We start from the raw sequence: 144179 nt of genomic DNA, 5'->3' as shown, positions 1-144179 counted from the left end.
AGCTGGTGGTGTTCACATTAAATTAGAATCCAGGCTCTCTGCTCATTGTGTTGCCTTACCCAAGACTTTGTAAACACTAGCTTCCTAGGTTGTGAAAGGAGGGGTTAAATGAGCATTTTTACCTCTTGTGAGCTTCTTCTAGCAGCCAAATCACCAACTTTGGATTCCAGATTACAGACCCAATCTGTTCCATATGAAGGATACTTTGGCTGTACTGCAGGGTCTCAAGCCAATCTTTCAATCACTTTATTGTCTAATCCAGTTTGTACGACTATACCTGGCTAATTCACCTTCTAATTTCCATATCAACAGCCAATTATGTGGATTGCTCCATTACAGCCAAAATATTTAAGTCAATTTATAACATTAAAGGTAACTGAAGCCAAATCAAATCACAATTGAGGATTACTGGTTAAAATTCAACATTCGAAGAGTTGTTAAAAAAATAAAATAAAAGCACAGAGCCCCTTTGACAGATGGAAACAAGGCAATGACTGAAAACAGACCAGAGAGTGTGTTGATGATTTTTTTAAAAGCCAAATTGTCTAAGAAATGTTTCTAAATTGAGTGCTTTAAATAGAAAACAATCCATCAAACCAATCAGGGATTGCAAATGTTGCCAAATCCTTGTCATTTTCACCAACTAAGAACCAGCAGATTAAATTAAGAAGATCATATAAATATTGTGGCTTCATGCATATTAAAAATAGATTTGAGAGAAATTACCATAAAACGTGATTTTGAACTCAGATTGGATGGGACACTGGGCGGATAACAGAGATGCTGTGTTACAGAGCATGAATTTTGGTACGTGTTTGTGGGGATGGAATAGTGATGCCAGAGTGTAGAGACAATGAGATGAAAGTACAATATGGAAAGTGAAGTATAAGAGTTTAGAGTATTATCAATAAAAGGCTGGTGAAGTGATTAAAATGACAGAGACATTATGCCTTTACATGTAATGGGAATCTGGTTGGCTATAGCATGCATTTAAATACATTTATTAGAGTTTTTTTCTAATTTCTAATACAAATTTCTAATTGTTCCATGTTACATCATAGTCTCCAAAACAGTTAAAATGAAGCTTCTGCTCAAAATCCACCCCCTATGCCCAAGAAAGCCACTACATATGACAAGGTTGTTACAGAAAAGCCAGTTATACTGATCCCGTATAGGACAAGCAATGTGTCTGTCTATATTCTGGTTACTATCTTATGTGACATCTCTTCCAGAGTCTCTATTGTAGGCAGGATGTTCTTCTATCACTGACAAATCACTAATAGGCTTTTTCTTCTGAAAAGGATTCTGTGCATGTTCAAAAATTTCTGTACTTTTTCTGTTTTTGGAGTTTATCCTCTAGACTACCCCAAAGATTAGTACAGTTGTGAGGTTTAAAGCCTAGGACACTACAGAGGCAATCTACAAAGGGGGAAAAGGATGACCAAGCTTGACTCTTGGGTCTCTACCTTCTGTTTCAACCAGATAGCACGGCTTGTTCATTACGTCTTAATGATCAATGTAAGAGTTTGTTTGAAAAGGGCTTCTGCTCTCAAGAAAAAAAAATTTTTTTTTAATGATGCCCTTTTCTTTCTCAGTTTCAGAAGTGGGGAATAAAGTTCTAATAAAAATTTAGTAAATGTTGGGTTATATTTGTGCAATTCTTGTGAATTAGTGACATTGAATTTGAACACTTAACAAATAAGGGTATTCTCAATCTAATCTGTGCCTTTAGAGCTACATGAAGGTACATTTTTCATCCACCAGGTGTTTAGGTACTTGCAGATTTATTTAGAAGCTGATTCAGGGAGTGTCTGACTTGTGTGAGTTTGGAGGATCAACATTCCTGTTCAAGTCCTTTCTCTACATCAGTGGTTCTCAACCTTCCTAATGCCGCGACCCTTTAATACAGATCCTCATGTTGTGGTGACCCCCAATTTCATTGTTACAAGTTGAAGATAATTAAAGCATAGTGATTAATCACAAAAGCAATATGTAATTATATATGTGTTTTCCGATGGTCTTAGGTGACCCCTGTGAAAGGGTTGTTCGACCCCCAAAGGGGTCGCGACACACAGGTTGAGAACCACTGCTCTACATGCTCTCCAGTGTCCTTTTCACATAGCAAATAGTGTCATGTGACAATGCACTATGTGAGTGAATGAAAAAGCTCCCATTGTATTTGGTGTGGAATAGGACCCTTATATTCTTCTGTCACACTCTTGAAGGTGATTTTTTTAAGTTTACGTCTATAGTAGGCAGAATAATGGCCGCCAAAGCTGTCCACATCTTAATCCCTGGAACCTGTGAATATGTTACCTTGCTTGGCAAAGAAACTCTGTGAAGGTGACTAAGTTAAACATCCTGAATTTGGGAGACTCTTCTGAATTATCTGGAGAGGCTCCATGTAATTATGAGGATCTTTTAAAGAGGAAAGCAGAAAGTCATAATGAGAGGGAGATTTGTAGATATACATTGATGATTTTAAAAATGGAAGAAGGGGCGATGACCTAAGGCATACAGCCAGCCTCCAAAAACTGGAAAAGGCAAGGAAACAGGTTCTTTCCTCGAACCTCCAGAAATATGAAGGAGCCAACTGGCATCTTCATGTTAGCCCAGGGAGATTTATTTTGGATTTCTGGTCTCCAGAACTGTAAGCTAATAAACTAGAGTTTTAAAAACCATTATATTTCTGCTAATTTGTTACAGCATTAACAGAAACTAATATAGTGCCTTCGGACTTGCAAAGATTGGCAGGTGGATAGCATCAACTATTGGCAAAAATGTGAAGAGATGGGAAGCACGTATGCTGCTTGTAAAAGTAAAGTCTGGTATGCTCATTCTGGAAAGCAATTTGGAAATGCTTAGTAAGATTGAGTATGTGTTTGTTCTATGATCCCTCTGCTTGATGCATACCCCAGAGAAATAGTTTCATATAGTTCCATAAAGATAATTGTGTTCAAGGATATTTGTACATCACAGTAGTTGCTAGTGAGAAGATGAAGGAAATCTAAATATCATATAAGAAATATATTAGTATAAACTGGTGTAATACTGTGCATCACAAATAGCAAGGCAAATACATATAATGAGATGGTTAGCTCTTCCAAATAAAATGTTTACTGAAAAAGCAAGATACAGAAGATTTATTTCTCAGTACTATTTATGGAACACAAAAAAAGCAGTATTGATTTATGTATTCAATTTTTAATTTATATTAATATGGATATTTATTGTACTCTGGATTATAAGCCAATACTATTGTCATTTATTTTCTTACTCAAATTGTTTCATTTTGGCTATTGCGAGCTCTTTCAGGTTGGCTCCTATACCATATTTATTTTTAACTGAATTACATTGTTTATATCCTTACCTAATCTTTTCAGAATATTTACTTGAAATTTGGTCATTTTACAAAATAAGAAGGAGAAGAAGGTGGTGCTGGAGGAGGAGAAAGTAGCAAACACACAAACAAAACATTTTGGTGTGGGGTGCTTTTGGAGAAGTAACAATATCATGAATTATTAATTGAAATCAAATCTTAATCATAATAATATTGCATCACCTTTTTTAAAATTAAGTTCTACCTACAGTATCTTGAGAACTCTTAAGACATTAAAGGCTTATCTGTGAGGCTGGATGCAGTGGCAAACATCCCCACGGAAGACAGAAGAGGGGTACCTTGCAGTAACTCTCAGGACTTGCTCATAAGAACAAGTGAGCCAATTCCTGGAATTCCCAGAAGTAACTCAGTGTGTGTGTGTGTGTGTGTGTGTGTGTGTGTGTGGTTGTGTACACTTGCTGGACATGTACTTGCAATCACATCAGTATGGCTAAGGAGAGGGGTAAAAGTGGCAGAAGTTATACTGCCAGGAAGGAAGCAACATTACACAACATAAAGATACTTTTATTTTCCAATGTTAGCAATGTCTCATGTAGCTACTATACATAGATTCCAACCATAATGATCCCTGAGCACTGCTTTCCCTTGGTTTCCAGGACACCACATACTCCAGATCAGGGGTCCTCAAACTTTTTAAACAGGGGGCCAGGCCAGTTCACTGTCCCTCAGACCGTTGGAGGGCCGCACTATAGTTTAAAAAAAAAAAAAAACTATGAACAAATTCCTATGCACACTGCACATATCTTATTTTGAAGTAAAAACAAACAAACAAAAAAAAAAAAACACGGGAACAAATACAATATTTGTCTTTGCATGTGGCCCGCGGGCCGTAGTTTGAGGACCCCTGCTCCAGATCATGCTCCTGCTTCTCTGGCTGTTCATTCTGTTTCTTTTACGGGTTCCTTCCCATAGCCCCAACCTCTAAAAGGTGAAGTGTCCCAAGACTCAGTCCTTGTATGTCACCTCTTCTTTGCACTTCTTTCATTGTGATTTTGTCCATCTCAGGGCCTGAAAGTCCACCTGTACGCTGACTGTCCCCAAATTTACATCCCCAACCCGACATTTTCCTGAGCGCTACACTTATATAGTAAATTGCCTATGCAGTATCTTCTTTTGGATATCAAAGAGGCATATGAAAATTAACAGATCTAAACCTAAACTGCTTCTGTCCCCCTGCCACACTGCCCTCCCCCTGCCAGGTCACCATAAGGAAATGAAAATGCCAGTTGCTCAAGTCAACATCTTTTGCATTATCTTGACTCCTCTCTTTTCTCACACTACAGAAACAAGCCACCACATCCTCTTAAGTTGCTCATTCAAAATATATCCTGAATCGTTTCTTTTTCTTATCATCTCAACCTCACGACTTCATCTGAATTATTGTACCAGCCTCCTAACTTGTCTCTCCTCATACCTTTGCACCTGACCCTTGCAGTCATCAACAGAGCCATACTTTAAACTTACGTCAGGTCATATCACTCCTCTGTTCAAAACGCTCCAGTGGTTCCCAGAATAAACACCCATCCTTACAACAACCTAAAGGCCCTCGGCGTTGTGTGCCCGCCACTCTCCTTTACTCTTCTGGTCTCATCTCCTGCTACTCTCCAGCCACACTGACCTTGATTCTTTCTTGAACCCACAATCATCTCTCAAGGCATTTGCATTTGCCAGTTCCTTGCCTGGATGCCGGTTGCTGAGATGGGTATCACCCTCTTTTTCAGGATTTTGTTCATGCGTCACATACTCAGTGATGTCTTCCACCACAATAAATTTTCAGCCGTGTTCCACACCAGGAACTCACTCTCTTCTTTCTCTTTTTTATTTTTTCTGTAGCATTTATAAACATCTAGCATACATATAGTTTACCCTTTGTTTATTTTGTCTTCTCTAACTAGAAAGCAACATCCATGAAGTCAGGGATGTTTACTGTTATTTCTCTTGAATCCAGAACTGTGTATCTGGCATATTTTAAGTCAGGGTTGGGAAACCTTCTTCTGCCAAGAGCCATATGGATATTTATACCATCTTTCGCAGGCCGTACAAAATTATCAACTTAAAAATTAGCCTGCTCTATTTGGTCAAACATTTAATTAACTCACCCCTAATGCCTTAGCAGGGCCAGACCAAATGATTTTATGGGCCTTATACGGCCCGTGAGCCAGACATTCCCCATCCCTGTTTTAAGTGTTCAGTACACAGCTGATGATTGAATGAACTAATGGAAAGAATAAATAAAAAACTTTTGCTGCCTTTACCATTGCCAAGTGAGGCAGATAGTGATACCTCTCTGTTCAAAGCAGCTCAATGTTTGTCAAGGCTGATTCATGTAACAATGACATTCTTGGGTTTTCCTGTCTCTGCATTGGAACTAGCCTATGACTGAGGAAAGAAGCCTGAGCTTAATGGCCATTGCAGTGACATGATGGTGTCCACAAAAAAGGGATGGTGTCCACGCGGCAGGAAGAGAAAGTGGGCAAGCACCAAAGAAACCCCTGACCTGTTCTTCCCACTCTCTATGCAGACAATGCACTCCAGAGGCTACTGTGACAGTCTGCAAGCGATTTCCAGCAGAGCTTTAGTTTAGTAGCCAAGGGTAATCTGAATAAAAGGAATAAAGCGGTTATTCAGTTTCTAATTGCCATTTGCACAAGTTTTTCCTAATTGCATTTTCCATAGACAATTTGTGCCAAAATGAACATTCCACTAATGATGCTGGCAAGACAGTTTGTCAAACACTGACACCTAGTGAATGTTACTGTACAGACCTTGTTTTGGGCTCTGTTTCAGGTCCAAGAAATTCCACAGACATTCAATTTAGGAGGCAGTCAAATCTCATTCACCTACTTTTAGTATTAGACTTGGCAAAGTTTAACTCCAAAGTGGCACTCCTGCTCATTACTGAGCCCCTGAGCATGAGTGAGTGTATGCCCTTGGAATGCTGGTGAAAATTTTAATCTAAGAACAACAACCAGGACAGAAGAACTCTGGCAAAATTACCCAGAAAACCTCTCAAGTCAAATATAAATATTTCATTTTTGTCACCTGCTATGGTGTGATCAGCGCTCACACTGCTCCTTCTGCAGTGGGGAGAGAGGAGCTCGGTCTTCTGCTCTCGTGGCCTGGGCGGAGTTTGCTGGGCCCGCTCTGAGATAAGAGTGTCTCAAACTCTGAGAACTGGCTTTCAGAGGTGCTTCTTGCCAACTGGAATAATACAGGGGAGGGATTTCAGGCCCATGGAGGGACTGGGACTTTTGGGAGGGGTAATGGAATCTGAATGGAAGATGGACTCACACATAATAGGAAACAAGTGAGAACTCCACCAGAGCGACACTACACTTGTTTGCTAAACTTTCTCTACAATTTAGTTTGCTATTAAAAAGAGCGATCACCAAGGCCTATAGTTTTGGGGAGTCAATGAGACTCTTACCCGAGTCTCATACATTGAAGTGTCCTTTCAGCACTTCTCTTTCTGCTTCCTGGGAGTCACACAGCAGAGGGCTAGCCCAAGCTTAGATCCAGGTTAGTCTTTGAGTTCAGTGTTATATTCCTCTCTATCACTCCGTATTGGTTGCAAGTGTGCTCTGAGTTGAAGAAAGTGTGGAGAAGAAAGAATGTACAACCATCTCCCTCTCCCCTTCTCAAAGTTTTTGACTCATAAAATTCATGGACCATTGCCCAGAGTGGAGAATGATCTCGGAGTCCCAGCCTATAGCCCTGCTTGCCTGCACAGAACATGCTTTCACCTGCCTCTCTGAAGTCTAGAGGCAGTCATCATTCAGATTGAGATTGGATCTAACCCAGATTACTTAGGTTCAGAACCCTGCTCCACCTCTTATTAGCTCTATGGCCTCACACAAGTTATTTAAGCTCTCTCTACCTTAGTTACCCTGTCTGTGAAATTCAGATAAAACAATATTACATAAGGTTGCTGTGGGAATTAAATTATATAAAGTGAGTAATTATCTATATATATAAAAGTCTAAGCAACCGAACGACAGGTTGACTGGTTGCTATGACACACACTGACCACTAGGGAGCAGACGCTCAATGCAGGAGCTGCCCCCTGGTGGTGAGTGTGCTCCCACAGCCAACCTCCTGTGACTGGCCAACCTCCCGTGGCCCCGGCCAGCCCCCATTGGCTTTGATCGCAGGCCAGGCTGAGGGACCCCACCCATGCATGAATTCATGCACAGGGCCTCTAGTATTACTATAATGTTAGGAAAATCAGTGTGGGGGTAATGAGTGGAATGTTCCTTAGAGAAAGAAGACATGCCTGATGGAATATCAATACTAGACTTGTTTGTTTATGTTGTGTTGTTCTGTTTAGCAGTTTAGATTATGTTATTGTCCAGTTCTTTGTAAAGTCTAGCTGTTTAAAGTCTCATCTTACTCTTGGACATATAGCAGAAACTCTTTAGGGACTTGTGAAAGGGACTGACACTTGACTCATGCTCTTCTTTCCACTCCCCTCCACTCTCCCCCTCTCCACTCCTCTTCCCTAATCTTCTTTCTCCTCTTCTTTCTCTTCTTTCTTTTTCTCCCTCATTCTCTCTCTCTCTCTCTCTCTCTCTCTCTCTCTCTCTCTCTCTCTCTCTCTGAAAAGATTTTTTCTTTCATAGCACTCTGTCTTTATTCCCCCCCTTTGTCCTAGCTGCCCCCATTTTTCTGTGAAAGCTGTTACCATCTACAGGAAATATTGTGCACATGCATATGTGTGTGTGTGTGTGTGTGTGTGTGTGTGTGTGTGTGTGTTGTCATTTTTTTGTGGACATCAAATTAGAAATGCTTGCCAAAACAGGGCCCTGCTTTCTTCACTCAAGATTTATCTCAGGTGACAAGAAAATCCATGGTGGCTACCTGGGTTCCTCACAGTTACCATAACAACTAATCAAGAGATTGGGGGGAAAATTTGTTCAGAAAGCAAATAAAAAGAGAACATTTTTTTTCGTTTTCTTCTGTTGTATTTTTTATTATAGTTTGTATTCAACACTTTTTGTGTTAGTTTCAGGTGTGCAACACAGTGATAGACATTCATATAGGTTACAAAGTGTCCCCTTCGATAGTTCAAGTGCCCCCTGGCACCATAGCTAGTTATTAAAGTATTGTTAACTATATTTCCTGTGCTATACCTTACATCCCCATGACTGCTTTGTAACTACCGATTAGTACTTCTTAATTTACTTACCTTTTATTACCTCAACATCTCTTTGCTCTGGCCTCCATCAGTTATCTTTGTCTAGAGTCTGTTTCAATTTTATTTGGTCATTTATTTTGTTCTTTAGATTCCTAATATAAGTGGTATCATATGGTATTTGTCTCTCTCTGTTTGTCTTATTTCACTTAGCATAATACCCTCTAGGTCCATCCATGCTGTCACAAATGTAAGATTTCATTCTTTTTTATGGCCACATCTTTTTATATATGTACCACATCTTTATCCATTTGTCTATTGATGGACACTTGGAATGCTTCCATGTTGTGGCTATTGCAAATAATGTTGCAGTGAACATGGGGGTGCATGTATTCTTTCAAATTAGAGTTTTGGGTTTCTTCATATGTATACCCAAAAGTGGGATCTCTGGTCATAAGGCATGAGCAATCTCCACACTGTTTTCTATAGTGGTTGCATCATTAAACATTCCCACCAACAGTGCACTAGGGTACCCTTTTCTCCACATCTTTGCCAACACCTGTTGTTCATTGATTTTATTGATAATAGCCATTCTGACAGGTATGAGGTGATATCTCATTGAGCTTTTAATTTGCATTTCTCTGATGATTGGTGATATTGAGCATCTTTTCATCTCTCTATTGGCCATCTATATGTCCTCTTTGGAGAGGTGTCAATTCAGGTCCTTTACCTACTTTTAATTGGGTTGTTTGTTTTCTGGTGTTGAGTTGTATGAGTTCTTTATAATTTTGGATATTAACCTCTTATTGGATGTATCATTAGCAAATATCTTCTCCCATTCAGTAGGTTGTCTTCATTTTGTTGATGATTTCCTTTGCTGTGCAAAACCTTTTTAGTTTGATATAGTTCCATTTGTTTGATGTAGTCCCTAGCCCAAGGAGATATATCAGAAAAAAAAATATTGGTAAGGGAAATGTCTGAGATTTTATTGCCTATGTTTTCTTCTAAGAGTTTTAGGTTTCACGTCTTACATTTGTCTTTAATTCATTTTGAGTTTATTCTTGTATATGGTGTATGAAGTCTGTCTAGTTTCGTGTGTGTGTGTGTGTGTGTGTGTGTGTGCATATACCTGTCCAATATTCCCAACACCATTTATTGAACAAACTGTCTTTACCCCATTGTATGTTTTTGCCTCCTTTGTCAAATATTAATCGCTCATATAGTGTGGGTTTATTTGGGGGCTGTATATTCTGTTCCATTGATCTATATGTCTGTTTTTTTATACCAGTACCATGCTGCTTTGATTACGATGCCTTTGTAGTATCATTTAATAACAGGTAATGTAATACCTCCAACTTTGTCCTTCTTTTTCAAGATAGCTGTCGCTATTCAGGGTCTTTTATATTCCCATACAAATTTTTGGATTATTTGTTCTAGTTCTGTGAAAAGCACCATTGGTATTTTTATAGGAATTTTGTTGAATCTGTAGATTGCTTTAGGTAGTGTGGACATTTTAACAATGTTAATTCTTGTTCATGAGCATGGTATATGCCTCCATTTATTAGTATCTTCTTTGATTTCTCTCTTCAGTGTCTTATAATTTTCTGAGTACAGGTCTTTCACCTCCTTGTTTAAATTTATTCCTGGGTGTGTGTTTGTTTTAATGTAATTGTAAATGAGATTGTTTTCTTAGTTTCCCTTTATGATAGACTAGAGGCCCTGTGCACGAAAATCGTGCATGGAAGTGGGGGCCTCAGCCGGCCCCGATCACCTCTCGGGGCTTTTCCACCTCCTCCTGCTCCCGAGGGATTCTGAAAGGGCGCAGGCCATGCCGAGGGACCCCACCAGTGCACAGTTGGAGCTAGGGAGGGACTCAGTAGGTTAGCCAGCTGGGCCGGCAGCCGCCGCTCACAGCCACTGACCATGCCAAGTGATCAGGGCTGGCCCAGGCACTAGGCAATGGGTGCGAATGGGGCTGGTGCCAGCAGCTGGTGCAAGCGCCAGGTGGGACCGTGTTGCGGGAGCAAAGAATTTTCAGTAACCACCAAAGGCTCACCCTGATGACAGCGACTGGTGCTCCGCCTTGGTCTGGCACCCCTGCTCAATCTGCTCCACCATCCCACCTCAGCCGATGCCCGCCATGTCCCACACACGCCTCCTAGTGGTCAGCACACATTATAGCGACTGGTTGTTCAGTTGTTCGGCCATTTGGTCTATTTGCATATTAGCCTTTTATTGTATAAGACTAGAGGCCCGGTGCACAAAAATTTGTGCACTCGGGGGGGGGTCCCTCAGCCTGGCCTGTGCCCTCTCACAGTCTGGGACCCCTCGGGAGATAACAACCTGCTGGCTTAGGCCCGCTCCCGGGTGGCAGAGGGCAGGCCCAATCCCTAGGTGCAGCCCCTGGTCGGGCTCAGAGCAGAGCCAATTGGGGAGTTGGGGCGCCGGCCCCATCATGCACAGAGCAGGGCGGATCGGGAGGTTGTGATGCCACCCTCAGTCACGCTCAGGGTAGGGCTGATTGGGGGGTTGGGGCGCCGCACCCTGTCACACACAGAGCAGGGCCGATCAGGAGGTTGGGGTGCCGCACCCTGTCACACACAGAGCCACAGGGCAATCAGGGGGTTGGGGAGCTCCCCCATATCAGGCACAGAGCAGGGCTGATCAGGTGGTTGGGGTGCCTTCCCCTGTCACGAAAAGAGCAGGGCGGATAGGGAGGTTGTGGCCCCGCCCCCTGTCACTCACAGAGCCACAGGGCGATCAGGGGGTTTGGGCGCTGCCCCCTGTCACGCTGATCCCAGTGCTGGGAGGCCTCTCGGCTCCGCTGATCCCGGTGCTGGGAGGCATATTACCCTTTTACTATATAGGATGGAGGCCTGGTGCATGGGTGGGGCTGGTTGGTTTGCCCTGAAGGGTGTCCCGGATCAGGGTGGGGGTCCCCACTGGGGTGCCTGGCCAGCCTGGGTGAGGGGATGATGGCTGTTTGCAGCTGGTCACACACCCTTCAGGGTGGAGGTCCCCACTGGGGTGCCTGGCCATCTGGGTGAGGGGATGATGGCTGTTTGCAGCTGGTCACCCACCCTTCATGGTGGGGGTCCCCACTGGGCTGCCTGGCCAGCCTGGGTGAGAGGATGATGGCTGTTTGCAGCTGGTCACACACCCTTCAGGGTGGGGATCCCCACTGGGGTGCCTGGCCAGTCTGGGTGAAGGGCTGAGGGCTGAAGCCCCCAACTGCTCCTCTTTTTCTTTTTTTTCTTTTTTTATTCTGGGCCAGCTCTAGCTCTGATGCTCCAGCTCTAAGGCCTCTGCTGCTGAAATCAGGTTTGTTTGGGTTCTATAATCGAAACAATGTATAACTCCAGCTCTGAGATCCAGGCTCGCTGAAAGCGGGTTTCTGGGGTTTTGTTTAGCTTCTATATTTGTTACAATGTTTCTTAAACTGCAGGCTCAGAGGCTGACAAGGCAGGCGGGGAACGTTGGAGTCCTCAGTCACTGAAGCAAGCAAGCCTCATGTTAGTTTCAAGCTGCCTGGCTGCCAGCCGCCATCTTGGCTAGCAGTTAATTTGCATATCTCCCTGATTAGCCAATGGGTAGGGTAGCGGTCATACGCCAATTACCATGTTTCTCTTTTATTAGATAGGATAGTTCATTATTGGTGTATAAAATGCAACTGATTTCTGAATATTTATTTTGTATTCTGCTACTTTATTGAATTCATTTATCATTTCTAGTGGTGTTTGGTTGGAATCTTTAGGGTTCTCTATATATGGTATCATCATCTGCAAATGGGACACAAGAGATTGGATATTTGATCTGAGTTCAAGTGAAGTGAAATCTGGAGTGCCTAGAGAGACAAAAGCAAGCTCAGTGTTTGGTCTCTTAGGTCTTTGCCAAAATGATACTATTGTGCTTTTAAAAAAAGTATTGATTTATAGGTCTCAATGGATAGTTCTCTTGCATATTACACACATCATTACACAAAACACTAGTAGTATTTTCAGCCCTAAAACCCAAATCCTCATTGTCGTATTGGCTACTGAGAGTTCTTCTAGATGCCCTTGGACTGTTTCCTAACTCTGAACTTGGAGCCATTTCCTTTATCATCTTTTGTTATAATTTGGAAGTATTTTTGCCCTAACAAAAAGTTAAAAGGTAATATCATGTAACCACCACCTGCGAAAAAACTTGAGAAATACAGCTTCCTCTTGCCTTAATATGCATTTTTAAAAACTACACTGATTTTTCTTTACTTGCCATGTATCTGTTTTTTAACATTTAACTTTAAGTTCTTTTATGTTTTAAGTCTAGTTCTTGAATGGATATATATTGAATTCAGGTTAATTACATTTATTGGGTTGGAGTCTTTTGTTTTGTTTTGCTTTTGCCTACTATCACATTTTGTTAGATGTCTCTCTTGCTATTTCTGTACTTAATAGTTTTTCTCTATAAATTTTGTTTGGGTTGATCTAGATTTCCTTATTCTCTTAGTGTCCTTTATTGGCTTTGAAGCTGTATATTCTATTTCTATTTTTTATGCTTATTCTTAAATTTTTACCTACTTATAGATCATTTAAAAATTCAATAATTATCTTTGAACAGTAACTTAGAGTACAAATATATTAACTTGGAAGATTATCTGTATTAAGTTCACTCCTCGATTAATTTATCTATTATTTTTAGAGTTTATATAATTATTGCTTCTGTAAATATAATCACAAATTTACCAATTCCTTCATTCATCATTACTTATTTTGCCTGAGTTTTTCTTTCTTGGAGAATTTAGTTTGTAAAGTAAAAGTCTTTTAGTGAAAATTTTTCTCAATATTGTTCTTTTGAATATATCATAATTTTATTCTTATTCTTCAAAGATAGTGTTTTGGAGCTATAAAAAATCTTAGTTGATGATTATTTTACCTCAGCACTTTGAGGGTATTATTTTTCTTGCTTCTGCTCTCAAGCTTTATGTACACACACACACACACACACACACACACGTATCTGTCTTTTCTTTTCTTTCTTTTTTTTAAAATATATTTTATTGATTTTTTACAGAGAGGAAGGGAGAGAGATAGAGAGTTAGAAACATCGATGAGAGAGAAACATCGATCAGCTGCCTCCTGCACATCTCCCACTGGGGATATGCCCGCAACCCAGGTACATGCCCTTGACCGGAATCGAACCTGGGACCTTTCAGTCTGCAGGCCGACGCTCTATCCACTGAGCCAAACTGGTTTCGGCTGTATCTGTCTTTTCTATCTGGCTTCTATTAGTATTAAGATTGTAATGGCTAAAAAATACTCTGGTTTAATTATATTGTGTTTAGTTGTGAATTTGGTCTTATTTATGTTGCTTGTGATTTAGTGTATTTTATGAATCTGAGGACCTATGTCTTTGTTACTCTATTGTGAAAAATTCTCAACCATTATCTTTCAATATTGCCTTTCATTTATCATCTCTGTTTCTTCTTAAAAGTTAAGGGGTAATTTGACCTCTCTCATTCTTTCCTTCATGTCTTTTAAGTTCTTGTGTGTGTACATGTTTTCCATTTTCTATTTGCTATAACTACATTATAGGCAATCACATTAGAACTATAATTCATTTCATTAATTATGTTTTTAGTTATGTCTGATGTTATTAACTCCATTGTTTGTTTCATTTTGGTGACTATTTTTTTCATTTTATAGAAATTTTCTTTAATTTTTGTGCCTCAAGCTGGTATTTTTAAAAAAATATATTTTATTGATTTTTTTACAGAGAGGAAGGGAGAGAGATAGAGAGTTAGAAACATCAATGAGAGAGAAACATCGATCAGCTGCCTCCTGCACACACACACACACACACACACCCCTTGACCAGAATTGAACCTGGGACCCTTCAGTCCACAGGCCGACGCTCTATCCACTGAGCCAAACCGGTTAGGGCTCAAGCTGGTATTTTTGAAAGTATATATTCCTTTACTTTTATTTTTTTAAATAGTAAAACATTTTAATGTTTTTTTATTTACTGATGATTCCATAGTTTACTTTGGAGTGTAAATATGCTGTCTGTTATGTTTAATGACTTGATTATTATAACTTATATATTCCTATAACTTACAATTTTGGACTATATGCTTTTATTGGGTGGAATTTTGTTTAAGGAAATCTTACAGGGACTGGATTGAGGAAGGGGAGTCTCCAGAGTTAATTTTACACTTTGTTCTTCACTGAACATTACTAGAAGGGATGACCTGAGTATTTTCATGCTGATATACTAGCTTTTGTATTTCTGGACCATACAGGAGTGTACATTTGATTCAAAATCTGCTTGAGGAAGCACCTTTGGTTACAAATTCTCAGACATCTTTCTACTCACATTTTTGTTCTCCCTCAGGCTGTTGACTTGAAATGATTTTTTAAAAATGAAATGGAAATTCTAATTTTTACTAAAAAGTGAAATAACTGAACTGAAAATTTTTACTAGAGAGACTCACAGTAGATTTGAACTGGCAGAATAAAGAATTAGTGAATTTGAATATAAATCATTACACATTCCGCAACCCGAAGATTGGAGAAAAAAGAATGAATAAGAATGAACAGAATGTCAGAGAAATGTGCATAATTAAGTGCACCAATATATGTGAAATACGAGTACCAGAAGAAGAGGACAGAAAAGAGCTCAAAAAATAATGATCAAACTCCTCAAATTTGCTGAAAAACATGAATCTACATATCGAAGATCAGTGAACTCTAATCATGTGGTCTAAGAGTGGGGGGTCACATGAATATAAAACAAGGTCACTGTTCTCCAGCAGCTGTTAGAAGAGAGTATATAAAAATCTAACCATAATCAATATCTTTAGTAAAATTACTAAGTATTCAATTCTTAATTTTTGTGTTACTCTTAATTTTTGTGGTACATGATAAAAATGTATTTAGTCCACATGAGCAAAAATTTTCTATTAATGAGAATCCTGGGGTCCTGCAAGACTCTAAAGTAACTTCATAATCAAAGAAAGATTAAAAATAATCAGTGATTTAATGATTGAGTATATTTTCTTTTGCTTTAATTCAGTCTTACTATAAAAAGTATAAACTTTATTGACTTAAATATTTGATTAATCTAGAATATCAATTCATGTCATTTAATAGAGCTCCTATTATAGAGCACAGTTTTTAAACTAACTCATCTGCCACTCATCTGGGAGAGAGTGTACCTCATGCTTAGACAACTTAGTTTTGATGGATCTTGAAGGCTCCTTCCCAAAATTTGCTTCTCCTAAGACTTATTCTTTTTAATTAAGCCCCCCTCAGAGGCAAATAGAAAAAGGGTACTATTGAAAGCTGGGTTAATCTTTCACATGAATTGGAATGTCATGTACTTTCTTAAGGCAAGGCCGAGAGACCAGAAGGACACAAAGTGACTGAGAGTCACTAAAATTGGGGGAGATTACATCTTTGGCAGTGCCTAGGGGTATGAGATTCCGTTTTGATTACTTTTAGATATTATTTATACATTGCTCTTGTGGGCGATTTTGAAAATCAAATTACTTTTTCTTTTTGGTGAAATAATTCAAATTTGCTAAACTCATTTGTCTCTGCATTAGTCCACAAATCTTTTTGAATGACTGCAATTTGAGATAATGACAGAAAAAAACATAAAAAAAATGGTGTTCTGTAGTGAACCGTATACATATGTCATAATTATAGGATATATACCAGTTCTGAGGCCTTTTGGTTAAGAGGAAAACAATTGTAGAGACGAATCTTTACAAAGAGGACTAAGTACTTAAATTCTAATGAGTTAAATCATCCACATTCTTTAGTAAATTGAGAAGGAAAATATGCCAAATTATGGAGACCTATACTTTTTATCAACAAGTCTATAAATCACGTGACTTTAAGAATAGCGTGGTGTAAGGCAGGCTTCAGGATTCTGCCCACTGCATTGCCTTAATCAAGTGCTGTCTGTGGCATTGGCAGCTTCCCTTCTTTGCGTTACTTAGTGATCCTGGCCTCAGGGTGTAACAGTATAATAAAAAAATAAGTACATGGTATTTTTCAGTAATTCATGAACCCTGTTGGGAACAAAATATTTTTATCATGATAAAACTATACTGTGTTAGTTAAAAAATCAGTTTGATTTTGTTTGTTTTAAATTTTCTTTTGGCTGAAAGACCAAATAGAAGGGACATTTATCAGACTTGGGTGGTGAAAGGGGTAAGGAAAGCTAATTACTTAGCTAATCCTCAAAGGAAAAACAGAAGACAAAAAGAGGTAGGTTAGGGAGAAGAGTCCAACCAAAAGAAACCGAATTCACAAAGTCCAGGGGTAAAAGTGAATATGATATATGCTGGGACCTGACAGTATATCAGCTTTGTTGAAGATAGGGTGTGAGGAAGGGGAGGGAAACATCTATTGAGAGATGTGGCTAGAGAAATCAGAGGTTCTCTCATAATCTAGCAAGACTTGACAGTGGCCTTGGGTAAAATAGAGCCAATGGGAATGATGAAAAGTGGAGGAATTCTAGAAACACTAACATGTGGCAATGACAACAGAACATGGTATCTTTTGCAAATATAGAATAAAAGATTGGACTCAAGCATTTATGTCCTGGTATTTGATTTAAGCAATAGGGAGCTGGTTTCTTGAGGTGGTACAATAAATGGAGGAGTATGTTTGGCAGGTGTGGTCAAGAGTGAATGATGGGTGGAGGTAGAGAACTGACAGTTCTACAAACTTCAGTTTCATCTTTACAAAGTATAAAAGGTGTGAATTCTTTTTCATTTCCTGGTCTTTTATATACAGATTGGAACTCTTATCTCTAAATTTTAATTGAAAATGTTGATAAGAGAACATCAGAAACATTCGCATTTCATCAGAAACACACATCCCAGTTGATCAGGAATTGTGCCCGAGCAACTCAGTCCAAAGCAAGGCTCTTTACATGAACTGTCTAGCTCTTCAAAGATAAAATAGTGGGAGACATGTTTTCTGTTTTCCAGGGGGCAATTTCCTTTTGTTTGATGCATGTAGTCACAGTGAAACTCAAATGATTTTATTGGGGGCAGGGGGTGGGGGGAATGGATGTTTAAAATCAATCTTCTTTAACTTTAAATAAATAGAATTTGTTTTCCATAGTGACTGTAGTTAGAACATGTTTTAGATCTCCAGTCATGTCCAGGAACATCTAAGAACACTGACTAGGATCCAGAAAAATTTTTTTACATATCCTTGATGGTAAGTTAATTTGATTTTCATAAGAACTGCCTTGGCTGTTTCAGAGTGTGAGTTAAAATGTCTGAAGTTTGAGAGGAAACAGATCATCTTGGGAAATCACTTTGGATGACAAGGGAACTATAACTTTAGCATTCAAACCACATCAATCATGGGGGTGGAGGACGACTACTAAACACCATATGAAAATAGTTGGGTAGTTTCCAAAGGCAGGGAGAAAATCTATAGTAAGCACTGTAATGTTTAGTTTTAAGGGTGTGGTTCTTTCTTTTAAAACAGTTGAATAACTTTAAAAAGATACATTTCCTTGTGTGTTTTACTGGCTGACTTTGAAAAAAAAAAATACAAGAACAGCACCACTGAGGAAAAAACCTGGGTTGTCTTTGGTTGCTAGAGGATACCTACCTACACTATTTGAATAAGAGACGTATAATATTCCTGGCTCCCAAAATTATCCTCTAGCAGTCTGTTTTATGTAAATGAAACTCCACTATTAGAGATTTTCTTCTCAGAGGGGATAACAATTTGTGATGTTTACAAATCATTTTATAATATCCTTCACTTGCAAGAGCAGGAGGAAGAAGGTGAAGGGAGCTCAAGACCAGGGAGACAGAGGAGCTCAAGACCAGGGAGACCAGGGTATCTAGAGAATCACAGGATATCCTGATATGTCATGAGAAAAGAATGAGTGGGGTCAATGGTTGAAAAGGAGAGTGGAAGAACACATTAAAAAATAAAAAGTTGGCAGAGTTCACAGTTTTCATGAAGCTGGGTCTGGAGTCAACAGGTAATAAGAGAAGAGAAGGGAATTGAGTGATGAGTACATATATGATTACTGATTTTCCAATACATACATACATGCCCTTCCAATACACACATACATTTCCATCTATATAATAAAACCCTAATATGCTAAGTGTCCGGTCGTCCGGCCGGCCATTCAACCAATCAAAACATAATATGCTAATGATATGCTAAAGCTGCTCAACCACTCGCTATGATGTGCACTGACCACCAGTGGGCAGGCAGTTGACTTGTTGACCAGTCGCTATGACATGCACTGACCACCAGGGGGCTGACGCTCTGACTGGTAGTTTAGCTTGCTGCTGGGGTTTGGCTGATAGGGACTGAGTGAGATGGGCTGGACACGTCCTGGAGTCCTCCTGCAGTCCCTCCCCGACTGGCAAACCTCCCATGGCCTTCCCCGGCCCCCGATCGTGCACAAGTGGGGTCCCTCAGCCTGGCCTGCACCCTCTCGCAATCCGGGCTGAGAGACCCCTCCCCCCAAGTGCACAAATTTCATGCACCAGGCCTCTAGTATACATATATTTATTTATTTACAAAAATATGTTCATTTCTACACATGTCAATCATAAAATAGTGTATGGAGATGAGCAGTACTGATGTAACCATCTTTTTTGTATGCAGTGGCCCATGTATTTGCCTACTAAAGTTATGTAATTATTGTGGATCCTTGAGCACATGATTAAGCAGTCCTGTCTGTTTGTTTTGAGAGCTTGAGATAACTATGTCTGCTGTATGGAGCTGTCTCTGGGGGGCAGGAAGAGGGGTGACATAAGGGAAGGTAATGCAAAAAGGAAGTCATAGTGGCACCATAACATCAGGTTATGGTCTACTTAACACAAAGTTACGTAATACACTCATTCAATATATATTTATTGAATGGGGCATTATATTTGGGTAAAACATATGAGGCAAAAATAGGCATGATGTTTACCCTACAGAGCTTCAAATATTAATAATAATCAAAGAACCTCAGAAGGAAGTGACATTTGATTGCAAGCCAAGTATTTTAAAAAGCTCTTAATAAATAAAATCCAAGAAATTTTTGTATTACCAGAAATGCTCTATTTTTTACTAAACAAATTCTCATATCTTTCTTTGGAGAGTTGTAATTAAAAGCATTTGACTAAACATGGTTATATATGTGTATTATGAATGCTGTTACCTATTTGGCTTCCTTATATTGATATTACTCATGGTTTTATCATTCCGACCTATTTGTGTCAACTTTTGTATTTTTTTTCCTTTATATCCATTATCTAAAGAGATAATGTGTTATTTTATATGGTGAGAAATAGTGGGGTTTAAAAATGAGAAGAAATGATCGTATTTTTGTCAGAAGCATTAGAATTGCAACATGAAAGACTAGTCTTTGCAGCAAAACGAGATGAATAAGATAAAATGTTTCCACTTATGAGAAAAAAAACCTAGAAGGCCATCTTCAAATACTAGTAATGAGGAGTTTGGGTGAGAAATATTGTGGAAAGGATATAAACATTTAACGCATTAAAAATAAAATTGATTACAATTAAAGAGAGATAAGTGAAAAATATTTACAGAAAAATAGCATTAGTCAAACAAACTTTATAGAACACCATCTGGCACCATCTGGCTTACTCCACTGTACCACAGGCTGGAGGAGATGGAAGGGAAGAAAGCAGAGATCAACCAGAAAATATGGTGTTTAAAGACATGATGATTTAAAGGAAGAAACTGGGGATACTGTTATGTACACTGCAAAGCAATTGTGATGTGATCCAGTGAAGCTCTTCAGGAAAAGAAAAGGGTGAGATTAGTTGTGGTTTAGAGAATGTGGAAGGAGACAATATTTGAATTAGACATAGAAAAATGGGAAAGATCACAGGTTGCTTTGGAAAAGAAGAGTTTAAGATGTCAGAAAAGAGCATTAACAACGACTCTCTGACTCTAAGACATTGGAGGTGGGAAAAATCTATTCAGGGAATCGAAAGTAGTAGAAATAGAAAATGAGGAATGTCAGAGTATAAGGAAATTGACATTTTCAGCTTCATGGAAAGAGAAAAACAATCCAATAATGATGACAATCTGATCATGTGAGCAAAGAAAATAAGTGACTAGAAACAATAATTCATGTTAGAAATTAGTAAAGCGACCACATAAGTTATCCTCCAAACTGGGATACTTTTGAGAGCAAGCCATGGGCACTATAATCATTAAAATACTATAGCTTTTAGAAATATTTCCCTAACCAGTTTGGCTCAGTGGATAGAAGATCAGCCTGCAGAACAAAGGGTCCCGGGTTTGATTCCAATCAAGGGCATGTACCTTGGTTGCAGGCTCCTTCCTGGCCCGGGGCCCTGGTCAGGGCTCCTGTAGGAGGCAACCAGTTGATGTGTTTCTCTCACATTGATGTTTCTCTCTGTCTCTCCTTCTCTCTTCCATTCTCTCTAAAAATCAATGGAAAAATATCCTTGGGTGAGGATTAACAAAACAAAAAAAAATAGAAATATTTATAGACCAGGAAATTGATTTTGTTTTGTGATGGACCTATAAAAGTTTTCTATTTAAAATTAATAGAATATACCCATATACATTAAAGGAAAAATATTGATTAGCTGAAAACATAAAATAACAGAAACAAAATAATTGCTTCTCTTTTATATACTACTAGAGGCCCGGTGCATGAAATTTGTGTACTGGGGGTGGGGGGCGGTTCCCTCAGCCCAGCCTGCACCCACTCCAATCAGACACCCCTCTCACAATCTGCGACCGCTGGCTCCTAACCACTCACCTGCCTGCCTGCCTGATTGCCCCTAACCTCTCTGCCTGCCTGCCTGATCGCCCCTAACCTCTCTGCCTGCCTGCCTGATTGCCCCTAACTGCCTCTGCCTGCCTGCCTGATCACCCCTAACTGCCCTCCCTTGCTGGCCTGATCTCTCCTCCAACTGCCCTCCCCTGCCAGCCTGGTTGCCCCCAACTGCCCTCCCCTGCAGGCCTGATCTTGCCCCCAACTGCCCTTCTCTGTCAGCGAATTTGGTTCTGATTAGTCAGTTTCTATGCCAGTCAGCGTCAAAAGCTCCATCTCCTAGGCCAGGGGTGGGCAAACTTTTTGACTCGAGGGCCACAATGGGTTCTTAAACTGGACTGGAGGGCCGGAACAAAAGCATGGATGGAGTGTTTATGTGAACTAATATAAATTCAAAGTAAACATCATTACATAAAAGGGTACGGTCTTTTATTTTTTTAGTTTTATTCATTTCAAACGGGCCGGATCCAGCCCGCGGGCCATAGTTTGCCCACGGCTGTCCTAGGCAGTCATTGGCTCCTCACAGTTGACCCAGATTTGGTTCTGATTGGTCAGTTTCTATGCCAGTCAGCATCTCTGGGCCTATCAAAGGGACCTGATCAGAAGGGTGGGGCTGATCAGCAGCCCCAGTGGAGGCCTGGAGAGAAATGGAGGCACAGCTGTTGGCTAGGCCAGGAGAGAAAGAGAGGCAAGTTCTGATCAATGGCTGCCACAGAGGCTACGGATCAGACCCTGCCTCTCTCTCTGCAGGCCTCTCTCCGGGCCTGATCCACAGCCCGCTAGGCAGTCAGTGCTGGGTCGGGGCACCCACAGCAGCCCCAGTCAGTGCTGGGTCGCCGTGGCAAGTCAGCACTAACTTCCGGTCTGGTTGAGCCTTCGGTGGTAATTGGTCATTAGGACCCTGGCTCTTTATTATATAGCTACATATATATAGAGAGAGAGAGATACATATATTTTAATCAGTTTCATAGCTATTTCTGCTTTTAATACCTTATCATTAATATTTTCTAGAGAATATATTTTCAATGAAATGTTACTTTTAAAAATTTGTTATAAATTTGTCTGTAATCTTGAAAGTTGTCTTTTATGGTACTAAATTTAAAATGGACTTGTCTGTAGACTATGATAGTTTTACTTGATAAAATGCTCTTCCCACAGATACTGATATACTTAATAAGCTCAGGATAAGTTCTGCTAAATAGAAGACTTTCTCAAGTTTTTTGCTTATTATTTCAGGGTTTTTGTGTGTGTGTGTGTGTGGTGTGTTGTTTTTGTTGTGTTGTTTTTTTGGGTTTTTTTTGCCTCCATTCAGTAAGCTATCTTTGACAAATATTTTTCCATGACCAAATTTATTTAAAATTCTTCTCTGTATGGCTATTTTTAGTATTTTGCCATGCTTAAGTGTTACAAACTGAAGACCTTCTCAATTTTATTCCATTTCTGTATGAAATTTAAATATATTAAAAATAGAAACTGTTGGTGGGCTACAAACCGGTGCAGCCCTGGTGGAACAGTAAGGAGATTCCTAAAAATTGATATACCTCATGACCCAGCAATTCCACTTCTGTGTATTTATCCAAAGAAAATGAAAACACAAATTGGAAAAGATATATGTAACCTATGTTTATTGCAGCATTATTTACTACTAGGGGCCCGGTGCACGAAATTCGTGCACTGGGTGTGTGTGGGGAGGGGAGTGTCCCTCAACCCAGCCTGCCCCCTCTCACATACTGGGAGCCCTCAGGCGTTGACCCCCATCACCCTCCAATCGCAGGATCGGCCCTTTGCCCAGGCCTGACGCCTCCGCCAGAGGTGTCAGGCTTGGACAGGGGACCCCCATCTCCCCCTGATCACTGGCTCTGGCCCCTGCCCAGGCCTGAGGCCTCTGGCCCAGGAATCATGCCTGGGCAGGGGACCCCCATCTCCCTCTGATTGCTTGCTCCACCCCCGCCCAAGCCTGATGCCTCTGACCCAGGCTTCAGGCCTGGGCAAGGGGACCATCATATCCCCCCAATCCCCGGCTCAGCCCCCCGCCCAGGCCTGATGCCTCGGCCAGAGGAGTTGACCCTCATCACCCTCTGATCACCAATCACTGGATCGGCCCCTTGACCAGGCCTGAGGCCTCTGGCAGAGGTGTCAGGCCTGGGCAGGGGACCCCCAGCTCCCCACGGTTGCAGGCTCCGCCCCTGCCCAGGCCTAATGCCTCTGGCTGAGGCGTCTGGCCCGGGCAGCGGGGACCCGCAGCTGCAGCGGCCCCGTGATCGTGGGCTTCGCTTTAGGCCCAGGCAAGGGACCCCTAGCTCCCGGGACTGCCAGCTTCGACCGTGCCCAGCTCCCATCGCTGGCTCCACCCCTACTTCCTGCTATCACTGGCCAGGGCGGCAAAGGCGGCCCCAGGGCCGCCTTTGCCCTGCCCCCCAGCTCTTAGTTCCCCCCTGGGTTTCCGATCACTGTCAGTGGCAGGGGGCTTCTTCCTGCTTTCCCTTTCGCCTCCCTGCATTGTGCCTACATATGCAAATTAACCGCCATCTTGTTGGCAGTAAACTGCCAATCTTAGTTGGCAGTTAATTTGCATATAGCCCTGATTAGCCAATGAAAAGGGTATCGTCGTACGCCAATTACCATTTTTCTCTTTTATTAGATAGGATAGCCAAGATATGAAAGCAACCTAGGTGTCCATCTATTGATGAATGAATAAAGAAGATGTGGTACATATATACAATAGACTGTTATCTTACCTAGTAATAGGAAAACATGTAAATTGACCGTCCCTCCACTACACTAACCAGCCAATCGGGAGAGTATGCAAATTAACCCAACAAAGATGGCGGTTAATTTGCATACATCATCACAAAGCAGCGGAACAAAGACTGAAGGCTCCGGCTGGAGCAGCAATGACTGAAGGCTCTGGCTGGAGCAGCAGCCTGGGTAATGGGTGCCGGAGGAAAACCGGTGCCAGCAGCCAGGGGAAGGGAAGGCCTATTGCATGAATGTCTTCATGCAATGGGCCTCTAGTGCAGCAATAATAAAGAATGAAATCTTTCCATTTGTAACAACAGGGATGGGTCTACAGGTTATTGTGCTAAGTTAAATAAGTCAAGCAGAGAAAGATAAATGCTATATGGTACTTAGGTAGAATCCAAAAAAACAGGTCATGGTTCTGTTTCAATTGGTAGAATTTTGAAGCTTGTTTGAACTTAGTTATGAGTTATGTGTTCACCACCACCAATTCCAAGTGGAATTTTTTAAGTCTGTTGTTTTTAATCATAAAACTTTGTTTATTCTAAACTTGTTTCCATATTTTAACCACAAAAATAAATCATTTTATCTTCAGTGTTGAATTTTTAAACAAATTTTACAATAGGATCCACACTGCCAGCTGTTTTGCTTTTAAAAAATGAGGCAAACACTTCTCTTTGATTCCAATAATTGAATGAAAAATATTTGTATGATTATTGATATAAATTTAACTGATTTTCTATTTGAACTACCTGATGACATTGATGAACAAACAGCATTAATGAATTATTTACCAAGTTTCTCTTTTGCTAATAGAAGATGCATTCACAGCTATTGCTTCACTTTCATATGTAGACAAGAAAGCCTAGAATTGAAAATGCACACAATTTAGAAAATCAGTATTTTTTATGTAAATGAAAATCATGCTTCATAGGTTAATATGTAAATACCTACTAAACTGTTTTCTTTAGGCAAAGTCTTATTAAAATAATTTTTGAGGTAGATGCTGATGCTCTTTTAGCAGATTTGTGTTTTCTGGTTTATATGAGTTAGTGATACAGTGTAGATACCATAGTGGATGAGAAATGAACATTTTGTACAAATCACTTTTTATCATCTCCTTTCTTCCTAAATGAAAATTCAGTATTTGATTTTCCTTAAATATTCACTTTTTCTTTTTAGTTCATTGCTTCTGAATATTTATCACAAAATTTTAAAATTTGAAAAAGAATAAATAAATATTATAGATTTACATGAACAATAATGACGATACCATTACATCAAAAGTAAGCTCACCCTAGCTGGTTTGGCTTAGTGGATAGAGCATTGGCCTGTGGACTGAAGGGTCCTAGGTTCAATTCTGGTCAAGGGAACGTACTTAGGGCACATGCAGGAGGGAACCAATCAATGTGTCTCTCTGTGTCTCTTCCTCTCCCTTCCGCTCTCTCTAAAAAAATCAATGGAAAAATCCTTGGGTAAGGATTAACAGAAAAGAGTAAGCTCTATTCACTCTATAATAGGATATCCAGTTCTAGTTCCTACACATTAATCACATACACTGAACCTATAATTTCCCATGTTTCCCCCTGAGGCCCTCGCCCCATCCATCATGAACAGTATTTCATGTAGAACTGGTGGCTTTGTCTATCTAGTCAACCGAGGCAGGACCAAGACACCAGTGGATGGTTTGCTGCATGGCCAGCTATGGCATGTGAAGAATGTTTCTTGACCACTACCAGAGACTAGAAGGACATAGGTACCTGTCTCTTGCAGCTTATGTCCCAGGAAAGGAACTTCATGAGCAAGTACCCTACATGTTGACCTTGAAAGGGGAGTGTTAGTTTTCTTCAGTCTGCGAGTTTCAGGAAAAGAAAAAGGGTTATGTTGGTTGTCTTTCAATTTAAGTTTCAGGTTGAAACTATTTATTCCACATAATTCTCACAGTCTTGTAGATGAGGCCATGACAGAAACCACCAAAGCCATCTTGGCTTATTTTAACACAATTGTTAATAATACTTTGTGAAGAAATTGAAAATCCAGAACAAATGTAAATTATGACAGGATGCCGAGACAACTGACAGAAACTGGGGCTATGCGAGGCTAACCAGCATGCAGAATGTTCTGGTTATTAATTGTTAAGTATGAAACTACCCCCAAAAGTAGTGGCTTATAACAACCCTTTTTTTTTATTACATGTCCTGATTTTGTGAGTCAGGAATTCAGGCAGAGTTGAACCGGGTAATTTTTTTGTTCTATGTGACATCAACTGGGGTCACTTGTGGGTGTTCTGCTGGCAGCTGGTCTGATTTGGAAGGGTCTAAGATAGATTCATTCATTTTTTTCTTCCTCTCCATTGTAATCTCAGGGTTTCCCCACATGTTCTGTCCCTCAGGATAGTCAAACTTCCTACGTGGTGGCCCACGACTCCTAAAAACCAAGGTGAAAGTTGTCAATCCTCCTTGGGCTAGATTTGGAACTAGTGTAGTGTCATATCTGCAGTGCGCCGTTGGCCACAGAAGTCAAAGGCTAGTCTGGATTCAAAGGGAAGGGATATCATATTCAGTTTCAATGGAAGAAGTGTCCAAGAATGCATGGCCATCTTTAACGTGCTACACATAGTCACAGTGGGCTCAGGCTAACATTGGAATATATGTTCACTTGTTGCTGAAGCAAGTATGTCAAACTCAAAGGCTAACACGGGCTAACAAACAAGACATGTGGCCTGTGAGCTGCAAGTTCGACATGCTTGTGCTAAAGCAAATAGTATCATCTGTTTATCCTTGCTCAAAGCTGGCAATATTAATTTATATAGCCAGTTTCATCACAATATAAATCTTTGGCCTATCAATCAATTAGACAGGTAACTATTAAACTATCTATGTGCAAGACACTGGCCTCCGCTAATTGCTATGGAGTAAAAATTCAAACCAAAATGCCAACCCTTTAAGAGCCAAGGATCCATTGAGAAGATATACTCAAATAAGAACCAAAAAGAAAAGGAAGTATTTTCATAGTTAAGACTAGTTAATGTTTTTATTTTAAAACATTTTATTCTTAAAATTAAAGCCTTTTATAACACTAAAGGAAACAAGATGTGATTTGTAAAATGTGGCATTAATATGGGTAAACTTACAGATCGGAAAGAACAAATGTATTGTCTTAGAGTTAGAGCCACTTGTGTGCCAATTAAGTGTTATCTTTAAATCTGTAAAGAATCATGAGGGTTCCCCCCACCCCCGCTTAAGAAATGCAGCAAACAGTATGGAGTTTCCCCAAAAAACTAAAAATGGAACTCCCATTTGACCCAGTGATCCCACTTCTAGGAATATATCCCAAGAAACCAGAAACACCAATCAGAAAGGATATATGCACCCCTATGTCCATAGCAGCACAATTTACAATAGCTAAGATTTGGAAACAGCCTAAGTGCCCATCAGCAGATGAATGGATTAAAAAACTGTGGTACATCTACACAATGGAATACTATGCTGCTGTAAAAAGGAAGGAACTCCTACCATTTGCAACAGCATGGATGGAGCTGGAGAGCATTATGCTAAGTGAAATAACTCAGTCAGAGAAAGATAAATACCACATGCTCTCACTCATTTGTGGATTATAATGAACAATGTAAATGGATGAACAAAAACAGATGTAGAGACAGAGAAGCATCGATCAGATGCTCAAAACTCAGAGAGAAAGCAGGGGAGGGTGGGGGTGAGGGAGAAAGATCAACCAAAGGACTTGTATGCATGCATATAAGCATAAGTGATGGATGTGGACAACAGGGGGTGAGGGTGAGGGCAGGATTGGGGGGATGTGGGGACATTAGGGGGACAAGGACACATTTGTAATATATTATTCAATAAAGGGGGGGAAAAGACTCTAAAAAAAAAGAAAGAAAGAAATGCAGCAAAAATTGCAGTGTAGGATGGGTCTAGAAGAAAAAAAAAGACCCAACTAAATGAGTTATATACTTCAGGAGAGTTAAGGTTAAAAGCCAGAATCGCAAACATTAACAAAAAGAGAATCAGCAATTCATTCTGGAATTCCTAGTAATAATGATACCACCAGAAATCCCCTTCTGATAAATTCTCAAAGGTCATTTGCACTGATTAACCCAAACAATACCAAGTGAATGTGTTGTAATATGGCTGTCATTCCACACTTTTATTATGATTGGCTTTTACTTGACTTGAAGCAGATTACAGCAGAAACATTACACATCACTTGACAATTAGAGATTACAAAAATAGCTCCTTGTTTTTTTTCCTTCCATTTTGAGTGTTGAAAGATTCCCAGCCAGAGCTAGAAGTTTATCTCACTGCTCTACTTGGAAAGCAGAGAAAGAAATAGACTGGAGATAATGAATGTTCTTATCAGTCACTACAAATGGGGTTTATATTACAAATCCATCTGATTTATTTGGTATATTTAGTATTCTTGGCTGGTAGTTATTGTTATCATTATTAAAGATATGATTTTTTTTTACTTTATTAAAAAATTTTTATGCTATAAAAATAATAAATATCCTGTTTTAGAAAAAAATCAGTAGAAAGAGAATAAAAGTTATCTATAATCTAGAGATAATTCTGTATACATGTTGTAGCTTTTGCTCAGTATTTTAAATATCTGCTTATGTATGTACTAGAGGCCCGAAGCACGAAATTCATGCAAGGGCCTTGGCCCCGGCCCCCTCCCGCTGCGTCCGGGGGCCTCTGCCACCTCTGCTGCGGCCCTCGCCCGCCCACTGTGGCTTTGTCCCGCAGGAAGGACATTTGGTCTAATGAGCATATTGTGCTTTCATTATTATAGATAGAATCATGTTGTGTGTTGTGTATAACTACAAGGATAGCAAGGGATTGAAATTCTGCATTAAATACACTTCATAATGGGTTTTAGAAGACTGTAAATCAAAAAGGTTTGACTGGAGATGGGGTGGATACTGAAAAGTGCTTCAGTTTGGGTTCCTTGGAAAAGTGCTCAGAAATGGAATTCTGTGTTCAGGATTTTAATTAGGTGCATCAGAGGGGTGCTTCTCCCCTTTTACCTATAAGGAAGTAGGGAAAGCAGGATTGGGGAGACAGGGATGATGTAAAAGAGGTTTCAGTCAACCCAATGGAGAGTTAAGAGTATGGATGGTCCTTCAGAATTGTCCCACAAGGGTGCCAGGCTTCGAGAAGTAGTAATTTGTCTTTTATTTTGGAAGCCATGTCTGGACACACCCCATATTATCAGACTTCTAAAATCTTACCTGAAATTTTATAGGGTTTACATCCCACCTTACAGTGTATCTAGGGTCTTCCAACATACATACTACTTCTTGAAATTGATTTTTAAAAATTAATATGTAGGACACTAGCTGTCTTTTAACAAGGTTAGTGGAAGAAGTCAGTCAGCACTTCTGGTTCCTTCTCATGGCTAGAGTTTAGATGGCCATTTCTAGAAGTCTTGGAAATGCACTTTTCAGCCTGGACTACCAAGTGTGCAGGTGAAAATCCAGGTTTCTGTTACCAACAAGGTGGATAGATATAGGAGGACCACTAGCTGTCTCGGCCATAAGTTGAATTCACTTACACATGGAACCAAGGCTAAACAAGTGTGGGAGTTACATTGTAGAACCAAATGTAAATGCCACACATCTTGACAATATAAAAATGTTATCTTATAGGGAGGGTGAGATCCACCACAGCAATCCATTGTCAGATAAAAGTGATGAATCTGGGATTAGGTGTGAGCAGGGCCACTGAGCACACAGTATTGATGAGTAGCCCTAGATCAGTGGTTCTCAACCTTCTGGCCCTTTAAATACAGTTCCTCATGTTGTGACCCAAACCATAAAATTATTTTTGTTGCTACTTCATAACTGTAATGTTGCTACTGTTATGAATCGTCATGTAAATATCTGATATGCAGGATGGCCTTAGGCGACCCCTGTGAAAGGGTCGTTTGACCGCCAAAGGGGTCGCGACCCACAGGTTGAGAACCGCTGCCCTAGATGGAAGCAAAGGTCAGTCCTGTGACTCAGCATTTCAGTGGAGTGATCTCTAAAACACTTTCCCTCTCAAGACAAATGAGGTCATAACATACCACTGGTATTGTTTCATATTCTCTAATTTCCCAGGTGACTGGGAGTTACTTTTTATGACACATTAATTCATCTCCTCTAGCATCTCTCCCCTCCCCAGGAATCCTATTCCTCTGAGCACAGTGCTCATAAATACTTAGGCAATTAGTCTATTCAAGTCTCAGTTAAAAAGTACAAAATTCATGGATATGGAGAAGAAAAAAATTACCCTTTTGTATATTATCTAGCATATGCAGAAAGCAATTTATCCAAGATTGAAAGGCAAGATCTGCTTAAGGGGTGATTTGGGGATTACAAATAAGGATATTAATCTTAAAATTATGTATTGTGTATTGAAAAGAAATTTTATGTGTGATGAAGTAATTTTACAATACAATTAGTTGTTTTATTAGTCAAGCTAATATAGTCTCGGTTTTTATAAATTTTTATTTTTATTTTTTATTCAATGATAATTTAAATGTATTTAATCTCAAAGATCAGCTATAAAGCATGCTTTTGTCTCCCAGAAGACACGTTTAGTTGACTAAGAGAACCAGTACATGTAGCATAAATGTAATCATTAATGTAGTAATTTACTAACACTTTCTGTTGTGCCACAAGATGGCAGCACATGCAAGGGTGTCTACATTAATATTTGTATATATGTCTAGTTAATGTATCCTTTGGTTTGAGGAAATGTAAAGGATGGTTTAAAGGCTAGCTTCCACCTTCTAGAATAAAATAATTGCTTAATTTATTGTTGTTAATGTTCTTAAATTCAAGAGCAATGTATATTTTTCATCCCATAATATCAGATGTAAATTTGTTATTTTATAAATGAAGTTATCTGGTGAAAAATCTATTTACATTTAGGCCAGGGAGGAAACATATCCTCACTCAATTCTTATTTGGCCTCTCTTATAATTTACTGACTTATGGGAGGAAATCATCTCAAATTGCTATTTCTTCTAAAAATTTGTTCCCCCAATCCTACATGGCTGCCTCTCACTCCTTGGATCTTTGTTCAGTTCATTTCAGTTCAGTTCAGTTCAGTTCAGTGACACCTTTAATGACTATTCTGTAAAAAATAACAACACAATAACACTTCTGCTGCCCTGGTATTCCTTTCCCCTCTTACCTTGATTTATCATTAAAATCTGCATGTATCATCCACCAATCTACTATATATCTACTTATTTATTCATTTGTGTTCCTTCTCTAATAAGATATAAGCTCCACAACCGAAAGGATTTTGTCTGTATCCCTAGCCTCTAGAACAATGGTTCTCAACCTTCCTAACGCCGCGACCCTTTAATACAGTTCCTCATGTTGTGGTGACCCCCAACCATAAAATTATTTTCGTTGCTACTTCATAACTGTAATTTTGCTACTGTTATGAATCGTAATCTAAATATCTGATATGCAGGATGTATTTTTATTGTTACAAATTGAACATAATTAAAGCATAGTGATGAATCACAAAAACAATATGTAATTATATATGTGTTTTCCGATGGTCTTAGATGATCCCTGTGAAAGGGTCATTCGACCCCCAAAGGGGTCGCGACCCACAGGTTGAGAACCATTGCTCTAGAATGTTCCTGCACATCATGGATGTTTAATAAACATGTGCTGAATATATTGCCATGGAGGCTAAAATAAAAAAGATGGTAGATGTATTTAAATATGACAAGTGCTATAAATGAAAGAGTCCTGGTCTAAGACAAAAGAGAGAGTTCTCATTCCTGTTGTACCCACCAGGTGAGGGACCTTGTGCCGTTATTCAGACTTTGTGTGTCTCAGGTTTCTACTGAGTCAATATGGAGTGAAAATAAAAACATTTTTACGCATATCCCAACACAAACATCAAATCATGTTGATGATTCCCAAATTTATATCTTCAGCCAGGACTTTTTCCTCCACTCCAGACCTTAGTCCCCACTCGATATCTCTATTTGAAGTTCTCACGGGCTTCTCAAACCTAATAGGCCTAAAATTAAACTCCTGGCAATTCTGTTAATTTTGATGACTCGGGTAAAAAACAAAAACAACAACAACAACAAAAAAAACCTTGCATTTGTCCTTGTCGCCTTCTTTCCCTCACATCCTAACCTCAAATTCATCAGCGTACACTGTCAGCTCCATTGTCTTAGTATATTTTAACTCTGGCCACTTTTCTCCCTTTTCACTACTGTCAGCCACGTCCCAGTTACTCTCATTCTTAGACTGTTGTCAAAATCTTGGTTGAGATACTGAAGATGTGCCTTGGCCACATATCCAAGTCATTTCCTGTTGGTATGCATTGCCTGACATATTTTTTTTTTGCCATTATATACTGTATATTTATTTGACTTATGTAACCATGAGACCTAACATCACTTTTGATTTTGCTATATCATTGTATTTGAACTTGTTCTCTCTACACTCATTCATTCAGCAAACAAAAAGGACTCATATACAGCAGTAATTATTACTTAAATACCTAATTATAGATACCTGATTAACTTTGAAATAATAATTAACAAGATGCAGAAGTAGATAATTAGATGCCAAAATAAGCAGATGAGAAAAGAAATGCTAGAAGAATTCAAATCAAAGAATGCTAAAGATATTGAGACATTTTTAAAAGAAATTGGGCTCAAGCTACACAGTTGACAGTTTGAGAATGGCAACATGGCTTGAGAAACACAAGGTAAGGCTTGAAGTTGGAAATAGGGAGTTTGGGGCAAAGAACAGTATTAAGAATTTATGGGAGAGCACAGCCGGTATGCTCAGTGGTTGAGCATCGACCTCTGAGCCAGGAGATCACAGTTCAATTCTGTCAGGGCACATGCCTGGGTTGCCAGCTCAATTCCCAGTAAGGGTCATGCAGGAGGCAGCCAATCAATGATTCTCTCGCATCATTGATGTTTCTATCTCTCCCTTCCTCTCTGAAACCAATAAAAGTATTTTTTAAAAGGAATTTATGGGAGATATGGTTGAATAGTTTGGGTGGGAGGAGTTATAGATTAAAGAACATGATATAGCCAGTAAGGAAAATTTGAGAGCTATTTTACAAAATATGGAGGATGGCTGAGCATTTTTTGAGGAAAAAAGAATGACCTGGATTTGATATTTTTATAATATTAATATGGCTAAAGAATAAGAAATAGATTGAAGCGAAGAGATATTTTATATATAATATATATGAACTATGTATAGATGTGTAGTATATTATCTATATATATAAAAGCCTAAGCGACCGAGCTACTGAACGACCAGTCGACCGGTTGACCAGTTGCTATGATGCGTACTGATCACCAGGGGGGCAGACGCTCAATCCAGGATCTGCCCCCTGGTGGTCAGTGCACTCCCACAGCTTAGTGCCACTCAGCTGCCTGACCCAACCCAGCAACCCACCAGCCCAGTGGCAGCTACTTACTCCTTTAGTAGTCCTGCAGGTCCAATCTCCAGAGAACGGCCAATAATCAACAGACCAGTGCTGCCCACTGCAGCGCTTCTCCTCCCTAGACGCTCCGCAAGGAAGAAACTATATAAAAGCAGCCGCCAGGTGGCTCCCGACAACTGGGATAGATCCGAATCCCGGACCAGCAAAGGCATCCCATCACCCACCCAGAGGGCTGATTGCATCCCGGTCCCCCCCACCCGTCTTGGTACGGCACCAGATGCACGGCTCATGGCTGGCAAGTGCCGCTGCAGCTGCACGAGCCTCTCCTAATCAGGACTGACTGGGTGCGAACCCTCAGCAGACGCAGCGGGGCCGGGATGAGCTGCAGGCGTTGTTAGACTGATGATTTCAGTCCAATCCCTGCAGGCCGTGCCGAGGGACCCCACCCGTGCACGAATTCGTGCACCAGACTTCTAGTATATAAATAATTCCATATAAGAGACTTGCTAAAATGATCAAATGCCCTTTCTGACTCAAGCAACCAAACCTCTACAACCATGATTGTGCATATTTAGGGCTTGCCTCGTGTTTCCTAGACCTACAAGAGATGTCTCCGACACAGGCATGTTTTTTAAGTGTAGAATCTGATCATCCTCTAACTCTTGGGTCTGTACAATAACCAATTCTGTTTACTAGTTACTTTGACTATTAAAAAGGAAAAAATGTTAAAGGACTTATCTTTGTTCCTTAACTTAATTAATTAAGAGTTCATAGTGGGAGAACCAAGATGGCAGCATTGGCTAACGCCGGAGTTTGCTGCCTTGAACAACTACTTCAAAAGTGAAACTAAAAGACGCCGGAGTTTGCTGCCTTGAACAACTACTTCAAAAGTGAAACTAAAAGACGGAACGGACATCACCCAGAACCACAGGAACACTGGCTGAGTGGAAGTCCTACAACTAGGAGGAAAGAGAAATGCATACGGACACTCAGAGGAGGCGCAGTGCTGAAGTCAAATTCTGAGGTGCGGAGTGTGCCGAGCAGGCTGGCGGTGGAGGGCGCGGTTGGCGTTTTCAATCGGGAGGGAGTCGCAGACTCTGAGCTCCAGATACGGGCGAGTCTTTAGGGACCCAGACTCAAACGGGAGAAGCGAGACTGTCTGGCTTCGGTCAGAGCGAATGCAGCTTTCTCTCCGAGGTGTGCAGCGGTTGCTGGGACTCAGAGAGGCAGAGCCCCTGGGGACAGGACTGAGAGCTGCCATAACTGCTCTCTCTGGCCCACCCTGTTGATCCTGTGCGACCCGCCCCACCCAAGCCAGACAGCCTCAGGCAAAGGCGAGATTAGCACCTCCCTAGAGGACAGAAGTTCTCTCACTGCAGACACAGCTGATTCTCACAGCCACTTGGCCTGGAGGTCAAACCCTCCCTGGTATTAGCTTCAACAATCAAGGCTTAACTACAAGACTGCGAACAAAGACCACTAGGGGGTGCACCAAGAAAGCATAACAAAATGCAGAGACAAAGAAACAGGACAAAATTGTCAATGGAAGATATAGAGTTCAGAACCACACTTTTAAGGTCTCTCAAGAACTGTTTAGAAGCCGCCGATAAACTTAATGAGATCTACAAGAAAACTAATGAGACCCTCGATGTTATGTTGGGGAACCAACTAGAAATTAAGCATACACGGACTGAAACAACAAATATTATACAGACTCCCGACAGCAGACCAGAGGAGCGCAAGAATCAAGTCAATGATTTGAAATGCGAGGAAGCAAAAAACACCCAACCGGAGAGGCAGAATGAAAAAAGAATCCAAAAATGCGAGGATAGTATAAGGAGCCTCTGGGACAGCTTCAAGCACAGCAACATCAGAATTATAGGGGTGCCAGAAGATGAGAGAGAGCAAGATATTGAAATCCTCTTTGAAGAAATAATGGCAGAAAACTTCCCCCACCTGGTGAAAGAAATGGACTTACAGGTCCAAGAAGTGCGGAGAACCCCAAACAAAAGGAATCCAAAGAGGACCACACCAAGACACATCATAATTAAAATGCCAAGAGCAAAAGACAAAGAGAGAATCTTAAAAATAGCAAGAGAAAGAAACTCAGTTACCTACAAGGGAATACCCATACAACTGTCAGCTGATTTCTCAACAGAAACTTTGCAGGCCAGAAGGGAGTGGCAAGAAATATTCAAAGTGATGAATACCAAGAACCTACAACCAAGATTACTTTATCCAGCAAAGCTATCATTCAGAATTGAAGGTCAGATAAAGAGCTTCACAGATAAGGAAAAGCTAAAGGAGTTCATCACCACCAAACCAGGATTATATGAAATGCTGAAAAGTATCCTTTAAGAAGAGGAAGAGGAAGAAAAAGGTAAAGATACAAATTATGAACAACAAATATGCATCTATCAACAAGTGAATCTAAGAATCAAGTGAATAAATAATCTGATGAACAGAATGAACTGGTGATTATAATAAAATCAGGGACATAGAAAGGGAATGGACTGACTATTCTTGGGGGGAAAGGGGTGTGGGAGATGCGGGAAGAGACTGGACAAAAATCGTGCACCTATGGATGAGGACAGTGGGTGGGGAGTGAGGGCGGAGGGTGGGGCGGGAACTGGGAGGAGGGGAGTTATGGGGGGGGAAAATGAGGAACAAATGTAGTAATCTGAACAATAAAGATTTAATTAAAAAAAAAGAAAAAAAAAGTTCATAGTGATATATATCCAAAGAAATGAATATACTCAATTTTAATAAGAATATTTTCTACATTCCTTATACTTACTATTGCTTCCTTGGTATAAAATGCATTCAGTGTATTCATTAAACCTGATTATTTGCATAACTTGATATTCATGATTCAATTTAAAGTGATACTTCTTGGTAAGAAATAATAATAAAAGGATGTGAGAGGCACAGCAATGCTGATTAGAAAAACTGCCAGCCAGCCATTAACATCATAGTGAGTTTTCAGATTCTCAGAATTATTCCCACAGGCTTTGAAAAATATCATGATCATTATAACTAGACCTGGTCAGAAATTATACTCTTGTAGATTTCTTTTGTAAAGGAAAGATGAATTCCCAAATAATAGAGTGAAACAGGGATGATATGTGAACTAAACCCTTTTGTTCTTGAATTTTTTTCAAACACTTGATAGTTGGTGTTGTCTTCCCAAGTTCCTAAAAATTCCAGTTAATAAAATTTTAAAATTAGGCAATATCACTTTCAGTGTTGTTTCTCTAACCTAGCAAAGTTTTTTAAAGCTTTCTTTTATTGTCTTTACCAAACCAAAAACTGGAGGAATGAGGCTTTGTTTAACACATGTTAGGACAGGTTTCCAACCTGTCTGCCAATATGTGGTACAAGGGTAATAGAGAATCTCTCTCCAAGGACCGTTGGGATTTAATTAGACATTATTAAAAAAAAAAAGGACATTAATTATGTAAAGCATCCTGAGTTCCACGTATGCCTTTTAAAACCCTTGACTTACCCATTCCTCGGACCAAACAGACTCCAGAACCATGATATTGGGTTGTGTGACAAGTAAGATAACTTGATAAAGACATTATTGTACATGAGGAAAGACTGGCAATCATAGACTATGCTTTCAAAGGTAGATTGATGATTATGAGAATATGGGGAACAGGAAAAGCACTAAAATTATATTAATAATTTATGCTGACAACTCAGATTTACTTCATTTCTTTGGATAATTTAACCTGTTTGAGAAAGCTCTTTTTTCTAAAAATTCACAGAAATGTTTCCCATGGCCAGACTTAACATGGTAGCTGAATATACACCACTTCTTATGTTTCACAACTTCATGGTTAATGGAAATGTCTACAGTTTCTTTTTCAACTACTAGCTGGTCTAAAATTAGAGGGTTTTTTTTTTAACACGAGGCTTTATATTTTGGTAAGAAAGCAAACAATAACTGCTGCCTAGCTCCCCAATAGGGTGCCTCTGCTATACTCCCAATCTCTGTATGTGCACGAGGCTGCAGACAGCATCCTTGGGCATGTCTCTTCATAAATCTCTGAGAGAACTGGGGGAGGGGACTATGGTCCTTGTTTACCCCATCAACCCCAACCGCCTGGCAGTTGCTGTGAATTTCTTCAGTCACGGGGCAGGCAATTTTCCATAGACAATGTGGTGAAAAGTAAGAGCAGAATTTACAACTTTCCTCCAAACTATCCCTTCACTTCAGTCTCCAGACACTCCTGCCCCCATAACACCACTGCCTCACTCACTCCTCATACCAACTCATGACGGGCTTCCATCTTCTCAGGAGGACTCCTCATTTGTCATTTCTCTAGGAGCCATTTAGAGGAAGGAAATCAGAAGCCATATAACAAAAATCAAGTATAATTCTTTGGAAGTGGTATTCCTTTCCTTACCATGACTCACCTTATGAAGAAGCTCATAACATACATACTCATCAAGGCCCATCAAGCTCTTGAAATGGATAAAAACCACTATTATCATTGCTACCTGCCCACTGGAGCCTAAGATCAATAGATAGTAATCATAATTGATGCTTCACATTTATCACACTTTAAGATTTGTTTTAAAATCATCAACTGAATGAAATACTTCTTTAAATTTCATGCCATAGGCATTTTATAGTTTATCACTTTTACAACCAGGTAAGCAATCAGCCAGGCATCTGGCATGGAAACAAGGGAAAGGATAATAGGAAATCTTAAGGTCCTCTTACATGTGATTCTATCACTCATGATTCTCTAGGAGAAACTGATGGAATTGGGGCACTGTCACAGTTTGGGCTACTATAACAAAAATACCATAGACAGAATAGCTTAAAAAATAAACACTTATTTATCACTAGAGGCCCAGTGCATGCACAAAATTTGTGCACTCGGGGAAGGGGGCGTTCCCTCAGCCCGTCCTGTACCCCTTGCAGTCTGGGAGCCATCGGGGGATGTCCGATTGATGGACATCCTTAGTGCTGCCGCGGAGGCAGGAGAGGCTCCCACCATCACTGCTGCATTTGCCAGCTGTGAGCCCAGCTTCTGGCTGAGCAGCGCTCCCCCTGTGGGATCGGGCCAAAACTGACTCTCCGACATTGGATATCCCTCTCACAATCCAAGACTGCTGGCTCCCAACCGCTTGCCTGCCTGCCTGCTTGATGGCCCCTAAACACTCCCTGCCAGCCTGATCGATGCCTAACTGCTCCCCTGCCAGCCCGATTGCCCGTAACTGCCCTCCCCTGCCAGCCTGGTCACCCCTAACTGCCCTCCCCAGCCAGCCTGGTCCCCCCAACTGCCCTCCCCTGATGGCCCAGTCACCCCTAACTTCCCTCCATTGGCAGCGCCGTCGCCCCCAACTGCCCTCCCCTGCTGGCCATCTTGTGTGTTGGAGTGATGGTCAACTTGCATATTACTCTTTTATTAGATAGGATTATGCTTTTATTGGTTGAATGGCCCAACAGTTAACTGTACACTTAGCATATTAGGCTTTTATTATATAGGACTAGAGGCCTGGTGCACGAAATTCACGCACAGGGGTGTATGTGTCCCTCAGCCCAGCCTGCACTCTCTCCAATCTGAGACCCCTCAAGGGATGTACGGTGGGATCGGGCCTGAACCAGAAGTCAGACAACCCTCTCACAATCCAGGACTGCTAGTTCCCAACTGCTCGCCTGCCTGCCTGCCTGATTGCCCCTAACCATTTCTGCCTGCCAGCCAGATCACCCCCTAACCACTCCCCTGCTGATCTGATCGACACCTAACTGCTCCCCTCCTGGCCTGGTCCCAACTGCCCTCCCCTGCAGGCCTGCCCCCCCCATCTGCCCTCCCCTGCTGGCCTGATTGCCCCCACCTGCCCTCCCCTGCTGGCCATCTTACGTCCACATGGGTGCGGCCATCTTGTGTGTTGGAGCGATGGTCAATTTGCATGTTACCTCTTTATTATATAGGATTATTATATAGGATGGTTTTTGAGGCTTAAAGTCCAAGATCAGGATGCCAACAATGTTGGGTTCTTGGTAAATGCCTTTGTTGACATAAAAAGTATTCAAACCTATAGATAATTTTTATGAGTTTGAGCCAAAATGATGACATTGCCAGGAAGCAAGATCTCAAATGCTCCAGAGAATGACAGGTTTTCAACTTATTTTATACATTTGGTATTAAGGAAGGAACATAAGGAAGGTTACATGAAGGTGGGAGAAAGCAAGACACTGGATAGCTAACAAGGTTAGTGCCCTTACGGGTGGTTACACCCTCACCTTCAAGGCCTCTGGAAAGAGAATTACTTCTGGCATTTTTTAAGGTGTGTTCATTATTGTACAAGAAAACCTTTTACGAAAGAAGTTGTAGAACTGGGGCATGACTACCCACCATGACTTGCCCAGTTTGGAATTTGCGATCAGATCACCTTGTGAGGTTACTTTTGGTCAGATTTATCACAGCGTCCTCCTCCTGGTTTACAGCTGGCCATCTACTAGTGGTATTCTCTCGTGGCTGGGAGAGAGAGGAAGCCAGTTCTTTCATGCCTCTTGTTGTAAGAGCACTAATCTCATTAATGAGGGCTCCAACCTCATGACCTCATTACCTCCCAAAGACCCTACTTCCTAACATTATCATATTGAGCATTAAGATTTCAACATATGAATGTTGGAGAGATACAAATATTTAGTCCATAACAGGTGCTCAGGGATATTTGGTAGAACACTATAAGTTGTTAAGATTCGTTTAGTAGAAGCTATATCATGAATATATTGATTATCTACACTAATGAAAGAGAAACATGGTAATTAGTGTCTCTCCACTACCCTTCCCATTGGCTAATCCCCCGTCACTCACAGAGTAGGGCCGAGATATGCAAATTAACTGGCAGCCAAGATGGTGGCCGGCAGCCAGGCAGCTGATGCGAACAGGGAGGCCTGCCTGCTTCAGTGACGGAGAACTCCAACGTTCCCCGGTCCCCCCCTGACTTGCCGGCCTCTCAGCTGCAACTCTCAGCAACTATGTTGCGAATAAAGAAGCTAAAAAACCCCAGAAACCTGCTTTACTCAGCGGAGCTTCAGCCAGCTGGACCGCAACGTTGTATCAAATACAGACGGTAAACAAAGGCCAGAAACCTGTTTTCAGCAGCCGAGGCCTCAGAGCTAAAGCTGGCCCAGAATAAAAAAGAAAAAAAGAAAAAATGGAGCAGTTGGGAGCTTCAGTCCCAGCCTGAAAACAGCCCTCAGACCCTCAGCCAGACTGGCTAGGCACCCCAGTGGGGACCCCCACGCTGATCCAGGACACCCTTCAGGGCAAACCAGCCAGCCCCACCCATGCACCAGGCCTCTATTCTATATAGTAAAAGGGTAATATGCCTCCCAGCACCGGGATCAGCGTGACAGGGGGCAGCACCCAAACCCCCTGATCGCCCTGCAGCTCTGTGTGTGACAGGGTGTGGCGCTCCAACCCCCCCGCCCCCCACGGGCCCTGCTCTGTGTGTGACGGGGTAGAGCCATAACCTCCCCATTGGCCCTGCCCTGAGTGTGACAGTGGCGGTGCCCCAACTCCCTGATCGGCCCTGCTCTGTGGGTGATAGAGGGCGGCACCCCAACCCCCTGATCCACCCTGCCCTGTGTGTGACAGGGGGCGGTGCCCCAACTCCCCTATTGGCCCTACTCTGTGAGTGACGAGGGGAGCTCCCCAACCCCCTGATTGACCCTGCTCTGTGCATGACAGAGTATGGAGCCCCAACCCCCCTGATGGGCCCCGCTCCGTGCTTGGCAGGGGGTGGCGCACAAATTTTTGTGCACCGGGCCTCTAGTTAATATATAAATCTACATACATGTCATCATATGTGTACACATGTGTACATATACTCATGTGTGTGTATACTGTGCATGTATACATGTGTGCATACAATCATATGTGCATATATATATATATATATATATATATATATATATATATATATCTCCATCTATCTAGTTAGAATGTATATTAATTTCCTAGGACTGCTATAACATTACCACAAACTTGATAGCTTAAAACCATAGAAATGTATTCTCTCCTCTTTCTGGTGGCCAGCGTCCAAAATCAAGGACTTGGCCAGACCTCACTCCCTAAGGAGATTCTAGCGGAGAATCTGTCCCATGCCTTTTCCAGCTTCTGGCTAATGGCCACATTATCCCAGTCTCTACCACTGTCTTCACATTGCCTTCTCCTCCCTATGTCTGTCTTCTCTTCTGTGTCTCTTATAAAGACACTTGTCATTTGATTTAGGATCTACTCAGATAATCCAGTATAATCTCCTACTCTCAAGATTCTTAACTTAATTACATTCTACATCCCTTTTTCCAAATAAGGCAAGACTCATAGGTTCCAAGAGGGCCACTGTTTAACCCACTCAGAAAGGAAGATATTTCACCTTTAGTTGTGCTTTGTTTTTGCTTGCCTGGAATTAATCTCTTGTCACTGTATTTTTTTAGCTTTGTATTATTGCTTCAATAATACTATGGTATTATTTCTTTTATCTCAGACAAACAACAATGGGGATACTAAAAAGAAAGCCATATTATACCAAATTTGGCCTGGATATGCATCTCCAAATTGTTCATTCTTTTTTATGTCACTATGAAGAAGGTGAAAGAACTATCAAAGTAAATCAAATGAAAGCACCATTTGGTAAAGCCATGGTTATTTTGGCAAACACTGAAGGAAGTCTAGATCAAACCTGTATATCTCCATAAGCAAAGCTCAGGCAGCCTGTCTAGACAAACACATGCTAACATCAAGTCACACAGCCCCCATGGCATTTGTGTAGATGCATCTATAAACATTTTAATTGGACTAAACTATTCAAGAAATTCCTTCCCAGTCTCAGGCCTTATTCCATTTTCCAGTGCCCGGCCTACTTGGTGATCTCCCTCTCTTTTCTTCTGAAAATGTTATTTATAACACTTTTACATGGGATATAATCAAACAATATTTTTAAGAAATGAAGAGCAGAAAGGAACACTAGTGAAGCCAAGTATTAGATGCACAGCTTGTTTTTAGGAATTCATAACAACTGTAAAATACGTTTCCATTTCAGTCATTAGGTTATAAATGAGACTCACTGTGTTGTGCAGACTTTCTTTACCGGCTTCCAGGGTCTTATAATTAAAGTTACAATGATTCTATTGCAGCAAATGTGAGTCTTTCTTCCTCAGGATGAGGTTTCACTTAGCCTGTGTGTAGCTATGATAAACAGAATACTTTGTTTCTTATTCATTACTTTCCTGTGGAGAACCCTGTCCCTTGGTGATAATGGAGGACAATTTGAGGATTGTCTCAGAACACTCTGACTGTGGGCCTCGGAGCTGCTCTCAGATTTTGAAACGAGGATCTTAGAGGTGAGGTCTAAGGGCCTCGGGATAGGATATGCCCTTCGTCAACACTCCTTAGCCCCTGGTGGATAAATGACCACATTTGCTTGTGCACAGTTAGTAAGGAGTCACGGATAAAGCTGTGTGGGTGTAACAGTGATGTATTCAGTGCATCCATTTTGTAAGAGCTTTTATTTCAAACAGTTGTACAAACAGCGAGTTGACTGGTAAAAATGGGAACATAGCACAATTCTAACTTTATGTTTCACCATTTTAACAAAATGCCAGTTATATAACAATGTGACTGCAGTGTTTCTTCATTTCAAATGTGCGTGGCATGAGTTAGAAGGAGCCCCTCACAGTCTGTGCCTCAGAAAATGGAATTTCTTTCTCTATATTTGTTTTCTAACCTGAGTTTTCTTTTTAACAAATTGCTAAAAATATTCCCATATTTTGCTTGTCCTTCTACCTTTACTTTTTCCCCAGCTTGTGATGATTATTTATTCATCCATAATTAGATTTTGGTTCACAGTGTAAATAAAAGTATTTATGAACTTTTTAAAAAAACTGTCAATTTTTAAATTTTTACATACAAAATATATTGTGGGAAATCTCACTGCATGGGTGATACAAAATAAATTCTTTTTTAATATTTGCTATTACATGTCATTAGAAATTGTTTGAAGTGTGTAGAAATAGGCATTAGTCAGAAAGAGAGGCAATAGACAGCTAGAAGAAATATCCATGTCCAACCTAAATCAAAAAGCACTAAATGTCATTCAAAAGATGAATTTGAAATATCTTTGTTCATGGAAAAGGGTTCATATGTTTTATTTAAAATCTGTAATGCCTGCCCAGCCAGCATGGCTCAGTGGTTAAGCATCAACCTATGAACCAGGAGGTCACAGTTCGATTCCCAGTCAGGGCATATGCCTGGGTTGTGGCCTCAAGCCCCAGTAGGGAGCATGCAGGAGGCAGCCGATTGATGATTCTCTCTCATCACTGATGTTTCTATCTCTCTCTACCTCTCCTTTCCTCTATGAAATCAATAAAAAAATATTAAAAAAAAAAAAAGATAAAATCTGTAATGCCTAGCTAGTTGTAAATATGAATAGGAGGTTTCTCTTAAATCTCGGGTTAAATTTCAATTTGCCTTAAAGCAAAATCTAGCCTACATGATTGAGGACATTGAAAGGTGCTCTTGATATAGGGATAGTGGGGAAGGCTCAAAGATATAATCTACACTAATAAAAGAGAAAAATGGTAATTGGCGTACGAGCTACCCTTTTCATTGGCTAATCAGGGCTATATGCAAATTAACTGCCAACAAGATGGCGGTTAATTTGCATATGTAGGCACAATGCAGGGAGGCGAAAGGGAAAGCAGGAAGAAGCCCCCTGCCACTGACAGTGATCGGAAACCCAGGGGGGAGCTAAGAGCTGGGGGGCAGGGCAAAGGCGGCCCTGGGGCTGCCTTTGCCCTGCCCCCCAGCCATAATCGGAGAATCAGGTGCCTTTGCCACCCTGGCCAGTGATAGCAGGAAGTAGGGGTGGAGCCAGCGATGGGAGCTGGACACGGTCGAAGCTGGCAGTCCCGGGAGCTAGGGGTCCCTTGCCTGGGCCTAAAGCGGAGCCCATGATCGCGGGGCCGCTGCAGCTGCGGGTCCCCGCTGCCCAAGCCGGAGGCCTCAGCCAGAGGTGTTAGGCCTGGGCAGGGGCGGAGCCTGCAACCGCGGGGAGCTGGGGGTCCCCTGCCCAGGCCTGACACCTCTGCCGGAGGCCTCAGGCCTGGTCAAGGGGCCGATCCGGTGATTGGTGATCGGAGGGTGATGAGGGTCAACTCCTCTGGCCGAGGCATCAGGCCTGGGCGGGTGGCTGAGCCGGGGATTGGGGGGATATGATGGTCCCCTTGCCCAAGCCTGAAGCCTGGGTGCAGAGCCAGCAATCGGAGGGGTCTGGGGGTCCCCTGCCCAGGCCTGATGCCTGGTCCAGAGGCATCAGGCCTGGGCTGGGGGCAGAACCAGTGATAGGGGGAAATGAGAGTCCCCTGCCCAGGCCTGACACCTCTGTCAGAGGCATCAGGCCTGGGCAAGGGGCCGATCCTGCGATTGGTGGGTGATGGGGGTCAACGCCTGAGGGCTCCCAGTATGTGAGAGGGGGCAGGCTGGGCTGAGGGACACTCCCCCCCACACACACCCAGTGCATGAATTTCGTGCACCGGGCCCCTAGTTAATAATAAATGTGTCTGATTGTTTTCCTAATTATTGTATTCTACATTATTCAAGTCCCTAGGCTCTTCTTGGTGTTAAGTTTTTGCTGTTGTTCATATTAATTTTGCATATTAATGCATGAGAAGACAACCATAAGACAGGTGTCTTCTGAAACATTACAGATTAACTGAAAGTCCTCAATGACAGTTTTCCCTCAATCAGTGTTGATGGGTTGAAGAGGAATTAAAATTTAGATTTGTTGAAAATGTTCAAGTGGAGGTTAAAAAAATGGAATATATATATATATATATATATATATATATATATATATATATATATATTTACCCTTACAATTTAAGATAATATTTTATCAATATTAAGGTGATGTCCTGTAAAAACAAGGACCAGGACTGCTTGATTTTACTTGAGCAATATTTCAAATATCATGCATATTTTTATTCTTATTAAATTCAAATCACATGTTAACAGCATATTCTGGCCATCATACAGTCTTCTTACTTACTAATACCCTATTTTTATGCAAACTACAATCAAAATTTAACTTGCTTATCATTTATCTCAGCTCGATAGCTCCTCCCGTATGAACTTGCTCATTTCAAGATGCAGAATTCTAGAATCTTATTTTCCGTCTCACCACCTTTAAGAAAAGTGAAAGAAAACCTATGTCATGCTTAAATGCAAATGAATATGCCATTCTTATTAACCACGTCAACAAAGCACTCACCAGAAATTTTTACCGATGATCCATAGATCAGATGTATTTCCATTTTGGTGGCATCTAAAATACGGTGAAGCCATATACAACGCTGAGACTCATGAGGGAACATTTTGTGAGACCCATGTTGTGTGGGGCATATCTATCACATCTGAATCTATAACTTGGTAGTTAGCAATGAAATGAAAATCTGCCCTAGATTATAAATCATTTAAATTACAAATAATTCTGTTAAATGTCTGAAGATTCTGAAAGCATATATCAAATTGAACACAGTTTTATGACTCTGATAACAGAGAAATTTATGACACATTCAAGATCATTTAGCAGAGAATGTTGGAGAGACGGATGAGTCCTTCACATCTTAACACGCACTCTTAGATTTTTTTAAATATTTTTTTAATTTCTCAATTACAGTTGACAGGCAGTATTATACAGTGAGAGGCAAAAGTGGGTTTACATTTGTTCACATGGAAGATAAATAGAAGAATTAATAAATAATAATACAAGAATAAACTGTGTTTCAAGTACTCACAACTCTAAGCCTACTTTTGCCCCCACCCTGTATTAGTTTCAAGTGTACAACATAGTGATTAGTCATTTATATAACTTATGAAGTGATCACCCATCTGACACCATACATTGTTATTGCAATGTTATTGTCTATATTCCCTACTCTGTATTTTATATTCCTATGACTATTTTTATAACTGGCCATTTGCACACCTTAATCCTTTTCCCCTTTTTCACCCATCCCCCAAACCTCTATCCATCGGGCAACCATCAAAATGTTCACTGTATCTGAGTTTTTGCTTCTGTTTTGTTTGTTCATATATTTTGTTTTTTAGATTCCACATATATGTGAAAGCATATGTCTGACTTATTTCACTTAGCATAATGCCCTCAAGGCCCATTCATGTTGTTGCCAATGGCAAGATTTCATTCATGGGTGAATAATATTCCATTGTATATATGTGCCACATTCTTTATCCATTTTTCTGTCAATGGGCACTTAGGTTGACTACTATAAATAATGCTGCAGTGAACATAAGGATGCATATGTCTTTTTGAATTAATGTTTTGCATTTCTTTGGATAAAAACCAGAAGTGGAATTGCTGGGTCTTTCTTTGTCTCTTGTTATAGCTTGTTATTTTCTGTCTGGATGATCTATTCATTGATGTCAGTGAGATGTTCAAGTCCCCTAAAATGACTATACTACTGTCAATCTCTTTCTTTATGTTTGTCAGTATTTGCTTTATGGGTTTATGTTCTCCTATGTTGGGCGCATAGATGTTTACAATTATTAGTGAGTGTGGAGAAATTGGAACTCTCATATACTGATTGTGGGAATGTGAAATTTGAAAAAATACTTTGAGAAATAGTTTGGTATTTCCTCAAAATATTAAAATATACTTACCATATGATCTAGAAATGTTATTCCTAGTTATATACCCAATAGGAATGAAAACATGTGTCCACAGAAAATTGTGTATGTGAATGTATAGCAGTAGCATCTATAATAGCCAAAGGTCTAGCCAGGTGGGGCTTGTGACGCAATCCAAACGTTCATCAACTGATAAAATGCAGTATATCTATATTATGGAATATTATTCAGCAATAAAAGAAATGAAGTACTCATACTTTTTACAACATGAATCTTGAAAACATTATGCCTCATTAAAGAAGCCAGATCTAAAGGACTACATATTATAGATTGCATTTATATAAAGTGTTGTGTTGGTATGTTTTGTTTGGTTTGGTGGTAGTGGGGGTATTGTGGTCAGTGCTAGAATGACCCCTCTCAGGAGAGATTTCCCTAACCACCAATCTAAAGCAATTTCCCATTCCCTTTCCGAACATCACCAAATTTAATATTCTGAATAAAACCAATCAAAATGTGATATTTATTTATTTATAATTTATCATCCTAACATTGAATGTTGTTCACAGAAGCGAAGGCCTGGCTTTGTTATTCACAGCTGCATCTGTAGGGCCAAGAATGGTGGTAGGCACAAATTTGATCACTTAATAAATATCTGTTTTTTATATAAGACATTTAGCATAAGACTATGGGAAAATCAATGATAAAAATGTTAAACTAATATTGGTGACCATGTCTTAGTACTTTGCACCATTTTGTTTAATCTTCATTTAAGCCCTGGTAGGTCAGTAGTATTATTTCTACTTTTAGAGAGGCTAATCGTTCACTTGAGATTTCAGTCCATACCAGAACAGGATTACAACTGCTGTTTTTCTTACCACAAATGATATGCTTTTAATGATTATACAATGCTATAGCCAGAACACAAGCAAGTGCTCTTGAGGTTTAGGGGTGTCAGGGAATGCTTCAAGAAGGAAGGATATTAGTAACTGGGTTTTTAATGAGAGGAAAAATATTCTCCAGGTGGGGATTACATGCCAACTACAAGCATGGGGAGAGGAAAGCGCAGAGCTTATAGAAAGTGATGAGTGATTCACTTTGATGAACTGGGGTTTCTGATAAAAGCAGGGTGAACTTCCTATCTCCACCTCCAGGTTTTTTTACATGAGAATAAAATAAACTATTTATGCAAGCCCCTATTATTCAGGTCTATTTTGGTCTATACAGCTGAAACAGATCCTAATACAACAGGCCCTAAAGAGTTTCACTTAAGGGAGGCAGAGAAGAAAGTTACTCTAGCTAAAGAAATAGCACTCTAGCGGATTGTTTAATAATTTCACTTATATCCTCATCCTGATAATTTCTGTAAAGCCTTTGGTAATATTCCTTGTGGTCCTCTTTCCTTCCAACAATGCTTCAATATCAAGACAGGTAGTTGGTATGGACTCTTCTTGAGTCAAAGTACATGATTAGGATCCCAGATTGACCTCTCATGAGCTGTGTGATTTTGAGCAATTATTTAATGACTTTCAGTTTCTTCATTTGCAAAGTATAAACAGTGATAAAACCTACTTTCATGATTATTAATTAATAAAGCACATAATAGTAAGTATTGGAGCGAAACATGGCTATCACATTCAGAACTGACTTGTTGAGTGTCAGTTGTGTGTTGAGCTCTGTATTCAACCTGGGAACACAGAGTTACTCTCTAGAAGTTTACAGTGTAGTGCTCTGAAAGAGAAAATGTGTCTGCATTCTTGGGAATGATTCTCTTTGTAGTTTCATGTCCTGTGAATCACATCATGCCATGCAAAGCTGTTACAGAACAATGTTTAGTCAGCAGATAAATTATATAATTCAGTGCATCCTCCAGTTCAAAGAGTAGATGCCTTTAGCATGGTACACAGGAATGTCAATGTGATAGTATCATGATATTTTCCCCCATGAAAAAGGAAAACATACTGACCCTCAATATCTTAAAGTTAAGGATAACTCTGTTTTAGACCTGAAAATGAGCAATGACAAAATGTGACATTTAAAATGTCTAATCTTACTGAAATTTCTACAAATGCCAAATTAAACTTTATAAACTCTTTTTTATTTTTTGCACTATGAAAAAAAATGACAAAGCAATTTCTACGTAGCTCCTAGTGCCTGTTCATATGTTTATACTGAGAGATACTTCCTCTATTGTCCACATGACAGCCCCCACTTCTATTTAGAACTATTGGAGGAAGTTACCAAATCATTATAAAGTTGTGTCAGTTCTTTAGAAATTGAACATATTTCCTATATAAATAATGTTACACATGTAGCTTACCTAACCCACAATGTGCTTAAGTATAGCAGAAATAATAATACAGACTCTAGCTTTGTACTCTAAGCTCTCTCTGGGGAAATTCATAACAGATTCTAACTTGGGAAGTTAGGAACCATGTCCCAATGCTGTAATTCTTTCCAACACTTTCTCTTCTGTCACTTGGGATAATTATTGGAACCTGGTAATGTTGTGTCGTAAATCAGCGAGTGAGATACAAGATGCCTTAATGAGCCAATTGATTAGGAGTCATTTATTGCGCGCGGCCCAGAGGGAGGTGTCTCTTCCAAATCTCTGAGCAAAGTCACACAGGAAGTGTCCCGTATTTATAACTTTTGAGCATCTTTGTCTGCAGATTGTATTACAAAGAGCTCTGTGTGAGTTATTGTTACAGACAGTGTGTAATCTTGGATACATAAAGAACAAACATTTGGCATAAGAATATGGGAATTATCAGTATTAGTCCATTACCTTAGATGGCTAGCTTGCAAGGTCAGACAGTTTAGTTTTTATCTTTTTCTATTATTCAAACTAAAACAATTATTTTATAGAATAAGAGACTATCTAAAAATGGCAGTTTACAGGACAAGGGACTATCTAACAATAGCAGAGAATTTCAAACAGCAGTTTTTATAGAAGATGGAGGTTACTATGCTTCAGTAAAGAGGTCCAGCCATGTGGGGCCTGTGTAAAGGACAATAGGGAGAGGGGGAGGAGTCCTTGGAGGTCCTTGATTTTGCATTACATTTCTTATAGGGCCCTAAGAGTGGTCCACAAATTCCCAGTTCTGCTACCCTGGCATGTCCCGTCTTTCCCAGAGCTTGTCTCCTCTTCCAGGCCATTGTCATGAAAGACTAAAGTTATTCTCTAGTCTCCAAGTCCCTGAATCAGTGGTTTTCAAAATTTTTAAAACTATGACCCATAGTAATAAAAGCGGTTTATATCATAATTAAATAAATATATACTTACTTTATATAACTGAAACAAAAGTTTTATGGAACAAAACATTATATTATGTGATATGCACATTGACCATTTTTACTCAATTCTATTCTATTAAAAATATTAATCTCACTAAATTGATTTCACATCTGAGTTTTAGGTTTCATCCCACCATTTGAAGAACCCTTATTAGAAAGTTAAAAATTTTTAATAATAAAAGTAAAACAAACAAAAAAAAACTTGAAACTAAAAAATAAGGGAAAATTCACAAAATTTCAAGTCCTCTCAAAAATATCACAGTACTGGACATTTAATTTACTTTGGCTGTTTAGGTGTTGAAACTCCTCCCTATATTTGGAACATTCTCCACCACACAATCCTTGGGGAGACAAGGGTCATTTCCTACTACAAAATCTCCACCGCCCAAACACCCTCCTTCTCCAGCCCCTAGAAGTGAGGGATGAGTACAACTTTCCAGGCCTTTGGCCTGGAACAAGAATTCACCTGGCAGCATAAGTTACTATTGGCCACAATCACCATGGTGCAACACTGTATTCTGTTTTGTGCCAGGCGGACCAGGGTGCCAGATGCTGCACCCAGTAGCAGCGTCTGCATCCGCATGGTGTTTGGTGGTGTAGTTTAGCCAGCACCCAGCCTCTTCTGATTCTTGCTTTGCCTGTGTCTGATTCTCCAGCCTTTCTGGCAATTCCCTTTTTGTTTCAATCTGCATAGTGTAAGCTAGTTTCTCTTGTTTGCAGTCAATCGCAACCAAATTCCCTCTGGTTTATTAAACATTAGGGATTTGTTCTCTGCTTTATGCAAAAGACGATCTTGGCAGTTTCTTACAAAAAATGTATTAGAATTCCAGTGAAGAGACGGGTGGGGAACTCTGAGAAGTGAAAGTTTGATTGGGAGATGGAGAATGTTGCTTGATCATGAGACAATAAGGAGAGGAAGAACCCATCTTGGAGTTTGTCAGCTAGCTTCCGCATTATTTCCCTCTTACCGTCTAAAACTCTAGGGGTGGGGTAAAGGGACCAAAAGACCAAGATTCTGTGGGGAGAGAAGGAAAGCAGTCGCCAGCAATGAAGTGGAAGGGAGGCCAGTTGCAGCACTGGGTAATAATGCAAGCCATGATGGTCACTCCCTGAGATAGCCTTTGTCAATGAGAGAATGTCCAGCCTAAGAAAAAGTCCTAAGAGTAAATATGAACCAAACTGAAGACAATTGCCAGGAAGCAAAATCTCAATTGATTGAGAAAATGCTCTGGAGAATGACAGTTTTGCAGTTTACTTAATACATTAGAATCAAAGGAGACAGGAAATCCATTGGTGGATTAAGAGGGCAGGAGAAAGCAAAGCTGGGGGAAATCTCTGGGACTGGATACGAAGTAAAATGGAGAGACACATACTTCCTTTACACTGGTGGATCCTGGGTGCTTTATAATTAATATTTACAGCACACAGACATGGCATTCAGGGAACTAGGCAACCATGAGGGGTTCTGTGCTCTGGTGCAGTGGGTGTTCCCCGGAGGGGCTGGGAAAGGAGATTACACTGACTTTTCAAAGGTATGTCGTCTTAGATGCAGAAAGACAATAGACAGGCTTAGCTAAGGTAAAGATTGACCTTTGTCAACGAAGCCACAGGTCTAGGACCTGACTATTCACCATCACTCGCATTTTTTATTGGGAAGTTTTCTTTTCAGACCATCCTTTGTGGTCATTTTTGGTTTCTGAGTTTGCAAAACCTCCCCTGCAGGCCTCTCCAAGCTTGTATAGTTTAATATGTGGCCCCTTTTTAAATCAGACCTTTCACATGCAAGAGGCCAGTCCTGGATATATGTGAGTAGACATAGTTATATACCCATGAGCAGTCACCTGAATATATATATAATTTTCTTTCTGTCAGTACACACTGAGATCCACTTTATTTCTTTCCCTCCCCCCGCACCACCACCTTCCCCTCCCGCGCCCCCCCCCCCACCCGCCCTCCGCCCGTCAAAGGCTAGATGGCCAGTATAAATTCTGCTGGTTGATTCATTCAGATGGCACCTCATTTTCGGTACAGTTTCTAGTCAAAAGGGTTGGAACAAGGCATACCCAAGTAAAAAGAGGCAGCAGCTAATTCATTAAACTCCATTGTTGCTTTCCCCTTTGGAACATTACTAGTATGTTTTGACATTTCAACCATCCTCATTGCACAAGAGACTTCAGACTAGATGTTTTGTGTACAAAATCTAATGCATATTTGTTGAAAACTTTTAAATTCATACCCAAAATGTCACCAGCCTACCAAGTCTGCACTGGATTAACACACATGTGTAAGTGTGATGACTCTCCTGCCTGTTTTTAAGCTATGTGAACACAATGTGTGGAGTGACAGGAAGGAGGGATTTTGAAATGAGGATAATTTGGGAATGATGGGTAAATTATTTATCTTGATTGTGGTGATGATTTCATAGGTATGTACATATATAAAAACATTAAATTGCATACTTTAAATATGTACATTTAAATATTATATTAATCCTCAATAAAGTTGTTTAAAAATAAGATATTTATACAAGAAACTCTTAGCCACATAAAGAACACTTAAATGAGACTAATAATATTTTTATTCGAGTCTAGAGAGTGAAAGAATATACATACATGCATATATTCACATATACATGAGCTAATTCTGAGTTATTTACATTGTTGTTGGGGTGGAACAAACTTTCCTCTACCCTTAAGGACCTTTTAGCAGGTCAAATAATCAAATAGACATGAGACAGAGTAGCAAGAGAAAATAACCAAATTTAATATATACTAGGTGTACCGGTTAATAATGGCAGACTTTGTAATCAAAGAAAACACAATAATTTAAAGAGAAACATCAAAAGTGTTTTATTCAAAGTAATGTCCATCGCTAGCTATACATTTCCCCATCTTTCAGGTAATTTGTGGATGCTGTCCCAATAGAATTTTTCTTGTTTTGAGGTAAAGGTAAACCATTTAGATACCCAATTTTCCACTTCTTCGTATGTATTGAAGTGCTGCTCAGAAAGTACGCGTGCCATCGATCGGAACAAGTAGTAATCTGAAGGAGGAAAGTCTGGTGAATATGGTGGGTGGGTTAATACTTCCCTTTAGCTGGTTTGGAACATGTGTGATGGTGTGTCATCTTGAAGCAAAATTAGTTTGCCGTGTCTTCTTGCACGTTCTGGTTGTTTCACGATCAAAGCATGGTTCAAATTGATTATTTGTTGTTGGTAGCAATCAGTATTAACAGTTTCACCTGGTTTTAGAAGCTCATAATACACCACACCTTCCTGATCCCACCAAACGCAGAGCATTATCTTCTTTCAGAAGTGATTTGGCCTTGCAGTTGATGTTGATGGTTGACCTGGATCAACCCATGATTTTGTGCATTTGGGATTCTCAAAATAAATCCACTTTTCATCGCAAGTCACAATTCAATGCAAAAAAGACTTTCTTTCATGCTGTTGAAGCAACATTTTACTAATGACTTTTCAGTTTTCCATTTGTCTCTCGTTCAGTTGATGTGGCACCCGTTTTCCTTCCTTTAAAATCTCTCCTATTGCTTGTAAACGATCGGAAATTGTTTGCTGAGCAACGTTTAATTTTTCTGCAAGTTTTTTTTAAGTTTGACACGCATCTTCATCCAATAATGCCTGTAACTGTTGGTCTTCAAACTTTTTCAGTTGACCTGGATGTTCTTTGTCTTTCACATCGAAATCATCACTTTTAAAGCATTTTAAACCAGTGTTCACAAGTATCTTGAGATGGAGCATGTTCACCATAAGCTTCCCGAAGTATTCAACAGCACTTTTCTTCAAAATAAAGTAATGAATTAAAACTTCCCGCAAATGCTCTTTTTTTGGCACCAAATTCGACATTTTTAAGTGGAAAAATATCTATAATGTTAACAACTTCAGCAAATTTGACATATGAAGTTTTGAAGCTTGCTGTCAATACAACAAAATTGCATACATATCAAATTGCATATGTATCAACATATGTGTAACTCCACCTATTGGAAAAAAAATCCACATTATTAACCAGTACATCTAGTAAATATGTATGGAACCCCTACATGAGAGAGTCAGAGACCCCACACGCAGGAGAAGTTAGAAAGGAAACATCTATAATAATAAAAGCATAATATGCAAATCGATTGAACAACTGAACAGCAGAACGACCATCCAGATGACCTTCCGGACGACCACACTATGACACCCACTGACACCAGGCCAGCCAAGGCGGGTGTGATGTGATTGGCTGGGGGTCCAGCTATTGCCCCATGATCGCCCTGCAGAAGGAAGCCCAGGCCACCGGCCATTGGGGCAGTTGTTCAATTGGGGGGCTCCATGATCGCCCCAAAGAGGGAGGCCGAGGCCATCGACCTGCTGGCTGCTGCGGGTGGGCAGGGCCCCCCTCTATGGGGCATGATCGATCACATGATCACCCTGCAGAGGGAGGTCCAGGCCACTGGCCCGTGGGGCAATCAATCAATCAGGGGGCTACACAATCGCCCCAAAGAGGGAGGCCCAGGCTACCCTGCGGTGGCGCTGTGGTGGGTAGGTGGGGCTTCCCTGTATGGGGGTAATCCATCGAGGAGCCCTGGCCAGGTGGGCAGGGCCTACCTGTTTAGGGTGATCGATCGTGGAGCTCCTGGACTGTGAGAGGGCATGGGCCAGGCTGAGGAACCACCCCCACACAGTGCACAAATTTCATGCACCTGGCCTCTAGTGGGTATATAAGATATTCTGAGCTAGGGATGAGGTAAGGTGCCTTTGGGGCTTGAAAAGGTCATTGCAGGGTAATAAGAAGAGCAGACCTTTAGTAAATAGAACTTTGTCTTGCCCTATGGATAGGTCAAAAGAGGTTATCTCTGATAATATCTTATGGCAAAGGCTTCTAGTTCAAATTCTTTTAGATATTTCAGGGAGGTGGGATGGGGCAGAAGTTTCTCTTAAGCCTGTGGTTAAAGTTGCCTTGAGCCCAAAACAGTCTGCTACTACAGAGGCACATCTTGGGGTGATGTATTCTGGGACCCCCACATTGTGAAATCTAAACAAACAAAAAGAACCCATATACTACTGTGAATGCCTCTGTAGTAGTGGTTTCTGCATATGCATGTTGTTGAATCTCTATTTCTTGTTCAGTGAACAGCATGCAGTCTAAGTTTTTCAAAACTAATCCTGCATAGAAGCCAAACAGTTCATGAGAGCACATTAGAAAATAACCTAAAAACAGAAGGGGGTCTGCTGAAGCAAGTGATATCGTAAATGGATGAGTTCGCCTTAGCCTAGTGATTTAAATAAATCATAATTCCTGCCCTAGCCGGTTTGACTCGGTTGATATAGCATCAGCCGGTGGATTAAAGGTTCCTGGGTTCAATTCTGGTCAATGGCACATGCCCGGGTTGCAGGCTCAATCCCCAGTAGAGGGTGTGTAAGAGGCAGCCAATCAATGATTCTCTCTCATCATTGATGTTTCTCTCTCTCTCACCCTCTCCCTTCCTCTCTGAAATCAATTTAAAAATATATTAAAAAATAAATCATAATTTCTAGCAATAACATATAAAGAATTAATTTATGTATTGTAACCCTTTTATTCTATTTTCTAAAATCTGTTAAACCCATCTTATAACCCTCAAATGCATTTTCAAATTATTAAGAAGCTTTACGGGGGAAAAATACTCATTAAGACTTGTCAATCCCTTTCTTATTCTAGTTCCATAATGAATCTCCAGTAATCTGTAGGTTTACTCCACCTTTCTCCTAATGCAGCGTGAGGAAGTAGACCAAGCATTGTGCCTGGGAAGAAAAATATTACACTATTTGGAAAGTTCCCATTTTGCTAAATGAGGTAGGTACTGCCTCCTCCTACATCTTCCCTTGCTGTACCATCTACACTTGACCCTGTGCGGGCCTTCAGGTTTTATATTCAGTGGGGGAATGAAAGGACTCTTAGCCCACGTGCATGAGAACTGTCACTGCTGGGACACTGAAACTTTGTAGATTGAAACAAACTCTGTAGCTCAATGTCTCCCTGCTTCTGCAGTTGGGTCTGCCCCTTCCCTGCCCTCTAGTAGCAGCCATGCTGAATTGATTATTTACACATATTCCAGTATTTGTCTGATGGCTTCTGGAAGGTACAAGGGCAAGCCTGAGATGTTGGTACCAATAGAATAAGATGAAAAACACAAACAAAAACCCTAAAATGTTAAACAAATTATCAATAATTCAGCAAATTCTCCTTTAATTAATTACATTTTGGTGAATTTGTCACTCGTAATATTGACCTTTGACACATGGCTAATGTAAGGATTAGTCAAGCATGTGAGTCAGTAGGGGGTGGCCAGCTGCATAAGTTGAAAGCTTGAGATATGTCAACCTGGGACTGTTAGAGCCGGCACCACTTCTAGTGGGGAAACACAGAGTGGGTCCCAGCAGTGATAGTTTCTCCCATGTGGACTGAGGGATCCTTCCAGTATCAGGTAGCATTACTCATTGATCTCCCAGTAGGTGTTTTTTGCTAAAATAGGGCAGGCTAAGTCTCTTGGTGTTTTGTTGATTAAACAGTATCCTTGAAATGGGCCTAGATCTCTCTCATTCCACTTGAATCTACAACCAACCATTGTGGTTATGTGATTACGTGCTTATCATGCCATATAACCTAATCTTTTACTCTTGGTACTCAGGATGGTAAAGAGAGAGTTGCAACCAGGCAGCATCCTATGGGCAAATAATAGGAGGAAATGGTGGAGGCCAGGGTTCAAGTCTTCAAAGACGGGGGAAAAGCATCAGACAGACATTATCCTGGGGTTTTAGCTTGGTCCCTGAGCATTAGCCAAGGAACCTCTCTTTTATTTATTGGAAGATTCAAGTAGAATGATAATGGAAAGGTGAGAGCTGTATAACTTACTCCTCACAGCTCCCTAAGATATATAAACCTGGAGAATGTAGGCCTTATTGCCTATGGTTTTCTATCTGATTTACCAACCTTGACCCTTTTTTTAAAAAATCCTCAGCAACCCCAAACTTGCATGATGTGTCAAGAAATGAGACACACAAGAAATAAGACTCAACCTTAGGCCTCATAAGACATGTACAAGTAGGGGCCCATGGAACAATTCCCTGCCATATTCGGAATATTGTTAATGCCTAATAAAAATTATCAGTTTATTTGATTTATCTCACTGACGATCAGATGACCTGTTTCCATGTAGGTGACTTATAAAATAGAAATGAAGCTACCCTGAGGACTCAGATTCAGTGATAAAACTTTACATAAAGATCTTTTCCAAATAGTACATTTCACCAACACTGAGGATGGGTATGTTAACGTAAAAAAAACCATTGAAACCTGTAAAGAATTTTTGGTGAGTTTATTTGAGCCAAACTGTCGACATATACCGGGATGCAGAACCTCAACGAATTGAGATAGTGCTCCGAAGAATGGCGGGATTACATTTCTATTTATACATTGCAATCAAAGGAGGGATGTAGGTGGGTTACATGAAATTCATTGGTGATAGATTAAGGAGGGGGGATAAAGCAAAGCGGGGGAAACCCCTGGGATAGGATAAAAAGTAAAATGATGGACACACACTTAGGTGGGTGCAGGAACAATTAACATGATGATGAAGGAATTTGTGGTATCTGTCCTGGGACCCAGCACACCTGGTTGTGCCCCAGGGGCTCCAGATATAGGGAAGTCACAAGTTACCCAGACATTTCAAGGGTATGTTATCAGATGCAAAAAGACAGATAGGCTCAGTTAAGGTAAAGGTTGACCTTGTCAGTGGAGATACTGGCCTAGGACATAACTGCCCACCATAACTGCTTTTAGTTAAAGTTTAATTTCAGACCATCCTTTGTGGTTACTTTAGGTCTCTGAGTTGGTACGATTGCCATGCAGGCCTCCCCTGAGCTTGTCAGGTCAGCATGTGGCCCCTTTCGTCCACAGGTAAGTTTCATAAACAGAAGTATCTGGAGATAAGAAAATTGTTTTTAAAACCATGAATAAAATATATGTGTAAAATGTCTTCTTATCAGGAGCCTGATCAGCATAAATTTCTAGACATAGTTTTTTAGTATGTGGCAAAAATGATAGTTAAATATTTAATTTGTTTGAGAATTGTTCCCAAGACTATTATTATAGGATCATTTATTGGTACTATAAAATTTTTATATTTCAAGAAGTGTTTGATGTGTCTAAGACATGTAGTAATGTTAACACCTCCCTACCCTCTAACAGCAGCCCTCATCTTTAATGTTGAGTTTGTTTCATGAGTCCTTGTGAGGAATAATATTCTGGCTAATGATTGCTCATTAATGCAAACAGATTGTAGGAGGAGTAAGCTTCCCATCAAAAACCAAGCTAAGATCAGAGACTAAAATAGTGATTAAAACCTGAACACAACTCTGTTCCTGGACAGAATTGTAAAGTAGATGAGTCTTACATTGAGAATCTGACCCTCATTTTTAGAGCTATTTACTCCCTCACATATCCATTCCACCCTTATCCCCTTCCTTAAATGCCAGCTGTGGTTTAGGTACTCATGGCTACTCTTGGGGTACTCTTGGCCCATTACACACTCTTGTCATAATACATTGGTGCCAACATAGCATCATTTAGGTCCTTTCTGAATATCTTCCTTCTCACTCAAACCTCCCATAATCCAAAATGTGACTGCTGTAGAATTTCAGCAGAATTCTTCTGCATACAAGTAATGTGTTTGCATAAAGTCAGAATTCTCAAGTTACAGTGGTAAAATCCTATGGGCATAAGACAAGTCAGGATCCAGCATATGACACAGTTTGTTCAGTCTTACTTTGATCTACTCACTGAACAGTTAATCTTCAACAGAACTGAGGGTACAGAGGGGATTGGGACTGTGTTCGAGAGAAAACTCAAATCAGAAGTGGGAAAAGGGTAGATAAGAGCATATTTAGATGAAAAATAAAAGAAAATTTTTATTTTTGCGTTGATCTGCATGGTCACAATATTTTCAAGTAACATTGAAAACACAAAATTTCTATATTTTCTAAAAAGGACCCTAAGAACCACTGCATTGTCCCTGATCAAAAGTAATGTTAACAAATGTCTAGACTATTTGCATATTGTTACTTCTCCTTATTTTAGTTAAATGATAAATTTACTCATTTGTTACTAGCTTATGCTCTATCCCCCATTTTGCAATAATTGAAAATAATTAATAATTATATCTATTTACTCAGTTATGTTTGGCACTATTTGAAAGTGAATACAAAATTTCTGGAAAAAATAAGCACAGATACATGGGTTGATGCAGGAATGCACACAATGCACACATCCCAAGATTTTCAGATTCCTTCTTTCATAGTAAGATTTCAGACACAATGTTGTGAAGTATGGTAGCAATCATCTCAGGTAGAAACTATAGTTTAACTTTAACCTTGCTGTTTGGCTTCTGTACTTATTTGCTTTGTTTAACAATAGAAAAATTATTTTGATTTTCTGAATTATATAAATCACCCCATTCGATTAAATACCCTATTGATTGTAATGTGAAATCCCATTGGTTGTGGTCATACTGGTCTTAGAAAGCACATTTTCCTTTACCTGGGTCAGAGGGCTCCAGTTAACGAGTCTCTGTTGACTCCAGTGTTCCCGAGACCCAAAAACTGTAATTGAGATAACATGCTTAAGTCTGCTCCTGTAAACTGTTTTTTGGAAACCAGGTTCCTCATTCCAGACCCGGGGGCTCTAGATAATATGTTTCTGTCAATTCAGTGATCTGAGGACCCAAAACTATAATTTAGATAACATGCTTAAGTAAACTGTTTCTGCTTCTGTAAACTGCTTTTTTGCAAACCAGGTTCCTCATTCCAAACCTTGGGATGTAATCAATACCTTTGTAATCTTTGCCTATCACCTCTGACACGCGAACTCATTTTTTTGGTTGATTTTTCTTTGTTAAATGGCATTTAAATATATAAAATAAACATAAAAAATATATAAATCTTTGTTTTACTATGGTTGCAAATATCAAAAAATTTCTATATGTGACATGGCACCAGAGTTAAGTTAGGGTTTTTCAAAATGCTGACACACCGAGCTCAAAAGGTTCGCCATCACTGGCCTATATAAATCTGGTGTTGGGGCTGGGGGGGGGGGGGGGCACTATGAGATCTGGGAGAGCAAAATGCCCCCTCATAGTCCCGGATTTGCAATAAATGTGACTCTTTACTTCGACTTCTTGAGGCGCCCTTGTGTGATTCACGGGGTACATTACAATAGTTGTTCTTGGTAAATATAAATTTTGGCAACATATGCTTGTAGTGTCCCCAGTAAGTCAGATTGTCTCACATTTATGGTGCCAAATATATATTTCGACTCACATTAGTAATTGATGAAAATTTAGTTCCATGCCCTGGGGTGAGGTTAGCAGGACCATGATAAGAAAAGTAAGTGCAATGCAATGAGGTTTTTTTGTTTTGTTTGTTTGTTTGTTTGTTTGTTTGTTTGTTTGTTTTTTCTCTAGCCAAGTTCTGTCTTCTATTGTCTTGTTACATCTGTATTTATACCAGTTGATTTTAATCCTGTCAATTTCTATTCCAAAGGTTAGGGCATTTTTTATCTCCATTCCAGGGAGTAAAGATTATGTAGTTTAAGAGTGATTGTTCGTAGTCAAAGTGATTAACTACCCGCCTGGCATTTAGTTAAGGGGTTTTATTCCCTCCCTAACTTCAGGGGAAAATCCCTACCTGGGGAAACAACCTTTCTCGGAGAAGTGACCTTGGTTAAAACACATAGCGCCAAGAAGGTGAGCAAACATATTAAGAACAGTATGCCATATATGCCAGGTCCCTTGAAACATATGCTGTGCAGATGTTTCTTCCCTGCAGCGACTGTGTCAAGCAGCAAGGATGGACCGGCTTCTAGCAAATTTCCCCTTTTTTATTTTTTAAATGATAGCGCATGTAAATCAGCGGCCACCACTCGGATTGGGTTGTTTAAGACTCGGAAGAAGACTGACAAGCAATGATAACAAGCATAGCTATAAACATAGTGGATGGAGTGCCCAAGGAGCCTTGTTCCTGTAGAAGATTGCTGGTCTCTTCAGTCAAGGGATTTTAGCTGTCCTCAAGTTGGGGGTTTGGTTGTCCTTGTTGATCTGGCTAGCAGGCAGCGTCATTGGCAATGGGCTTCCCGAAGCATCAGCGAGTTGAAGGGCTGCATCAAAGAGTCCATCAGGGCCGTGCTTGATGGTGGTGTCAGTGTCCAGGGAGGATTCAGCTGTGCCCTCTGGGTCGGCTGATATGGATGATACCGGGGAGGAGGAGGAGGAGGAGGCAGAGATGGAGGGTAGTAGAGAGAAAAAGAGAAAGCAAAAGAACTACAAGGCATGGAAGTGTTTAGAAAAAAGAGGGAAAAGAAAGGGAAAAAGGCAGCATCCTGACACAGCCCTTTCCTTCAGCTGCCCCTTTCCCTGTGGTCCAAGGTAGAAATGGGAAACAAGTCCTGTTGCAGTGAGAGGGCAGCTGCTGTCAGCCAGGCTCTGTCTTTACCTGGGTCCCGATCTGAGCTGGGCGTGGGAAGCGAAGCAGCCATGGGGGCAGGAGACCTCCCTCAGAAGGGGTGAGGGCCTCTGCAAAGTTGGAGGGGTGAGGGTCAGTGCCCCACCTCTGTTGACCCCCAAGTTGTCTCCTGATGGCCCCTCTGCGACTGTGCCTGTCTTAGGTTGTTCCTTCCCTGAGGAATCTTACCCATCTCTGGCTAACCAACCATCCTCCGGGGCCAAGCAGAGTGATGTGAGGTGTGCGAATGAGGGAGGGTCAGCACCCCCCTGCAAGAGGTTCCATTCTGTCTCCTTGGTAGCCTATGCCCCTGTGGCCTCCACACCCAGCACCTGCCTTGGGCTCCCCTAGCCTGCTGGCGGGGCCCCAGCTCTGGTCACATCTCTTGGGGAACCCAGGTTTCTTCTCCAGGGAGGGCCCAGCTCACACCATTGGGCGAGAGACAGATCCATGGCACCGAACACCATGAGGCCTCAACTTCAGCGTGAACAGAAAGCCCAGGCAATAGCTGTGGGCAAATGGACTGTGAGAAGGGGGTCCCTCTTGACACTGTTGTGCCCAGATTTCAAAGTTCCCAAGACCCCCAGGGAGCCCGTCAGTCCGATGCAAAAGCAAAAGTCATTCATTTCAAACCCGGGTTTGGCTCCCCTGCCACACTCACCGATGCAACGGTAAGCTCCAGTGGCCGAGAGAGAGAGAGAACTCTGTGTGGAGAGAGGCTTTATAGGGGGCTGGGGCAAGGGGAGGAGAAAGGACTGTGGGCCCTGCCGATTGGCCAGGCGCCAGTCGGTGTCTCATTACACAGGATGTGGTCATAGTGATGGCGTGCACTTCCCTTAACTATCATTGGCCAGTCCAGAGAAATCCTGGGCGTGGCTAGCAGTGGCTTGGCTTTGGGGAAGAAGCCTTGCTGAGCACATGGCCAAGGTAAGATGGAGGGCATAGCCCTTACCCTGGGGCAAGGTGGAGGGCGTAGTCCTCGCCCTTTCATTCCCCCCTTGTCTTGGAACTTCCGGCTCAATCATGAGACGGACTGCATTTCTATTCCACCGTTGCTAGAGGCCCATACTGGGCACACAGAACAATCAACTGAACTATCCCTATAAGCTTAACAAATGGCCCGGTGGAAGGGAAAGAACAACTTCTATTGAAACAGGATTTTTCTTCTTAAAATTCCTCCATGGCTATCAAAAAGCCAAATCAAGATTCCTGATGTTTGCATAAACATAACAATAATGGTAACTGACTACCTTTGCTGGCATTTCATGATTGAATCTTAATGTGCCCCATAGGGCCAGGAAGCCAAGCCATCCAGCTGCCATCAGGCCTGCCTGCAGTATCTGCTGAGTTAGGTGAATCCCTCACCTGTAGCAACTCCACCTGAGCCCACGCTCCAGGCTTTAAGGCCCATCTCAGTAGCCCTCCTACTCGTTGCGGCCCAGAGTGTGTGGGGGTTCCGCAGGGATGCAGAGGCATCTTTACTGCTCCCCTTCTACTCTTACCAACCGCCAGTGATGGTAGGGCATGGGCCTGACGCTCCAGCGCCAGCCATCTTCAGGGCTCTCAAGCAGGATACCAGGCTTTCTTCGTGGCATTCTTAGTGGCTTCAAGTCTTTAGAGCTCGGACAGGGCTCTTTAAAACATGATACTCCAGTCAAAGTTTTCCATTAATAAAACCACTATTAGGAATCAGTCTTATTGTATCTATGCAAAGCCTGATGTTTGCCATGACTTATTTAGCATTGCCAGATTTCAGAGGAATTACATAAGGAGAAAAACATACTGATCTGTTCTAAGATTTTCTGACTTTCCTTGCTAATTCCTTTTCATGGATTTAAAACAAAACAGTAACTGTTGGCATAAAACCTTCTTCCTATGCATAACCATGCCTCAGATCTTCTATTCTAAACAGGCTTTTTCCAGCTTTACTACCCCTGACATGGCATGGTGACTCAGGCCTGCAAGACAGTATTACAGGCTGCCAACTGTTAGCTGTCTCTCAAAAGAGACCAAAACCTGATGGGCACCCTTCCCTGCCCAGTTGGGCACCTGCCCTCTTGGCAGCTAGGCACCCTTTACTTTTGGGGGTCACCCCACACAGTCCCCTTTCAGGATAACCAACATACATTCAAACCTGCAAAAGAATCAAAGGTTAATATAACATATCAATACAATAAAACATAATATTGGCATCATGGCCGCTTCAGGCAGCCAAATCTTCTGCTACTAAACATGTGATCCTATAAATTGTCCTTGTCTCTTTGGAGCCATGTCCATGAAGTTGCAGGCATTATCTAAGTGTACTACACAGTATTGTGGGGGCTCCTGGTGACAGGAGTGATCGCGAGTCATGTTACCAGCATCAGGCAGGTCGAGCACGCCGTAGCTTGAGCTTGAGCGGGTTGCGTTGATCTCGATCGATGCTCCATTTGGTGATGAAGTCTTTCCGGGTCATGGATGGATCCGCTGACCGGACGTGAGTGTGATGGACCCAGGTCGCGACGTCGTCTACCTCGAGAGCGGTGGGGGTCGTCAGCACCACAGTGTCTCTCGGCGGTGCCTTCTGACGTAGACCCAATTTCCTGGTCTGTGCTGATGAGGAGTTGGGGTTGGGCTGGTCTTGTAGATGGCGTGGAGGCGCACGGCCAAATGTCCTTGTCCGCCCTCTGGAGCCCTCTCAAGGAAAGAGATTAAGAAAAGCCACCCAGTCCTCGCCAGTCTCAAGTCAGATTCCTCCTCTCTTGGAGAACTTCAAAGTCCTGATGGCTTCTAGGTAACCCTGTTTATCAGTTTCAGCAGCAACAGGTACCAAACCCTTGCAGTACATTTGACCAGATTCATTCCTGCCCACCTTTACAGATTTTAAGGCCCATTGTTTTCCTTTAACCAGCAAGCTAAATGACACTGGCCTGTATTATTTAATTCAGCACAGGCAGGGGGAAGGGCCCATGGAATCTCTGCCCTGAGGAACTGTGAGCCCCACCCTTAAATGTCCCAATCAGACTAGAAAAGCCACAAATACCTTTTAAATCTACCCCAGAATTCCAAAATCCCAACCTAGCACAGAATATACTTCCACACTTACATGAACAGATAATTATACCCAAGTAGACATACAAACATCAAATAAACATCCAACTTACACCCTTTCAGTGAGCAGACAGGAACAGATGTGGAGGCCTCCCTTTCCCACATCCCAGGACAGGACTTTTGACCTATGTCTCATACAGATAGAAACGGTACTCACATTGAAAAAGGAAATCAAGACTAAATAGACACGATAACTAGATACATTCCCCATTAAGAACTTCAAGGTGCATGCCACATTTATACCACAAAATACCAACAAATCAGTTTCAGTTGTGTCGAGATACAGAACAAGTCCCTGAACAGAGGCAGTAGAAAACTGCCTAGGAATGCTTCTTTTCTACCTTTTTAAAAGATAGGCCAGATTCGAACCGTTAGCCAGTCCGAGCTTTGACTTCCCTCCAGAAGTCCCAGAGATGGTGAATACTATCTAGAAGCCATTCCTCCAGATAAAGGACAAGTCCCTTAGAGATTCTTGATAATCTACATCAGTAATCCATTCATACAATCCCCTAAAAGTTAAAGAGGAAGGAAAGAACCATTCAATGTCCTTCAAGAGGATTTCGGCGAAACAACAAAATCGACAGATTTAACACATTGGAAAACCAAGGCCAGAAGTACCCTCAGACGTTTCAGGGGTACCAAGGAAGGAGAAGTTAGGCCATGTCCAGCCCTTTTCACAATCCACCATCAGTGACCAGTCCCAGCTCACTGTTCTACCATCCATTTAACATTTCTTTTTCCTCCCATCATACCAAGGCCATGCTTTCCAGGTAGCTAGAACTTTTAAACCACAGTTTCTACCTGAAATAATTGTACTTTACTTTAGAAATTGGATTACTGCTATCCTGGCATAGCTGCTAAATTTCAAAATGGTCACAATTTTCCTGCTGGGGAATTCAAGAAGCAAACCCATAACTATTAAGGCCAAAACAGTCTCGGGTTTTTATTCTGTACACAGCAAAAGGTCAAGTTCAGCTCAAAACTATGCGCACTCGTTTTTAAACTGGTCTTTTCCTTTACATGTGCACAGAAATCCTAGATGCATTTATGAATTTGTAAAAGCTTTTCAATTCTCTATCTACAAGCCCTTTAAGAAATACAAGCTCTATTGTCGGCCCTTATAAAGCCAACTGCTCAAAACATTGGTCTATCATATCACTAAAATTATATTAAGACTGTGATTGCTAATTTATTAAGCATTAAAGATATCTTCTTAAAAATAGTATTAAATAAATCTGAGAGGCAGGCACACTTTCTGCCCCATCTGCATTTCCTTAGTAAAACTCCGCCTTAAAACTCCACCCCTGAAATCCCATCCTGCCTCAGTGAGTAGACATTCCTTCTGTGATTAATTAAGTCAGAGGGAGGGGCCTTTACTGTTCCAAGATGGCGGCCCCCAGGGGCACGGCATGCCATGCGGCCAACATGGCGGCTGCCAAGTCAGGCAGCTCAACATTGTGGCGGTCTAAACTGTTCTCTGACAGAAAAGATGATTTTCTCATTCTCACAATAAACAAGGGAAGAGCAAACCAAAACCCCTAAAAGATAGATGGCAAACATTATATTGCAGAACTTTTTAAAATCTTAGGTAGCAAATTAAATACGCTAGCCCAAAACCCTATCCGAAAACGGACGGTGCGCCAGGCGCCAGTCGGTGTCTCATTACACAGGATGTGGTCATAGTGATGGCGTGCACATTAGTTTTAAGCCAGCTTTTCTCCTAACACGTGCACAGAAATCCCAGACGCATTTACTTGGGGAGGGGGTGATCTGTTTCCACAGACCCTCACTCAGGCAGCCGCCCGACCGCCACACAAAGGAGGGGGGAGGGCAATCCCCCTCCCTCCATACTCACACACTTTCACCAGACATTCAGAGTTTAAACAATCCATTCAATTCCTAACAACTTCCCAACTCCTGAGGGAGCTCTAAAGCCTCCCCCATTCTCCTTGAAATGATCAATCACAATACCCAAAGGAGCAGTCTGAGTCCATCCCATAACGTCCGTCCAGTACAAACACAGAACACTAAACAGGGCCCGAAAATACAGCCTTCCAACTCCATGGAAGTAACGAGACGATGGCCTTGCGCCAAACCGGCAGGAGCGACCTGCCTCGTCTCAAATCCGCGAGGGGCATATCCATCCCTCGTGAGGGGCATATCCATCCCTCCTGGGGAGCGGAACGTCTTCCAACTCTCCCCTGCCTGTGGTCGTTCACGGCGCGTCCGCCTAGACCCCTCAGGCAATTACAGATTCCAGAAACGAGCTCACACAGAACAGAACACACAAGGACACACACCTACCGCGGTCAGTCAGACTCTACGGATCGGGGGTCCCTCGATGGTCTTGGGAATCCCGGACGAGCCCCCAAATGTTGTGCCCAGATTTCAAAGTTCCCAAGACCCCCAGGGAGCCCGTCAGTCCGATGCAAAAGCAAAGAGTCATTCATTTCAAACCCGGGTTTGGCTCCCCTGCCACACTCACCGATGCAACGGTAAGCTCCAGTGGCCGAGAGAGAGAGAGAACTCTGTGTGGAGAGAGGCTTTATAGGGGGCTGGGGCAAGGGGAGGAGAAAGGACTGTGGGCCCTGCCGATTGGCCAGGCGCCAGTCGGTGTCTCATTACACAGGATGTGGTCATAGTGATGGCGTGCACTTCCCTTAACTATCATTGGCCAGTCCAGAGAAATCCTGGGCGTGGCTAGCAGTGGCTTGGCTTTGGGGAAGAAGCCTTGCTGAGCACATGGCCAAGGTAAGATGGAGGGCATAGCCCTTACCCTGGGGCAAGGTGGAGGGCGTAGTCCTCGCCCTTTCAACACAAGGGCAAGAGGGGCCAATACTGGACAAAGGAGAGTCCCAGGACAGGGCTTTCTCAGCCCAGGATGTCAGGCTCTTGGCACAAGACAACTCCACGTATGGGGCATATACCAGACACCCCCAGTCATGGCAGAAAATGGAGGTGCCCTTCTTGGAACAGTAGGGTAGGGAGATTCTAGAAAAGGCTGTGTTCAGGAGAGAAGGAGAAAAGCCAAAGAACCAGCAAACAAGTAGTCAGATTAAAAAAAGAAGAAGAAGAAAGAAATAATAAGGAAAGGAGATGTGGGGCAAAGCTGGGACATGTGGACATACAAAAAGGAGGCACATGTGATCCTCCCAATGGACAGGTGGTTCCAGCTCAGGGCTGCACATCTGCTGCAGACGGTCACTGGTCAGGTGTGCTGACTTGGCCTCCCGGGGTGACGGTCCCCAGGAGGGAGGCAGAGGCTGCTCCTTCTGGAAAGATACAAAACACAACCTCTTCCCCACATTATCACCAGATCTGGTAAAACTCCTGTCTGGTTTGTGCATCCTCCTACCAGATTGAGTCGGCAGAGGCTATTGTATAGGAGGCCTGATGCCTTTTGGCTGCTGTTCAACCCTCTGCATTGTATTTTTAAAAAATTTAACATATCCAAAACAGGCATTAAAAAGAAAAACCCCAAATGCTCTCTTGTATCCATTTTAAGAGTAGGATTGGCGCTTTCCGCTATTACCTGAATTCTGATATATCACCCCCAGGGAGAGCTTGCCAATCCTGTACTTTCCTGGGGTGGAAAGGCTGCAGTGGGGTTAAGGATGAGGCTCCTTGGGCCTACCTTCTCCCATGCCTTTACATTTACCTTTCCTTCCTCAGAAAAGCATGGACATACTTCTTGTATAAAACGTTCTGTCTGACTGGGAGTAACCTTAACTCCTCTGCTAGCAAGCATATGTGTTAAAAGATCAATACAGAGTCTTTTTTCTTTAGACTCAGTATGGCACATCTTCTTAATCTAAAGATCAATACAGAGTCTTCTTTCTTTGGACTCAGTATGGCACATCTTCTCAATCTAAGTTCTGTACTATCCACGTTCTTACCCTACTTATCCTCTATAGGGGGGTCTGCAGCACCCTGGTGGAGTCCTATCTGTGTCAAGTGTGGGGGTTCTCAATGGGGGGGGCTTACCTAGGGGTATCTGTTCCAGGGGTTCCCAAAGGTGTGGACAGAGTCGGCGAAGACTATCCACCCTCTTCCTACAGTGGAGTCCTATCCATCCTGAGTGCGGGGGGCTTACCTAAGGGGTCCATGTTCGGGTGCCAGATGTTGGGGTCCAACCCCAGCAAGTCCAGGGGTCCCCAAAGTTGTGGACAGAGTCGGCGAAGAAGGAATGACATGGAGACAGCGTTCAGTTGATCAGCAGCCTAGCCAGGATCTCTAGCCAAGTTCTTCAGCCAAGTTCTGTCCGCAATGAGTTTTTCATGAAATTAATTTTATTTTGAAATATGGTCCTTTATTATAATGTTATGTCCTTCCTTCTTTTTAATGTTGAAATAAGACCTCCCTTTATGAAACAGTGGTGACAGTAGATAGTAATTGTTTTAATGTGAGCTTACTGTTTCTAATTTAACGAAATAAATGGAAATCGTGTTTCTTTACTCATTTTCTTCCACTAGAGGAGGTCAGACTTGTATTGTAAAGCCAATGTCTGAGACCTGCTGTTCCGTATTCCATTCGCTGCTTCAAATGTTTTCTAGAAAGTGACTGAAGCAGACTGTCAGCAGCTAGAATGCCACTAGGTGTTAGACTGGACCTTGGTTTAATGACCCAGGTGCTTGAGTTCTGTCTAGGAAAGAATTCAGAGCCAAGACTCAACCTAAAAGAGAAAGTTTATTTAGAAAGCCAGAGGCAGAAGAAGTAAGTGAAGAAGAAATAGATTCAGGAAACAAATTACAGAGGCAAAAGAAGGGTCCTTGTTGCTTAGGAGAGAGGAAGGTAAAGGCCTTAGGAGGGAAGAGGAGAGTCAGGGGAAAGGCATGGGCATGCTCCACAGAGAGCACGAACTGGGTCCTCAGTCCAAAGGGCTTTTAAGGGTGGGGTCTTAGGGGGCATCCCAGGAGATGGTCTCAATGGATCTCAGCTTCCCAGGTGTATCCTTTCAGTATCGTGGTCTTCACTGATTGGGGGTCATTAGTTACCACAGCTGGTCCTGAGGTCAGCTCTGGCATCACTTGTCTGGTTTTGCTGCTTATCTGGGCCTAGAACTGAAACACATCTGAGGCCTAGTTGTATTTGATGCAGGTTAGAACCTCATTGTCTGGGAAGCTTAATGCTTAAGGGCTATTTTCTGGTCCCTTTGTTCCCCCTCTAGGCGGGTCTACTACATGTCTAGGAACATGCCTAGAAAAGAAAGGTCAGGAGAGCGTCAGACCCGCATGACTAGCAATATGCTAGGGGAAGAAAACAAAGCAAAGTCCTTGTTTCCTAGTTTTGCCAATTGCTAAGCACCTGGGGCTTGCTTCCTGGTGACCTTCTACACCTGGCCGATGGTCCTTGCCACAAGACTAGACCTAGGAGTGAAAAGGAGAGAATTTCAAATGTGCTTTTTGAGCTGTAACTGATTTTCCCAATTGTGAACTACTTGATACTATCACTTTTCTTTTAACTGAAAAGATCTTTCTGAATTGCAAATTTAGAAAGTGTTTTCTTCATCTACACAAAAGGGTTTGAAGAGTGTCTTGTGGGCTCTTCGCTGTGACTGCAAGTAATGATCTTTCAGACATCTGTCTTCGGAGTTACCAGCTTTTTCTTTATTAGAAAATCTGAGGTTAGCTGGAACCCAGTTGCAAAACCTAAGACAGAAGCAGCAGAAGCCAATAATGTGAGACAGTGCTCAATCATCTCAATACGCACAATTAACCGTTCGTACACCCTTCTTAAATGCAGAGAGCTGGGATGAGTGTCTGCAAGGAACACAATGTGTAATTAAATGCCCCTGTTTTTTTGTCTTTGGTAAAATTTCATCAGTGTATAACATTTTGCTGTTATTCTTTGCAATTACCTGTTCCCTCTCCACCTCCTTCTCCCCCTTTTAGAATCCTTAAAGTCTGAGAATTTTTTTAATGATCTAACTTTTGTTACTGTAAAAACCATTGAAACCTGTACATAATTTTTTGTGAGTTTATTTGAGCCAAACTGTCAACATATGCCGGGAAGCAGAACCTCAAGGAATTGAGATAATGCTCCGGAGAATGGTGGGGTTACATTTGCACTTATACATTTGCAATCAAAGGGGGGACATAGGTGGGTTACATGAAATTCATTGGTGATAGATTAAGGATGTGGGATAAAGCAAAGCAGGGGAAAGCCCTTGAATTGGATAAAAAGTAAAATGATGGACACACACTTAGGTGGGTGCAGGATCAATTAACTTGATAATGAAGGAATTTGTGGTATCTGTCCTGGTGCCCAGCACATTTGGTTGTGCCCCAGGGGCTCCAGAAAAAGGAAAGTCACAAGTTACCCAGACATTTCAAGGGTATGTTATCATAGATGCAAAAAGACAGATAGGCTCAGTTAAGGTAAAGGTTGACCTTGTCAGTGGAGATACTGGCCTAGGACGTAACTGCCCACCATAACTGCTTTTAGTTAAAGTTTAATTTCAGACCATTCTTTGTGGTTACTTTAGGTCTCTGAGTTTGCAAGACTGCCATGCAGGCCTCCCCTGAGCTTGTCAGGTCAGCATGTGGCCCCTTTCGTCCACACTTTAAAGTGTTTTCTTATTTTTTAAGGACAGAGAATAGTCAGTATTTTATACTTTTTTAAAAATATGGATGTCGATATGGACTGGAGCTCCCACATCCATCAATGTTTTGGGGAAATTTTGTGAAAAGCACTGTCTAGGGCGGCACTCTAAGCATTGAATTCCAAAATAAATGTCAATACCAGCCTAGTGATACGTTTTCAGAAGTACGTTTTATAGAACAAACCAACTTTGTGGTGGTTTATGAACAAAAAATTCAAATATTCCTTGACTGTCCCATTCATCTCCCTCCCTCTTTCCCTCCCGTTTTGTTTTCTGTCATTGCCCCCCAGCAGCCGGTTCTCCTCCCTCCTTTGTCGCGTCCTCAGGCATCCCTGGCCTTCCCTCCACGGGACTGTCCTGTCCCGGGCCGCCCGGCGGCGAGGAGGAGCTGGAATTGGCCCGGAGCCAGGGGGCGGGAGGAGGCGGGAGGAGGCGGACGACACCCCCGCCGCGGTTCAGAGCGGAGATAAACCAGCCCCTGAGGTCACTGGGAGGGGAGCAGCTGCCGGGAACGAAGGCGCCTCCTTCCAGCGGACGCCGCGTTGACTTGGGAGCAGGTCGCCGGGACCCGGAGTGTCCGAGGGGAGTTCGGAGCGCGGCAAAGGCGGCGCTGCAGGACCGGGGTCCCACGGGCTTGGGGTCACACGCGGGACGGTGCCGTGGTCCCGGAACCCTCCTCGGATTCTGACGCGTCTGGACAGAAGCCTCTGATTTCTCAGCGGTCGCCACCCCCCTTTCTCCAAGTTCCAATTCAGCCTCCAGGTCGCAGTCGCTGGAAGAACTGCTCGGAGGAGAGCACTGCACCCGGACTCCCTTCTCTGAGGGGGGCTGGTGTAGGGTCCGCCGCGGAGGAGCGGGCTGGGAAGGGCGGGAGGACCCGCCGTCGGGCCGCCCGGGCGCGGGGCTTGCATCCCTAGGCTCCGGGGCCCCTGGCGGCTGCCTGCGTTCATTTCGCCTGAATCCAGCGCTCTCTACCCAGCCACCAGGTGTCTCAAGCCTTGTTCCCGGTATCCCCGCTGTGCAAGCGTCTCTGCAAACTTCTAACACTGTTTCAGAAGCTCCGCGCCCCCACCCTCACCCCCCAAAGGCTGGTAAGAACTGCGGGGACCAGTCCTGAGCGCCGAGGACTGGCCTGGCAGAGAAGGACACTGTCAGGGCTGGGATCAGAGCGGCCCCCATGCTCCTGCCGTGGATCTCAGGACTAGGGGCGGGAATGGCCCTCCTGCACTTGCTGCAGAAACTCCTGTTCCCTTACTTCTGGAAGGACTTGTGGTTCCTGCTGAAGGTGATACGCTGTGGAATTCGGATAAAGCTGAACCGTCGGAAAGGGGAGCTGGTCACTGTCCTGGATAAATTTCTGAGCCAAGCCCAGAAGCAGCCCCGGAAGCCCTTCATCGTGTATGAGGGGGACATCTATACCTACGAGGATGTGGACAGAAGGAGCAGCAGAGTGGCCCGCGCCTTCCTGAACCATTCCGCGCTGGAGAAGGGGGACACCGTGGCTCTGCTGATGAGCAATGAGCCCGACTTTGTCCACGTGTGGTTTGGCCTGGCCAAGCTGGGCTGCGTGGTGGCTTTCCTCAACTCCAACATCCGCTCCACCTCCCTCCTGCACTGCATCCGCAGCTGTGAGCCTCGGGCCCTGGTGGTGGGCGCAGGTAGAGTATGGGGTGTCCTCTGCTGCAGCATGGCAGCCCTCCCTGTTCTCCGCGCCTTCCCCCCTTTTTTTGTTAGAACATAGCACAACTAACGCATTGAGTGTGTGGTGAAGTTGGCATGTTACAGAGGAATTTTACAATTCTACCACTGGTGGTTTAATAAATACCCTCCTCTCCCACCTACTCTGTTGTAGATTAGTAAATATCAAGACAGTTTCGGAAAACTTATGAAATCTCTGCTTCTATTTTGCGAAAAGGGCAATTTGACTGCTATTTAGTATAGATTCATTGAGGGCAAAAGCACAGAGACTTAGAACTCAGTCAGTTCTAGATTTGATCAGATCTGAAAAAAAGTATTTGAATAGGAAAGATACCTTGATTTCATTATGGTATACCTACCTGCCTCTAATAGTAACATTGTCAAGGTTGACTATATTCACAGAACAAATATTTTTAATCTGAATTCCTATCTTCATGTCTACTCTTATTTTACACTGCCTGCAAGCTAGGAGTTGCCTAGCAAGGTTGGCACCCACCTGCCAGCCAGTGGGCGGGTTCTTGGCAGACTCTAAGACCTCTTTCTCTCTTCCCCTGCCCCATCTGTATATCATTTCTTTTTCTTTTCTAGAAAAATGGCAAGCACAATTTTTTTATTGAATTTATTTGGGCGACATTGGTTAATAAAATTATATAGATTTCAGGTGTACAAGTCTATAATACACCATCTGTATGTTGTATTATGTGTTCACCACCCCAAATCAAGTTTCCTCCCATCACCATTTATTTCCCCACCCCTTTATTCTCTTCTATCTCCCCCACCTCCCATCCCCTCTGTTAATAATCTGTGACTGTGAGTTTTTTGTTTGTTTGTTTAAGTCCTTAATCTTTTTCATCCAGCCCTGAAACTCCCCTGCCCTCTGACAGCTGTCAGTTTGTTCTTTATCTATGAATCTTTTTCTATTTGTTACTTTATTTTGTTTATTAGATTCCACATATGAGTGAAATCATATGGTCCTTGTCTTTCTCTGGCTTCTTTCACTTAGCCTATAATTCTCTCCAGGTCCATCCATGCAGTCGCAAAGGGTTAGATTTCCTTCTTTTTTACAACTGAATTGTATTCCGTTGTGTAAATGTACCACAGCTTGCTTGCTTTCTTTCAGTAAAGTTCTAACCTTCTTAACCCTCCCTTTGGATTCAGGCTTTGGATATACATGTTGACACTGATCTAAGAAGAAAAGTCTTGGTTAAGTGCCTAATTACTAAAGATGGGTTGCATGACAAAGTAAAACCAAACTATGAAAAATGATATTTATTCTCTGAACTGTAGCAATCAGTAGTATAAATGAGTCACAATTTTGATAACATGGTAAAACGTTTACCACTTGTGCACGGACAAGTGATAATGGGAGTGCAGCAGGAAAAAGAAATCACAGTTCATCTCTGGATATACTCTGATGTATTCCACTTCCCATATTATTGATCATTCTAATCTATATTGCAGGTTCTGGAGCAAATCTAAACCTCAAATTATGCTAAAAATTGATAAATCCATAAATTCTCTTTAGAAAAGCAAGACAGTATCTCTGAAAAGATTTCTGAAGCCATGATGTTAAGGCCAACCTGAGAAATATCTCATAGCATCCCCTGACGGCCTTTTAACATGCATAGGCCTGGTTACCTCTCAAAGTAGAATATTCAAGCTCTGCTGTTGACTGGGTTGTTGCGTAATTAGGACCAATTAATTTTTCAGTTTTACTTGTGCCTGCTTTTCTTTTGCTTGCCAATAACTGATTTCATTTTTTAGATATCAAATCCACTTTGGGATGCTGGAGTTTTAAGAAAGAACCATTTAGTCAATTTGTTCAGTAAGAAGGTAGCTGGAGAAATCAACCTTAAATCTTACTAACAGTTCTTTTTAGCATACCTTCAAAATATATAAATTAAAAGTTTTTCAAAGATGGGACAATTCTATTTTGATTAATTACACAATATTTTTTGTAAGACATAACTTAGATTACAGCCACTTTCTGTATTTGAAGCTCTTACCCTAAAAATACTGTATTCTTGGCATCTTGAGTGTAATCAGTGAACAATGTATACATATAGATTTTAGAATAAATTTCAGCAGTCTTAGATTATCATTGGATATTTCTGATGGAGATGTAGAGTTAAATCATTATATCTCCAGGGAGAGTAAGTGTATGGAGGTAGATAGACCTCCAATCAAGTGGTTTAGACAGAGATAAGCCAGACTTGGATTTCATTTATGGTCTGTCACTTCTTAGCTGTGTGAGTAAAGATAAGATTAGCTGCCCTGGCCCTAGCCAGTTTGGCTCAGTGGATAGAGTGTGGCCTGGGGACTGAAAGGTCCTGTAGGGGGCGTGCAGGAGGCAGCCGGTCAATGATTCTCTCTCATCATTGATGTTTCTATCTCTCCCTCTCCCTTCCTCTCTGAAATCAATAAAAAATATATATATATATTAAAAAGATTAGCTGCCCTGGGCTCATTTGCTTAGTTGATGGTAATAATACTATCTACTTCACAGTGTAATTCTGAAAAGTAAATGACAGTTTTTGAGAAGTGGCTAGCAGAGTGCCTGGTATGTACTAATTAGATCAGTGAATTGAAATAATTGCTGTTATTAGTATGGAGTCATCCAAGCTTTTGATAAGGGATCTCATTTGGATTTTGCTGCTACAACCTAATCTGGTGTTAGCTATAAGAAAGACTAGTAAGGAATTTGTTTGGAATAAGACCTTAAACCCTTTACTTTGGCATGTTTTAGCAAAATTTTATTTTTCAGAAGTATTATAGAACCAGTTTCAAAAAGGTTTAACAGACAAGCCAGGTAATGTTCATGGTGATAGGTGAAGTTTCAGTCATGGCAGGTGTCTAGTAATTCTATCTCCAGGAACAAGCCAAAAGAAAAGGCTTGTTCTGTCAGGATATCACAGTACATGAATAAAACAAAATAAGTTCACACAGGCCATTTTATCTATCTGAATATATATTACTCTCTACAAAATTTAAAGGGTCTTTATTTTTCCTCTAACTCATCCTCTTGGTCTTTAAAAACAGATGACTTTATGGTTAAAAGTCTTCTGGAGAATTACAATGGCTCGATTGTTAACTGGAACATTTGTCCTGCACATTCTGAATGCAACAGTTCACAAAAACTAAAGGGCAGGGCTTCATACATTATTTTAAATTTATTGAGCTGACACAGGATTTTCACTTCTTGTGAACAGAAATCCAAAACCCTTCTAAACATGGAAAGACATAAAATACTATTGAATCTAAAGTAAAAGACTTCAGGGTAATGTGAACATAATTTCTTAGTTACATATAATTATAATGACTTAATATCTGGTCTATTTACAAAGGAGAGACAAATACATATACCTGCAAGTACATCTGAAATCTTGTGGATGCTTGGTGTGTCTAAAACACTGTACTTTTAGCACTTAGCAACATTGATATAAAATAACACAACAAAGAAATTCCATCGATATATCTATTCTCAAAATCAGTTACCAAATACACAGTAGAGGGACAACTTATTGGCAAAAATTTGTAAGTAAAAAAGTTACTAATGCTCATATGTACCTCAAAGTTTTTTGTTAAATCTTTCACTCATCCAGGCCATGAATATTGGTTGAGCATCTCCTTTGTGCTAAATTCTGAGACTGTATCAGTGAACAAAACAAACTTTCTCAGCTCCAAGAAGTTACATTGCTGTTCTTGGCCTATTCCCCAAAGCCACACAAATATCTATTTGTAAATTGGCTAATACATTTTTACCATTGCATTGCTTTGCTGTGAATCATAGCATAGCTGAGGTGTAAAAGGTGCTGAAAGAAAGCAGATGGACAGATGGATGGTGAGAGAGGGGGAAGGATCAGTGTGAGGGCGGCAGTAAGGAAAGGGGAGAGGAAGGGAAAAGATGGAGATGAGGGAATAAAAAGGAGCAGAAAGGAGGACAAATGTGCACCCAACCAGCTGTTATGATTTAGCATCAGAAAACCTGGGCTCCATCTCCTCACTGCCTCTCGTACATGTCTGAGCTAGAGGAGATTACTTGCTCACTGTAACTAAGCCTTCCTCATCTTTAAAATGAGGATATGGCTGTGGTGAGGATCACATAGATAACACATGGGAAAACACTGAAATTTATAAATGCTTTAAAATGAAAGAGATAATTATTATCGTTGTTGCTAAGTGTATCAAAGAATATAATTACATGTACTTTTTCAAGTGATATACTAGCATTGCAACATTTCCTGTTTGTTCTAAGTAAAGAAAAAAGAACATATAGGTAGATGGCAACCTTGGCAGCAGGCATTACTAGCAATAATAATCAGAGTTGAAATATTGGGGGAAAAGATTAGGTTTAATTTAAAACTATTTAATTTTCTATAAATACTGAAATTTTGCAGGGAAATTTGAAATGCTACTTGACACATCTTCTAAACCAAATTACACAGATGTAAAACTTTTTTTGCAAGTATTTTTGAGTTGTCTATGAAAAGAAAGGAATGGTAATTTTATAAACATTTGCTTGTTTTCTAGTTATCTGTGTATTAAAAACCTGATGTCTTAATATTTGCAACTTTTGCTTTACTATTTTTACATAAATGGAATGCATATAATTTTTCATAGTTATATCCTAAGGGGATTGACAGCCATAGAAACCTCTGGACTATACAGACAGCAGATCTTACATTGGAGACCAGGTTTTGAGTATTTGCTCTGAAACTTACTAAGTTGTGTCATGTTAGTCACCTAGGTGAATTTCTTTCCCTCTCCATCTCCCAAATATACTTGCACATAGATAACACATGGGAAAACACTGAAATTTACAAACTGCTTTAAAATGAAAGAGATTATATAAATATATATATACATGTATATACATATATGTATATATATATATCAAAGAATGTAATTACATGTACTTTTTCAAATGATATACAAGCATCGCAACATTTCCTGTTTGCTCTAAGTTAAGAAAAAAGAACATATAGTGGGGCACAATGCGGGAGGCTACCAGCCCATGTGTCTCTCTCACATCGGTGTGTTTCTCTCTTCTCTTCTCTTCTCTTCTCTTCTCTTCTCTTCTCTTCTCTTCTCTTCTCTTCTCTTCTCTTCTCTTCTCTTCTCTTCTCTTCTCTTCTCTTCTCTCCCTCCCTTCCACTCTCTCTGAAAAGCAATGGGAAAAATATCCTCGGGAGACCAAAAAAAAAAAAAAAAATTCAAGTCCCAATCTGCCTACCACCTATGACGTATCAGCTCCTTACCATTTTCTGTGTTTCCCTCATTTTCTTGCAGATTTTATTTGTGAACTGCCTTGTCCTATTTGACATACTTCTGTTGCTGCCTCTTTGGGATCAATCTGGATTATAGATTTTGAGGAAGGAAATCATGAGTTTTTTGCAAATGTCTTGTATTATTGTAGAAGTAAACAGTGGCTGACAGATGGCCTTTTTACATAACTGGATAGTGATTCACATTTCCAGGAAAATGTTTAATGCAGGACCCTGATTCAGCTTCAAAGCAGAATGTATCTTGTTATTATTTTTAAAGTTTTGTTAAAACATTGGAATAGCCCTGGCTGGATTGGCTCAGTGGATAGAGCGTTAGCCTGGGGACTGAAGGGTCCCAGGTCCGATTCTGGTCAAGGGCACGTGCCTGGTTGTTGGCTCGATCCCCAGTAGGGGGCGTGCAGGAGGCAGCCAATCAATGATTCTCTCTTGTCATTGAAGTTTCTATCTCTCTCTCTCTCTCTCCCTCTCCCTTCCTCTCTGAAGTCAATCAAAATATATGTTTAAAACAAAAAAACATTGGAATAAATATAATTGCTTAGGTGGAAAGGTCCATATTTGCATGCACTTGAGCATTCTGACCAGGGCATTTTTACATCTCTAAATCTCCTCACTTAAGTTTGGGCTCTAAAATGGTCTCTAACTCATAATGATCTTGTGATTCCATAGCGATCAGGGGGTTCTCCCAAGTGTATTTCATTATGGTTGAACTAAACAGTGACAGGCAGATGGCTTTTCGGAGCTACTGAGTTGTATTACAAGGACAATGTTTAATGCAGTGTCCTGAATTTAGATTTAAAGCAGAGTTTAAAAATAGTTTTATTGAAGCCCTGGCCGGTGTTGCTCAGTTAGTTGGAGTGTTGTCCTGTACACCAATAGGTGGCGGGTTCAACTCCCGGTCAGGGCACATACCCAGCTTGTGGTTTCGATGCCTGGTCGGGGCGTATGCAGATAGCAACCAAATGATGTCTCTCTCTCCCTTTCTTTCTCTAAAAAGTCAATTAAAAATTAATAAAATAAAATCATCCAGTCAGTAAATAGTGGGGCTGAGATCCAATCCAGGGTTGTCTAACCCCAAATGTTGTCCCCTTTCTAAAAATATATATACATTTCTTTTAATTGGGAAAAAAAAACATAGTCTGGATAATGGCTTCTTCAAAAATCAATTTGATTGGCCTATTTGTGTTGATTCAATTAAATGATGGCTAGATTTACCTTTCAGTTGATTCTGTTGAAACAGAGTAATAAAATGACTTTGATGTTACTTATCCAACATGAAAATGAAATTAGCATTGTATTTACATTTTATTTCTATTCCAACACGCCCAAGAAAACCCAAGGTGGATGGTTTGAGATTTCTGTTTTGTTTACCTATTCCTAATCCTTTGGTTTTTAGATTTGCTTGAAGCTGTCGAAGAAATCCTCCCCAGCCTCCCAGAAGACATCAGTGTTTGGGCGGTAAAAGATTCTGTTCCACGAGGCATAATTTCACTCAAAGAAAAACTGAGCACAGCATCTGACAAGCCGGTGCCACGCAGCCACCATGCTGCCTGGAACCTGAAGACTCCATCTCTTTACATTTTCACCTCTGGGACAACAGGTATGACTCATTTTTTTCTTAATACCCAAAAAGAAAGCAACAGTGTTGGGCAAATTTCTGCCATGAGTAATGGCATTAACTTTAACTAGGTCTAACTTTAACTTGGCAAGTCACCACGTTCACTTTTGATAGCACCACGGGCAAAGGACTGTCCCAAGACTTGACCAGCTTCTTTGGCAAGATCTTTGCTGACTCTCGTAAGGGTGACAAACAGGAAGTCTTTAAGACATTGCAGGTTTGGGAGAAGATACAAAACAGAATCAAGTAACTAAATTTTCCTTTCTTTAGGTAAACAATAATAACATATACACACCAAAAAAAATAATAATAATAATTAAACAGCTTCTTAAAAATTCAAAAGAAATGTTAAACTTAATTGATTCTTAGGAAAAAACCAAATGGTTTCTCATAGGCTAAAGAAGCTTTTGTAATTAGTTTGAAGATGACTGGGGGTTTGAATGAGACATATTAAAAATATTCTGTTACTAATTTCTTGTGCACAGGTAGTATTGGAAGCAAAACTACAATTGCATAAGTTTTTTTTTACTTTTCTTTTTTTTTCTCCTTTCCCTCCCTCCCTTTTTTTCATTCCTTCCTTTTTTCCCCTACATTTTATTTTATTTTATTTCTACTTGGAACCTAACAATGATTAGAGAGTAAACTATATTTTTTACTATGTTTACAAGCTTTGGTAAATGAACTGGGAAATGCTAGTATGTACCAACTTGTCAGCATAAATTCAGTCTGATTTGGACTTTGAAAGAGAGAATGAAATTCTAGAAATGATCAACTTTGAAAAGTTCCTGAAGAAAATTATTACCTGGTTTATCATTATGACCTTTTTCTTGTGGAAAATAGAAAGTGACTCTGGTCTTTAAAACAATCTTCGCCACTGCTCCTCCTCTGCAGCCTCCTCCCAGCCCAAAGGGAACAGGCTGGGGCAGACCATTACAGCTTTTGCTCTTCAGGATTAAAACCAGGGTGGTTCACACATTTGCACAACAGGCTGAAAGCAAAGGCATTACTACTTTTTCATATGATATTTATTTGTATTGAAATTATATAGCACAGCCCTAACTGGTTTGGCTCCGTGGATAGAGCATCGGCCTGCAGACTGAGGGGTCCCAGGTTCGATTCCGGTCAAGGGCATGTACCTGGGTTGCGGGCACATCCCCAGTGGGGGGTGTGCAGGAGGCGGCTGATTGATGTTTCTCTCTCATCGATGTTTCTGGCTCTCTATTCCTCTCCCTTCCTCTCTGTAAAAACTCAATAAAATATATTTTTAAAGAAGAAATTATATAGCACAGAGGTGAAACGTTTAGAAGTTTTAGAGTCTACTTCACCAAACCAGCTACACTGAGTGCTTTTGTATCTTTCTTTTTATAAACACCTCCATACGTCTAAATAGAATCAGTATCTTACTAGGCACATAAATAGATACATACGAAAAAGCATCTACTGATTGTCCACATGGGAGGATGAGGGTTTTGTCTTCTTTTATCACCACTCTCTTCCTCCACCCATTTCTTTCTCTCTTGTGCAGGCACTTTCTCTCCCCAGCATCACACTAATATGGTTTCACCATAAATTTGACTCGATTAGTATCAGTATCATAACTTACTAAACACTATTTCTAGCTGAGCTCTACAGTGTAGCATAAGTATAATTCTTTTCTTCCACATAAAACTCCCTCCAACCTGAAATTAATCGCTGTTTTTGTTTGCTAGCCTGGTTTCCTATACACATATAACTGGTTCATGCTCACTCCTTTGTCAAAGAGGTAGCTCACCTTTGAAATTGGAAAGGTGGTCTGTATTTTAGCAAGCCCATGATTTTGGCCATCTGTTTTCCAGAGCCTTCCTCACTCTACTTCATTCCTGACCAGTTACTCTCTTATAGTCCCGGTTTCATTCTTTGCCGTATTCCTGGGAATTCCCTTCAACTCTTTTCTTTTTTCTGACCCCCTAATTCTTAGATCTTAAGTTTGTTTCCTGGATTACTTTTCTTTTTGTCATTGCCCTGCTTTCAGTAGCTGTCTGATAAAGAGTGTTTAGGAGGCAGGGTTAATCCTCACATGTCTGAAAATGTCTTCTTTTTTCTACCCTTACACTTCTTTGTATAGAAGCTAGGTTAGAAATTATTTTGTGCAGGAGTTTGAAGACATACTCTATTATCTTGTGACTCTCAGTATACATATTGAGAAGTCTTTTTCTAATTTCTTATTCTTTATATGCAAACTGGTATTCTTTTTCTTTCTTTTGGAGGATTTTTAGAATCTTTTATGAGTTTTCATTAGTCTATAACATCATAATGGCTTATAGGAGGATTGGTCTTATTCATCCTTTGGCTGGGAAATTTGTAAGCCTTCTTAGTCTAGAAACTCATGTCTTGCAATTCTAGTTACTTGAAAAAAAACTTTAAATCCTACTTTCCTTCTCTTTCCTTTTCTTTTTTTTAATTATATTTTATTGATATTTTACAGAGAGGAAGGAAGAGGGATAGAGAGTTAGAAACATCGATGAGAGAGAAACATCAATCGGCTGCCTCTTGCACACTCCCTACTGGGAATGTGCCCGCAACCAAGGTACATGCCCTTGTCCAGAATCGAACCTGGGACCCTTGAGTCCGCAGGCTGACGCTCTTATCCACTGAGCCAAACCGGTTAGGGCTCTTTCCTTTTCTATTTCTGTTCTTTCTCCTTGTTCCCTCCTTCTAGTACATTTGCTTGTTTGTTTATTCTTTTATCTTTAGAACTCTAACTTTTTGAAAATTGGCCCTCCTGGACTGAGCTATTAATTCTAGTTTTCCTATCTGTTTCCTTCTCTTATCTTTTGGTTTACTTTTTGAGAGATTTGTCTTCTAACCCTTGTGTTCTCTTAATATTCCTTTTTGGGCTATTTTTGTATTATTGGTATTTTATATCCTCATATCTCTAGGAATATTAATTATAATAACTTTTTGAAAATTTATCCTCTCTACCTTGTCTTTATTTTCTTCATCCTTTTGTTTTGGGTTTTATTGGTCTCTAACCTTTACCATAGAGTATTTTCTCAAATATCTGGTGACTTTTGACTGACAATTAATACTTAAAGTACAGACATCAGAACACACAAAAAACACAGCACATGCTGACTAGATGAGCTCTGTGAGCCTGGGTGGGACCTGTGCACTGGGTGGTTTCATTGTCCAGGACACTTTGTTGGGGGATTCATGACTGTCAGTGTCTCAGCTTTTACTGTGGGCTATTCAGATTCCTCAGACAAGGATCTGGAGGGTAAAACTAGTTAAGCATCAAAAGGGAGCTGGAGGAGTATGCAGACTTTCTCTTCTTCCCCCTATCTGTCCAGTCTCTCTTTCCTGCTGTTTCCAGAGTCACCTTTTCCAGAGAATAAATCTCAGATTATCTACCAGTGTGAAAGAAGCAATCTGGGGCTGTAATTTTATTTTATTTTATTGAATTTTAAAACAAATATCAAAAGCATATATTGACATTCTTGCACAATAAGTTTTTGAATGATCTATTATACAGGGAAAGTTATTCGAATATCTTCTTTTAACTCAAAGTCCTGAGCACCATGAGGTCTTATTGAAACCAGAGCAGAGCAACATACAAAATTAGGCATACAGATAATGTCATGCTTTATGAATACAAAACTATCAAGAGTGTAACAAAATCACATTCAGCCTCAGTAAGGATTTAGTTGATTTTTTTTATAAAAAGCATTTCTCTTCTTCTCTTTCTAATATAAACTGACTAGAGGCCCAGTGCACAAATTCATGCACCAGTGGGGTCCCTCGGCCTGGCCTGCAGGATTGGGCCGAAAACGGCTCTCCAACATTCCCCGGAGGGGTCCCGGATTGCAAGAGAGCACAGGTGCACAATCGGGGCCAGGGAGAAATGCAGGAGGTTGGCCAGCCGGGGAGGGACCTCAGGAGGGCTCCAGGGCGTGTCCAGCCTGTCTCACTCAGTCTTGATTGGCTGGAGCCCAGCAGCAAGCTAACCTACCAGTCTGGAGCATCTGCTCCCTGGTGGTCAGTGCACGTCATAGCGACTGGTTGACCACTTGACTGTCTGCCCCCTGGTGGTCAGTGTACATCATAGTGAGCAGTTGAGCAGCCTTAGCATATCATTAGCATATTACACTTTGATTGGTTGAACGGACGACCAGATGACCGGATACTTAGCATGTTAGGCTTTTATTATATAGGACTAGAGGCCTGGTGCACAAAAATTTGTGCACTCGGAGGGGAAGGGGGCGTCCCTCAGCCCGGCCTGTGCCTTCTCGCAGTCTGGGACCCCTCGGGAGATAACGACCTGCTGGCTTAGGCCTGCTCCCGGGTGGCAGAGGGCAGGCCCAATCCCTAGGTGCAGCCCCTGGTCGGGCTCAGAAAAGGGCCGATTGGGGAGTTGAGGCGCCTTCCCCTGTCATGCACAGAGCAGGGCGGATCGGGAGGTTGCGATGCTACCCTCAGTCATGCTCAGGGTAGGGCCGATTGGGGGGTTGGGGCACTGCCCCCTGTCACACTCAAGGCAGGGTCAATGGGGAGGTTGCGGCGCCACCCCCTGTCACGCACAGAGCAGGGCCCATCAGGGGGGTTAGGGCTCCATACCCTGTCACGCACAGAGCAGGGTCGATCAAGGGGTTGCGGACCTCCCACCTGTCACTCACAGAGCAGGGCCGATAGGGGAGTTGGGGCACCACCCCCTGTCACACACAGAGCAGGGCGGATCAGGGGGTTGGGGCGCCACACCCTGTCACACTCAGGGCAGGGCCGATGGGGAGGTTATGGCTCTACCCCGTCACACACAGAGCAGGGCTCGTGGGGGGCGGTTGGGGCACTGCCCTCTATCACCCACAGAGCAGGGCCGATCAGGGTGTTGGGACACCGCACCCTGTCACACACAGAGCCGCAGGGCAATCAGGGGGTTGGGGAGCTCCCCCCTATTAGGCACAGAGCAGGGCTGATCAGGGGATTGGGGTGCCTTCCCCTGTCACGAACAGAGCAGGGCGGATAGGGAGGTTGTGGCCCCGCCCCCTGTCACACACAGAGCCGCAGGGCGATCAGGGGGTTTGGGCGCTGCCCCCTGTCACGCTGATCCCGGTGCTGGGAGGCATATTACCCTTTTACTATACAGGGTAGAGGCCTGGTGCACGGGTGGGGGCGGGCTGGTTTGCCCTGAAGGGTATCCTGGATCAGGGTGGGGGTCCCCACTGGGGTGCCTGGCCAGCCTGGGTGAGGGGATGATGGCTGTTTGCAGCTTATCACACACCCTTCAGGGTGGGGGACCCCACTGGGGTGCCTGGCCAGTCTGGGTGAGGGGCTGAGGGCTGTTTTCAGGCTGACTGGTGGCTGAAGCTCCCAACCGCTTCTTTTTTTCTTTTTTTTAATTCTGGGCCAGCTTTAGCTCTGAGGCTTGGCTCCAGCTCTGAGGCCTCTGCTGCTGAAAGCAGGTATCTTGTTTGTTTGTGTTCTACAATCGATACACTGTTTCAACTCCAGCTCTGAAATCCTGGCTGGCTGAAAGCAGATTTTTGGGGTTTTGTTTAGCTTCTATATTTGTAACAATGTTTCAAACTGCAAGCTCAGAGGCCGGCAGCGGCAGGCGGGGAACGCTGGAGCAAGCAAGCCTCATGTTCACTTCAAGCTGCCTGGCTGCCGACCACCATCTTGGCTGGCAGTTAATTTGCATATCACCCTGATTAGCCAATGGGAAGGATAGTGGAGGTACGGCTAATTATCACGTTTCTCTTTTATTAGATAGGATGTTTTACAACTCAAAACGCAGAACTGAATTCAATGATTATAATGGTAATAAATATGAGAATTTACATCAGTATGCCACCTAATATCATAAAAATCATTATATTTTCTAAACAAAATAAATGTATACTATTAATAATGAAGAAAGTGTTGGTACAAGTTAGAAAGTGATATAGCGAAGTCAGGATTTGACAAGTTACATGATGGGAGTAGAGCCTGCTCACAGGCCCTTACCGCAGGTTATAAGGGAGCCCTTTGGATGATACTGAATATTTCCTTACCACTCTTACTACTGTCAGGTCCTGTTTGCCTAGGATCATGAAAATATCATATTCTGGGACCCAGGAACAAATTCAGAGTGTGTTTGACTAAGAAAAGAATTGAGGTCAGTTTTCATACCATTAATGTCTGTAGGACCTGCAACATTATGTGATATCTTGATGAACAAGGGGTGAGATTTACATAGATTCTGTGTCAATGTAATTGCTTCATAAACAGAATTTCTATAAAGCTCCCTGTTTATAGTTCCATAATTATCTCCTATTCCATGAGCTACCTGGTAAGCAACTTTCTGAGCCTCTTGTGGGGTCCTGTGGGGGCTAATCAGCTTTCTTCAAGGCTTCGCCTTAGTTCTCAGCTTCTTGAGTGGGTGGTGTCAGTGATCCATCTGCTTTCCTAAATCTTGTTGCTGTCATCTCTAATTCCATTCTTTGTGCCTTGAGGGACTATGTTGGCCTTGGTTAGGTAGCCTCAAGGATGTCTAGGAAAGACTAGGCTTCATTCCTCTTACAGATGTGTGTTTTTTCTTTCTCCCAGGTCTACCCAAAGCAGCTGTGATTACCCAGCTGCAGGCTTTAAATGGTGCTGCTGGATTGTGGGCTTTCGGTTGTACTAGTGATGACATCATTTATATAACCCTTCCTCTGTATCATAGTTCTGCAGCTATCCTGGGAATTGGTGGATGTATTGAGTTAGGTAAGTTTTTATTTTCTGTATGATACGTTTTCAAAATGCCTAGTAATTAGAACTTGTATTTTTAAAGTTTGAAACTCTACCAGTAGAATTCAGAATGATTATATGCATATTATGTAATTATACCATTTAATAAATTATACAATGTATTAAAAGTACACAATTTCATGATACGCTCAGTGTATTCCTGAAGTGGAAAGAGTAGTGCCCTAGGAGTTAGGCCATGTGGATGGAGCTGGCTGTTGACTGGGCTTTCTTCTCCATGGGGTCACTCATCCTTTAATAGTCTACCCTGGCCTCCTTAAATGGTGAAACCTTTAAAGAGAGGGAATGTGGAATCTGCACAGCTCTTAGGGCTTATCCTTGGAAGTCACATAGATCATTTCACCTGCATTTTGTTGATCAATGCAAGTCACAAGCCAATCTGGTTTCAGAAACTGAAGGGTTGGGAAATAGACCCTATCTCATGAAGGGAGGAATGACAAACTTACACTGGAAAGGTAAGGCACAGCCCGCCATGTGCCTCTGAGAAACACCCTTCCCAGACCAGGGCCTTTCTCACTCATCACACCACCTTAAGGCATGGAAGGCAGGCTGAGATGTCTTCTCTGGTCAGCTAAAATAAGGCATCCTTCCTTTCCCCACAGCACAGCTAAAAGGATATTGGAGGCATTTAAATAAAACTTTATTAAAGATACGGGATTACACAAGGGAAATAAACACAGAAAAGAATGTGAAGCTGGATAATCTTATTTACAAAATGCTTTTATTTATCTTAAATAAATTCATAAACATGCTGAATTAAGTGCCTGTTACCAACTTGTCCTGAAATTATATACATAATAGAGGCCCGATGCACAAATTCATACATGGGTGGGGTCCCTCGGGGTGGCCAGCAGGGGATCGGGCCCCAGCATGTGCCCCCAGGCTCGCAGCCCCACAGCCCCGCAGCCCCGCCTGGCACCCCGCCATGGCCTGGCACCACCCCCTCACCTTTCCACCATCCTGCCTGCAGAGCAATCGATCAGGGCAGGGCATCCTGCCCAGTTCCCTCAGTGCCTGGGAGCCGGGTGGTGGCCGCCACCCCTCCCGGTCAAACTCCCGGTCCAATGACCACCCAAGGGGACAATTTGCATATTAGGCTTTTATTATACAGAATGGAGATCATTTACTACTGTTTATATGTCTAAAATACTATAAAGTAACTTTATAGAGTAGCATATTTAGAATATGATCAATGTCCCCAGTAAATAAAGATGAAGGTCAAATCATTAGGGCTTTTCTTTAGGACATATTCATGTAACCTACAGTGTTGCTAAAGTTTAAGTTCTGCAGTCATCAGTGAACTTTTTATTGGAGCTGTTTTACTAACCCCCTTACTCTCAACCTCAAGATAATGGACTGTAAGATTAATGTTTTCAAATGAGCTTGATATAAATGGCTGCTGCTGGATTATAAAATCCCTCGAATTTTTTTACCTAGTACCCTTTTTTTGCCTCTTCTCATAGGAGCTACTTGTGTATTAAAGAAGAAATTCTCAGCAAGCCAATTTTGGAATGACTGCAAAAAATATAATGTGACTGTGTTTCAATATATTGGAGAAATTTGTCGTTACCTTTGCAAACAACCTAAGGTAAGAGTAATCATTCTCATGGAGAAAAAGTAATTCCAGAAAGAGAAAGTATTGAGAGAAAAAGTAATTTTTGTTTGTTATACTACATCTTCTTCCAGAATGTAGTTTAGCTAACTTATACAGATAAAATGACTTGCCCCAAGATAAAATGAATATAAAACAAATCAGAAAAAAAGGAGAGTTATCCAGGAGTGTACGATTAATATGCTCTATAATGTGGCAGAAAAGACAGACCTGCAATCCAGTTCACTTCATGTTTAGACTGATGGCAATTTCTGTGTACATAGTATGCATCTGATTATGAAAAGAGATGCGTGCTATGTTTACAGAAAGCAATTATTCCAAGGTTGAATTAAGTAAGCTTTCTAAATGCTGTTTTAACAACACTGATTTTACTTGTTTTTCTATTTTTGTTTTCTTTTGAATAAGTGATTATATTACAATATCTTTCTATTTGGTTTTGCTTTAAATGTAAAAAAAGAAATTTTGCTTTGACTTACTTCTCTTCCCACCTAAAGCCATCATTTCCACAGTTTTGATAAAATGCCCCCTTCTGAAAGTAAACAGGCAGAGAATTGCAACAGCCTGAAGTTTGTCTTTATTAATTTGTTTACTTTTTTGGCTTCAGAAGTTATTGTTATTTCCCTGGTCTCATCTGTATTTCAAGATGCTTATTTTTTAACTGTCTGAATTACTAAACATTTTTGAGGATACAAAGAAGTGACTCAGTAATCAAGTCAACACCATCCCTTGAAGAATGGTGATAGAGGATGCTTTCCTATCGAGACAGCCCTCCCTGTGCCTCTGAGAAACACCCTTCCCAGACCAGGGCCTTTCTCACTCATCACCTTTGCCATCATCCCACCAGTTTAAGACATGGAAGGTGGGCTGAGATGTCTTCTCTGGTCGACTAAAATAAGGCATTCTTCCTTTCCCCACAGCACAGCTGAAAGGAGATTGGAGGCATTTAAATAAAACTTTATTAAAGATACAGGATTACACAAGGGAAATAAACACAGAAAAGAATGTGAAGCTGGAGAATCTTATTTACAAAATGCTTTTATTTGTCTTAAGCTCGGAGTTTACTAGGGACAGACCTCCTGTCTGGCTCCTGACCCACCTCCTTGTGGCAGAAGCCTTCTCTCTTATTCTTTTTGTTTGGTCAGGAGTGCTTCAGCAGCTGTGGACTTCCTAGATCCATAACTAAGGCAGGGAGTCCCAGAGAAATGTTTTAGGACCTAAAATTTAGGTGATTTTTACCTTTATTCTCTTCAGGGAGAATACCATTATTAGGATCATGATCTTACCTGAAGAGTCCTAGTGGAAGAATTATAATGCCACAACCTGGCATCTTCTCTAGTTTTCATTGTACTCTTTGGTAATATGATCTCTGGATTGAGTTAATTTAAGGAACTAATGTCCTGCAGTAAGATAAAAGCCATAGTACATAGCAGGCACTATCTAATGAACTTCCCCATGGCCTTTCTAACTGTTTCCCCAGCCACTCCTATTTCCTCTCATCCTTTAATAGAAACACTAGCTTTTGTAAGGTCCTTTGCTCACTAAGTAGTTATTGAATGGTTAAATACATGCATTTATTATTTTCCTAAAGTTTTACCATCTTGTATTCTGCAGTTAGCATCTTCATGCAATATAGTCAGTACAAGGGTTTCAGGAGTGAAATAGTCAGCAGACATGGATATTTTGGTGATTTTTATGGAATATTTCCAGATGGCATTTCAAAGTGGTTGAAGTGAATCTAAACAATGTGGAACTATGCCTATTGCACAGCCTTTTGTCAGTACTGGGGGGCATTAAAGCCAGTCCTGATGGCCCACCCTTTCAAATAGGGTGGATGAAGCCCAATCTGCTTGGGCTTCTTAATAATAGTTTATTTTGGAGAAAACTAAGATGGCGGCATAGATAAACACCGGGAAATTGTCGCCTCACACAACAATTGAAGAATGCCGCAAGGGTCAGAGCAAACATCGTCCAGAACAACAGGAAGGCTGGCTGAGTGTAATTTCTACAACTAGAAGAAAAGAGGGGCACGCTGAGAGCCAGAGGAGCTGCGTAGGTGAAGTGCAGAGGTACAGCGGCGGCTCTCGCGCGCGCGGAAAGGGGGTGGTGCCTGAGGGCGCGGCTGTCTTTTTGAATCACAAGCTCCCGACTGCTCTGAACTCCGGTTCCAGCGGGTCTCTGGGGACCCAGGGCTCATACGGGGAGAGGCTGGTCTGTCAGGCGGCAGCGGGCGAACTTGAGGGCGGCTTTCCCTCAGAGGTGCTTGCAGCCGTTACCAGGACACTGAGACGCGCGGCTCCGGGCGCAGAGAATCACCATAGCTGCTTTTACCGCCCTTTGACTCCCTGAGACCCCGCCCCACCCAGGCTGCGGCAGAGGCTTTTGCATGTGAATGTACCTAACTACAGCCCAGCCAGGCAGACCCGGAACTTCCAAGAGAAGGCCCAAGGCCCCGCAGTGGCTTGCATTGCTTCACAGCTGAGCCTCTTCGTGGCTCCTGCTGTGTGGCCTCAGGCAGGGGCTGAATTAGCACCTCCTTAGATCCAGGAGCCACTCTACCCAGTGGTCAGAGGGGGACCATTCTCCCACTCCAGACACAGCTGATTCCCTCAGCCAATTGGCCTGGAGGTCAATTCCTCCCAGTGATCCTACAACAACCAAGGCACCAAGAGTGCACCAAGAGTGTCTACCCCAGGTAACTGGGGAGGCTGAGCCACTGGGCCCTACAGGACACCTGGCGCGCAGGGCCACTCTATCAACACAGGGAAGCAGCCAAAATGCGGAGACAAAGAAAAAGGTCACAAATGGCAGAAACGGAGGAAAGCAAACGACTGGATATAGAGTTCAAGGCCACGTTTATAAGGTTTTTCAAGAATTTTATGGAAACCGCCGATAAATTTAATGAATCCCTCAAGGAGTATAGTGAGACCATGGAGGACATGAAAAAGGACCAACTAGAAATTAAGCATACACTGACTGAAATAAAGAATAATTTACAGAGATCCAACAGCAGACAAGAGGATCCCAAGAATCAAGTCAAAGATTTGAAATACAAAGAAACAAAAAATACCCAACCGAAAAAGAAAAAAGAAAAGAGATTCAAAAAATATGAAGACAGTGTAAGGAACCTCTGGGACAACTTCAAGCGTACCAACATCAGAATTATAGGGGTACCAGAAGGAGAGAGAGGGCAAGATATTGAAAACCTTTTTGAAGAAATAATGACAGAAAACTTCCCCTACCTGGTGAAAGAAATGGACTTACAAGTCCAGGAAGCGCAGAGAACCCCAAACAAAAGGAATCCAAAGAGGACCACACCAAGACACATCATAATTAAAATGCCAAGAGCAAAAGATAAAGAGAGAATCTTAAAAGCAGCAAGAGAAAGACAGTCAGTTACCTACAAGGGAGTACCCATTCGACTGTCAGCTGATTTCTCAACAGAAACCATGCAGGCCAGAAGAGAGTGGCAAGAAACATCCAAAGTGATGAATAGCAAGAACCTGCAACCAAGATTACTTTATCCAGCAAAGCTATCATTCAGAATGGAAGGTCAGATAAAGAGCTTCACGGATAAGAAAAAGCTAAAGGAGTTCATCACCACCAAACCAGCATTATATGAAATGCTGAAAGGTATCCTTTAAGAAGAGGAAGAAGAAAAAGGAACTCTTACCATTTGCCACAGCATGGATGGAACTGGAGAGCGGATAAATACCACAGGATCTCACTCATTTGTGGAATATAATGAACAACATAAACTGATGAACAAGGACTGATCCAGAGACGGAGAGGCATTGATTGGACTGTCGGGACTTGGAGGGAAGGTAGGGGAGGGTGGGGGCAAGGGGGAAAGATCAACCAAAGGACTTATATGCAAGCATATAGGCCTAACCAATGGACACGGACAACGGGGGGGTGAGGGGATGAGCGGGGGGGGGGGGGGTAGAGGGTACACATATGTAATATCTTAATCAATAAAAAATATTAAAAAAAAATAATAGTTTATTTTAACAGAGAATGCCTTGGGTTGTTGGTTTTTTTAATGGGGAAAATATTATTTAACTTTATTCATAATTTTATAGGCTAGAAATAAGCATATATTTAATTTCTTTATTAAGATTACTGGCATGGTATGATCGTGTTAATAAAGATATTAGTCGTTTGTCATATTTTCTATAAATATTTTTTCAAGGTGTTTTCCTTTGAATTTCTTTATGAAAAGAAATATCTTTTTTACCTCTTTTGAAGTTGTAATGCACAAATTTTGAGGAAATGAGATGATTTAGAGAGCTGAGAATTGAAAAAGAATTCCTGATTGCTTTAGTTAATTAAATATTTTAATTCTTAGATAAGTTATTTGAAGGAAAGAGGTGTTTGTGAAATAGTCTCTAAGCACTTACTTGTAGGCAGGAGCAAGGGAAATAAATATAGCTTTGCCCAAAGGAAAGCTTAATCGTTTTCCTAAGCAGAGATGCATTGTATTCCTAATCTCTTCGTTGGGCTCACACAGAACAAGTACAAGCAGTTTTTGGCATTAAAGTTTAGGCAAAGGAGAGTCTTCTGTTATGACATCTTATCCTTTCAAGAACTTGCTTTTGGCTGTCCAGTATTCATTCCTTTCAATGAGCTTCTAGGAAGGGGTAGTGCCTACTGTGCAACTAGAACAGCAGTGGATTCAGGCAGGGCCAGAGAGTGAACAGGTGATGTGGTCCACACCCTCGATGAATTAAAATTGAATGTCTCATAAGCCATGGTTTGAAGTTCCATAGACATTCATTTAACATAAATGCTTAAGTAAAAGAAAGCAAAATCACACATTCTCTGAATACATCCAGATGTGTTGTGAATGTCAGGGTAAGTAATATATTCCAAAGGAGATTTACCTGCAAGCAAAATCACAGTCTGAGTTGAGTGTTTATATATACTAGTTAGATGCATAAAAACACCCTAGGATTGGCTTTCCCTGGCAAAAACTGTTTATCCACCCCCTACCCAATCCTGACTTTTTTCTTTTTTCTTTTTATTTTTTAATAATTTTATTGATTTTTTTACAGAGAGGAAGGGAGAGGGATAGAGAGTTAAAAACATCGATGAGAGAGAAGCATCGATCAACTGCCTCCTGCACACCCCCCACTGGGGATGTGCCTGCAACCAAGGTACATGCCCTTGACCGGAATCGAACCTGGGACCCTTCATTCCCCAGGCTGACGCTTTATCCAGTGAGCCAAACCAGCTAGGGCCTTTTTTCTCTTTTTTAAAGCTCCAGTTGCAAAAGTTCCTTTGGCATAAACATTGGATGTTTATGCCAAACTGGTGGCAGCAACACTGTCTTTAAAAAAAAAAAAAAAAAGCCAAGGTACTGGCTCCTCTTATTCATGGAGCAGTGAGGTAATTATTCTCTTCCCCTGAGACTAGGAGAGCAATTGTTTCCAATCTTCCTTTATATATATATGTATGTATGTATTCTAGAGGCCCAGTGCACAGATTTGTGCACCGGTGGGGTCCCTCAGCCTGGCCTGTGGGGATTGGGCTGAAACCGGCTCTCCAACATCCCCTGAGGGGTCCCAGATTGTGAGAGGCACAGGCCAGGCCGAGGGACCCCACCCATGCACGAATCCATGCACCAGGCCTCTAGTATGCATATAAGATCATTGGTTAATCTCTTCCCACACTCCCCCTTCCCCCTGAGATTCATCATTCTGTTCCATGTTTCCATGCCTGTGTTTTCCGCTCCTGCATTGAGTGTCTGCCCCCAGGTGGTCAGTGCGCATCATAGCTAGTGGATGGTTGGTCAGTCAGCCGGTCGGCCAGTCGCTTAGGCTTTCATAGATATAGATACGCACACAGACATTCTTATTGATTTCAGAGAGCAAGGGGAAGGGAGATAGATAGATAGATAGATAGATAGATAGATAGATAGATAGATAGATAGATTAATGATGAGAGAGAATCATTGATCGGCTGCCTCCTGCATGCCCCACACCAGGAATTGAACTGTGACTTCCTGGTTCATAGATCAATGCTCAACCACTGAGCTATACTGGCCGGGTGAATTCTTTCCAACCTTCCAATCTCCCAAGTTTTCTATGTTTCTGAAGCAACACCATACAATTTCTGATTGGATCTAATTTTATATATTTTTTAAGATTAACGCTGCATTTAATATGATAGGTGAGGAAGATGTTAGAACTCTAGACATCAGTAGTCTGGGGAGCTACTGCTATAGAGTATATCTTATTTAAAAAATTCTTAAGGTAGGCGATAGTTAACCATACCTAGGGATATACCTAGGGATAGAGTCATATATGTCACTCATGTCATTCAAGTAATATTGTTGATTTGGGTATGCAGGGGCAGGGGGCACACAAGGCAAAAAAAAACCCCTTTCTCATGGAACTGACACTCTAGTTTGGGGAGAGAGAAAATAAATCAGCAAAGACATGCAGAGAAGTCATTACAGACAATGACAAGTATGGAGAAATTAACAGGTTGAGATGCTAGAGAATGATGAGTGGTGGGAGTGGGACATTGCTAATTAGATGGAATGGTCAGGGAAGACTTCACTGAATGGTCACTTATGAGATGAGGAACTGATAGGATGAGTAGGATCCAGCCGTAAAAGCTGGGGGATTGCAGTCCTAACAGAATGAACTGAAAGCTAAGAGGCCCACAGAGGACACAGCCTGAATGTTCGAAGAGAAGAAGAGTGGCTGGCCCATCCATGGACCAGATCTTGTAGGGCTCGGTGGATCATAGAGAGGAATTTGGATTTTACTTCCATCAGAGCATTTGAGGAAAGATAAAAGCAAATTGTAAAAACCTTCCTCAAATGTCAGCAATAGCCTCTTCCTTATTCCACGTTTGGAATAGTAGTTGATATGATTCTATTAAAATGTAAGTCAGATTATGTTACTTCACTACCCAGGTCCCTCAGATGGTTTACTTGAAAGAAAATACAAATTCCCTTAGCATGGGCCATAGGCTCTAAGTAATCTGCTCCCCTGCTGGGACCTCCCCACTCCCATCCTTTACCCCACACACACTCTACTCCTTGTTCACGCTGCTGCAGCCTCACAGACCTCCTTGCTTTTCCTTCAATGCACCAGGACTGTCAGTTTCATCCCATTGAATATTCCCCCAGGTTTCTGTGTGGCTCACCCTCTAACCCTCCTAGCCAAGTGCCTTCTCTGGCCACAACCCTTATTGATGTCTGGTATGGCCACCTTACCAACTCAGATGGACCCCAAACCCTAAATTTGTTCTGTTGATTCCACCAGGAGAATATGAACAGGCTTATTGCTCACATAACGGGCTTTCTGAGGAAGGCAGGGTGGGACCCCAAGCATGTCCAAATGACTTGGAAGAGACTGGTTCAGCTTTCATTGTGAGAAGCAGGCAGCGCTGCGGCGAGGAGTCCTGCACATACAGAACTGCTGTGTGCTTTGTGGCACCAAAGGGAGGAGCACTGGGCTTTCTCACCAGCTTGCCAGATGTGGGCAGAAGAGGAAAGGGGACCGATTGGTGTGGCTTGAAAGTCCTCAGTAGTCAAACATCAAGAATGGAGTCAGACTCTTTGTTACAATGTTTGTGTCCTTGTCTTCTTTCACGGCTTTATTTTTCTTCATATAAGTTATTAGCCCATTGCACATTACCCCTACATTACCCCCACACACTATGAGTTTCAGGAGAGCAGAGAGTTCATGTTTTTTCCTCTATGTATCCTCAGTACCGACAGTGGTGTCTGACATATAGTAGGTGCTCAGTGAAAATTCGTAGAATTATGTTTTAGAAATCAAGTAATATAACAAGCCCAGTTGCTGGGAGACTCATGTGCTCAGGACCAACCCAGTCTTTCCCTAGTCCTAGGCCTGCAAGGGAAGTCAGTTATAATCAGAAAGTCGGAGTTCCTGGGGAGGACAGAAGCGAAGAGGGGTTTAGATAAATCAGAGTTGCATCATCGCATGGAGGGAGTCAGGCCATTGCTGCATCCAGCTCACAGCTAATGGGCACCTGCACTTTCCAGAACATTTCATTAATGAATCGGGGTTGCGGCCCAGGTGACCCTCTTCCTGGGTTTCTAGGGAAGAGCAAGCTCCCTTGAAGTCTACAGTGTTTGTTTTCTGGTGAGTCAGCACAGCCATTCAGATTAGAGGCAAGTCTTGCAGACTCTAAGAGCTGCTCTTTCTTTCTAAGGCAACTTTGAAATGTCTCTGGTCTGAAGCATTGTTTCCTTCCACTTTCAGTTCTCCCCAGGGCTGCCAGGAGAGAAAGCACCTGTTGAGAATACGTGGTCTGTAAACGGCAATACCATTACTATTATAGCTAGAAAGTGAGCATGAACTAAGCCCACAATGTGCTTGCTTTTTGCTGTAACACTTGAGATCATAGAGGTCTTTTCAAACTATTATTTATGCCTTAAAATGATTTGTGAACTGATGGCTGTCATCTCTGAAACCATGGCCTGCCCAGACCCAGGCTGTAGAGTCAGCATGACAAAGACTTTCAGGGGACAGCGGAGCCCGCACTGGCTTAGCCTGGCAGGCTTCTCATTTTAGGTCCTGGGCTCCCATCCCCTCTGAGAAGAGGCCCTACCCTCTCCCACTACCATGCCTTTCCTGCTTCAGTATAAGAAATTCTGCTATTTTGTATGGGGGCGGGGGGCGGGGGGGAGCTTGGTAGATGGGCCGGGGTGCCCAGGATTCTCTGATATTCTATTTGTATTTAATGTTATTTTTCACCTATTCTGTAATAACTACTTGGCTTGCTATTAATATGTTTTCGATATATATTAGTGTCTGTGAAGGAAGCAAACTGTTGGAATGTATAGTTACTGTTATGGGGTATGTTGGTGTACGTATGTAGTTATCAGTGAGTTTTAAGAAAAAGAGGTCTTACATTAAATTAAATCAAGATGGAAGAGTTATAACCCCTAACGCATGTTGTTATATATTTTAGATGATCCTTTAGGAATTAGAACATACTTTTGTTTGGGGCATTAAGCAGCTAGTTTTCCAGGGTTGAAGGCAGAAACAATTTGCCCCTTGTTTTCACTATGAATTTATGTTTCTTTTCTGTCTTTCCATCTGTTAATAAACAGTACAATCTTTATTTACTGAGAAATCAAAGTTGATACAAAATTACCTGTATTTAAACAGAACTTCCCGAGTTTCAACTTCTCATGGCATATAAAGAGGCCATTCAGTTTGGTGTATTATAGTTCTCTGAGTAGGATTAGGCACATATTCTGGAAGAAAGAGACTTTGTTTCTAGGAGGGCATTGTTAGAGGCCTGCTATCTCCAGCCACTGAATAAATAAATCTGTGACTCAGTAGGAGGTAACTATAGGTCAATCACTGCATCACATATAGCCGGTCAGCAGGTCCCAAAGAAAGCTTTGAAGAAACAAGAGCCTTAGCTCAAATCAGTATGACTCTTTTACTGGTACTGTCACATCAATTTGATGCATGGCAGACATTGAAAGCCAGAAGAAAACTGGTCTGCTGAAATCCAAAATTTGGGGGCAATATTAAAGCCCCTAACCTGTTCAGCAAATTCTCTTTTAAATTCTACTAGTAAATGGGATTTTAAATGGCTGAAGTAAAATTAGTACTTTCTATCTATCTGTATATATAAAGAGCCAGGGGCCATCGCAACTGAATGTACGACCTAACAGGCTGCGTGGGGCGACCAGGCCGGCAGGGGGGTTAGTGAGGGACAACCAAATGACCAAGCACCAGGCTGTGTGGGGTGACCAGGCCGGCAGGGGTGTTAGTGTGGGGTGACCAGGCCAGCAGGGGGGTTAGTGAGGGGCGACCAAAAAACTGAGCAGCAGGCTGCGTGGGGTGACCAGGCCGGCAGGGGGGTTAGTGAGGGGCGACCAGGCCAGCAGTGGGGACAGTTGGGGATGACCAGGCCAGCAGGGGGGGGCAGTTGGGAGCGACCAGGCTGGCGGGTGGGGGGGGGCAGTGAGGGGAGACCAGGCCGGCGGGTGGGGAGGGGCAGTTGGAGGCGACCAAGTCGGCAAGGGGGTGCAGTTAAGGGCAACCAGGCTGGCAGAGGAGGGCAGTGAGGGGCGACTAGGCCAGTGAGGGGGGAAGTTGGGGGCAACCAGGCCAGTAGGCAGAGGCTCTTGGGGTGATCAGGCTGGCAGGGGGGCCAGTAGGGGTGAGCAGTTAGGAGCCAGTGGTCCCCGATTGTAAGAGGGATGTCCAACTGCCAGTTTAGGCCCGATCCCCACCCCCCGAGGGGTCCCAAATTGGAGAGGGTGCAGGCTGGGCTGAAGGGAACCCCCCCCCTCCCCATGCACAAATTTCATGCACCGGGCCTCATATATATATATATATATATATATATATATATATATATATATATATATATATATGCTTAATATGCTAATTGTCCCTCCAACAGTTTGACCATTCGACCAGTTGCTATGGCTCACACTGACCACCAGGGGCAGACTCTCCAAACTGTAGGTTAGCTTGCTGCTAGGGTCCGGCCGATCGGGACTGGGCTAGACGGGCTGGACATGCTTTGGAGCCCTCCCACAGTCCCTACCGGCCCCTGGCCTGTGGGGATCAGGCCGAAACCAGCTCTCCAACATCCCCTGAGGGGTCCCAGATTGCGAGAGGGTGCAGGCCAGGCCGAGGGACCCCACCTGTGCACAAATCCGTGCACCAGGCCTCTAGTATATCATAAAATGGCTTACTCTATACATGTGTGGGAGTGTGTCAACATTTAAACACTAACTACTAAATTAGAAACTCATATTTTGATTACTTCCTATTACTGAAATCATGGAGAAATGCTTGAAAAAATAGAGCATGGGTTTTAAGGGTTTTTTAAAGCTGGTTATCTCCTTACTTCCCTTCTTTTCTTTCCTTCCTTTCTTCCTGCCCCCACTTCCTCCCTTCCTACCTCCCTTCCTTTCTTGAACCTGCCTTCCCTACCTTTCTTTCTTACTTTTACATATGGATTGTGAACATCTCTTATGCACCAGGCATGGTCCTAGGGCCTAGGCAATTGATACAGCAGAGGATAGAACAGGCAACAGTCCCTGCCCACATAGTGCTTACATTTTAATGTATTCAAATTCTCTCTGCTTAGTATGTGATCTTGGACCTGAACTTCATTAGCTCAATGTGCAAAATGGGGATATGCTTATTGTACAGGGTATCGTGGTGATTAAAATGAGGTAATGCCTGAGCTCCTGGACATGGAGCTCAAACATACTCACTCCCATTGCTTTTCCTCAGCGGGCTGCAGACATGTTTCTTATTCCTGTTGGGCACATCCTGACTCTGGATTTCTGTATTTGTTCTCTTTCTTGGTCTCTCTCTCTACCTCGATTTCTGTTTGTATGTCTTTCTGTTTGCATGTATCTCTTTCTGTGTGTCTCAGTACTTGTGCAACTGTGTCAACGTATTTGGGTGTGGCTCTCTCTTCCAATATCTTTCTCTGTTTGGGTAGATTTGTTTGGGGTGTATGTGTTTTGTTGTGTGTGTGTGTGTGTGTCTGTGTGTGTGTGTCTGTGTGTGTGTGTCTGTGTGTGTGTGTGTGTGTGTGTGTGTGTGTGTGTGTAAGAGAGAGAGAATATCTCTCTGTGTGAATGTGTCTTTGTCTGTGTATCTCATTCTCAGCGTGTGTGTCTCTGTGCATGTGCCTCACTTTGCACCCCTGTATGCATGTGAGTGTCTCTGCATCTCTGTTTCTCTTTGGCCGTGGGTCTCTGTGCACACTTCACTCTGTGTCTGTGTGTCTCTGTACTATCTCTGTTCACTCTTTGTTTTGTTTGTATTCTCTGTGACTCTCTGTCTCCCCTCTTGCTCTTTGTGTCTCTCTTGCTTTCTTTCTCTTTGGGTCTTTTTCACTTTCTTTCACTTTCATTCTGTCTTTCCTGCTTTCAGGTTGTCTCTGTCTCTCATGCACTCTCTCTGACTCTCTCCATCTCTTTGTCTCTGTCCCTCGGTCTCTGCCACACTGTTTCTTTCCATTGTGTGTGTGTATATGCAGGTGTTATATATCCATTCATTCACTTAATTGTACTCGTTTTTATGCATGCATGCTCTCCTCATCCCATCCCCAGTGATGGCCAGTGATATTTAGGTAGTAACCTCAGGGTTCAGGGAGAATTAAAGGGAATGGGAATTTGTTCTAAAGAAGGCTCAAGGGAATTGATGAACAGAGAAGGGGATTTTTAAAATTATAGATGGGTGTTATGAAGACTCGGTTCTATTTTAGATGATGAGATATAAATTCTCTTTTTCCCACAGCACTAAATAATAAATCAGTTAATCTTTTCTCACACCCCTTAAAGCATGATCTTCTGGATTTTCTTTTAAAGGAGAGGAGAGTAGAATAAAAATAACTTGAGAGTTAAATAAATGAATTTTATATTTCTTGACAAAAGCCTTATCTTAGTTCTGATAATTGGATTTTCTATACCAATTACATCATTGTGGATGAATGGTTATTCTTATTTAGTAAGCTTGTGTAGCTAAAGCCCACACAGGTTAAAGTCTATGGAACTGGGTTTATAAATCACCTTTTTATTGGTTTCCAGAGTGTGCCAACACATTTTATCAATAATATTGCTTGCTAAAACTCACCTCCGACCTGAAAAGCATCCAACAGTTATTCCACATTAAAGAGTTCTCTGTTCAGGCAGAACGAATCCTAAGATTTGCAACACTAGTGTTTTATATAGGAAAATGCAATGGAAAGTCCAAGAGCTAGTTCCTGCCAGGCAGGCAATACCTGACATGCCCATAGGTGGGGACAGGGCAGACTCCTCAGAGTTCTAGTTAGTGATAGAAAAGAATCCTCTGTTTTGGAAGGAGCTGCTGCACGGAGTGAGTTTTTTTTCTCTATCTGCAAAATATTTAACTTAAATTCCATTGGTGTGGGGCCTACGCCTGCAACAGCGAGTCAGATTGTTATTTCCAATATATCCACAGTCTTAGCTGTCTCTTATTTCATTTTTATTTTATCAAATTAGTTTATTGAGTAGTTCTCTCAAGATATACATAGCCTCCTGCCATCAATATTTTTGCCTCTGCAAGGAACATAAGGGTGTATATGTCCTTTCAAATAAGTGTTCTCGTTATCTCAGATGAATACCAAGAAGTAGAATTGCTGGATCATTTGGTAGTTCTGTTTGTAATTTTTTGAGGAAACTCCACACTGTTTTCCAGTGGTTGCAATCCACTATGAAATCCCACCAGCAGTGCACAGGTTTCCCTTTTCTCCAATTCCTCTCCAACACTTATTTCTTGTCTTTTTTAAAGTAGTCAGTCTAACACGTGTGTGAGGTTATGATTTTTGATTACGGTATAATCCATATTAATATAATGCTTATTGAATGTAGAATAAAATAATAGTTATTTAAATTCTAACATATGATTTAGAAGTAAAAATATAAGAATATTGCACATTCAAAAATATAATAGTTATAAGTAGTAATCATATACTTGCAAACCAAATATTACAGTGGTTAGATGACCTCACTATATGCTAGGCATGGGGCTTAACTGTATTCTGCAGTATATAGGTGAGATTAACAGGTATTATCAGTTTTTGCAAATAAATAAACTGAGAATCAGAATAGTATACAACCTCTTGTTCAAAGGTATATACTAGTAGACAATAAATGATAGAGCTGAGAATAGAAACTCAAGTATATTTTATAATTTTTTGAAGTAATGCTTTTTCCCCCTGAAATATGCTTTCTTCCTTACCTGATCTTTACCAAAATATTTCAATAAGCAGGAGTTTAGAAAGAGCTTTTCCCACGTGTGGGGAAATAATGCTGTATTACTCTGGGCCAGGATAGTTTCATTAGCTTTTGGATGTGATTCTGCAACAGATTTACATGATTTTTTTTTTTTTACTTTCCTTTCATTATTGCACATACGCATCTTCTAGGTATTTACCATTTGAGTAATAGTAATGAAAGAAAGAATTGGGGAACTACAATTAATAAATTACAAGGAAAATATTTTCTTCTAACAGAGAGAAGGAGAAAAGGATCATAAGGTGCGTTTGGCAGTTGGAAATGGTGTACGGAGTGATGTATGGAGAGAATTTTTAGACAGATTTGGAAATATCAAGATGTGTGAGCTTTATGGAGCTACTGAAGGAAACATTTGTTTTATGAATCACACTGGGAAAATTGGAGCGGTTGGGAGAACAAATTTCTTTTACAAAGTAAGTACCATATTTTCTTTACAAAAGAAATATTTTGAGACCTGGTGAACTCTCTTCTAGCTTTGTGCTTATACATGATGGTAAGTATTATCAGGTGGTGTTTTTTTTTAAGTTGAGAACTTCTATAAATAAAAATAGTAGCCTTGAGGCGAACTATAGTGCTAGAGATTACGAAAACCTCAACCTTCCATGTTTTCCCTCCCATATGAGGATAATGATACCTAATTCTTTTGTTCAGTTTTCAGATTTAATGATGTCAATATAAATAGTAAGCATAGATCCTGATATATACTAATTTGACTCCATTTTCTTTGAGTATTTTCTTTCTTTCTTTTTTTTAAATATATATTTTATTGATCTTTCACAGAGAGGAAGGGAGAGGGATAGAGAGCTAGAAACATCGATGAGAGAGAAACATCGATCAGCCGCCCCCTGCACACTCCCTACTGGGGATTTGCCCACAACCAAGGTACATGCCCTTGACCAGAATCGAACCCGGGACCCTTGAGTCCGCAGGCCAACGCTCTATCCATTGAGCCAAACCGGTTAGGGCCTTTGAGTATTTTCAATCCACTATTTCTATTTGCCTTTCATTTTTATATCAGTCAAAACGTATGTATAGGCTTCTAATATATGGTTTATTTTAAAACTTTATCAAGATACCACTAAAATGTTAAAAGCGGCCAAAAAATCACCTTCTTCAGAGTAAAAGACTTATAGCTGATTTCTCAATAGCAACTATGGAACACAAAAGATAGTAAACAGATATCTTCAACTGACTTGGAGGAAATAATTGTCAAAATAGAATTTGTACTCAACAATATTTTTTTAAAACATATTTCATTGATTTTTTACAGAGAGGAAGGGAGAGAGATAGAGAGTTAGAAACATCAATGAGAGTGAAACATCAATCAGCTGCCTCCTGCACACCCCCTACTGGGGATGTGCCCGCAACCCAGGTACATGCCCTTGACCGGAATCGAACCTGGGACCTTTCAGTCCACAAGCCGATGCTTTATCCACTGAGCCAAACCGGTTTCGGCAACAATATTTTTTAAAGAATAAAATTGAAAATAGTCTCAAAATTTATATAACCTCAAGGGAAAATAAATTCAGAATCATGGTAGGATATTGTATTTGTAGCTTTTCAGTATTTTATAGAACAAACAAAAAATGTCAACTATATAGAATATTTGAATAATACAATGAACGAGCTACTTGAACTAATGGGCATATATAGGACACTACATCTAAAAACTGCAGAGTATCCATTTTTTTCTAGCACTTATGAAAATTCACAAAGATTATTGTTCCACTTAGGGAATTCCAGCAAATTTCAAAAGATTTAATTTATATGGATTATGGTCTCTGACAACAGTTTAATAAAGGTAAAAATACATTTTTTAGATGTCAGCTAGATCATTTCCTATGTATTTGGAAATAAAGCATCTCTACATTTTCATGACTTAACGAAATATCAGAAATTAGAAAAAAATTGAGCTGAATCATAATGAAAATGTTACATTTCAAAATGGGTAGACTCCGATAAGAACAGCTGAAAATTCATGAGATAAATATCCATTTCTATAGTGTTAATTTTAAAAAACAAACTCAGGGAATTAAAAGGAAGGAAATAATAAAAATAATAAATTTAAAAAATAGTAAAACATTTAGTGTCAAAAGAGATAAAAATGTGCTGTCAACTGAAACTAATACAAAATAACTGAAAGATCTTTTCAGTTAAAAAAAAAAAAAATAGACTCAAAGCTAATATAAATTGTCCTAATGTTTGGAACCTAAAGAAGGTTAATGCATTCTTTGGGATCTTAAGGGTCTTGTTGTCCTGCCAGAAGTGCATTCGCATTCTGAATAAAAGTAATTTGGGGAAAGTAAGTGCTGATATTAACTGAGTTTTACAGTCCTTACAATTAATTTTCTCAATTCATTGAACTGATTCCATTAAAAATTGGTATTTATATTAAAAGCTCCTTTAGTAAAGCTGAGTCATTCCAAAGTAATTATCTCATAGAGTACAATGAAGAATACTTGTATTTTATTACTGGCTTGACTTAATTTTAATTTTCTGATATCTCAAAAATTCCCTGTCAGACTATAATCTATATATGTAAAAGCCTAATATGCTAAGTGTTCCACCGATTGGTCGACCACTCGACCAGTCACTGTGATGCACACTGACCATGAGGGAGCAGACCATGAGTTTTGACCAGTAGGTTAGCTTGCTGCTGGGGTCCGGCCAATTGGGACTGGGCTAGAAGGGCTGGACATACTCTGGAGCCAACTTCGCATGGTCCCTCCCGGGCCTCTAAAATATTTCTTCTAATTAATTTCCTTTCAATGTGCATGAATTCATGCACTGGGCCTCTAATAATGTCAATAATGCAGGAAGGCATGATGGTCTCCAATTTATTTAGAAAATTTCTGTTTTTCCATTCATGTTGGGTTTTTTCCAGTTTGGAAATGAAAAAAAAGGTACTTAATATCATATGAGTTCTGTCTTTTATCACTTCATTCATATATTGTTTTGTTACATAGCAGGCAATCAGAAAAAATTGGACCAGTAACTCTTTCATAATTGTGTGGAGAGATTTGATAAGTGTCTCTCAGAGAGGAATAAGCCTCTCAACGGAGATAGGATTTTATAAGTGAAGGAAAAAGAAAGCAGCAACACCTATGACCCAAATGCCCTTCTTGTGTGCTATACCTACTATTTAAATGCATAAGACTGAAGGGATATGTGTCCCATATATGCTCCCAAAGCAAACAATATAAAAAATTTGGTGACAACTCATTTAAGAAAAAAAAACAAAACAACCAAGTAAAAGTTATGGACTGCCTTCTTTTCTACCCCTGGGGAAGGAACAAACATGAAATCCCTAGAGGAAATAAAACTTGAAAAGGTGGGGAATGAATCTAAATTAAAAGGCAGCTGAAAAAAACATGGACATCAAAATAATAAGTCCTCCAAAATGGCCGGAACCAAAAATGAACTCACAGAAAGAGAAACTAAAAAAAAAATCCCATTTACCATTGCAACAAAAAAGTTAAGATACATAGGAATAAACTTAATTAAGGAGGTAAAAGATATGTACACAGAAACCTACAAGACATTGAAAAAAAGAGATATAAACAAGTGGAAGAATATACCGTGTTCTTGGATTAGTAAAATCAACATCATTAAAATGGCCATACTACCCAAAGCAATCTATAGATTCAATGCAATCCCCATTAAAATACCAACAGAATATTTTACAGACCTAGGATAAACTCTCCCAAAATTTATATGAAACAAAATGGCCAGGAAAATTTTAGAAAAACAATTTTCCATAGGTTCAAAAATTGCATTAATATTCTCCTTAAAAATAAGAGCTTAAAGAAGAGGAAATTGCAAGGAAAACATAAATTAACAAAAGAAGTTGGAAAATAGGCATGCTCAGCTAAAAAAAAATCAATAAAGAAAAAAATGAAACTATTACAGAGATTAACACCACATTAAAGGGCTTAAAAAATAAACAGGACTGTAAACATTGTTAAGGAGCAAGATGAATGGGATTAAGGGGTCACACAAACAATAATATTCATATCCTATATAATAAAAGCCTAGCAACCAAACGGCAGAACGACCAGCCGACCAGTCGTTAATGATGTGCACTGACCACCAGGGGGCAGACGCTCAATGCAGGAACTGTTCCCTGGTGGTCGGTGCACTACCACAGTGGGAGGTGCGCTTGGCTGACCAGGACGAGTGGCTGCTCCCCCTGCGAACCCGGGGCCTACAGGCAGGAACCCAGGCTGCAATCATCGCCCCCTCACCCCAGGCTCCTCCTCTTCGCTTCCTGCTGCTTCCTCCGGCGCCCACAAGCCATGCAGCGCTGCCACTGGGCTCCGAGAACTGACCCTGGAGCTTGGGAGGCGGGTTCATGGCCACAGGACTGAGGCCTACTACGCTGCCTCTCAGTGCTGTTGTCCCTGGGCCAGCCCCAACCGGGTCCCCTGGAGAGGTGAGTGCGCCAGCTCCACGGAAGATGCTGGACCAGGGAGCAACCCCTCAGAGGGCAGGTCCACCGCCGTTCAGCAGACCGGGATGAGCAGCACTCCCACAGGGAGCCGATCCCCACAGGCCATGCCCCCCACCAGTGCACGAATCCTGTGCCCCAGGGCCTCTCGTAATAATATGAAACAAATTAACAAAATAGATTTTGAAAACAGACAATGACTTGACTGGTGTTCCTGCAGGGGGAAAAAATATGGTACAGAATGATCATCTGAAAAATATATCCAGGTTAAAATATCAAACGTAAATTAAAGAACCATTGGATATGCTGAGGCAGAAAAAGCAAAGCATACATGTAGTGTAGGGCGAAAATGTACATGTGCATGTTTACTTAGGAAGTAAAGTGTGGCACCTATTTTTGTATTTGTGTTATAACAGCCATTTTTTGTAACGTGTGGAACCTCTTTAAGGCAAGGGAAATATAGAAATCCCTCTGGCTGAGACTTAATGCTCTGATCCTGGCGACTTCTAGAAGATGCTGTGATATATTTGAATTTCATTTGTATCATGCAATTACCCAATTTCTGACCATCAAGTCCCCTGTATCTGACAACAGGCACACTGAACAGTGATTTGGTGTGGAGTGAATGTCACCCATGCAGGTAGTTGGCCAAATTAATTTAAAAGAAATAACACTAAAGCTGATAACACTAAAATTGCTGGGCAAATTTTTCAAAATAGAAAGCATATTAAAACAGGAGAGAAGAGATTGGATAATGATCAGGGCTCTGTTCTTATTTGGCCAAATTGATAAATGCAGTTCTGGAACTTCTGGAATCGTTCTTCTTACCAGTCATTAGGCAAGTGGCCAATATCCTGTTACTCAATTACAGACAAAGACCAACAAGATGCAAAGCTTGCATTTTAATAAAGAATCTTTCTGTCTGGAATAATAATAGGTTTTGCTTTGCAGCCTCTTTCATTGGACCTCATCTTAAAATCGGATAATACTAATTTCTACCTTATAGGTGATTTAACGATTAAATTAAAAACTGCTCTTAAATCCTTAGCACAGTGGCTGGCGTACACTAAGTCAATATTAGTGATCGGGACCGGTGTCGGGCACTGGTAGCAGGTGCAAGCAGTGGCTGTGGTCATTTGGTCTATTTGCATATTAGCCTTTAATATATAGGATTTGTTCATTTCTCACCTCCTTCTAGTCCTCCTCCTTTTTCTCTTTCTCTCCTATTTGTCCTTTCTTCCTATTTTTTCTCGCTTCATTTTATTTCCTCTATTTTAGTTTACTGTTTTCTAGTTCAGCTTAATAAGATTGCTTATTTAATTAACCAGGAAAAACCTCAATTTTCTTAACTTTAAAATGAGGGGGTTTGGATTGAGACGAACTGTAATTCTCTCTCCCAGGTGAGATTTTAGTGGATCTATGAATTGGCATGACATGGTGATAATACACCACAGTAGTGCACAGAAGTGTGGAGTGTTGCATTAGGGACATTAGGTAAAAGGCCTGGGGAAAGGTCAAAGTAAGTGTCAGATAACAAGTACTTTCTAGGTACCTGGTCCCTTTTCAAGGGACTGTAAATTAAAATAGACAATAAACTCCTTATATTCACGTAGTTTACATTTTAGTTCTATTAAAACTTTCCCCTTCAAGGGATGTTTTGAATGACTGCAAAAAAGAGAAGGCAAGGAAGTGGCCCTCTTCCCTATAGATAGTCGAGTATGTAGTTGGGTGCAGGGATTGCTTGCATTCTCTCATTCAGGATTAAAATTAGTAATGTTTGCCAAGGTGTAATGAACAAAAAGAAAGAAATGAAAGTAAATGCTAGCACATGAGTCTGTTTACTAATACCTTCAATTTTGATATTCAGATATTGAATTTTGCATCAGTAAAGAGTCCGTGTTTTAATAAATCCACATTCTAATTCACCATTTCAATTGAATATAAAATCTTCTACCCATGGATATCACTGCACAAATAACTAAATCTTGTTCTCATTTGATTTTGTTTTTACAGCTTTTTTTCACTTTTGACTTGATAAAGTATGATTTCCAAAAAGATGAGCCCTTTAGAAATGAACAGGGCTGGTGTAGTCATGTAAAAAAAGGTAAGATTCTTATATTTGAAGATGTCACCTCAGGCAAAGTTTCTGAATTTCCTTTTAAATTTAAATTTAGAAAAGAAAGAATGATTATTTCTAATAGGTAATATGACTTTACTGGAATTTCAATGTCAGTAGAATGGTTTAATTATTAGATGTTAGATGCCACAAATGAATCTCTCAGATGTTAAATTATTAAAATTTAAAGGGATTACTGTTGGCCTCATATTTTTCTTAATCCACCATTTACTTCTGCTTTGCGGCAGTGGCATATGTCCAATGTCCTATATCACCAATATTAAAATGAATGACTTAATTTAACATTCTAGGTGTAGTGGAGAATCGGGCAGACTTTTAAATCTGGGCTTTCACATTTAGAAACTGGACTGCTTTGGGAAGGTCACCCAACCTGTCTGAGTCTCATTTTCTTATGTAGAGTAGAGGTGACAATACTCTTTTCATGGGGTTATTGGTGACAGTTATTTGAGATGATGTATGCAAAGCCCTGCAGAGGGCCAGGCGTGCGGCTTGTCACCCTTCTCTTCTCCCTTTCACTCCTCCTCCTCCACCAAGGTAGACTTTCTTATAATTTTTAGTTAGAAATTTTTGGGGTTTTTTTTAAATCCTCACCAGAGGATATTTTTCCATTGATTTTTAGAGAAAATGGGAGGGAGGGGATGAGAGAGAAACATCAATGTGAGAGAGAGACATCAATCATCAATTGATTGCCTCCTGCCAATGCCCCGACCAGGGATGGGGATCAAACCTGCAACCGAAGTATGTGTCCTTGACCGGGAATCAAACCCCGGACCCTTCATTCCACAGGCTGGTGCTCTATCCAGCTAGGGCTCTAACCAGCTAGGGCTTTAGTTAATCTTAATGAAAGCAAGTGCCCCAGTTAACTTGCCGCTGCATATCATCAATCTAGAAAATTAAATGTAGAGATGTCACTTAAAATTGTTTAGCATACCAGACTGAATAAATCAGGCCAAACTTACATTTTACTACCTCAGAATATGTTAAACTACATTTCAGAGATGATTTCCTGTAAATCTTTACTTCAGATGTGGAGGTAAATGCTGCAAAACTGATTTTTGTTTTGTTTTTCCTGGCAGCTGAAAGTATAGAAAAAAAATACAAATCTTATCTATTAAAAAACAAAGATTTCCCAATCCTCTGAATTTCAAGCCTGAGGATATTTATCAAATATATTTCCCTAAATTGAACTCTATAGATAGTATTCAAAAGAAAAGTCATTTCTAAGGAACTTCATTTCAACACACCTTGCTAGTTAGTGTGTGGTTTCTTTTTTACTTTTTTACTGTGTTTTTTTTTTTCAATTACAGTAATATCTGATATTGGAACTTGAATCCCAGAACTGCTTACTACTATTTTGCAGTTCTAATTAAAGGTTACTAAATAGTTTATTCTCCCATTAAGGCATTATGTCTTGCATAAATTGCCTATAAATGACAGATAAAAATACACTATGACCTTTCAAGCATTTGCAATAATTGATTTCTAGAGAAGAAACTGTCACTTGTGTCCTGAAAAAGAAAAACAACATAAAATTTGAGGGAAATGTGAGGCTTGAAAATTCTGAATTATAGGGAATGTAGCCTGGTGGAATATGCAGTGAGAAGAGGCTTTGGAGTCAGGGTGTCCTGGTTAAAAATTTCAACCCCCACATTTGGCTGCGTGTGAACTGGGCAAATTACTTTTTCTTCCTCCGTTTTTTCAACTGTAAAATGAAGATTATAGGAGGGCCTGTCTTGCAGGTTTGTGATGAGAATCCAATGGGATACATATGTAAAGTGTTCAGAATAGTGACTGGTACCCAGAAATTGCTCAGTAAGTGTAATAATGAAATTGATTATGACGATGATAATGATGGTGATGGTGATGGTGATGCTGGGGTTGGTAATGACAATGACCATGAGGGGCCTCTGCTGCAGCAAAACAGGCTTGTGTGGCCACCGGTTTGTGTGTCTTTAGAAGCCAGAATGTCCAGAAGGAGTAGGAGTGATTGACAGTTGAATAGAAAGTTAAAAAAAAAAAAGCTGGAATATAACCCATTTAATGCATCACAAAGACGTTCACTCGCTTCACAAGGGGCAAAGCGAGTCACCAATAGCCTTGAAATCGTCCGGGGCAGTGATTGCGCCTCTCCCTTGTCATCCACCCTTCTCTCGGAAGTAGTTTTCCCCCTTGCAGATTGCTGGCCAAAATCTGGATTCATTTGAATAAATGTTACTGAAAAATTATTTTTGATAATGTGTCTAAAATAAAACTAATACATTTCCTGTTTCATCTCTAGCCCATTGAGGATTTCCAGACTAACATACCAGAGGAATAAAACATTTTCCTAAACTTTAATAACATTAATTATATCAGAGATAGTATTATACAAAAACCTTGTTGCAAAAATCATTGAGACTTGAATTTGAGTACTAGGTTCATTCCTTTTCTATCTGTTGGACTCTGGTAAATGACATTACCCTTTTGGTCCCTAGTTTCTTCCCTGTGAAATAGGGATTATAATTACCAATTTCAAAGCATTTCTGCGAAGAATAAACAAAATGGCAATTTGGGGCTTGCTACATAGTAAGGGCTATGAGGCTTGCTACGTAGTAAGTGCCCAGTAAATATTGCTGTTATCATCGCCTTTTTAAAATTATTATTATGGTTGTTATTTATAGAATTTCCATTATTAGCAGTGGTAAAATCTGCATAATCCAAAAGAAAAGTAGCCACTGTTCTATCCATCCAGGATGTAAAATAAATGGAACATACTTTCTTCACATTCCACTTCCTTTTTGTTAGTTTTCCCAAACTAATTTACATTTGTGGCAGTCCGTGAAAAGACGTGCTGGTTGTACTTGGAGCACCCAGAGTAAATGATGTTAAATATAATAAAATAAGTTCAGAGGAAAGGAAGATAAGCAACACAAGTTGTGTTGGTCAGATGTAAATTAGGTGCGTGCATGGTGTGTATAATAATCGTTTTAATCCAATCACTAAAGATGCCTTTCTCTCACAGGAGAACCTGGACTTCTCATTTCTCGAGTGAATGAAAAGAATCCCTTCTTTGGTTATGTTGGGAATAAAAAGCACACTGAAAAGAAATTGTTACGTGATGTTTTCAAGAAGGGAGATGTTTACTTTAACACAGGAGACTTAATGGTCCAAGATCATGAGAATTTTCTCTATTTTCATGACCGTATTGGAGACACTTTCAGGTATGAGACATCAGCGGTTCCACTGCCTGTTCTGATTATGAACGGTGCTCTGAGCAGGACTCTAGGGAAGCCTTATAGACCACATGCCCTTTACCTTCAGGGCAGACTCAATCATGTCTCCCCATTTAAAAATCTATCAGCCATCTGTTGCTAGATTGAAATATACGTAAAATTTTGATGTTAAGTTTTATAATTAGTTTAACAAATCCATTTGGTCCAAATTAATAAGCTCCTTTTTCTTAGAATATCAAACAGGTACACAGATCTGAAGTCTAAATGGTAGGGTTAAAACCAATTTGGTCAAATATGGTCTCCTTCTTGACCTAGTGATAAAGATAATGAAACAGCAACATTTCCCTTTCTAGATTTTCTTTCTTAATACTTAAGATTATTTTAGGCTTATGACTTTATTTTACTTTCCTAATCAATGACTATAGAACAGTGAAGGACAGACAATAGACATTCAAAAATGCTTGAATGAATAAATGAATTATACTTCCTCACTTTCTTGTACCAAGTTAAGGAGCTCACACTATTTAAAATTATTTTAAGCCCTGCTGGCATGATTTAGTAGTTGAACGTCAACTTCTGAACGTGGAGGTCATGGTTTGATCTGGTCAGGGCACATGCCCAGGTTGTGGGCTCAATCCCCAGTGTGGGGCATGCAGGATCAATTATTCTCTCTCATCGCTGATGTTTCTATCTATCTCTACCTCTCCCTTCCTCCCTGAAATCAATTAAAATTTATTTTAATTAGAGTAAAATATCTATTCATATGCACTGAAAGAGCCAAAGGGATTAATCCCTAGAAATCAAAAGGGTTCAGTACAGTGAAAGACAACTAACTATAGCTTTCCTTTCAGTTTTTCAATCTGTCATTAGAGATAGGGGATATTTTCTACTTAACTGTTACTGTATTACAAAATAAAAAGGATTATCATGATTTTATTTTTATGACATATTATAAAAAACATTTTACAGTAAGCAACTTATACCAATGAGACATAAAGTAATTTTAACTAAAAAATAGATACTGGACTTTGTTGAGTTATCAACAAAATGCTTCCTTAGAATATGTATTTTGTTTTGAAAACTGTCATTATTTTCCGTTACTAGGTGCTTGCACAGAGCCAAGTGCAAGGCACTAAAACTAAAACTGGGTACCTAATTCTTCAAATATAGGTGTACTAACTGCAACTTGTTTTTTATTTAGATGGAAAGGAGAAAACATTGCAACCACAGAGGTTTCTGATATTATTGGAATGTTGGATTTCATACAAGAATCAAACGTATATGGTGTGGCAGTGCCAGGTATGAATATATTTTGGGTTTGGGAAGGATTCTCAGAGAGAATTGCCAACTTTCTTTAGTTTTGCGATTCAACATTTCTTACTAATTATATATATATATATATATATATAAGTTATCTCAGTCTTGTCATGGCAAATAATGCCCTAGAGCCGTGGTTGGCAAACTGCGGCTCGTGAGCCACATGCGGCTCTTTGGCCCCTTGAGTGTGGCTCTTCCTGAGCCTTAGGAGTACCCTAATTAAGTTAATAACAATGTACCTACCCATATAGTTTAAGTTTAAAAAATTTGGCTCTCAAAAGAAATTTCAATCGTTGTACTGTTGATATTTGACTGTTGACTAATGAGTTTGCCGACCACTGCCCTAGAACAAGCTAACCAATTTCATGGCCACATCAAGGGAAAAGTACCCATTGAAATTTTTATGATTTTTGCTTTTTATTTTAGTACTAGAGGCCCGGTGCACAAAAATTTGTGAACTCGGGGGAAGGAGGGGTCCCTCAGACCGGCCTGTGCCCTCTCGCAGTCTGGGATCCCTCGGGAGATAACGACCTGCTGGCTTAGGCCTGCTCCCGGGTGGCAGAGGGCAGGCCCAATCCCTAGGTGCAGCCCCTGGTCGGGCTCAGAAAAGGGCCGATTGGGGAGTTGGGGCGCCTTCCCCTGTCATGCACAGAGCAGGGCAGATTGGGAGGTTGTGATGCCACCCTCAGTCACGCTCAGGGTAGGGCCGATTGGGTGGTTGGGGCACCGCCCCCTGCCACACTCAAGGCAGGGTCGATGGGGAGGTTGCAGCGCCACCCCCTGTCACGCACAGAGCAGGGCCCATCAGGGGGGTTGGGGCTCCATACCCTGTCATGCACAGAGCAGGGTCAGTCAGGGAGTTGAGGAGCTCCCCCCTGCACTCACAGAGCAGGGCCGATCAGGTGGTTGGGGCGCCGCCACTGTCACACTCAGGGCAGGGCCAATGGGGAGGTTATGGCTCTACCCCGTCACACACAGAGCAGGGCCCGTGGGGGGCGGGGGGGTTGGGGCCCCGCCCCCTGTCACACACAGAGCTGCAGGGCGATCAGGGGGTTTGGGCGCTGCCCCCTGTCACACTGATCCCGGTGCCGGGAGGCCTCGCAGCTCCGCTGATCCCGGTGCTGGGAGGCATATTGCCCTTTTACTATATAAGATAGAGGCCTGGTGCATGGGTGGGGCTGGCTGGTTTGCCCTGAAGGGTGTCCTGGATCAGGGTGGGGTTCCCCACTGGGGTGCCTGGCCAGCCTGGGTGAGGGGATGATGGCTGTTTGCAGCTGGTCACACACCCTTCAGGGTGGGGGTCCCCACTGGGGTGCCTGGACAGTCTGGCTGAGGGGCTGAGGGCTGTTTTTAGGCTGGGACTGAAGCTCCCAACCGCTCCTTTTTTTCTTTTTTTCTTTTTTATTCTGGGCCAGCTTTAGCTCTGAGGCCTCGGCTGCTGAAAACAGGTTTCTGGCCTTTGTTTACTGTCTGTATTTGATACAACGTTGCGGTCCGGCTGGCTGAAGCCCCGCTGAGTAAAGCAGGTTTCTGGGTTTTGTTTAGCTTCTTTATTCACAACATAGTTGCTTAAAGTTGCAGCTGAGAGGCCGGCAAGTCAGACGGGGAACGTTGGAGTTCTCCCTCACTGAAGCAAGCAAGCCTCCCTGTTCGCATCAGCTGCCTGGCTGCCGGCCGCCATCTTGGCTGCCAGTTAATTTGCATATCTCGGCCCTACTCTGTGAGTGACAGGGGGATTAGCCAATGGGAAGGGTAGCGGTCGTACGCCCATTACCATGTTTCTCTTTTATTAGTGTAGATGGGTTGATTTTCTCCCCATTGAATTTTGATATATGTGTGTATTTTTAAGCAGACCTCAAACACTCTGGTCAGTGACTCACTGCTTTTCAGTAGTCTATTATTTTTCTCTTTGAGACTGGAGTTTATACATGCCACTAAACAGAAATGTGTTCTAGTTTAAATGTTTAAGAACACTGACTTGTAGTTAAGTTGAACCTTTTAAAAAATTATTTTTAAATTGTTTGGCCTCATTTATCTTTATAAATATGCATGTGAGGATTGTATCATGATGGTGGAAATGGCAAATAAAAGTGACCACCTTGAAATCACAGGACTCCTCACTGTCTTTTTTTTAAACTAATGACAGTATTGTCTAACTAATGTTTGTAAGTGCATGGAGATGTAGGTGTGGGGGTGAGAGTGTGGACAGGGGAGCAGAGGAAGGGGTGTTTACTCTAATAGCTAGCCACTGGGTGCTGGAGAAATGCTGCAGAGACTCCAGTCCCCTGGAAATATCTATGGGTGGCATGATACGCAGAAGCGATCTGTGGATTTAGTTAGGACAATACCAGCCTCTAAATAAAGACATGCCCTCTATTTTTTGCACTGATGCTTATTTACAGACATTTCTCTTCTTAAATACATATTTCTTCTTAATATTTTATATTAGTGGTGGTAAGATGCAAGTTATGGGTCATTTATGGTGTTTTCCATTCCATCTATTTCATTATTGTGGTGTAGCTATTTTAGGATTAGACTCTGCCCTTCCCTGTTCCTAAATTATTTCTGGGGAGAAGATCATATGCTCAGGGAAGGACCCCTTCATCTATGTTACTGTTGCATTGTCATTGCTGCAATAAATGTAATGTCTCCCTTTACAACAATTACTATGCAATCAACAGGACTATTTTTAAAATGCACCTAGTACTGGTAAATGGACTCTATTTCAAACTTCTTTTTCAGATTGTGAAGGAAAAATAGGAATGGCCTCGATTACTTTAAAACCAAATAAGTCTTTAGACTTGGAAAAAGTTTATGAACAAGCTGTAACATCCCTACCAGCTTATGCCTGCCCACGATTTTTAAGAATTCAGGTAATTTTACTTACCCATTAAATTTAAAACCAGGAATTCAGGAGATTAATTATAAAGTAACATTTTATCTTTTAGCTAATATGTGCATTTTATGTATATTAGAGAATTTGAAGAGCAATGAAAAGCCGTGGCATGTTAATTTTTATCCATATTTGACACCTAATTATAGAAGGGGAGCATGATGAAATGCTAGGATGTCTTTGTCTTTGTCCTAATTGTAGAATTGCTCCCTCCCTGTTTAGTCAAGATCTCAGAGCAAAAAATGATGGTCCCAGAGACAGTGACAAGCCGAAAACCACATTTTACACGTGCCTTCTGAGGACATTTAGTGCTATGTGCCTAAAATGGGGTTCCACCAAGCTGACATCAAGGTGTCTATAGGAGGTGTACAGAACCTAAAGGGAATTGGCTTTAAGCAATTTTGCTTTTAATCTTTGTCCTCATTCTGTCAAAAATATCATGTAAATGAAATATGTATTTATGACAGTTCAGATGCTATGTCCCATTGGCCAAGCAATGACTTGGCTATAGGGAATGCCACAAAACCCCTCTGGGATTTCATATTTTGGAGGAATTCTGCATTTATTTGTTTTGAGAAATGGGCTCTTTCTCTTGTTAGGTAACTAGACTAAAACACAGTAAAAATAAAAACACATTTATTCAGCTACTGGGTAATTTTCCTTGCTCATTTCATCAACCATTCATCTATTTAATATTGTGCTTTAAATGAAATTTCCCAAAGCTAGTACTCATCATCTCTCAACATCCAATCACAGAATTTTTCTGGGTACATTTATCACATTGCTATTATATTTCTAATAGAGTGAGAGATGGGGTCATATTTATTTTTAAAGCATTTGCTGAGCAATCCTTATGGCCAAGTCAGTGCTTGGCCAATGGGACATATCATCTGACCTGTCATAAATACATATTTCATTTATATGATATTTTTCTTTTAAGAGCTTTTACATACATCATCTCAGATTATTTTCATATCACCTGAAATACTAAAGGTAAGTAAATATGAAGCAGAAATAACACATTTTTAATTGAAAAAAATTTTAAGTAATTTAAATTCGCATGCAGTTGTAAGAAATTATACAGAAAAGATCCTGTGTACTGTTTACTTGGTTTCCTCCTATGGTAACATTTTTCAAAACTGATATTGACATTGATACAATTTGCCCATCTTTTAAAACTTTTCTGTTTTACTTGTACTGGTGTGCGTGTGCGCGGGCGTGTGTGTGTGTGTGTGTGTGTGTGTGTGTGTGTGTGTGTGTGTGACAGGGGAGGAGGAAATGTTCCTCTGGCCTAGGTTCTTCCAGCTGGTCTAAGAATGAAATTGACATGAGACAGATTACCAAGAGAAAATAACCAAATGTTATGCACACATACATCTGGGAACCCCACATACCTGAGAGCGTCAGAGGCCCCACGTACATGAGAGCTTTAGCGACAGAAAGTTAAAATGATGTACGGGTAGCATACTGAGCTAAGGATGAGGTAAGGTGCATTGGGGCTTCACAGAGGAGGAAGGTCGTTTTCAGGACAAGAAGAGCAGGCGTTCAGTAATTAGAACATTTCCCTGCCATATAGATAGGTCATAAAATGTTATTTCTGGTGATAACTTATTATGGACAAGGCCCCTAATTTAAGTTCTTTAAGGGAGAGGTAAAAGTTTCTCATGAATCCTCAGGGTCTCATTTGCCATCAAAATAATTCACATGCCAAAGTGGCCTGCCTTCGGGAGGCTTGTTCTTACCCCCTCCAGTCTTCAGCTCCAGACACTTTTATTGGCTATGTAGCTTTATGCATCAATGACCACAGTCAGGATATGAACAATTTCAATACCACAAGGATCCTTCCATGTTGTCCTTTTATGACCACACCCAGGTCCCTCCTGCCCCTCCCTATTCCACTAGAAACAATGTATTTTAATGAAGTAGGAAGTTGAAAAATCATAATATTTTAAACATTTTCTCCTGGGACTACTTAAATTCATTGTTATTAAACAGAAGAAGTATTTTGGTGTAGGACTACTCTAGAAGACTAAATCAGTGTTATACAAATTTAGAAAATATTTTAGCATCATTGAGCACCTAAAAGTACTTGGGCCATGACTGTAATATTTATTACAGTATTTACTATAGTTAGAATAATGCATGACACTTAGTTGTCAAAATATTTATTTAATAAATGAGTTATGATCTGATATAAGAAAAAATAAGTTACTTCTGACAAAATGAATAAAACAATTATTTTATTAAAAATCTGTTTCGGCTGAAGCCGGTTTGGCTCAGTGGATAGAGCGTCGGCCTGCGGACTGAAGGGTCTCGGGTTCGATTCCGGTTGAGGGCATGTACCTGGGTTGCGGGCACATCCCCAGTGGGAGATGTGCAGGAGGCAGCTGATCAATGTTTCTCTCTCATCGATGTTTCTAGCTCTCTGTCTCTCTCCCTTCCTCTCTGTAAAAATTCAATAAAATATATTTAAAAAAAAAATCTGTTTCGCACAAATTTTAAAAGAATTCTCCTGCCAATAAATTTACAAAAAAAATTTAAATGTTTTATTATTTAGTATGGCTGGGAAGGAATTAAATTGGTCCTTTCATTCTGAAACACAAATTGTTATAACCTCTCTAGGAAACAATTTGCTAAATATGTGACCAGACTATTAGAATTTGCATATATTTTGCCTTAGTAATTTTATTCCCAGAAATGTATCCTTAGGAAGTAATCAGAGATTCTGAGATGACAGTGTTGGGTAGGAGAGGGGAGAGAAGGCATGAGAGCAGGGAAGGAGGTTCAAAGAGAAGTTGAGTCTGGAATTCGTTTAGAAGTATAAATCAAAGCGACCAAGTTATTCATAGAACTTTATATGGACCTCGACATGTCACCTGATTTAAAACAAGGATGCTTTTCCATGCTTGAGAGTGCCACAGAGATTCCCTCATATCTCCTTTAAATCCCTTTTAAAGCAGAGCTGCTTCTTTTTTAAAAAAATACATTTTTTTATTGACTTCAGAGAGGAAGGGAGAGTGAGAGAAATATCAATGATGAGAGAGAATCATTGATTGGCTTCCTCCTGCACGCCCCCTACTGAGGGTCGAACCCGCAACCTGGACATATGCCCTTGACTGGAATCGAACCCGGGACCCTTCAGTCCGCAGGCTGACGCTCTGTCCACTGAACCAAACCAGCCAGGGCAAGCAGAGCTTCTTATAAACTCCACATACCTGAGAGAGTCAGAGGCCCCAGGTACATGAGAGCTTTAGCGACAGAAAGTTAAAGTGATTCACTCAAATCTCCTTTAAATCTCTTAAAGCAGAGCTTCTTAAAGTTTCTAGATTCATGGTATCTTTAGTGTCTCAGTAATTATTTTATGACACTCTTGACCCAAAACAAGCACCTCAACATTTGTTTATTCAGTGGTTAGGCCAAAACAAATTAGTAAGTATTTGGGTCTAACAAATTAGTTGCCATTTGAAAAAAATAATGCATATAAATTGAAAGAAAAATACTTTTATTTCATTTTCAAATAACCACAGAAATAAAGATGTGTACGTTTGGTACTGCACAACTCTTCAACCTTTGGTATTAGATTGGACTGAACAAGCCCAGCCTAATTCCATGTTATACATTGATTTAGATTTGCTTTTTATCACAGCTCCACTGAAAACTCTGTTTCACAAAGAAATGACATTTCAGAAATGAATGTAACACAAACTAATATTGAGCTAGTTGTTTCCAAGTGGTGACTGACAGATGTCACTGGGTTTATTTTGAAAATTTTAAATATTCCGTGGAGACCCTAGAAATTCATTTAGGTACCACAATGCACCTCAGTGTATAGCTTGGAAACTCGAGTTCTAGATCATTCTTTACTTCCCCTGGTTCTTGTAGTAATCTGCCTTATGGAATAGATACCTGTCTTTTACAACCTTTATCTTCGTGTTTAATAGCATTCTCTGTACATAATACTGTATTGACATTGAACGAAGAGATAAACCTATGTGTCTTAGACATATTTATAATCCATTGTAATCAGTTATTGACTATGCTCATAATTTTTATATGCTGAATGAAGTTCACAGCTAAATTAAGCTAACGATTTAAATGTGTAGAGGCCAATTTTTTAATTTCTAACGTTAAATTATTAGTGGTATGAAAATGTTGTAACTCTCTTGTAGTCTGCATTGTTAACCATGTTACTTTTGTGTTATGTGTAATATTAAATGATTCCACTGATCCCGGTAATTGCTCTATAGGAAAAGATGGAAACAACAGGGACATTCAAACCAAAGAAGTTTCAGTTGGTGCAAGAAGGATTCAGTCCATTGAAAATTTCTGATCCACTTTACTTCATGGATAACTTGAAAAAAACTTACGTTCCATTGACCAAAGAGCTTTATGATCAAATAATGTTGGGTGAGATCAAACTTTAAGGTTTCTTTCAGACACAGCGTTTTCAAATGCTTTCTTAGGAGAGGTGAGAGGAGAGTATGTGGTTCTTCAGCATGAAATGGAGGAAAGGAACTGACTTTCATTAAGCGTGTGCAGTATTTCCTTATTATGCAATAGCGTTTCTTCAATTAAGAACTTTAATTTGCTTTAATAACAAAATTTAATTAATTATCTTTTTTACCTATATGGGGATTCAGTGCATAACTAAATATTTGCCTTAATCACAAAACTCTTAAATAACAAATAAGTAGCTATTGTCTAGATACTTACTAAAAATGTACTTTTTAACATTTAAAGTTTCTAGTTTTGAATAATTTGTTATATTACTCAAATATTTAATTTTTATGTGCCCTGTCCTGTAATTCAATAAAATCATCTTCATTAATATGTTTTGAGGTTCTGTTCTGATGTTTTGAATGATAAATTTACAGTCAAAGGAACCTGACCAACTAAATGCATGCACTCCCATCTTCCTCATCTTAAGCTCACATTAAAATGGTAGAAGAAATATAAAACTTCAAAGCAGGAAAACAGGTAAGTCCAAAGGACTTGGGAATTTTTGAAGATATATAAATGGGATCAAATTCACAATAAAATCCAATAGTGCTGTAGAAACCACTAATAATACATGAAAAGAATAGACTATGGCAAACCTTTTGAGCTCGGCGTGTCAGCATTTTGAAAAGCCCTAACTTAACTCTGGTGCCGTGTCACATATAGAAATTTTTTGATATTTGCAACCATAGTAAAACAAAGACGTATATTTTTGATATTTATTTCATATATTTAAATGCCATTTAACAAAGAAAAATCAACCAAAAAAAATGAGTTCGCATGTCACCTCTGACACGCCTGTCATAGGTTCGCCATCACTGGACTAGAATAACAGGTATTGACCTGAGCGTGGCATGTTTGTGAGTGGTTAAATGGAAAATGTCCTATAAAGATAGTGCAATTAGCACAACTGTACTTCTCTCAATCAAGAAGCACCAGGCTCCAGTGTTTGCTTCAAGTTGGAACCACGAGAATGACTCTCTTAACAAAGTGAGCTATCTTCCATAGGAGGGGATTATTTGTTATTTATTCCTCCACAAATCCGTATCACATCTGAGAAGTATATGCAGAGGCCCTAGCATAGGAAAGAATTTGTCATGCTGGGTGAACAGAGGAGGCCAGTACTCCAAGTGGCTGGAGCGTAGTACATGCAGAGAAGAAAACTCGACTGGAAGATGAACCTGTAGGCAAAGTGTTCGGATTTTATTTCAAGTGCAATGAGAAGCAATGGAAATAGTTTAATCATGGAAGAGACACGATTAGAAGGATTATGCCAACTGTTGTGTGGGAATCAGATTGGGAAATGAGGTTAACGTGAAAATAAGAAAATAATTAGAATTACTCATTTTGGTGAGTTCTATGTGTCATCTTGGGTAGCCTGTGTTGTGTCTAGTTGTTTGGGCAAACACTAGTCCAGATGTTGCTGTGAATGTATTTCATAACTAACCCTAGAGATTTCTGACTTGCCAGCCCTGTCAATCGTGTGAGCCAATTCCTTTAAAGGTAGATAATCTTATTGGTTCTGTTTCTTTGGAGAACCCTGACTGATATACTGTTATTGTGGTGCAGGTGAGAGATAAAATTGGAGTAGTGATAAAAAAAAAAAAAAAACAAGCACACAGATTCAAGATATAGTCTCTAAGTATAATTGACTAGATTTAATAATAGATTGGATAAGGAGTTAAGAGAAAGGAAGCAAATTACCTCTTAGGTTTCTATTTAAACAACTAAGTGGGTAGTGATTTTATTTACTGAAATAAAGGTAACTGGGGGAACAATAAGTATTTGGGTGGTGAGGGTAGCGGGAATCAGTTCTGCTTTGTCCAGGTTAACACTGAGATATCCACTGATAGCCAAGTATATACCTGACCTTGTGAATATGTGATTCTAGAGTTCAGTGGGTGGTCTGCGTCAGAGATAAAATGTTTGTGCCACATAAATACGATATTTAGAGTTAAAGAGTTTGAGGAGAACTTCTAGTAGCAGAATAAAAGATGACCCCTGACCAGCCCAGAGAGCCTCGGACCAGTGTGAGGAAAACTACAGTGAGATCTCAGGGAGAATTGGAAACAGGGGTATCAGAGAAATAGGAGGAAAATGAGCACCATAGTGTCACAGACCCATCAAGGAAACAGTCAGTAGTGTAGAATGATAAGGTCAGAAAGTGTTGCATGGCTTGTCAAAATGGATGTTGTTAATGACCTCAGCAAGAGTAGTTTTTGACTGGTGGGGAGGCAGCAAGAGCGAGTCCAGCAGGTTGAAGAGTGAATGATGGGTGAGCAAGTGAAGATAATTCTTTTGTGAAATTTTGCATTAACAGGGACAGAGAAATAAAAACCTTGAGGTAAATGTAAAGAGAGAATTTAAATATTTTATTTATATTTTGTTTTATGCAAACCATCTTGATTTAAATAAAGTAACATATAAATAAGACAAGATGAAAAGATACATTGATAAGTCTTGGTTGCATCCTGACTGTCTCCTATCCTTGATGAACACTTTTTACTTTATTCATTTCTTGGGGGAGCTTTCGGTGTTTCTTTGTGAAGATACAGTAAATATGAATACATGTTTTCATTTCTGTGCATATTTAAGCATATAAAATACTATTCTGTACCTGAAGTGTTCCATTTAATAGTGTATATGGAGAGCTTCCTAATTTTTACAGTAGTTCTTGCTACATGTATCACTTTAAGTAGCCCCCTATCAACGCACTCTTGGATTGTTTCCAATATTGTGCTACTACAGATGGTGCCCAAATCCATGACCTTGTAAATATTTCTTCTGGTAACTGTCCAGGTGTGTCTGTTGAGTAAATTCCCAGAAATGAGATGGCTGGGCCTGTTTCTGTAATGTAGATGCTAGTAGATAGAGCTAAACTGATTGCTGTGGGGTTACATAATTCTACATTCTCACCAGCAATATAAGAGGGCCTGTTTCCCTATTCCCTTGCCAACTGTTGTGAAACTTGAATCTTGCCAATCTGATAAGTGAAAATAGAAGCTAAGTGTACTTTTAATATGTGTTTCTCTTGTTAGGAATAAAGTTGGACATTTTTATAAACTTGAATTATTTTCTCTGAACTATTTGTGCTTATTACCATTGTCTTTTCTTTACTGTCTTACGTGTGTTTCATAAGAGATCTTTATTTAAGAGACTATCCCTTATCTGTGATGTGAGTGCAAATATTCTCTCCCCAACTTTTTCATTTTTAATTTATTTTGTAGTTTTTTTCCCCAAGCAGAATTTTTCTCCTCTCCTCTCCTCCTTCTCCTTCTCTCCCCTCCTTTTTTCCACCTGCTTTCTCTGTCTCCTCTCTCTTTCTCTTCCATTCTAACTTTTTAAATTTTATTTTCTTTCTTTTCCTTCCTTTCCTTCTTTTATATAGTCAAATATTTTTATCTTTCCTCTTTGGTTTGTGAATTTTTATTTAAGCTGGAAAGGCTTTAGCCTCTTTGGTATTATAAAGAAATTGGTTTATATTTCCTTTCAGTGTTCTTATGGGGATTTTTTTACATTACAATAGTTCATGTATCTAGAGGTTATCCTCATATGTCGTAGGCAGTATTAATTTAACTGTATCTTTCCCAGGTGGTAATTTTGTTATCTCAAGGCCATTTATTTAAAATGTTATCTTTGTTCTCTGATGTCACTTTTATTGTTTACTAAATTATTGTCCTTGTTTTAACCTTTGGATCATTTTCCATTGCTCTATCTGTTTATGAACCAATTACATGGCTTTAATTGCTGAGAGTTTATAGTATGTTTTAACCTCATAGCTTTTCCTTTTTCAAAGTTATCTTAGATATTTTTGCCTTTTTATTTTTCCACACCAACTTTAAAATCACCTTGTCTAGTTATAGAAAAGGGAAGTATTTTTAGGCATGAAAAATAACAGAGCCTATTTACTTGCTGAGGAAAATAATCTAGCAGCAAGGAGAGGTTAAATGCAAAAGAGAAAAGGGACCTGTCGCTATGATGCGCACTGACCACCAGGAGGCAGACGCTCTGACCGGTAGGTTAGCTTGCTGCTGGGGTCCAGTGGATCGGATTGGGACTGAGCGAGATGGGCCGGACACGCCTTGGAGCCCTCCTGCGGTCCCTCCCCGCCCCAATAGTGCGCCGGTGGGGTCCCTCAGCCTGGCCTGCACCCTCTTGCAATCCAGAACCCCTTGGGGGATGTGGGAGAGCCCGTTTCAGCCCGATCCCTGCAGGCCAGGCCGAGGGACCCCACCGGTGCACGAATCCAGTGTTCCCATCTGGTGACTTACAGGTTCTCAAGTATGAGGAGAGCCATCAGCTGAAAGTAGTGGGGCGGGTGAGGAATGGAAGACGGGAGAAGTTATGATGTAGTGGAGAATAACTGAGAAATCAGTTGGAGATGGGTATTGACTGATGACATGAACTGGAAAGAGAAGGAAGCCCTTAAAGTCTTCAGAGGTTGAGGTGGAGGTACCAAGATTTGAGGATGTTAAAGCAAGATCACAGGACAAGGAAGCATAATACAGAAGGGACCATGAGGCACAGGTGCACAACCTCTGGACCACAATATTTGGGGTACATGAGAGTTTCCAGCCTCTGCTGTAGTGGACCAAAGGGAAAAGGAAAGCCAGGTTTCCAATGAGGCAGATATGGGCAGGTGGGTTTGATAAGACACTAAGGCTTTATAGGGAATTTGGTATATACATACTTGGGTTCCAAGAGAGTCCGGAGGAAAGTCTGGGCAGCAGGGATAGTTAAAGAATGAGAATTTAAAAAACAGGCTATAATACATAGCCAGGGTTCAGAATCCTGGGTGAGTTGTTAAAAATGCAAGCTCCCAGGCTCACATCCAGAGTTTCTGACTCAGTTAGAGCTAGGAAGCACTTGAGAATCTGAATATCAAAAGCTGCACAAATGACTGTTATGCACCCTGGCCTCAAGAGCCCTTTGTCTCTTGTACGAGGCTGAGGACGAAGGTGATGGCAGCTTCCTAGAGTAATCTGAGGAGGAGAAGCCAGCACTGTCCACAAGGTCGGGTATTTTGACTGGATAACCCATTCACACTTTCAACCCTGTCGCCTCACTGTTGAAATAGGACAGAGTACACAGATGGTAACCATACAGCAATGCTTCTATCTCTAGAACAGCGGTTCTCAACCTGTGGGTCGCGACCCCTTTGGGGGTCGAACGACCCTTTCACAGGAGTTGCCTAAGACCATCGGAAAACACATATATAATTACATATTGTTTTGTGATTAATCACTATGCTTTAATTATGTTCAATTTGTAACAGTGAAATTGGGGGTCACCACAGCATGAAGAACTGTATTAAAGGGTCGCGGCATTAGGAAGGTTGAGAACCACTGCTATAGAAGGATTTGAGTTGAATCCTGTACATAGATTAAATGTCAAATTAAATCAAGAAGCCAAAATTCTGAATAAGGAAAAGACAATGAAAGCACATTTCCAGATTTGGGAAAGGAAATAGGTAATTCATTCACTATCTCTTCCACCGTAGCTCTTTTTTGTGCTATTTCTTGAACATACTATTATCTGAAGTGGACATCTGAGTCAAAAAAAAAAATGCCATTTTCGTTTTATAAATTGTCAATGATATAGTGAAAAAATTAAAGTAAATTCTCCATGTATATTAAGGGTTGTAGTATTGAGACCACATATTTATATTCTCATGCAAACAGCTAAAATATTGAAGATGGTACCTGAAAGCTTATGCCAAAAAAGCAATAACATAATGAACAAATTTCTACTAGACTGAGTTTACAAACAAAAAAAGCAATTATTTTTTTATGTTGTCAAGAAAACCAATAAGGGAGAAAGAGGAACTAACCTGTTTATATCACAGATAATGATCAAAATTACTCCTGTTCATGTACAGATGACATATAATTGAGCTGTACACCTGAAACCTATATAATTTTATTAACCAATGTCACCCCAATGAATTCCATAAAAAATTTTAAAATAAAAATAAATAAATCTTCCATTTAAAAAAACTACTCCTGTTAATCCTCCATTACTCAAATATTTGATGATTGATAAGCCAACCAACTATTAAACTTTTAAAAAGTCTATGATTGATCCATTGCTTATTATTTGCATTAAAATAACTTCCTAGCCTCTTTAAATCCAAAAAGAAGACATACTTGAAGCTATTATGACCTAATTGTGTGCTATATGAAAACGTGAAAAGACATTTAGATCAAATGGAGTTTTGTAGTCAAATGAATCATTTTCTAGCAAAAACACAATTCTTTAGTAACAATATAAAAATATCAACTTAAGAAAAAAAGAGACAGAAAACTCCCTCTCATACTATTTGGCAGCATCTTAGATTTACAACGGGAAGTCTTCAATATCAAGGGGAGAGTATGATGAGGACACGGTCTCGGGGTTTGTGTTTTGTTTACTTTTTCCTAAGGTAAAATTTTGCAAGCACCACGTGACTGGAAGAGAACAGGCTGTAAAAACATGAGTGATTCTTTTCTTCCCCAGCACATTTCATTGCTCACAGCATTTTAAAAAATTTAAATTTAACTTATATCAAGAAAAATTACAGACCTGGCCAGTGCGCTCAGTGGTTGGAGCATTGGCCCGTGCACAGAAGGGTTGCAGGTTTGATTCCAGTCAAGGGCATCTACTGGGTTGCAGGTTGGATCCCAGGCCCCGTTTGGGGGCATTGCGGGGAATCGGCCAATAGACGTGTCTCTCACATCGATATTTCTCTCCCCACCCCACCCCCCCCCCATGTTCCACTCTCTGAAAATCAATGGAAAAAATATCCTCAGGTGAGGAGTAACAACAACAACAAAAAAAGAAAAATTACAATAAATAAAATTACACATACATTTAAAAAATGGTTACTTAACTGGCACTTTTTGTCTCTCTCACCTGAGTTTCTATTCTAGCCTGGATTTAACTCCTTAATGCTATTCTTCTCAAGGAGAGCCACTTTCACCCCACAGTTCATCTAATTTTAAGAATGCCGTCTAATTTAAGAGCTTCCCCTCCAAAAATTCACATGTGTCCGGCCCTTGTCCTTATGAGTCTGAGACCAAGGCTGCCTTGTATCCACCCCCTAGTTATCCCAGTAACCACCCTTCACCCCTCTCCCTTCCCTCTCAACCAGCTGGGGCGAGAGGCAGCCATTACCTCAGAGTTGGCCTGTTAGTTATAGCAAAACACAGAACAAAGTCAGTGCTCAGCTTCTGAGCTTCAGACGTGTATGCTGCCACTGCAGTCAGACACTGTTTATTCTTTCTGAAGATAATATCCAAGTTTTCCAGACTGGAAGGTGGGTGGAGGGCAAATACAAAAGAGGTGGTATTGGTATGATTCCCAGAGAATGGGCTCTGTGCCCTGGCTGATGTCTGAGACCAAATACCAGGAAAGAGAAGAACAATAGAAACCTTCACAGAAACCTGATGGGGGGTCTGAACCCCAGTTCAAGTAAAGCCCTGGGAGGCAACAAGACTTCAAGGACCCCTGTATCCAACATGGTGCAGTGGGGGCAGCAGTTAGAGATCTCCTAAGGGATCCATGTTCTCCAAATTCAGAACCTCTTGCTCTGCGTGCTCAGGCTGATCCCTTCCTGATGAAAGAGCAGTTAGTTTCACGATTCTATCATGTGAAGGCTACTTCCGAGAGGATTTCAGCATCAGGACGGAATGACATTCTAAATTTTGCAAGCACCATGTGACTCGGAAGAGAACTGGAAAGAGCCTGGAAGAGAACAGGCTGTAAAAACATGAGTGATTCTTTTCTTCCCCAGCACATTTCATTGCTCACAGCATTTAAAAAATTTAAATTTAACTTATATCAAGAAAAATTACAGACCTGGCCAGTTTTCTCAGTGGTTGGAGCATTGGCCCGTGCACAGAAGGGTTGCAGGTTTGATTCCAGACAAGGACAGGTACTGGGTTGCAGGTTGGATCCTGTTGTCTAAAGTTTTGTCTAAACTGTGGTGGGGGGAGAAGGAATCAGGGCTTCTCAGACACCGCACGAGGAAGAGGGTGTTTGAGCAGCTACCTGTAGCAAGTGGTTCTCTGGCGGGGTTCTGGACCAGCAGTGGCAGCACCACCTGGGAATTTATTAGAAATGCAGTTCTAGGGCCCCACTCCAGACCTATTGAAACAAACGCTGGGGCAGGCCCCAGCAAACCCTATTTTAACAAGCCCTCCTGGAGTTTCTAATGCCAACGTTGGAGAATCATTGAGCGAAAGGTTAAAATCCAATCTGCCTATAGAGCACTTTGCATTGATTTTATATTTAAAAAAATAATATTCAAAATAGAAGTTAGTTTTCCAGGATTAAGAAGGACAGAGGGTGGGGAAAATGCTAACAGAATCCTTCCTGATCACTCGTGGCTGCAAATAACTTCTTTCTAGGGCACTGGCTCCTCTCCTAGGAACCACTGGGAGACTGAGAGAATGTTTACAGTCTGAGGGGTTCTTGAGCCTCTTAGGCATTTTTCCTGTGATTATATTTTTATCATCAGGTCAAGAGTTCAGCCTTAGCTAATTTACTGGAGTCTGAACAGCTAAGCTCATCACATCAAGGTCAAATTAGATTAAAGCAAAATGCATTGGCTGCAGTGGCTTAGGGCAAACACCAATGGACATGGCAATCCGATTTTTAAGATTTGTAGCTGTCCTCACTTGACATATTCACTCAACTCCAGCATGACCTTTCTTAGTTTTAATGTTCACCCAGGTGTGCCTAAATCTGGGCTCACCGTATGACAAACACTAAACAGGAAATATTGCTGTGACAGCAGGCAGAAACCCGGAAAATAAGGATGTGTGATCTCTGTTTAAATCCCAAAGGCTGACACAAATAGACAAGATTACTAGGTACAACGAATTGCAGTGAATGCTTCAAAAACCCTTTTCTCAGCTCTTACTTTGCATCATATTTTCAGGCATGTCTTCCTCTTTGACTTCTGCCCTCTCAAATATTCATCTTATGCTGGCTGCTGGCATTTCCTTTGGTTGATGGAAAGAATGTCCTTGAAGTCTAAGGGTAGTCTTACTGGTGAGAATGTAGCCTTTTTGGAACATCAGCAACTCCCTCCCAGCCTGTAATCTTATGTACAAGATTCTTTTAAAATCTTCTTGGGCCTGCCAGTGTGGCTCAGTGGTTGAGCATTGGCCCATGATCCAGGAGGTCAGGGTTTAGTTCCTAGTTAGGGCGCATGCCCATGTTGCAGGCTCGATCCCCAGTAAGGGCCCTGCATGTCAACTAATCTAAGATTCTCTCACTCGTTCTCTCTTCCTCTCTCTGAAAGTGTGTTTTTTAAATTTTTAGAAAAATGAAATAAAATAAAATATTCTTGGTGGATTTGTTTGCAATTTGATTTCTTATTTGAGTCTTCATTATGTAGATGACTATTACAAATCATCTTATTTTTCTTAATTATAACATTTGTATTAAAATCAACTGCATAGTTTAGGGCCTGATCATAAATCATCTGCACAGCTAAACTTCCAAAACATATTCCCATCTATATCTTCATTAAGCAACCTTTGCCTACCCTCAGATGTTAAAAATGCCTTTCTGTTTGATGGCCAACCACCTCCCATTACTTTCCCTCAAGACTTCTCTTTCTCACTTGGTATTTTCTCCATCAACTATACATGTTGTTCTCCTCTATTTATCCTACTAGTCCTCTGGGTCTTTCTAGATCTCTAACTTTATTTCTCCTTGGGGGAAGAGGAACAACATAAAACAAACAAACAAAAAAACCCTTTCCTCAACCTTGCATCCCTTCATAGCTGTCACCCCATCTCACAATAGCCAAGATTTTTGAAAGTCTGCTATGCCCTTGTTATTTCCACTTCCTTTGCATCTTACCTCACTCAAATCTTATTTTGGATGCCATAATAATGTCTCTAAAATTCCTTAATGATCAACATAATGTTAAATCTACTGGCTTTTCAGTATTCTCTGTTTAGATTCACAGGCTTTATTTAATATCTTTGAGAACTTATTTCTTCTTGAAACTTGCAAATCTCTCGACTCATCAGATATTATTTTCTCCGGGTTCTCTTCTATTTATCTCAAAGTCCTTTGCCCTCTTTTCCAAGTCATTTCTTAAATATTGATGTACCTCAGGATTTTGACATACTGTATTTCTTCTGATCATAGTAAACTGCATCATTATTCATTCATTCTGAATCAGGTCAAAAACTTTCGTCAGATTAGAGGCAGAAATTTCTACTTAGCTTCTCACATGATAAGACCTTAAAATATCTCTCTTCACTATCTCCCTGCATTGATTACCCTTTCCCTATGTCCTTCTCTACCTTGCTAATTCATACTCATTTTTCAACTGTCATCAGAGACCTGGTCTTTACCAGCAAAATTTTCCCTACTCCATAAGCAGTTTCTGAATAGAACTGCCTTAAGCAAAGTTTGAAGGATTAAAATAAAGTAACTGAGTCTGTCTCTTGACAACTGACTACACATTTTTCATTTGAGCAATTGGGAGCTTTTGAGTTATTTAAGACTAACTCCCGTTTAAGTTCTGGTAGCTGTCTCTTAGAGCCTGTTAACTAGCCATGCCATCTGGCCTTGTTTTCATCATTAAGAATAACCAAGCATAAACCTATGAAACTGAGATGGCAGAAATAGTCACATGAGCCCCCAATTCAACATAATTTGCATGCTAGGAGAACTGCCAGCTATTCTCGCTTCAGAGAGCCATAGTAGATCCTGGAAAATTGAAAGTGAAACTGGTCTTCTGCATATTAGCTTCATTTCTGTCTTCCTTTCAGCTTCATGGTCCTCCTATTACTCTGTATCTTCCAGGTTATAGATATGTGGAATCCACTTGCTCCTTATCCCTACATTATATCCATAATTATTGTGTTTTTCCTTAGAATCAGCTAAACTAAAGGAAGTTGATGTTAAACATGCTTGCATAAAACTTATGCCCATTTGAATATTGATGGAATTGGGCACTGAGGCAATGTATATAATAAATCCACTCATCCTTGACTTACAAATAATAAATATATAATATTAACGATTGAATTCAGAGATTCACTAATATTTAATATGATTTGTGTGCTGTTTTTATTAAAACCCTTATGTTTAATAAGTTTAAAAAATAAATAAAGGGGAATTACTTTTACTTGTGGTGACAAATTAGTTATTAAGACCCCCTCTTCCCACTGATAACAACTAGAAAACCTGCATAAATTATGTTATAAAATTATGTTATACTTGATCAGGATCCTAACGAGGCAGTACAGAATTATTGAATGAGAAGACAGAAATGCAGCAAATTGAGTGCTGACAGACATGCAGAGAAATACGTATTCCTTGGGGCTTGTTTGGCTCAGAGGTCTTTGGCCAGCCCAGAGGTGGTAGCGGGGAAGCTGAGCAACACTACGGAAAGAATTTTGAAGATAGAGGGACAAAAGTTGCACTCCAGGGCCCACCAGTGGTGGGAACCGGTAGAAACCCACAATGCTTGAGGACTCAGAAAATTGCATTCCAGGAGTCAGGGTAAACCAGGAATGATCAGCTCCTGCAGAGATGGCAGAACAGCGTGAAGGCACCTGAGAGGTCCTGAAAAATCCCAGTCCTGGCACTTAGCACATTTACATTTAATGTAAGTTGCAGCAATAGTATTTTAGTTAAAAACCTATAATCTTGATACTTGCTTTATATATATTCTGCCTATTTGTTGTTCCTTTTTTTACTTTTGTAACTTCTTTAACCATATTCCCATTTATTTGCCTCTAAGTTAAATTTTATCTTGAATGCAATTTGAGTTTCTTGAATCTATGAATCAAAGTCTTTCATCAGTTTTGGGAAATTCTTAGCTGTCTCTCTCATATTGATGTTTCTCTCTTTCTCCCCACCCCTCTCTCTTACTCCCTCCCTCCCACTGTCTTTAAAAATCAATGAGAAAAAATATCCTATGGTGAGGATTAACAAAAAAAAGTTTTGTGACCTTGGATACACTTAACTTCTCTATGTCGAAGTATCCTTTATTATATAAAGACACTTACATGATAAAGGTTACACTTTGTTATTGTTATTAATCCTCACTCAAGGATATTTTTTCCCGTTGGTTTTGTATACATGTACAGGAATTGTAAATACATAAATGGTTAGGACATCCCTCAGTTATTTTTCCAAATTTTATATTTATTGTTTTGCCATCCACATAAACTTAGCAATAATATTTTATACAGCAAAAGAAATGTCTCCAGTATAAAAGGGGTAGTTTGATTTTAATAATAAGTGGTCACCAATAACCAAGTAGTTTGTCAGACACTGTTAGGTGCTGCTTTCTTAATGTAAGAACATATAAACAATCACATTTTTCTATTTTTCAATAACTTGTAATCGTTACAATCTAGGTGAGTGCCAACATGAACACACACATGAATCACCAGATGATGTGGTTAAAATGCAGACTCAGACTCTGGAAAGTTCAGGACCCAAGTTTTGCATTTCTAACAAATTCCCAGATGCTACCCAGCTGCTAGGCACAGATCCTGTTTGATAGCAAGGGTGAGCCTCTTGGACAGACTGCCGTTTATAAGTTCCCAGGCTTTGTTCTTTTCAGTTGCTTATTCCCTTTGGTGTTTGGCATTCTGTACTTCTTCCCACGATATTTCACTCCTACAAAATTCGTGCACAAGTAGGGTCCCTAGGCCTGGCCAGCGATCAGGGCCAATGAGGGCCTTCCGGCTGCTGGCCCGGGCCTTCCTTCATTCCACGCCACCCTCTGGTGGTCAGTGCATGTCATAGCAAGCGATTGAACTTCCCGTCTCTCTGACGAACTCCCGAGGGGACAATTTGCATATTAGCCTTTTATATATATAGATTTTCTGGTGTTATTCTTTTTGAAGTATAATCTATGTGTTATAAGTTACCCCTATACTCTTTCATTTATTATTTCGGTTTTCAGCCAATTGTACCATCAGTCACAATAACAGTTGAGATAGGAAAGTCTTTAATTCTTACTTTTTAAAAATTCCCTTCTTTTTATAGCTCTGCCTTCTGTAAGACTCCCTTGGGACCAAACAAACCAGATGCAGAAGTACAGATCCTAGACTTTAGTCCAAATGAGCTCAGGGGCTGCAGACCGCACCGGCAGGAAGAAAATGAGGTGGAAGTAGAAGAGCCATGCATTCCGTGCTGGAGTTTAAATTTAGCCAGCTCATGGGGGGATTCTATTTTTCAGATCTAGAAACTGGCAGAAATGCCTGGGATAAGAGTAAACTGTGTCAGATTCTAGTGCCTGTCTATCTTTATATATGCTGCATAGGGTTTCAACTTCATCTTAATTTGGCAAAGTACTGAGTCCTGGAAGCTCCTTGGTTCTGTCTTTTCCAGGCATCACCCTAGGCCAGTGATGGCGAACCTATGACACGCGTGTCAGAGGAGACACGCGAACTCATTTTTTGGTTGATTTTTCTTTGGTAAATGGCATTTAAATATATAAAATAAATATCAAAAATATAAGTCTTTGTTTTACTATGGTTGCAAATATCAAAAAATTTCTATATGTGACACAGCACCAGAGTTAAGTTAGGGTTTTTCAAAATGCTGACAGGCTGAGCTCAAAACGTTCGCCATCACTGCCGTAGGCCTATTTTAGGGTGAATGAAATGACAAGAGGTCTCCTTTTCCTGCTTATTGGTAAGATTCGCAGGAAAAGCAGTTTTCAGCCGTTCTTACCTTCCCGAACTAACCTCCTACTGTGTCCAGCCTTATCGTGGTTACTATTTCTGTTACACTACTATGTTGTTTACCAGATACTAGTATTTCCAGTTCACTCCTTTCCAGGCATATCGATGGGAGGTACACCAGTTCCTTTGAAGTACAGGCGCCACGGGATTTGCTGTGGACAACCGAGTGTGATCAGAAATGCCTATCAGTTTGGGGAGGAAGCTCCGATGTCATAGAAGCTTCTATCTGCTGAGTCACTGCATCAGGCAGATCCCTCTCTGACCCATGCTGAACAGGTACTGCAAGCAAGAAAAATGGTGTTGGGTTAAGCCATTGTGATGCGGGATTATTTATTATACAGCATAGCCTAGCATCTATTCTGATGAATGTAGACTTTAATTGGCTCAATCCCTGTCCTCCTCGTCTTTTCTCACTTGTTCCTTCTTTTTCTCACTTCTCTCCTCTACTTCCCTCAAGCTCTAGTGCTTGCTTCAGTCTGAACCCCATCATTTGTGATGAGCGAGTGATCTTTTTCTGAGTCCCTCAATTATCAACACATAAGTAGCTACCAAGGTCTACTCTTAAGGTCAACCCTGGCAGATGCCATACTACTCAAATAGAATTCCTAATGACAATATAAATTATCTCTCTATCATCTGGAAATGACTCCCATTAGCTAATGACTGGCCGTCCAACTACTGGCCATATGTTTTTGTTGTAAATACTATTAACTGATGGACTGCAGCCATTATCTAAATTAGCAGATATTTAAGCCTGGATGAGAAATACGAAAATCCTTGCAGTTGGCAGCATGCTTAGATTCTGTTGTCTTTAGCTGCAGGGAAGGGGAACTCCAGGAGGTGCAATGGCTTATATTTCTCTGATCTGGGTGGAATATATTAGTGCATTTGTGCCGCAAATCTTTTTAGTGAACCGCATGTATTAATCACAATAAAAACAACTTGAAAATGATTATAATTTCCCGCCAGAGTTACCAAATATTGATTTGATTTTTTTTCTTTGTTAAACAATATATCAGGCCACAAAATAGGCAATGACATTTGGGATGCTGATATTTTTAAATGAATTCCGTTTTGGGAATATACATGTAGAACTCTGTAAGTCAACAAGTAAAAGATAAACACAAATGGCAAAGAATTAAAATAAAAATTCTCTGTTATGATAGGATGAAATATAAATGTCCAAACAAAAATCTGAAAAATGTTTACCCTCCTAATTAATTCATGAAAGCAAAATTAAAACTACAGAGAGAGCCCTGGCTGGGGAGGCTCAGTGGTAGAGCATCGGCCCACACATTGAAGGCTCACGCGTTCAATTCCTGGTCATAGCTGGGTTGCAGGTTCGTTCCCTGGCCCTGGTCGGGGCATGTGCGGGAAGTTCACCTTCCCTGCAACTAAAGACAACGAACCAATGTGTCTCTCTCACATCAATGTTTCTCTCTCTCTCTCTCTCTCTCTCTCTCTCTCCCCCCCCCCCCACTCTAAAAATCAAAGAAAAAAATTGGTACCATAAGATGTTCAGTTTAGAAAACCCTTTCCTGGGATCTAGGGGTTGCAGAAGAAACATTAACTAGGCTGAGGTATTGAGGGTACAGGAATCGAGCAAGCTATTCTAGAAGGGTCTGTCTTAAAAATTAAAAAATTATAAGATGTATCTAGCTTTTTGCTACTCACTGCCAACTCAAACATGGTGTTCCTTTGATGGATTGGGTAAAAGTCCATTCATTCAGCAAATACCTCAGCTGCACACAGTTTATACAGCACACGTCTCTCACATTACTCTAAAAGCCCTGCACTTACAGTGTTGTGTATGTACACGATGATAAAGTACACGATGGAACAAGGAGTCCTGCCAAAGATAAGAAAGGGGGGAAGTTCCATAAGCTAGGAGTACTGCCTTTAAAAGGCGAAACCTCTTTTCATCTGGCTTCTATCTTGGCACATTCCATCGGGGAAATTCTTCTATAGGATTTTTTTTCCTCCCTTTTTTGCATTTACTTACAGTGGCAGCTAGTTTTTAAGGTCACAAATTTCCTGGGTTCAAATCCAGACACTGCCACTTAATAACTATATGATCTTGGAGAAGTTGTATAACCTCTCTGCCTCAGTTTTTTCCATTAATCAATGGGGGATAGTAACAATATTTCTTTCATAGCCATGTGATTAAGTTAGTTCTACATGTCAAATACGGTAGTAGACTGGATAATGGCTCCCAAAGATACCTGGTCCTAATCCCTGGATCTTGTGAATGTTAACTTAAATGATAAAAAGTGTCTTTGCCGATGTGATTAAGGATCTTGAGGTGGGGAGATTATCCAGTTAGACCCTAAATGCAACCATATGCACCCATATGATAGGGAAGAGAGGGGGATTTGACCACAGACAGACATAGAGAAAGGTGATACGAAGATAGAGGCAGAGATTGGAACGATGTTGCCACAAGCCAAGGAAGGCAGTAGCCACCAGAAGCTTCAAGAGGCAAAGAGCACAGTCGCGTCTAGCGTCTCCAGAGGAAGTATGTCTGGCTGACGTCCTTATTTCAGCATAGTGATACTGGTTTCAGATTTCTGGCCTAGAACTGTGAGAGAATAAACTGTCGTTCTAAGTCACCCAGTTTGTGGTCATTTGTTACAGCAGGCACAGGAAAGTAATGCATACACTCAGACCCATGCTTGTAAAATACTAAGTCGTAAAAAAGCGTTTGTTATTAGTATTTTAAGAAAATGGCCAGAAGTTCACACTCTGAAATACTGAGAACTGGAGAACTCAAGAACCATTAACTGTATATTTTGGGGGAATTTGTGTCTGAGTACAGAAGGGGGTTCCAGAGAGAAGCTTATTCTGACAGGGATGTGAATAAAAGAACATGCCGGGAGCAGTCCACCCTCCGCCAACAGATCTTTTCATCAGATGCAACAGGGAGAAGGGACCCCTGTAGCCTTAGCAGCAGCCACACTCCAAAGCTTTCATGAAGAATACGTCCTAATGGGCAACGGATCTAGATAGACACTTTTCGAAAGAGGACATACAGAAGGCCGAAAGACATATGAAAACATGCTCAAAGTCACTAATTATACGAGAGATGCAAATCAAACCGACAATGCGTTATCATCTCACACCTGTCAGAATGGCTATCATCAACAAATCAACAAACAACAAGTGTTGGAGAGGATGTGGAGAAAAAGGAACCCTTCTGCACTGCTGGTGGGAATGCAGACTGGTGCAGCCACTGTGGAGAACATTATGGAGCTACCTCAAAAAACTAAAAATGGAACTCCCATTTGACCCAGTGATCCCACTTCTAGGAATATATCCCAAGAAACCAGAAACGCCAATCAGAAAGGATATATGCACCCCTATGTTCATAGCAGCACAATTCACCATAGCTAAGATTTGGAAACAGCCTAGGTGCCCATCAGCAGATGAGTGGATTAGAAAACTGTGGTACATCTACACAATGGAATACTATGCTGCGGTAAAAAAAAAAAAAAAGGAACTCTTGCCTTTTGCAACAGCTTGGATGGAACTGGAGAGCATTATGCTAAGTGAAATAAGCCAGTCAGAGAAAGATAAATACCACATGATCTCACTCATTTGTGGATTATAGAGAACAACATAGACTGATGAAAAGGGACAGACCCAAAGACTGAGAAACAGCGATCAGGCTATCAATCCCCAGAAGGAAAGTAGGGGTGGGGGGGGGGGCAAGGGGAAGAGATCAACCGAAGGACTTGTATACATGTATATAAGCCAAACCAATGGACATGGACAACAGGGGGATGGGAGCATGAGTGTGCGGGGCGGGGGGGGGGGGCTGGAGGGAGGTTGGGGGTTAATGGGGGGGATGAGGACACATTTGTAATACCTTAACTAATAATAATAAAAAAAAGAACATGTCCTATTTAGATCCTGGACAGCAAAGTCCACTGCAAGGGTATGTGAGGTATTTGTCAAAGCCACGGAACAGTATCTGGAGCTAAAATCTGCTTCCCAAAGAATGATAAGAAACTCATGCAAGAGACATTATAAAGAGCCTGTGAAGTCAGGTTAATCGACCCCCTACTGAGTTCCCAACTCTTCAGTTACAAGTTATGGACCCCAAGCAGCATTTCACCTCTCTGGGCCTCAGTTTTCTTGGTGAACTGGGGGGTGGGTATGGGATGGGGAGGGGAGAAAGAAAATATTGCCTCATTGGAATATTGTTGAATCAAATTAAATGAAACATGTAAAGTGCTTAGTCTGAGGCCTGATGAGCAGTACGTATTCAATTAGTAGCTTCCAAAAAGGTGAGGCCAAAGCACTAATTTATTCAGAGACATGAAGGATGAAATAGACAATTGATTTAAATAAAGCTAAGGAAAAGGAAAAAGGTTGTGTGCAAAAAGCCACATTAGGTTTTTTGTTTATTTGTTTTAGCCCCAAATATTTTCTTTACTCTGTAAATCTTAAAAGTCCATAGCACAACGTTGGAGGGTATCATATTTGGAGGTTTTCCTGAAAAAAAAAGCAATAGGAGATAATACAATTTTTTAATAAACTTAAATTGGAGGAAAATCCTGCTTATGAAAGTAGAGGCTGGCATCAAAACAATATTAATTATACAAATCTTCCTTTTGCCAAGTTTCAGCTCCAGAAAGGAGGTTATGAGAAATAATTTTAATTCTTCATAGCTAGATTTTAAAATTTAATGGAGATGAAAGAATTGATAGTACAAAGTGGCCACCGAGGAGGCCTTGTAGAGCAGCCAGACATGTATTACCTGGATGGGGTAAGCACAGCCCTCCCCATCTGCTTCAGTCACAATGCTCTTGTGTTGACCAACATCCCAAAATTGTGAGTAGAGTAATGGAGTGGAAACTGGGGTAACTTAGCAAACTGCCTTCACTTAGCTAAGCCCGAGGTGGAATGTGAGTTTGGCTGACCCCGTGATAGTTTATAGCCCTCATTCTGCGTGGGCCACCAGGAGCCATTTCCTTCTTCTTCCTTAGTACCAAAAACCCAGTTCTACGTGGAAAGGTGGGCCTGTGACCCACTTCTGGGCAATGATGTGCCAGGAGAAGTTTGCTCAGGGGGCTTCTGGGAAAGCATTTTTCCTCTTCAATAATGACAAGGGTAGCAGAGAAAACGTCCCTCCCTTGTGCTTCCCTTGCTTCCAGCCCCTGAATACAGTTGTGTGATGTTTGGAATGATAGGGCCTATCACGGGACCGTGAGAGAAATGGTGAGAGAACGAGAAAGACACCAACCTTAGACTATGACATTGTTGAGTTACCATCCCCACTTCAACCACTACCCTTCTCAACCTGTAGTTACATGCAAATGTGAACTGTCTGTCAGGCATTCTATTTCTAACAAGTAAAAGTATCTGTAATTGATGAAATATATACAACTAAATTCAGATTGTCGATAATTTAAATTTGATGACCTTGGACCACACTAAGATGTAACTATAGTCGGCCATCCGTATCTATGGGTTCCACATTCATGAATTCAAAGAACTGAGTCAAAAATATTTGAACAGTCTTAACCGGTTTGGCTCAGTGGATAGAGCGTCGGCGTGCGGACTGAAGGGTCCCAGGTTCGATTCCAGTCAAGGGCCTATACCTTGGTTGCAGGCACATCCCCAGTGGGGGGCTTGCAGGAGGCAGCTGATCGATGTTTCTCTCTCATCGATGTTTCTAACTCTCTATCCCTCTCCCTTCCTCTCTGTAAAAAATCAATAAAATATATTTTAAAAAAATATTTGAACAAATGTTAGTTGTTGCTTATTTGTACTATATAGTTAGGCCTACACGGATGGTTGCATAGGTACTGAACATTTTTTTCTTGTCATTATTCCCTAAAGAGTACAGTATAACAACTATTTATATAGCATTTACATTGTATATAGTATTATAAGTAATCTAGAGATGATTTGAAGTATATGAGAAGATGTGCTTAGGTTATATACATATATCATGCATTTTATATATGGGACTTCTGCTTCCAGGGATTTTGGTATCTGTTCAGGTCCTGAAATCAATCCCCATGGATACTGAAAGATGATTGTATATTATTACATCTTTGAGGAGCGAGTGGGAAATGACTTCAAATTACTCAAACAGAATTTTTTTTAAATATTAAAAAGAAAGACAAATCAAATTTAATCATTCATTGATTTGTTCGAGTAATCATTTTTTTTTTCCTCACCAGAGGACATGCTTTTTATTGACTTTAGAGAGGAAAGAAGGGAGGGAGGGAAGTGGGGAAGAGAGACAGAGAAACACTGATGTGAGGGAAACATCAATTAGTTGCCTCCCATAAGCACCCAGACCAGGGATTGAACCAGCCGCCACCTTTCAGTACACCGGATGATGCTCCAACCAACTAAGCCACACTTCAGGCCGGGCTGTTCAAGTATTTATGGAGTTTATATTCCTTGACAGGCACTGTGCTTTGGGGAATACTTTGATGGAAGAGGTGGACAAAGTCTCTGCCTTCATGTGGTATGTACACTTCATAAATAAACTCAGGAAATAGATGAATACTGAATGGCAACATAAATTTTGGAGACAATAGCAGTTCTGGGTTTGGGAAAGAGTTTACAATTTTGATTTTTTTTCTTTCTGCAGTCCCTTTACTGAGAAATGAATCAGACTCAGCATTGGACAGAAACTTCCTGATGAGATACATGGAAATTCTGAAATGCAAAATATAATAAATTATAAACGCCTTTCTATCTACAAAAGATGGTCATGGCAAGGTGAATGTAACTAAAATAGAAATGCAGCTCTGAAAGTATGTTTTCTGAAAAGAAAATAATTCAAGACAGTTAGGAATACCATACCAAGCCCAAATTATGACTGCCTTATAAATTCTATATATAACAATATATAATAACATATACCAGGAATTAAAGATAATAGGCATTTAAACATAGTATACAGTTACAATAAAAAAGAAAAGAAAATTTTCTTATTCTAAAGGTATTAATCCACCTGTATGTTTACCCAAATTCTCTGCCTTTCATTCTCAATAGAACAAGTGTTCCTGATCCTACAAGAAGCCCTAACCCCCTGCTGTGCTCTGAGTCCATCCGTTTCAAAGTCTGTGCTTCTTCAATTATCCTCTCTCCACTGTACCATAAATCTGTCCCTTTCTTCCAGTTAATTCTCACCAGTGTAGAACAATAATCTAACATTTCTAGCATTTTCTATCGTTAAAGAAATTCTTCTAAACCCTATCCCTCTTTATCTAAGGAATTGACTGACTCATTTCTCACTACCAATTTTCTCTTTGATCTCAAGAAAACTCCACCTTTATCCCATCTATTCCACTGCAACTGCCCTTGTCAAAGTCACCAAGAGCCTTCATGTCACCATATTCTCTAGGCTCATTCTTGATCTCTCAGCATTATTTGACAGCTGGCCATTCTTTCTTTCTATGAGGTTGATATATGATATTTCTGTGACAGGGAATGTCATTTGGCTCAATACAATAGTGATACTTTTGTTGTTGCTGTTGTTAACATCCATGATTCCAGTTGCAGATTTTATTCCTGTCTCAGTATCTATTCCTTATCAATCCCATTCCTACCCTCATCGCCTTTGCTTAACTCTTTGTCATAAGCCCTATTTTTCCACTCTAGCTATAGTCTCCCTACAGGTGTTCTAATTTGTTCCCATGGTTTAAATACCTTCTTGTTGCTGATGTACCTTATATTTATTTCATGAGTTTTCTCTCCTATGAGGTCCAGATACATATATGCAACTGCTTACTCACCATCTACTTTTGGTACCTAATAAGCATCTCAAAGTTCACATGGCCAAAATAGAATTCTTGGTTTTCCTCCCCCGGCATGTTATTCTCCTAGTCCCGTGGTCGGCAAACTGCGGCTCACGAGCCACATGCGGCTCTTTGGCCCCTTGAGTGTGGCTCTTCCTAATTAAGTTAATAACAATTTACCTATCTATATAGTTTAAGTTTAAAAAATTTGGCTCTCAAAAGAAATTTCAATCGTTGTACTGTTGATATCTGGCTCTGTTGACGAATGAGTTTGCCAACCACTGCCCCAGTCTTCTTCATCACAGTCATGGCACCATGGCCTTGCCAGATACTCAAGCACAAAGAATAGGAGTCATTCTAATCCTGCCTTTTCCCATCTCCCACATCTCATCTATAAAAAGTTCTCTTGCTTTTGCCTCCAATAATAGCACATTCATCCGCTCATTCCATTTACAAGCACCAATAGCTTAGAACAGGGTTTTTCAACATTGGCTCCATTGCAGTTTGGGGCTGAATCTTTCATTCTTCATTGTGGGGGGCTGTCCTATGCATTGTTGGGTGCTTAGCACCATTCTTTGCCTCTGGTTCCCAATTGTGACATATAGAAATGTCTTCAGGCTTTGCCACATGTGCCCCAGGGCAAAATCGCCCTTGGCTGAGAACTACTGTTCCAGGGCGATCTGCCACCACCTCTTACCCGGGTAAGAGCCAACCAAGCAGGTCTCCTTGCTTCTACTCTTTTTTTTTCCCCCTTGCTTCTACTTTTGACCTTCTACATTCAATTCTCCACATACTAGTAAGAAGGGTGTTTTTAAATCATAAATAAGTTCATGTTATTCCTCTGGTTAAAACATTTTACTGGAATAAAACCAAATTCTTTTTTTAAAAAATATATTTTATTGATTTTTCACAGAGAAGAAGGGAGAGAGATAGAGAGTTAGAAACATCGATCAGCTGCCTCCTGCACATCTCCCACTGGGAATGTGCCCGCAACCAAGGTACATGCCCTTGACCGGAATCGAACCTGGGACCTTTCATTCCGCAGGCGGACACTCTATCCACTGAGCCAAACCGGTTTCGGCAAAACCAAATTCTTTATGTGATTATAGCCATTGCTCACATCTCTGATTTCATCTCATACAATTCACTATGTTCCAACCCACCAATCCTCAGATGTACTAGGCCTGTTACCTTCTAGGAGCCTTTGGACTTGTTCTTCCCTGTCTGGCGTACGTCTCTTACCAACTCAGATCACAGCTTAAGAAAGTAGCTCACTGACCATTTACTTAAAAGATCCTGCATCCTACCATTCCCAGCTGTGTTCTATGACATTTTTTTTCTTAGCCTTTTCACCAAGTAGGGTTATCTCATTCATGTTTGCATGTTTATTGTCCTCATGTCACCAACAGACAGTAAGCTCCGTAAGAGCAAGGAGCTCTTACTCTGGCCACTCTGGTTAGAGCATCGGCTCACAGACTAAAGGGTCTCAGGTTCAATTTCCGGTCAAGGGTGCATATCTCTGTTGCAGGTTCTATTCCTGGGCCCTGGTCAGGTTCTCATGGGAGGTAACCTGTCAGTGTGTCTTCTCTCACATCGACGTATCTCTCTCTCGCCCCCTCCTCCCTCCCTTCCACTCTCTCTCTCTAAAGATCAATGGAAAAAATATCCTCAGGTGAGGATTTAAAAAAGAAAAGAGCAAGAAGCTCTGTAAGAGCAC

The 144179-nt window shown here is 40.9% G+C and overlaps 1 protein-coding gene across 4 annotated transcripts; it reads left to right on the top strand.

The window, feature by feature from the left end:
* The first annotated feature begins 72779 nt into the window (after positions 1-72779).
* On the top strand, positions 72780-121320 carry SLC27A6 (solute carrier family 27 member 6). Of its 4 annotated transcripts, XM_059693713.1 has the most exons (10): positions 72780-73381; positions 80100-80303; positions 86883-87041; positions 88547-88671; positions 102703-102897; positions 108945-109035; positions 112070-112268; positions 113482-113579; positions 116340-116470; positions 120738-121320. In XM_059693713.1, the coding sequence occupies exons 1-10, from the start codon at positions 72901-72903 to the stop codon at positions 120912-120914; spliced, it is 1860 nt and encodes a 619-aa protein (XP_059549696.1). In that variant the 5' UTR covers positions 72780-72900; the 3' UTR covers positions 120915-121320. The 4 variants fall into 4 exon arrangements, with proteins under 4 accessions (XP_059549696.1, XP_059549698.1, XP_059549699.1 ...); XM_059693715.1 differs by lacking the exon at positions 102703-102897; XM_059693716.1 differs by lacking the exon at positions 116340-116470.
* Positions 121321-144179: the final 22859 nt, after the last annotated feature.

The sequence above is a fragment of the Myotis daubentonii genome, chromosome 4 (assembly GCF_963259705.1).
Source record: "Myotis daubentonii chromosome 4, mMyoDau2.1, whole genome shotgun sequence".
NCBI classification, from domain to species: domain Eukaryota; kingdom Metazoa; phylum Chordata; class Mammalia; order Chiroptera; family Vespertilionidae; genus Myotis; species Myotis daubentonii.
This window is presented reverse-complemented; position numbering and strand designations above follow the sequence as displayed.

Bases quoted from the DNA above. Each gene is read 5' to 3' on its own strand.
- SLC27A6 (XM_059693713.1), top strand. From the start codon at position 72,901: ATGCTCCTGCCGTGGATCTCAGGACTAGGGGCGGGAATGGCCCTCCTG. The intron at 80,304-86,882 runs GTATGACTCATT...TCTTTCTCCCAG, and splicing joins TTTCACCTCTGGGACAACAG to GTCTACCCAAAGCAGCTGTG. The intron at 113,580-116,339 runs GTATGAATATAT...CTTCTTTTTCAG, and splicing joins ATATGGTGTGGCAGTGCCAG to ATTGTGAAGGAAAAATAGGA.